The sequence below is a fragment of the Trichomycterus rosablanca genome, chromosome 6 (assembly GCF_030014385.1).
Source record: "Trichomycterus rosablanca isolate fTriRos1 chromosome 6, fTriRos1.hap1, whole genome shotgun sequence".
In the NCBI taxonomy this organism is placed as follows: domain Eukaryota; kingdom Metazoa; phylum Chordata; class Actinopteri; order Siluriformes; family Trichomycteridae; genus Trichomycterus; species Trichomycterus rosablanca.
The window spans coordinates 27,174,311-27,289,668 of NC_085993.1; the positions used below are offsets into that span (position 1 = coordinate 27,174,311).

The 115,358-nt window shown below is 39.1% G+C and overlaps 1 protein-coding gene and 1 long non-coding RNA gene across 4 annotated transcripts; one reads left to right on the forward strand and one right to left on the reverse strand.

Moving 5' to 3' along the window:
- The first annotated feature begins 20,395 nt into the window (after window positions 1-20,395).
- On the forward strand, window positions 20,396-80,348 carry LOC134316999 (lysine-specific demethylase 6A-like). 3 transcript variants are annotated; one of them, XM_062997630.1, is made up of 27 exons: window positions 20,396-20,498; window positions 21,476-21,525; window positions 25,734-25,792; window positions 29,323-29,443; window positions 30,318-30,372; window positions 31,006-31,040; window positions 31,399-31,492; window positions 33,314-33,440; window positions 33,764-33,862; window positions 33,966-34,185; window positions 35,198-35,332; window positions 38,131-38,277; window positions 40,944-41,018; window positions 42,431-42,538; window positions 42,693-42,989; window positions 43,071-43,711; window positions 44,528-44,657; window positions 44,807-44,912; window positions 57,187-57,392; window positions 58,581-58,642; window positions 58,728-58,802; window positions 58,908-59,056; window positions 60,375-60,677; window positions 60,813-60,954; window positions 78,356-78,482; window positions 78,577-78,747; window positions 79,357-80,348. In XM_062997630.1, the coding sequence occupies exons 3-27, from the start codon at window positions 25,761-25,763 to the stop codon at window positions 79,384-79,386; spliced, it is 3,687 nt and encodes a 1,228-aa protein (XP_062853700.1). In that variant the 5' UTR covers window positions 20,396-20,498; window positions 21,476-21,525; window positions 25,734-25,760; the 3' UTR covers window positions 79,387-80,348. The 3 variants fall into 3 exon arrangements, with proteins under 3 accessions (XP_062853700.1, XP_062853698.1, XP_062853699.1); XM_062997628.1 differs by lacking the exon at window positions 20,396-20,498 and having other exon boundaries at window positions 21,483-21,525; window positions 31,402-31,492; XM_062997629.1 differs by lacking the exons at window positions 20,396-20,498; window positions 35,198-35,332 and having other exon boundaries at window positions 21,483-21,525.
- Window positions 80,349-88,064: 7,716 nt separating this feature from the next.
- Window positions 88,065-97,038, reverse strand: LOC134316423 (uncharacterized). Its single transcript, XR_010013096.1, has 4 exons — window positions 96,727-97,038; window positions 89,728-90,049; window positions 89,340-89,422; window positions 88,065-88,381 (listed from the first exon to the last, which is right to left on the reverse strand). It is a non-coding gene; the product is annotated as an uncharacterized LOC134316423 (long non-coding RNA).
- Window positions 97,039-115,358: the final 18,320 nt, after the last annotated feature.

Sequence of the window (115,358 nt, forward strand, 5' to 3'; positions counted from 1 at the left end):
AATGACATTGTTATACTGACTTTATAATGTTTTAAAATTATTTTTAAATATTAAAACCACTTTTTTCCATTGTAGTCTTCCTTAATAAGAGCAGTAATTACAATGAATATTAATAATTATGTTTTTGATGAAATGGTCCCTGAGATTTTGTTATTGTCAAGTACGATGACCTGCCATTCGTTGGGCAGGTACTGCTGTCTGTAGGAGATGAGGTGCAAGTTAGCTGCATGCTACAAAATTGAAACAGAAATTCCTTTGTGTGGCCAAATCCACCTGATGAAATTTACTACCTTAAGTCTGATGTCAAAATCATAATCGCAGAACCAAAGCCATGTACAGCAAGAACCTCAAGGTTAACAACAAAAGACTGGAAAACATTTGTTCAGTTCATGAAATAAAATGCGACTTAAAATGTTTTTTACGGCTGAATGAATTTAGATTTACTGCAGCAACTTTTTCACGTGTTATGACACATTCCACACTTCCACACTTCTGGTGCTTTACAAGTTGTTATGAAGGCTTCATTAGCTATGTTTTTCATTGCCTTACTTTTTTCATGATGTAGTAATATTATAACACATACTTGCCACTGGTGTGGCATATTTTCATTCTACTACTGCTACTTTAATCAATAAAGAACTTAAAAACAAATTGTCATGAATATTCTGATGTAACAGGATAATTTGGAGTATGTCATTCAGTGCAACATAAAATCATCATACAGTGCAACAAAAACATTTGCTTAAAATAACTGTAATAAGTAATTATTATATATTTTTTTTCATGTAAATGCAAGAGAATCCAGGCCTGCTTCATAGAAAACAGAGTTTGATTAGGTTTCAAATAGAATAGAATGTGTAGCAAAAACATCTTGTATACAAATAAACAAGTCAAGTCAAGTCAACTTTATTTATATAGTGCTTTTTACAATATACATTGTCTCAAAGCAACTTTACAAAATCCAGGACCAACAGATACAAAAACCCTTGTTGAGCAAGCCGAGGGCGACTGTGGCAAGGAAAAACTCCCTGAAAATTACAGGAAGAAACCTTGAGAGGAACCAGACTCAGCAGGGCCCAAACAAAATCCCAAGACGCATTAGAGTACAAACAATGCACAGAAAATTCAAAACAGAGTAAGTACAGTTTCTTCTGAGGTTTTAAATCTTTTGTAAGAGATATACTAAACTTATAAATTTGAAATGGCTAAGATTGTTCCTTGTGTGTGTATTTTGTCATAAATTAATCGTTGCACTGAATGACATTTTTGTGCCCTTGTTGTGTGTCAACAACACTAAAATGATCAAATAAGCAAAATGCTGAGAAAAAAAATACATATTTACATAGGTGACACATTTGTGCACAATATTAAATGAAAAAATTATACAAGTTAACCATTTTATTTTTTTGGTACTTGGAACACCCTATTCGTCTTTCACCCATATACACATGCACACACACACACCAATCAGGCATTATTACATTATGACCACCTTCCTAAAATTGTTTTGGTCCCCCTTTTGCTGACAAAACAGCCCTGACCCATTGAGGCATGGACTCTACTAGACCCCTGAAGGTGTGCTGTGGTGTCTGGCACCAAGAAGCAAGTTAGCAGCAGATCCTTTAACTCCTGTAAGTTGAGAGGTGGGGCCTCCATGGATCGGACTTGTTTGTCCAGCACATCCCACAGATGCTTGATTGGATTGAGAATTTGAAGGCCAAGTCAACACCTCAAACACGTTGTTGTGCTCCTCAAACCATTCCTGAACCATTTTTGCTTCGTGGCAGGGTGCATTATCCTGCTGAAAGAGGCCACATACATCAGGGTATACCATTTCCATGAAAGTATGTACATGGTCAACAACAATGCATAGGTAGGTGCTACGTGTCAAAGTAACATCAACATGGATGGCAGGACCCAGGGTTTCCCAGCAGAACATTGCCCAAAGCATCACACTGCCTCCGCCGGCTTGCCTTCTTCCCATAGTGCATCCTGTTGCCATGTGTTCCCCAGGTAAGAGGTGTGTTACCATGTGTTCCCCAGGTGTACAACTTGTATAGCAGTGTAGATTTACTGTCTTCTGAAAATAACTCAACACACAGCCATTAATGTCTAAATGGCTGGCAACATAAGTGAGTACACCCCACAGTGAACATGTCCAAATTGTGCCCAAAGTGTCAATATTTTGTGTGACCACCATTATTATCCAGCACTGCCTTAACCCTCCTGGGCATGGAATTCACCAGAGCTGCACAGGTTGCTACTGGAATCCTCTTCCACTCCTCCATGATGACATCACGGAGCTGGTGGATGTTAGACACCTTGAACTCCTCCACCTTCCACTTGAGGATGCGCCACAGGTGCTCAATTGGGTTTAGTCCATCACCTTTACCTTCAGCTTCCTCAGCAAGGCAGTTGTCATCTTGGAGGTTGTGTTTGGGGTCGTTATCCTGTTGGAAAACTGCCATGAGGCCCAGTTTTCGAAGGGAGGGGATCATGCTCTGTTTCAGAATGTCACAGTACATGTTGGAATTCATGTTTCCCTCAATGAACTGCAGCTCCCCAGTGCCAGCAACACTCATGCAGCCCAAGACCATGATGCTACCACCACCATGCTTGACTGTAGGCAAGATACAGTTGTCTTGGTACTTCTCACCAGGGCGCCGCCACACATGCTGGACACCATCTGAGCCAAACAAGTTTATCTTGATCTCGTCAGACCACAGGGCATTCCAGTAATCCATGTTCTTGGACTGCTTGTCTTCAGCAAACTGTTTGCGGGCTTTCTTGTGCATCAGCTTCCTTCTGGGATGACGACCATGCAGTCCGAATTGATGCAGTGTGCGGCGTATGGTCTGAGCACTGACAGGCTGACCTCCCACGTCTTCAACCTCTGCAGCAATGCTGGCAGCACTCATGTGTCTATTTTTTAAAGCCAACCTCTGGATATGACGCCGAACACGTGGACTCAACTTCTTTGGTCGACCCTGGCGAAGCCTGTTCCGAGTGGAACCTGTCCTGGAAAACCGCTGTATGACCTTGGCCACCATGCTGTAGCTCAGTTTCAGGGTGTTAGCAATCTTCTTATAGCCCAGGCCATCTTTGTGGAAAGCAACAATTCTATTTCTCACATCCTCAGAGAGTTCTTTGCCATGAGGTGCCATGTTGAATATCCAGTGGCCAGTATGAGAGAATTGTACCCAAAACACCAAATTTAACAGCCCTGCTCCCCATTTACACCTGGGACCTTGACACATGACACCAGGGAGGGACAACGACACATTTGGGCACAATTTGGACATGTTCACTGTGGGGTGTACTCACTTATGTTGCCAGCTATTTAGACATTAATGGCTGTGTGTTGAGTTATTTTCAGAAGACAGTAAATCTACACTGCTATACAAGCTGTACACTGACTACTCTAAGTTATATCCAAGTTTCATGTCTATAGTGTTGTCCCATGAAAAGATATAATGAAATATTTGCAGAAATGTGAGGGGTGTACTTACTTTTGTGATACACTGTGTATATATATATATATATACAGGTCCTTCTCAAAAAATTAGCATATTGTGATAAAGTTCATTATTTTCCATAATGTAATGATAAAAATTAAACTTTCATATATTTTAGATTCATTGCACACCAACTGAAATATTTCAGGTCTTTTATTGTTTTAATACTGATGATTTTGGCATACAGCTCATGAAAACCCAAAATTCCTATCTCAAAAAATTAGCATATCATGAAAAGGTTCTCTAAACGAGCTATTAACCTAATCATCTGAATCAACGAATTAACTCTAAACACCTGCAAAAGATTCCTGAGGCTTTTAAAAACTCCCAGCCTGGTTCATTACTCAAAACTGCAATCATGGGTAAGACTGCCGACCTGACTGCTGTCCAGAAGGCCATCATTGACACCCTCAAGCAAGAGGGTAAGACACAGAAATAAATTTCTGAACGAATAGGCTGTTCCCAGAGTGCTGTATCAAGGCACCTCAGTGGGAAGTCTGTGGGAAGGAAAAAGTGTGGCAGAAAACGCTGCACAACGAGAAGAGGTGACCGGACCCTGAGGAAGATTGTGGAGAAGGGCCGATTCCAGACCTTGGGGGACCTGCGGAAGCAGTGGACTGAGTCTGGAGTAGAAACATCCAGAGCCACTGTGCACAGGCGTGTGCAGGAAATGGGCTACAGGTGCCGCATTCCCCAGGTCAAGCCACTTTTGAACCAGAAACAGCGGCAGAAGCGCCTGACCTGGGCTACAGAGAAGCAGCACTGGACTGTTGCTCAGTGGTCCAAAGTACTGTTTTCGGAAATCAAGGTGCCAGAGTCTGGAGGAAGACTGGGGAGAAGGAAATGCCAAAATGCCTGAAGTCCAGTGTCAAGTACCCACAGTCAGTGATGGTCTGGGGTGCCATGTCAGCTGCTGGTGTTGGTCCACTGTGTTTTATCAAGGGCAGGGTCAATGCAGCTAGCTATCAGGAGATTTTGGAGCACTTCATGCTTCCATCTGCTGAAAAGCTTTATGGAGATGAAGATTTCATTTTTCAGCACGACCTGGCACCTGCTCACAGTGCCAAAACCACTGGTGAATGGTTTACTGACCATGGTATTACTGTGCTCAATTGGCCTGCCAACTCTCCTGACCTGAACCCCATAGAGAATCTGTGGGATATTGTGAAGAGAAAGTTGAGAGACACAAGACCCAACACTCTGGATGAGCTTAAGGCCGCTATCGAAGCATCCTGGGCCTCCATAACACCTCAGCAGTGCCACAGGCTGATTGCCTCCATGCCACGCCGCATTGAAGCAGTCATTTCTGCAAAAGGATTCCCGACCAAGTATTGAGTGCATAACTGAACATAATTATTTAAAGGTTGACTTTTTTTGTATTAAAAACACTTTTCTTTTATTGGTCGGATGAAATATGCTAATTTTTTTAGATAGGAATTTTGGGTTTTCATGAGCTGTATGCCAAAATCATCAGTATTAAAACAATAAAAGACCTGAAATATTTCAGTTGGTGTGCAATGAATCTAAAATATATGAAAGTTTAATTTTTATCATTACATTATGGAAAATAATGAACGTTATCACAATATGCTAATTTTTTGAGAAGGACCTGTGTATATATACAGTGTATCACAAAAGTGAGTACACCCCTCACATTTCTGCAAATATTTTATTATATCTTTTCATGGGACAACACTATAGAAATAAAACTTGGATATAACTTAGAGTAGTCAGTGTACAGCTTGTATAGCAGTGTAGATTTACTGTCTTCTGAAAATAACTCAACACACAGCCATTAATGTCTAAATAGCTGGCAACATAAGTGAGTACACCCCACAGTGAACATGTCCAAATTGTGCCCAAAGTGTCAATATTTTGTGTGACCACCATTATTAGCACTGCCTTAACCCTCCTGGGCATGGAATTCACCAGAGCTGCACAGGTTGCTACTGGAATCCTCTTCCACTCCTCCATGATGACATCACGGAGCTGGTGGATGTTAGACACCATGAACTCTTCCACCTTCCACTTGAGGATGTGCCACAGGTGCTCAATTGGGTTTAGTCCATCACCTTTACCTTCAGCTTCCTCAGCAAGGCAGTTGTCATCTTGGAGGTTGTGTTTGGGGTCGTTATCCTGTTGGAAAACTGCCATGAGGCCCAGTTTTCGAAGGGAGGGGATCATGCTCTGTTTCAGAATGTCACAGTACATGTTGGAATTCATGTTTCCCTCAATGAACTGCAGCTCCCCAGTGCCAGCAACACTCATGCAGCCCAAGACCATGATGCTACCACCACCATGCTTGACTGTAGGCAAGATACAGTTGTCTTGGTACTTCTCACCAGGGTGCCGCCACACATGCTGGACACCATCTGAGCCAAACAAGTTTATCTTGGTCTCGTCAGACCACAGGGCATTCCAGTAATCCATGTTCTTGGACTACTTGTCTTCAGCAAACTGTTTGTGGGCTTTCTTGTGCGTCAGCTTCCTTCTCGGATGACGACCATGCAGACCGAGTTGATGCAGTGTGCGGCATATGGTCTGAGCACTGACAGGCTGACCTCCCACGTCTTCAACCTCTGCAGCAATGCTGGCAGCACTCGTGTCTATTTTTTAAAGCCAACCTATGGATATGACGCTGAACACGTGGACTCAACTTCTTTGGTCGACCCTGGCGAAGCCTGTTCCGAGTGGAACCTGTCCTGGAAAACCGCTGTATGACCTTGGCCACCATGCTGTAGCTCAGTTTCAGGGTGTTAGCAATCTTCTTATAGCCCAGGCCATCTTTGTGGAGAGCAACAATTCTATTTCTCACATCCTCAGAGAGTTCTTTGCCATGAGGTGCCATGTTGAATATCCAGTGGCCAGTATGAGAGAATTGTACCCAAAACACCAAATTTAACAGCCCTGCTCCCCATTTACACCTGGGACCTTGACACATGACACCAGGGAGGGACAACGACACATTTGGGCACAATTTGGACATGTTCACTGTGGGGTGTACTCACTTATGTTGCCAGCTATTTAGACATTAATGGCTGTGTGTTGAGTTATTTTCAGAAGACAGTAAATCTACACTGCTATACAAGCTGTACACTGACTACTCTAAGTTATATCCAAGTTTTATTTCTATAGTGTTGTCCCATGAAAAGATATAATGAAATATTTGCAGAAATGTGAGGGGTGTACTCACTTTTGTGATACACTGTATGTATATATATATATATATATATACAGTGTATCACAGAAGTGAGTACACCCCTCACATTTCTGCAGATATTTAAGTATATCTTTTCATGGGACAACACTGACAAAATGACACTTTGACACAATGAAAAGTAGTCTGTGTGCAGCTTATATAACAGTGTAAATTTATTCTTCCCTCAAAATAACTCAATATACAGCCATTAATGTCTAAACCACCGGCAACAAAAGTGAGTACACCCCTAAGAGACTACTCCCCTAAATGTCCAAATTGAGCACTGCTTGTCATTTTCCCTCCAAAATGTCATGTGATTTGTTAGTGTTACTAGGTCTCAGGTGTGCATAGGGAGCAGGTGTGTTCAATTTAGTAGTACAGCTCTCACACTCTCTCATACTGGTCACTGAAAGTTCCAACATGGCACCTCATGGCAAAGAACTCTCTGAGGATCTTAAAAGACGAATTGTTGCGCTACATGAAGATGGCCAAGGCTTCAAGAACATTGCCAACACCCTGAAACTGAGCTGCAGCACAGTGGCCAAGATCATCCAGCGTTTTAAAAGAGCAGGGTCCACTCAGAACAGACCTCGCGTTGGTCATCCAAAGAAGCTGAGTGCACGTGCTCAGTGTCACATCCAACTGCTGTCTTTGAAAGATAGGCGCAGGAGTGCTGTCAGCATTGCTGCAGAGATTGAAAAGGTGGGGGGTCAGCCTGTCAGTGCTCAGACCATACGCCGCACACTACATCAAATTGGTCTGCATGGCTGTCACCCCAGAAGGAAGCCTCTTCTGAAGTCTCTACACAAGAAATCCCTCAAACAGTTTGCTGAAGACATGTCAACAAAGGACATGGATTACTGGAACCATGTCCTATGGTCTGATGAGACCAAGATTAATTTGTTTGGTTCAGATGGTCTCAAGCATGTGTGGCGGCAATCAGGTGAGGAGTACAAAGATAAGTGTGTCATGCCTACAGTCAAGCATGGTGGTGGGAATGCCATGGTCTGGGGCTGCATGAGTGCAGCAGGTGTTGGGGAGTTACATTTCATTGAGGGACACATGAACTCCAATATGTACTGTGAAATACTGAAGCAGAGCATGATCCCCTCCCTCCGGAAACTGGGTCGCAGGGCAGTGTTCCAGCATGATAATGACCCCAAACACACCTCTAAGACGACCACTGCTTTATTGAAGAGGCTGAGGGTAAAGGTGATGGACTGGCCAAGCATGTCTCCAGACCTAAACCCAATAGAACATCTTTGGGGCATCCTCAAGCGGAAGGTGGAGGAGCGCAAAGTCTCGAATATCCGCCAGCTCCGTGATGTCATCATGGAGGAGTGGAAAAGCATTCCAGTGGCAACCTGTGAAGCTCTGGTAAACTCCATGCCCAGGAGAGTTAAGGCAGTTCTGGGAAATAATGGTGGCCACACAAAATATTGACACTTCAGGAACTTTCACTAAGGGGTGTACTCACTTTTGTTGCCGGTGGTTTAGACATTAATGGCTGTATATTGAGTTATTTTGAGGGAAGAAAAAATTTACACTGTTATATAAGCTGCACACAGACTACTTTTCATTGTGTCAAAGTGTCATTTTGTCAGTGTTGTCCCATGAAAAGATATACTTAAATATCTGCAGAAATGTGAGGGGTGTACTCACTTTTGTGATACACTGTATATATATATATATATATATATATATATATATATATATATATATATATATATATATATACAGTGTATCACAAAAGTGAGTACACCCCTCACATTTCTGCAGATATTTAAGTATATCTTTTCATGGGACAACACTGACAAAATGACACTTTGACACAATGAAAAGTAGTCTGTGTGCAGCTTATATAACAGTGTAAATTTATTCTTCCCTCAAAATAACTCAATATACAGCCATTAATGTCTAAACCACCGGCAACAAAAGTGAGTACACCCCTAAGAGACTACACCCCTAAATGTCCAAATTGAGCACTGCTTGTCATTTTCCCTCCAAAATGTCATGTGATTTGTTAGTGTTACTAGGTCTCAGGTGTGCATAGGGAGCAGGTGTGTTCAATTTAGTAGTACAGCTCTCACACTCTCTCATACTGGTCACTGAAAGTTCCAACATGGCACCTCATGGCAAAGAACTCTCTGAGGATCTTAAAAGACGAATTGTTGCGCTACATGAAGATGGCCAAGGCTACAAGAAGATTGCCAACACCCTGAAACTGAGCTGCAGCACAGTGGCCAAGATCATCCAGCGTTTTAAAAGAGCAGGGTCCACTCAGAACAGACCTCGCGTTGGTCGTCCAAAGAAGCTGAGTGCACGTGCTCAGCGTCACATCCAACTGCTGTCTTGGAAAGATAGGCGCAGGAGTGCTGTCAGCATTGCTGCAGAGATTGAAAAGGTGGGGGGTCAGCCTGGCAGTGCTCAGACCATACGCCGCACACTACATCAAATTGGTCTGCATTGCTGTCACCCCAGAAGGAAGCCTTTTCTGAAGTCTTTACACAAGAAAGCCCGCAAACAGTTTGCTGAAGACATGTCAACAAAGGACATGGATTACTGGAACCATGTCCTATGGTCTGATGAGACCAAGATTAATTTGTTTGGTTCAGATGGTCTCAAGCATGAGTGGCGGCAATCAGGTGAGGAGTACAAAGATAAGTGTGTCATGCCTACAGTCAAGCATGGTGGTGGGAATGCCATGGTCTGGGGCTGCATGAGTGCAGCAGGTGTTGGGGAGTTACATTTCATTGAGGGACACATGAACTCTAATATGTACTGTGAAATACTGAAGCAGAGCATGATCCCCTCCCTCCGGAAACTGGGTCGCAGGGCAGTGTTCCAGCATGATAATGACCCCAAACACACCTCTAAGATGACCACTGCTTTATTGAAGAGGCTGAGGGTAAAGGTGATGGACTGGCCAAGCATGTTTCCAGACCTAAACCCAATAGAACATCTTTGGGGCATCCTCAAGCGGAAGGTGGAGGAGCGCAAAGTCTCGAATATCTGCCAGCTCCGTGATGTCGTCATGGAGGAGTGGAAAAGCATTCCAGTGGCAACCTGTGAAGCTCTGGTAAACTCCATGCCCAGGAGAGTTAAGGCAGTTCTGGGAAATAATGGTGGCCACACAAAATATTGACACTTCAGGACTTTTTACTAAGGGGTGTACTCACTTTTGTTGCCGGTGGTTTAGACATTAATGGCTGTATATTGAGTTATTTTGAGGGAAGAATAAATTTACACTGTTATATAAGCTGCACACAGACTACTTTTCATTGTGTCAAAGTGTCATTTTGTCAGTGTTGTCCCATGAAAAGATATACTTAAATATCTGCAGAAATGTGAGGGGTGTACTCACTTTTGTGATACACTGTATATATATATATATATATATATATATATATATATACAGTGCCTAGCAAAAGTATTCGGCCCCCTTGAACTTTTCAACCTTTTGCCACATTTCAGGCTTCAAACATAACGATATGAAATTGTAATTTTTTGTGAAGAATCAACAACAAGTGGGACACAATCGTGAAGTGGAACTAAATTTATTGGATATTTTAAACTTTTTTTAGAAATAAAAAACTGAAAAGTGGGGCGTGCAATATTATTCGGCCCCCTTGCGTTAATACTTTGTAGCGCCACCTTTTGCTGCGATTACAGCTGCAAGTCGCTTGGGGTATGTCTCTATCAGTTTTGCACATCGAGAGACTGAAATTTTTGCCCATTCTTCCTTGCAAAACAGCTCGAGCTCAGTGAGGTTGGATGGAGAGCGTTTGTGAACAGCAGTTTTCAGCTCTTTCCACAGATTCTCGATGGGATTCAGGTCTGGACTTTGACTTGGCCATTCTAACACCTGGATACGTTTATTTGTGAACCATTCCATTGTAGATTTTGCTTTATGTTTTGGATCATTGTCTTGTTGGAAGATGAATCTCCGTCCCAGTCTCAGGTCTTTTGCAGACTCCAACAGGTTTTCTTCCAGAATGGTCCTGTATTTGGCTCCATCCATCTTCCCATCAATTTTAACCATCTTCCCTATCCCTGCTGAAGAAAAGCAGGCCCAAACCATGATGCTGCCACCACCATGTTTGACAGTGGGGATGGTGTGTTCAGGGTGATGAGCTGTGTTGCTTTTACGCCAAACATAACATTTTGCATTGTGGCCAAAAAGTTCGATTTTGGTTTCATCTGACCAGAGCACCTTCTTCCACATGTTTGGTGTGTCTCCCAGGTGGCTTGTGGCAAACTTTAAACGAGACTTTTTATGGATATCTTTGAGAAATGGCTTTCTTCTTGCCACTCTTCCATAAAGGCCAGATTTGTGCAGTGTACGACTGATTGTTGTCCTATGGACAGATTCTCCCACCTCAGCTGTAGATCTCTGCAGTTCATTCAGAGTGATCATGGGCCTCTTGGCTGCATCTCTGATCAGTCTTCTCCTTGTTTGAGCTGAAAGTTTAGAGGGACGGCCAGGTCTTGGTAGATTTGCAGTGGTCTGATACTCCTTCCATTTCAATATGATCGCTTGCACAGTGCTCCTTGAGATGTTTAAAGCTTGGGAAATCTTTTTGTATCCAAATCCGGCTTTAAACTTCTCCACAACAGTATCTCGGACCTGCCTGGTGTGTTCCTTGGTCTTCATGATGCTCTCTGCGCTTTAAACAGAACTCTGAGACTATCACAGAGCAGGTGCATTTATACGGAGACTTGATTACACACAGGTGGATTCTATTTATCACCATCAGTCATTTAGGTCAACATTGGATCATTCAGAGATCCTCACTGAACTTCTGGAGTGAGTTTGCTGCACTGAAAGTAAAGGGGCCGAATAATATTGCACGCCCCACTTTTCAGTTTTTAATTTCTAAAAAAAGTTTAAAATATCCAATAAATTTCGTTCCACTTCACGATTGTGTCGCACTTGTTGTTGATTCTTCACAAAAATTTACAATTTCATATTTTTATGTTTGAAGCCTGAAATGTGGCAAAAGGTTGAAAAGTTCAAGGGGGCCGAATACTTTTGCTAGGCACTGTATATGTGTGTGTGTGTATGTGTGTGTATATATATATATATATATATATATATATATATATATATCAGAGGGATTTTAAGCCATTCTTCTTGCAGGATAGTGGCCAGGTCACTACGTGATGCTGGTGGAGGAAAACGTTTCCTGACTCGCTTCTCCAAAACACCCCAAAGTGGCTCAATAATATTTAGATCTGGTGACTGTGCAGGCCATGGGAGATGTTCAACTTCACTTTCATGTTCATCAAACCAATCTTTCACCAGTCTTGCTGTGTGTATTGGTGCATTGTCATCCTGATACACGGCACCGCCATTGGATGCACATGGTCCTCCAGAATGGTTCGGTAGTCCTTGGCAGTGACGCGCCCATCTAGCACAAGTATTGGGCCAAGGGAATGCCATGATATGGCAGCCCAAACCATCACTGATCCACCCCCATGCTTCACTCTGGGCATGCAACAGTCTGGGTGGTACGCTTCTTTGGGGCTTCTCCACACCGTAACTCTCCCGGATGTGGGGAAAACAGTAAAGGTGGACTCATCAGAGAACAATACATGTTTCACATTGTCCACAGCCCAAGATTTGTGCTCCTTGCACCATTGAAACCGACGTTTGGCATTGGCACGAGTGACCAAAGGTTTGGCTATAGCAGCCCGGCCGTGTATATCGACCCTGTGGAGCTCCCGACGGACAGTTCTGGTGGAAACAGGAGAGTTGAGGTGCACATTTAATTCTGCCGTGATTTGGGCAGCCGTGGTTTTATGTTTTTTGGATACAATCCGGGTTAGCACCCGAACATCCCTTTCAGACAGCTTCCTCTTGCGTCCACAGTTAATCCTGTTGGATGTGGTTTGTCCTTCTTGGTGGTATGCTGACATTACCCTGGATACCGTGGCTCTTGATACATCACAAAGACTTGCTGTCTTGGTCACAGATGCGCCAGCAAGACGTGCACCAACAATTTGTCCTCTTTTGAACTCTGGTATGTCACCCATAATGTTGTGTGCATTGCAATATTTTGAGCAAAACTGTGCTCTTACCCTGCTAATTGAACCTTCACACTCTGCTCTTACTGGTGCAATGTGCAATTAATGAAGATTGGCCACCAGACTGGTCCAATTTAGCCATGAAACCTCCCACACTAAAATGACAGGTGTTTCAGTTATTTTGTCCAACCCCTGTATGTATATATATATATATATATATATATATATATATATATATGTACATTATATGGATCAGTGATGGTTTGGGCTGCCATATCATGGCATTCCCTTGGCCCAATACTTGTGCTAGATGGGCGCGTCACTGCCAAGGACTACCGAACCATTCTGGAGGACCATGTGCATCCAATGGCGGTGCCGTGTATCAGGATGACAATGCACCAATACACACAGCAAGACTGGTGAAAGATTGGTTTGATGAACATGAAAGTGAAGTTGAACATCTCCCATGGCCTGCACAGTCACCAGATCTAAATATTATTGAGCCACTTTGGGGTGTTTTGGAGAAGCGAGTCAGGAAACGTTTTCCTCCACCAGCATCACGTAGTGACCTGGCCACTATCCTGCAAGAAGAATGGCTTAAAATCCCTCTGACCACTGTGCAGGACTTGTATATGTCATTTCCAAGACGAATTGACGCTGTATTGGCCGCAAAAGGAGGCCCTACACCATACTAATAAATTATTGTGGTCTAAAACCAGGTGTTTCAGTTATTTTGTCCAACCCCTGTATATATATACAGTGTATCACAAAAGTGAGTACACCCCTCACATTTCTGCAGATATTTAAGTATATCTTTTCATGGGACAACACTGACAAAATGACACTCTGACACAATGAAAAGTAGTCTGTGTGCAGCTTATATAACAGTGTAAATTTATTCTTCCCTCAAAATAACTCAATATACAGCCATTAATGTCTAAACCACCGGCAACAAAAGTGAGTACACCCCTTAGTGAAAGTTCCTGAAGTGTCAATATTTTGTGTGGCCACCATTATTTCCCAGAACTGCCTTAACTCTCCTGGGCATGGAGCTTACCAGAGCTTCACAGGTTGCCACTGGAATGCTTTTCCACTCCTCCATGACGACATCACGGAGCTGGTGGATATTCGAGACTTTGCACTCCTCCACCTTCCGCTTGAGGATGCCCCAAAGATGTTCTATTGGGTTTAGGTCTGGAGACATGCTTGGCCAGTCCATCACCTTTACCCTCAGCCTCTTCAATAAAGCAGTGGTCGTCTTAGAGGTGTGTTTGGGGTCATTATCATGCTGGAACACTGCCCTGCGACCCAGTTTCCGGAGGGAGGGGATCATGCTCTGCTTCAGTATTTCACAGTACATATTGGAGTTCATGTGTCCCTCAATGAAATGTAACTCCCCAACACCTGCTGCACTCATGCAGCCCCAGACCATGGCATTCCCACCACCATGCTTGATTGTAGGCATGACACACTTATCTTTGTACTCCTCACCTGATTGCTGCCACACATGCTTGAGACCATCTGAACCAAACAAATTAATCTTGGTCTCATCAGACCATAGGACATGGTTCCAGTAATCCATGTCCTTTGTTGACATGTCTTCAGCAAACTGTTTGCGGGCTTTCTTGTGTAGAGACTTCAGAAGAGGCTTCCTTCTGGGGTGACAGCCATGCAGACCAATTTGATGTAGTGTGCGGCGTATGGTCTGAGCACTGACAGGCTGACCCCCCACCTTTTCAATCTCTGCAGCAATGCTGACAGCACTCCTGCGCCTATCTTTCAAAGACAGCAGTTGGATGTGACGCTGAGCACGTGCACTCAGGTTCTTTGGACGACCAACGCGAGGTCTGTTCTGAGTGGACCCTGCTCTTTTAAAACGCTGGATGATCTTGGTCACTGTGCTGCAGCTCAGTTTCAGGGTGTTGGCAATCTTCTTGTAGCCTTGGCCATCTTCATGTAGCGCAACAATTCGTCTTTTAAGATCCTCAGAGAGTTCTTTGCCATGAGGTGCCATGTTGGAACTTTCAGTGACCAGTATGAGGGAGTGTGAGAGCTGTACTACTAAATTGAACACACCTGCTCCCTATGCACACCTGAGACCTAGTAACACTAACAAATCACATGACATTTTGGAGGGAAAATGACAAGCAGTGCTCAATTTGGACATTTAGGGGTGTAGTCTCTTAGGGGTGTACTCACTTTTGTTGCCGGTGGTTTAGACATTAATGGCTGTATATTGAGTTATTTTGAGGGAAGAATAAATTTACACTGTTATATAAGCTGCACACAGACTACTTTTCATTGTGTCAAAGTGTCATTTTGTCAGTGTTGTCCCATGAAAAGATATACTTAAATATCTGCAGAAATGTGAGGGGTGTACTCACTTTTGTGATACACTGTATATATATATATATATATATATACACACAGTGGGGGAAATAAGTATTTGATCCCCTGCTGATTTTGTAAGTTTACCCACTTACAAGGACTTGAACAGTCTATAATTTTTATGGAAGGTTTATTTTAATAGAGAGAGACAGAATATCAACAAAAAATCCAGAAAAAAATAAAAGTTTTGAGAAAGGTGAGGTCAGCCCAGAATTACACGGGAGGAGCTTGTCAATGATCTCAAGGGAGCTGGGAGCACAGTCACCAAGAAAACCATTAGTAACACACTTCGCCGTAATGGATTGAGATCCTGCAGTGCCCCGCAAAGTCCCTTTGCTCAAAGAGGCTCATGTACAGGCCCGTCTGAAGTTTGCCAATGAACACCTGAATGATTCCGAGAAAGCTTGGGAGAATGTGATATGGTCAGATGAGACCAAAATTGAGCTCTTTGGCATCAACTCCACTTGCTGTGTTTGGAGGCAAAGAAATGCCCGGTGGGGATGGTGTTCTTGGGGTCATATCCAGCATTTCTCTGCTCCCAGCTCCCTTGAGATCATTGATGAGCTCCTCCCGTGTAATTCTGGACTGACCTCACCTTTCTCAGAATCATTCTTACCCCACCAGTTGAGATCTTGCATGGAGCTCCAGAGTGAGGGTGATTGACTGTGATCTTGTATTTCTTCCATTTTCGAATGATCGCACCAACAGTGGTCTCTTTCTCACAAAGCTTCTTGCTGATGGTCTTGTAGCCCATTTCAGCCTTGTGCAGGTCTACAATCTTGTCCCTGACGTCCTTTGATAGCTCTTTGGTCTTGCCCATGGTGGTCAAGAGATTTGAACGCAAGAAACTGATTCTGTGACAGGAGTCTTTTATACAGGGACAGGACTAATTTGTGTGCCTCATGGGCACATAACCGGTCTGTGGGGGTCAGAATTCTTGCTGGTTGGTAGGGGATCAAATACTTATTTCCCTTAATTAAATAGAAATTAATTTATAACTTTTATTTAATGTTTTTTTCCTGGATTTTTTGTTGATATTGTCTCTCTCTGTTAAAATAAACCTTCCCTAAAAATTATAGACTGTTCAAGTCTTTGTAAGGGGGTAAACTTACAAAATCAGCAGGGGATCAAATACTTATTTTCCCCACTGTATATACAGTATATTCACACACAATGTGTGTGTGTGTGTGTAGGGCTGGTCGATTTTCATGATTAATTCAGTTAATTCGAATGAACGTTTTCACACTATGTTAGAAATGTGACGATTGTGATTGTTTACATACTTTATATTTTAATTAAATAAAATACCAACATGTCACGTGGCAGAAACTGGCCACATGCTTGCGGAATATATATCAAGGAAAGTTTAATATTGAAAGGGCAACAACTGTGTACAAAACCAGGCAGAGTCCAAAACCAACAGACAGAGAAAACCAAAACAGCAAACAGAAAAGACAAGAAGGGTCATACACGGTAACAACTAAATTCAGAAATAAGGCTCGCAAACACGATCGGCAAAACTTCACAACGAGACAAACAAACAGAAGAGTTTAAATAAGATTCATGGAATTGAACACAGCTGAACAGAGTCAAAACTCTGGAGACGGACCAATCCAGATTGGCTGACCAGGGACATGTGATAGTCATGTGAGAGTTTGTGGGCGCATGGGAATTGTAGTCCATATTGTTAGAAGCAGAACGTGCCACCTCCATCCACCCCCCCAGTCACAAGAGGACAAAATCAAAGCTGAGATGACTGCTTACATGATGTCCCCCAGTGTAGATACTGATACAGACTCACTTAATTCGTGGAAACAGTAGATAAGCTTGTGTTCCTTTTAAGAAACATGTAAAGAACGTTTTGTGGTTTTGCACTTTTCTTAATGTAAGGTTATGCTTGCACATTATTTAAAGTTAGTTGTTTGTGAGCTGTTCTTAAAAAGGATATAGCTAATTAAGATTTCTATTTTGTTTTAATTATTGTTATATAGTTATTGTTATAAAGTTTGAGTCCCTTGAAAGGATAATTATAGGTGGTGCTGTTGCTATTTTTGCACTTCTGCAGTCTTTTAAATTGTTGGGCAATTGTTGCGATGATGGCCAAGGTGACCTGTTCAATGGGTAAATTAAAGCTTAAATAAATCTTATGTCATCTGTCAGTTTTCCCTCACAAATAACTTTGAACATGGAGAGAAACCAGCTTTACCGTTAATCATAAAATTAAGTAAAGCCTTCACACTAACAATTTCATCAGATAGTATTTTATTTTAGGTGTGCAGCAGATCCAGAATAAAGATTGGCATCGGGGCTGATGTGCAATTAATAAAAAAGTACAATTAAACAATTGGGGAGTTACAATACAAGATATACAATTGGGGAAATACACAATTCACAATTTAAAAATTACATCACTTGTATTGAAGTTTTGCTCGTCTCTCTTTCAAAGCAGAAAAGTGATCAATTACCCTCTCATTGAAGGCAAGGTAGCAAAATTTGCATGATTGTTCATCACTGATATTAACATTGGGGCTGTCTTATAGTTTACCCAGTAGCGCCACCTGAATAACGAAGAGCCATTTTTTGAACGGCTCTTTAAAAGATCTGACTCCCTTCAAGGAGCCATAATTCCCATCACTAGCTCCAATTATCGCTACACCAGGTTACGTGTGTGTGACGCAAGCACGTAAGTGCGAGCACTCCCGGAAGTCATTCAAAATGCATTGCAGCGCCTGCAGTTCGAAAAAAAGAGCTTTAACATGAGAGTCTATAACCGGGTTTCCATCCAAACGTTTCGCAAGTGTAATACGCATTTATGAAATATCGGCAGAAAATAAAGCGGAAAATGTTGCGTTTCCATCAACTACAGTTATGCGAAAAAACCTTTACATCACGTAAGAGACGTCGGGCAGAACGAGCAATGGCCCGTGTAATGTGGGCTCAAATCTCCGTGCCACGGAGACGTTCACCTCGCATCTGGGAACGTAAACGTACTAAACAATTTTGGGAGCACATTGTGCAGAACCATTTTTCAAACGAGCTTTGGATCTAGAATTTCAGAATGTCAAAATCAGCCTTTGATGAGCTATGCACCATGATCGGGTCATCTGTAGAGCCAAAAGTTTGCAGTCACCGGCCACCCGTGCCAACTGAAAAGAGGATTGCTATTGCCTTGTACAAGTAGTAGTGGGCGAGACGTTCGGCCTGAGCGTAACAACAGTTCACCGTAGTGTATACGCTGTATGCCAAGCAATAACATCAAAACTAATGAAACATTACGCCGTATTACCAAATGCGCAGGAGGCAGAAGAAATAGCGCAGCGTAATTACGCAGCGCACCACATACCACAGGTGTACAGTGCACGGGATGGTACTCACATTCCAATCCTCCCTCCAGCAGTTGGGTACAGGGACTATGTAAATCGCACTTCTGGATGACCAGTTGTTGATTCGTGATGTATGTGTTGGCTCTCTCGGCAGCGCACATGACGCAGCAGTCTTTAAAACATCACACCTTTTCAGGTACACTACACACGTTGACAGTATATATGCGCGTGTGTGTGACTTAGAGCTTGAAACGTCATCGTTTATTCGCAAAACCAGTTTCCATCCCCTTTTTTCGCATTTCGGTGATGCGATATTCTAACTTTTCCACCTCGTTCAAGCGTGAAAACTTTTTTTGCGATATTTGGGTCTTTTTTCGAATTTTGAGCTTTTCCATCCAGGTTTTTTAATGCACATTTTCAAAATTCGCAAAAAGTTGGTGGATGGAAAACCGTCTTATGAGCGCAATCTGGGGCGATTCTGAATCGGAGACTGATCGCCCAAAAAGGGGCGGTACTGTACGGAACACAACTCCACGCTGATTGGACGACGATATTCAGAGGCAAGACGGATAGTTTAGCACTGGTTGAATGTGATAGAAAAATTTCTTCCCTTTCACCCTTTGGTGGTGCGTCGCCCTATCGCCCTAAGGAACGAGCCGCCCCTGTTCCTTGCTAAATGAAGTAAGTTTATTTCAGGCTGTGTTTTGTTTCTTCAGCAGAATCTCAAATTTTGTACATTAAAAAGACTGTAGAACCGCCGCTCAGGTGGCGCAGCGGTAAAATGACACGCTGCAACCAGAGCTGGATTCTGAGTACCTCGTATCGAATCCAGCTCTGCCTCCCCGGTTCGAGGCTGAGTGGCTGTATGAGCAACGATTGGCCGGTTGCTCAGTTGGGGGGTGGGACAAAGAACCGGATGTGGGTCTCTTTCTGTCAGAATGCGATTATGACCTCTGCCGGCTGATTAGAGGCGCCTGCACCGAGATGAGGAAGAGTGCCCTTTGGGTGTGTCTCTCCGCATGCAACGCTAGGTGGCGCCAAACTCATCAATGTGCGGGTGGCAAAAATGCATCCGGCTGCTGCCCATGTTTCGGAGGGGATATGGGTTAGCTTCGATCTCCTCGGTCAGGGCAGGGTTCGGCATAGACAGAGAGGAAGCACGATGCAAATTGAACAATTGGATGCGCTAAAGGGGGAGAAAAAAGGAAAAACAAGAAAAAGACTGTAGAACCATAAAGTAATATAAATATTTTTCAAATTCACCAACTGCTTTATACTGGTCGGGGACGTGGCAGGCCTGGTTTCACAGGGGAACACTGGGCGCAATATAGAAGTACTTGGTACAGGGTGCTAATCCATTGCAGGGCTTCAGCCGTTACCCCAAACCAACAGCAGTGTTTCCTTTCTGAGCTGTCTGGCTGTGAGCACTGACTGAATAATTCAGAACTGTAGTTGTATAAGGTTTTTTATGTGTTTGCTTGCCTAAGCCTTTTTAAAATTAAATTTTAAACTAATGTCACTTGCTAATCACCACAGCTTTACTACCATGATATGATGTGCTGTTTACACCCACATACTTGGGCTCAGTCCCAAATGAATTTTCTCATCTACTCTGTGAAGTTTCAAAGAAAAACTGAATGTGTATAAATGTTGTGTAATAATATTTAAAATGTTTTGCCCATGTTGCTTTTTCAACCCTCCCTTCCTCAAACAAGACCAGTTGTGTTTGTGTGGGCGCCTGGCCCGGTTGGTGGCTCATGAGTTTGAACACTCTGCAATGGTATGCTATAGCATGTTAAACCACTGCACCACCTGAGTGCCCAACTTTTATTTCTAATATATGTTTTTACATTTTAATTTTATATAGTGGCTGTCATATTGCCTTGTTTGTTGAAAGAGTTGTTGATATTTCATTAATTTCCCCCCCCGTTTTTTAGGCTGTTCGCTGCTACGATTCTTTAATTCTGAAAGCTGAAGGAAAAGTCGACCCAGAGTTATTCTGCCAGCTGGGTCACTTTAACCTCTTACTAGAGGATTACCCAAAAGGTGAGTGGTACATTTCCCTCTATTCTCTTACAGTATTTCATCTTCTTGGTCTTTACACTTGCCAGTGTGCAGTTTGTGGAGTTACTGCTTGTAACCCAGAATACAATTGTGTATTATTTGTAATTTATTTTATTATTATCTTGTTTATTGTTTTTATTCCTATATTTTTTATTTATTTGTTTTCTATATACAGTGTACTTAAAAGTTTTAGACCCCTAGACATTAGGTACTGTTTATGTTGTGGATTTGATTTTAAATTTGATTGCCATTCATACCCATCAATATAAACTTAAGTAAGTAAATTAAAACTAAATTAAAAAAATTAACATTTTATAACTGAAATCTCTTAGTCACAGAAGTATTCAGACATTTTGCTGTGGCTCCAAATTGTTCTCAGGTGCTCCTTGTTTGCTTTACATATACTTGAGATGTCTCTAGAACTTATCTGCATTTAATTAAACTTGAACAGTTTTGAGCTAGCAGTCCCTCAAAAATAGCTCCAAAAGTATTGTGCAGGAGAGTCTGTTGGACAGACAACCATCTCTGCAGCACTCTTTAAATCAGACCTTTATGGCAGAGAGGAATGAAGAAGCCACTTGTTGAGTTTTAGGTTTAAGAAAGCCTTAAAGTACTCAGAAACGGTTACTTGCCCTAATGAGATTGGAATAGAACTCACCTTTTAACATAATTCATCCAACGCAGCACTAGAGGGGCTTTGAGGCAAGTCTCTTGAGGATTTTTTGATTTCTTTTTTTTTCCTTTTTGAAAACTATTTCTAAAACTATAGATTTTCACCTCATCATTAGTGTGTCGATTGATGATACCTGGATAAAATTGCCATTTTTATCATTTTATGTTAGCATATTTTAAATAGCATATATTACATTTTAAATAGCAAATTTTACTTACAAAGATACAGTACGATGTATTGCAATTCTTTTGGCATTATTTAATTGCCCTCTTTTCCTCTTTTGCAGCATTATCAGCATACCAGCGGTACTACAGTTTACAGTCAGACTACTGGAAGGTAAGAATTCCGAAACACAAACACTTACATACTAATACAGTATATGATTAGAGATGCTCAGGTATATCAGAATTGTTCTTGTTTTGATGGGTGCTTTAGAACATTTACTATACAATCATTAAACAGTGTCACTGTGACATGCATCTGCAGAGACTGATCAGACATTACAAAGTTCATGGACAAGAACACAAGAAGTAGTAGAAGTAATGTGTAAAGTCAATGTGACCAGCCCATGCACTTTGCAGTTGAAAGAAGCAACATAGTGCTGTGTAAAAGTATTTGCCCCTCACTCGGTTTTTTTTGCTAATTTGTCGGGCTACACAGTGGCGTGGTGTGTAGCACTGTCGCCTCACAGCAAGAAGGTTTGATCCCCAGGTGGGGCGGTCTGGGTCCTTTCTGTGTGGAGTTTGCATGCTTTCCTCGTGTCTGTGTGGGTTTCCTCTGGGACCTACGGTTTCCTTCCACAGTCCAAAGACATGCAAGTGAGGTAAATTGGAGATTGTCCATGACCGTGTTTGACATTATACTTATGAACTGATGAGTCTCGTGTAACGAGTAACTACCGTTTCTGTCATGAATGTAACTAAATTGTCAAATTTATATGTTTCAGATCTTCCAACTAATTTTTCTATAGGATAAAAACAACACAAGTAAACATATTGCTGTGGATATTGTAAATTGTTGACATACTTTTTGCAGAATTGTTTTAGTTTGGTTTCACTATTGGAGGGATTTTATAAGCATGAACTGCCCATTTAAGGTCTTGCCACTTGAAACAGCTGCTCCTAAACGTTCATTTTGTAACTTTTGAAACATTCAGATGTTGATGTAGTTGTGCTTTAGATTATAGATCTATAGTACAAATGCATAAAAAATTTATCCATCTCAATGTGCAAACGAAACTGGCTCATATGCACTGTGGATGGGTGAAGGTCAGTTTGAATTCAGCTCTCACTGCACTACTCAGGTGTGAAATCGTAGCTCTGCTCTGTTCAAATCAGTATTCACTGTTGGAAATGAATTTAAATGGCCTTTTTAACAAGCAGCATTAATTGCAAAATAACTTACTAAAGTCATTGAGCAAGTACTTTTATAATAATTCAAAGAAATGTTTCTGTGGGCCATACACTCATACCAGTGTAATCATGGCTTACAAATTTATTCATGTTTAAAGTGTGTGTTTAAGAGCGAGAGAAGGAAATAATTGTTGTGGGTGTGTTATCTGGTTTTAATCGGTAGTAATGTGGCTTCTGTGGCCTTTACAATTAGTCATTTTGTGAACTGCTGATTTCTCAACTTGTGTACTTTTTTATTTTATTTAATTTTTTTTTAAATCAGCATTTTTGTGGGGCTAGTTTTCACCTTTCCACTAACAAAAACTAACAAACCGAAATCCCACACAAACATATTCTATAAATGTATTAAAATCATCTTGGATATGCCATCTTGAATATTTACTTTTTTCCACAGACATGGGTGATTATCTTACTTTCTGCCCTTATAGCAAGTAGTCGAGTTCTAGTGTAAGAGTTGTTCACAAGTTCCCCAGTGGCACCCAAATTAAGATTTGCTTTTGGAGAACGTCTTAAATTAAATATGAAAAGTATTTCTTTTCTTTACCAATATATGTACCTGTAATTTGGAAAAGTTTTATTGCATTTGAAGTTAAACGGAAAAATGCAATGTTGGCTGTAAAAAAAAAAATTATTTACAAAGATAAATGCAGTTACATTAAGTGATTAACTTAAAAGCAGATATCCCAGCTTTCTTCCAGCGTAATAATACTATAGTTAAGGCCCTACCTAATTCACGGCCGTGAAAATCGCGTCACGGATCGTGAAAAGAGCTGTTGCCCGTGAAATGCGCCGTCTCCCGTGTAATATGCAATTTGCTATAAAATTCAAATTTTAAGGTTTGTGTTTAGCGATTTAACATTTTTTATTCGCGTAGCATAGGAAATATGAGGGGCAATATGCAATAAGACCAGCAATCATACAGCAAGTACGTTATGCCTAGTTCTCACTACACAATTTTTTCCCTGATTTTCGCTCACCGACTGGTTGGTGCTAGATTTGCCAACTCGGGAGCAACTCAAAACTCAGCTCTCAATAGCTATGTGTGAACTACTCAACCACTTGATCCGAGCGGCGACTGAAGTTGAATATTTGGATATGAGTCGGTCGACTGGCAATGAGTGCTGTGTTGAACAGCCAATGAGAATGCAAGATACGGGGTGAGCGGAAACGCAGCAGAGATTAGAGATCCAGTTGTGTAGTGTGATCTGACAACTTGGAAAGTTGTGTAGTGTGAACTTGGCATTAGTGTAAGAGACTTTTGTAAGAGACTGTGGTGTTGTGTGCTGACAGTGGGTCTTTTCAAAAACCTAGTGAGCTGCCTTGCTGTCTACTGCCTGCATAGGCAGCGGCCTCAGTAGAGAGGATTTTAAAAAGTCTGCGACTTATTAAGTCTGGTTATTCGGACGCGCTACTTACTGATTCCATCAGATTTCGCTTACTATGCTAACACAGCTCCCCTGTGTACCGAAAATGGTTAAATTGTCACTGACAAGCCGGAATTTGCAAATAAATGGAACTTGCACACGTTTATACAACAACCTTCAGCTCCCAATAATTTGTCTGTGTACAGTTTATTTCTTTCTTTATAAACTCAGCAAACTCTAAAGACGCTTGGTTACACTAGCCATCGGTTAGTCAAAATGTCCAAGATGTCGAGGTCTAAAGCAGCTAAAAACACGACTCTGGTAACTGAGTTTGGAAAACTCTCATTCTCTGGATGCAGAGTATGGTAATTCAAAACACTGACAAGTATTACGGTCTTTGAGAGTGAGCTAGTAATGCCTAGTTCACACTACACGATTTTTGCCCTGATTTTCACTTGCTGACTAGTCGCCTCTAGATTTGCCGGCTTGGAGGCAACTCGGCTCTCGTTTGCTGTTATCACTATATCGCTTGCTATCACGGCAAAAAATATTTATTAACCTCCAACTCACTACAGAACAATCCATGCTGTTCGCGTAGCCAAATCAACTCAGATTAATTTTTTTTTCCTCTTTGCTTTTACGCTGCACATCAGCACACATCAGCACACATTGCTCGCTTATTGTTGGACATAGTATAGTTAAACCCCTCGTCACTTCTCGGTCCGTGAAATTAAGCACATTTTCCCGTAAATTAGGTAGGGCCCTACCTATAGTATATCAAATATTGTTTTTTTTTTTATTCGCAGATTTTAAAATAATTAAAAATAAAGTAGCTGGCCAATACTTTCATCGGAGCCGCCAATTGAAAATGTAATTTAAATACATTTTCAACAGCTGACTGTTAATTCCAACTGAGAGCACAGCTGCAATCTGTACAGGACGTAAAACACGCTTATCCGCCCACAGTGAGCAGCACTAGCTCTGTGTATGGCCACATCCAGAGGTTCTTGTCTCAACAGGAAAACCTTTTAAATGCATTTACATTGTACTTTTAATGCATTATAGTACTGTTCATTATTCAAATAGTGAGGCCTTTTGCATGTGGACATGTGTAATTTTAAGTAAAAATTTAAGGGTTTTTGCTTCATGTCTAGTGGTAAAGGTAAAATTATTTTCATCTTTAAAGTACAGTTATGTCATGAAGAGCTTTAATACATCAACTGCAGCTATATTTTTTAATTAGCATGTGTAGTTGCTTGTAATGAACCATTGTAATGAACTAGCAACACTATTAAAGCTATATTCTGGTGCTGAACTGGTTCTGCTCTTTGTGATTATGCCATCATTTTTACTGTGTTGTTGTTGCTGTTTATTAATCAGTAATATTTAATGGGACGCTATGAGCTTGTCAGTAATCGACATTGATTAATGATGGTCAGGTATTGGTTCAAAGAAATCAGTTTGCTTTTTTCATTTTTAATCAGTTTTGCATGTTTTTGTAACTACATGGCAGTGTAATGATGCAGCAGCTTGGCTTTAAATGGAACACTGAGCTACTCTGAGCCCTAAATATAAAACCATGGCCTTATACATACTTTCAGAATTGTTTAATACAGATACATTTGAAGACCTGGAGCACAGCCTGAAAAAAACTAAATAAATAAAGCAATAAAGACCTGGAAATTAGATTTTTCTGGGACCCATGAATTGTTTAATTATTCTCCTATATGCTTTGAATTCTTTAAACTGAACACATCTTTTTTTCCAGAATGCTGCCTTCTTGTATGGCCTTGGTATGGTTTACTTCCATTACAATGCATTTCAGTGGTAAGTACTAAATTCTCATTTTGTACACATTTTTAGTTATTTTTTAAGTACAGTGCAATATCACTAATCTATATAAGTCCATTTAAAACATCTGTTGATCATTACCATACTTATAATAATAATAACAATAATAATCACTATTATCCACTTTAAATGTTTCTTAGAAAAGAAACTACAGAAGACATGGTGGTCTAAAGCTTTGGCCTTAAAACAGGCCCTCTTCTGGGTTGTCTAGTTCAGAAGTTTTAAGTGCATGTGCTTATATTACTAATCGTAACTATGATAACTCCACTATGTAACTATGATATGATTTACTTCTATTGACCAGCTAAGGACTAACTGTAGTTAAATTAAAAATTAAAAACAGTCACACAGGTGTAGGCCTAAGATGATCATGTAATTTGGTCAGACGCATATACTATATGGTCAAAAGTTTTTGGACAATTGATCATGAGCTTGTTGGACGTTCCATTTAAAAAACAAATGGTAATAAAATAGTGAAAAGAGCTAGGCAATGATGTTGGTCAAGAAAGCCTCAATTGATGTTCCAAATCTGTTTATTGAGGCTAAGGGCAGGGGCTCTGTGCAAGCTACTGGACTTTATTTAAACCGTCTTTCTTTATAGACCCTGCTTTTGATCAGGTCCGTACGGACATTTGTATATTGATCCTTCATACAAAAGCTTTCTGAATAGCAGCTCTACCCTGAAATTCTACCATTTAAAGTTTACTGGTTCAAAGAGGTGGCTATTTTCTCAAAAGAAATATGCATATGCAAAAAAAGCACAGGGAATTGTCATCTACAACCCCAAATCATAAAAAGTTGGGACAGCATGGAAAATGCAAATAATAAAAAAAAAAAACACACACAAAAAACCCCCACAAAGTTTCTTACATTTACTTTGACTTTTATTTGATTGCAGATGAGATGAACCTGAGATATTTTATGTTGTGTCTGCTCAACTTCATTTATTAATAAACATCAATTCCTGCATTTCAGGCCTGCAACACATTCCAAAAAAAGTTGGGACAGTAAAGCATTTATCACTTTGTAATGTTGCCATTCCTTTTCACCACACTTAAAAGATGTTTTGGCACCGAGGATACCAAGCGATTTAGTGTTTCAGGTTTTATTTTGTCCCGTGCTTCCTGCAAACACAAAGACGTGCAACAGTACGGGTCGTCATTGTTGCATTTTTTGTTTCAAAATTCTCCACACGTTGTCTATTGGGGACAGGTCAGGACTGCAGGCAGGCCAGTCCAGTACCCATACCCTCTTCTCCCGCAGGCATGCCTTTGTAATGAGCATGCATGGACGTCCCTGGAAAAGATGACAATCTCAATGTACATTTCTGTATTAATGCTGCCATCACAGAAGTGTAAATAACCTTTGCCAAGGGCACTGACACAGCCCCATACCATGACCGACCCTGACTTTTGGACTTGTTGCTGATAACAGTGTGGATGGTCCTTTTCTTCTTTGGTCCAGAGCACACAGCGCCCATTTTCTTCCAAAAAAGTCCTAGAATACTGATTCATCTGATCACATTACACGTTTCCACTGTGTGATGGTCCATCCTAGATGCCTCCGAGCCCAGTGAAGTCGACGCTGTTTCTGGACATGGTTAACATAAGGTTTCTTTTTTGCACAGTAAAGTTTTAAGTGGCATTTGTGCATGTAACTCCGTATTGTAGTGCTTGACAAAGGTTTGCCAAAGTAATCCCTTCCCATGTGGTTATATCAGCTATTGTTAAGTGGCAGTTCTTGATGCAGTGCTGTCTGAGGGATCGAAGATCACGGACGTTCAGCTTAAGCTTGCGCCCTTGGCCTTTACGTACTGAAATTCCTCCCAATTCCTCGAATCGTTTAATAATATTATGCACTGTAGAGGGAGAAATATGCAAATCTCTTCCAATCTTTCTTTGTGGTACATTGTTTTTAAACATTTCAATAATTTTCTCACGCATTTGTTAAAAAACTGGAGATCCTCTGACCATCATTGCTCATCAATGACTCACCCTTTCCTGGATGCTGCTTTTGTACCAAACCATGATTACAATCACCTGTTGACATCACCTGTTTGGAATCACATCATTATTTAGTTTTTTCACCTCATTACTAGCCCTAAATTGCCTCAGTTTCAACTTTTTTTGGAATGTGTTGCAGGTCTGAAATGCAGGAATGGGGGTATATTAACAAATGAAATAAAGTTGAGCAGACAAAACATGAAATATTTTGGGTTCAGACTGTCTGCAATTAAATAAAAGTCGAAGTAAATATAAGGAACACTGCATTTTTAATTTATTTGCATTTTCCATACTTTCCTAACTTTTTCTGATTTGTGGTTGTACATTATCCACAACAGACCTCAATTTAAGTGGACAGACATTTACATAATTAAATGATTTTTTTCTGCTCAAAATACTTTTACACTTTTATAACATTTTGGACTGCTATTTTGTGCTATTAAAAATATAAAAGTTCACACTAGTTATGAACTCATTTTAAAAAGGAAACGTTACTTAAATGTTACTCCTCTCAACAACACTCTCACCTTTTTAAGTTGTGTAGTGCTTACTCACTCTCACGATATGGCTGATCTACAGTAACAATAAAACAGCAGTGGTTTCTGTGGTAATTTGTTGCGTAGGCGTTTAAACATAGGCGTTAATGAAGAAAGAAAATAAAAGTATGAATGTTTCACACCTATAGATCATTGTACTTAACATTTACATTTACTGCATTTAGCAGAACACACTTTTATTCAGACTGACTTACAAAAGTAATCTCCTTACCGTAAAAAGAGTAGAAAGTAGACAAGAACACAAATCTACTGGGGGGTAGAGGTAGAAGATGTAGTATTAGTAAGTGCAAAATTATTTCCCCATGACTTGCATAGTCAACAGTGGAAGCTTAGTGGTTAATCTCATGGGCTAGTACTCAGAAGGCCGCTGGCACAAGCCCCACTACTGCCAGGTTGCCACTGTTGTGCCCTTTAGCGAGGCCCTTAACGCTTCATTGCTTGCATTGTATATAGGGTATACAGTGCATCTTGGGAAAATTGACCTCTGTCAGGTTAAAACTAAAAACTTTTTGTTTTCAAAAAATATGATAATCTAAGGTACATTGGTTTTCTTTACTTAAAAAAAAAACAAAAAAAACCTCCCATGTTCTTAAGTTGCCCACTTAAGAAACCCAAATAGCAAAACCAAATCAGTATTGATGCCTTAAAACTACTTTACACCACTGTTTTTCAACAAACTTTTCAAAATATAATTCTTGTTCAATTAATTGGACAGAATAGCCCAAATACACTGTGCAAAATTAAGACTTATTAAAAAAAAAAAAAAAGTCTGGCTGTAGAAGCTGCTGAAGGTCACTCATCCTGTTTTAAGTCACTTTGGATAAAAGCTTTAGCTAGATGCCATACATGTAAAGAGATGAGCATTTAGTTTTTATTTTAAGTTGTAATTTCTTGGATTGGTTAAATTTAGCCAGCCTTATAAGAAAAGTGTGATTTGCATTTGCAGGGCAATTAAAGCATTTCAGGAGGTGCTGTACATTGACCCTGGCTTTTCTCGAGCCAAGGAAATCCACCTACGTCTTGGGCTGATGTTTAAAGTGAACACTGACTATGAGTCAAGTTTAAAGGTAGGAACCTTATCCAATTTTTACCTAGCAGTTTTTAAAGTTTTGTTTCTTGCATATATTTTTTGCTAGTTCTAGTGTATCTGGTGTTATTGTGCCACCTGTCCTCCATGCATTGATGTGTAGATATTGGTTTGAAACCTATCCTGTGTGATTTATTAAGGGTAATGACTTGGCTGTGTCTGATGTGGAATATTTTTCTAGAAACAAACCAACGCTAGGGGTATTGACCTCACAAGTTTTGAAGTCTCAGTGTTTAGTTGGTCAAGTGGCATGTATGCATGTCATGGCTGCTCAACTGCTACTGGGACATTAACTGTTTCACTTAAGATTCGAACCATTAAGTGCCTTTGCCTTTGCCTACTTGAAAGTTACCCATGTTGTTACATGGTGGAAAAGCTGCAAGGAAAAGTGCTAAATGTAAAAATAGCAAGACTCCCAATTAAGGTGATGAAGGTTTTGTGATACACTTAATGTCTGCATGTTAATAACACTGATACTGTAATATACAATTGTGGTGTTATTTTAAGTTGATTTTTTTTACACCTATGATAAAACCAGTATTTTTAAGTTACCCACTTCTGATAGCAAACCCAAATCAGTATTGGTGGCAATGCTTCGAAACTACTTTACACCACTGCTTTCTGACAAACCTTGCAAAATTTTATCTTAATAAATGAATTGGACAGAATAGCCCAAATACACAAATAAAATTGAGACTAATTTAAAAAGTCTGCTCATAGAAGCTGCTGAAGGTTAAGCAGAATATATTCTTTCAAAACTTAAAACTTAGCTAGTAACACAGTGTATAACCTGGACATGCTAGACTTCTTGACTGCAAGAGATGAGTTTTTTTTTTTTTTTTGTCTCCCTGTAGCACTTTCAACTGGCTTTGATCGACTCAAATCATTGCACTTTGTCCAAGGCTGAAAGTAAGTACTAGAATTCACAAGCTCTAGCTGCACTGCAGATGTTTGATTCAGTTTTTTCTGACTTTAAACGGAATAGCTGTGCAATGTTATGCTTTTGCAGATTAAGGCAGTTAATTGCAGTCACTGTTATTAAATTCAGTTTCTGCATAAATTGCATTGTGGTCAGCTGGAAACTGTTGTCTAGATTGGGGCTCCAAAAGTGATACTGAGTCATAGTACTTTGCTGCTGATGCTTTATTATTCTTTACAAATTCATATTGCCTGGAATTGGTTGCCCTGGAAACACCAATCCCCTTGCTGGTAGGGTAGCATTCGTGATCAGGTTGTGAGAGCAGCCTACACACACACACACACACACACACTTGGGTTTGAGGACATCAAGGGCAGTCTCACCTCTGTCTAAGTGCAAGCATTTATTGGGTTTAAAGGGTGAAAGGCTGCTATGCTTTGTACAAAATGGTTTTACCTTTAGAAGGAGCAGCTAAACGCAGATGTTGCTCCAGGATTTAGTTTGAGCATTTATTTTAATCCACTCAATAAGTCATTTCTTTAAGAAAAGGATGGTAAACTGCAATGTGTTTTTGTAATTTTGCTAAAGCTTATCCTTTTTTCTCTCTCACTTTGCATTGACAGTTCAGTTCCACATCGCTCATTTATATGAAATTCAGGTAAGTCTTCTGCTATTTATTTCTTTGGCTCTCCTGTCTCATGTGTTATAATGTATGTATTGTGATCCTTAATTAATGCTTAATATTACAATAATAATAATTTGTAGAGTTTGATTAATGTTACCATGGAAACAGGCATGTGATTTCCTGGTCCAGTGTGACATGGCTGAGGTTTTTCTTGCTTTCTAACACCTACCATAAATCAGGGGAAATCCTTTTCCTATTCATGTTTTTATTAAATGTTTTACTTTATTAAATGTTGCTAGAATCTAGAAATTCTATGTCTAGAATCTAACTTGCATGAAAGAATATTTTTCATGAAAAATCACATTAAAATGGCTATTTCTTGTGCTCTCAGAAGAGATATCGTGCAGCAAAGGAAGCTTATGAAAGCCTCCTGCAGACAGAGAATCTCGCTAACCAGGTGAAAGCTGCTACTTTACAACAGCTTGGTAAGTTAATGCCATGGGTAGCAAATGACCAATACAATTGGTCAACTCCTTATTTCAATTTTACATTTGCTTAATAGAATAACCAGGCCAGCAGGATGTTACAGCATGCTATGTTGCATTAGACTACATTCTCATTATACTGTACACAGCAAAACTGCTTTGTGTTGGCCGCTTACCTGGCCGCTATTTACAAATTCGCCTTTTTTTTATACCATTTGTTGCTGTGCTTCAAATCTTATTGAACTTATTGACCCCATTTGCCACTGATGTTTCCGAAAGCGCCACCAATCAGACGTTGTTTATATGATGTAACAAAGCACACACATGGCAGAGAGAAACAGACTCTCACTTACACAGAACCCTGAACTGATGGATTCCCCTTTAACTTAGAACCACGACATTGTGAGAGAAATTGCTGCATGGCGACTAGTGAGGCCGTGTTTGCATTTTAAACATTTAAGTTTTCTTATCCTGGCGATTGTGGCTTCGTAGCTCTTCAGAATTATTTAATTGGCCCTTAGATTGATTAAACGACAATCATTGCAGGGCTTTTTTTTGCTTTACACTATAGTACATTTAATACAAAACTGCATGTGAATGCAGTTATTATAGTTGTCTTACAGCATAGTTGCATTATCAGACATGCATGGCAAACTGCATACTAGAACCTACAACCCAGTGCTGAATACATTCAAAAACATTTCAATGTATTCAGCACATCACACAGGGGGTAAATTAAGAGGTAAAACAATGCAACAAAATCCAAAATCAGAAGCATCGAACAGCTTGTTTATGTTTAACTAGGTAATTACTTGAGCTCAGATCATCATTATTTTAGTTCATCATGCTAATTGCTTGACAAAACTAAACCTGCTTGGTGTTTTAGTGCCATACCGCCAAAGTGTCCAGCAATGGGTTAGTTTAATGTACTGTTGATAAGCCAGTAAAAGTGATATATATATATATATTTTTTTATCTAGTTGTATCCAATTACCCGATTATGTTTCACTTCCTCGGAGGTGTGCCCTTCCGACATGTGTGCTGCATCTCCACTCCTAAGGAGGGCTGTGCCCTTCCGACATGTGTGCTGCATCTGACTGCTTCTTTTTCATTTGTATGAGGCGAGCTCATATAGAGATCTGTTTTGTGCAGGGAGAGTTGCACATCTCCATTGTGTGTGTGAGTGCCATCAATCAGCCAGCAGAGGTTGTAATTGCAGCAGTTTTGAGGCATCCCCTCTGGCTTTTGGACAAGCCAGTGTTACCTAAACCATGTATATTAAATAAGCTCATTCAAGACCTGCAAAGCAATTAGAGACCCCCCCCCCCCCATGAATGTGCATTTTGTAATGTAAAGAAAGTAAGTAATTTTATATGCCTCTTTTTCCTTTCTGACTGGCAATAAGCAACATTTACGAAGTGTTAAAGGGCATGTAACTACGCAATGCCCCTTTGACAATTACATTCTTGCCTTTTTTTTTTGTTTTTAATGAAATGCATTCATAAGATTTGGTGGCTATATAGAATTTACTCATCGACAGTAGATTAGTTATGAATATGCATGCTCAAAAAGTATTTGTAGTGTACACATTGTAAGTAGTATAATCCTGTGCATTTTTACATAGTAATGCTATTTCTAACTACTGAAACTTATTTTGTCTTGCCCAGTGTTTTTGAAACACAATACTTTAATACAGAATAATCTAATATTGTTGTAATAAATACCAATAAATACCATGTAATGATCGTTCACAAGTGTAAGCAGCACTGGAATCTTTTAGCCATGTAATTGTAGCTTTGCTTTTATGTGTATTGCTATCAGGCTGGATGCACCACACAGTGGAGCAGTTAGGAGACCGAGCCAATAAGGACAGTTACGCTATCCAGTGTCTACAGAAATCTCTGGAGGCAGACCCCAACTCTGGCCAATCCTGGTATTTCCTTGGCAGGTAAGTGAGGAAAAAAATGTAGTTTTAAAACCTTCTGTGCCTTAGACATAGATTAAGAAATTACAGCAATTGAGGGTTAAAGGCCTTGTTTAGGGGCCCAACAGTTGCAAATTGGTGGTGGTGTGGTTGAACCAGCAACCTTCTAATTACTAGTTTACTAGTCCAAGGTGCAGGGTCGGCTGTTCCGTGGCACCCATGGAGCAGTGAGTGCCTTGCCCAAAGTCTGGTAAGAGTCTTGGTGGTGGTAATTGATTGCTGATCTTATTTTGTATATTTCATGGCTGCTCTTTTTTATTTTGTGTCCTGTTGTGTTTTCTCTGTAGGTGCTACTCGAGTATTGGGAAAGTGCAGGATGCGTTTATTTCTTACAGGCAGTCCATAGACAAATCAGAGGCCAGTGCAGATACGTGGTGCTCCATAGGGTACGGATGTTAGAATTTTTTAAACGTATTACTTTTGCACATGGTTTTTGATTTATTGAATTTCTTAATGAGTTTCTTGAGCTCCTGCTCTATTGTTGCTCAGGGTTTTGTATCAGCAGCAGAATCAGCCAATGGATGCTCTTCAGGCATACATCTGTGCTGTGCAGTTGGACCACAGTCACTCAGCAGCCTGGATGGACCTGGGCACACTTTATGAGTCCTGCAATCAGCCCCAGGATGCCATCAAGTGCTACATCAATGCCACACGCAGCAAGGGCTGCAGCAACATTGCAGCACTCACTGCCCGCATTAAATACTTGCAGGTAAGTTGGAGAGCACGGCAGTCAACCTTGAGTACTTTACATGTTTTACATTTCAACACTGACCACTCTGTTCTGTGTTGATTAGCACATTTTAACAGGGGCAAAATGTGCTAGATTATTGATTTGATTTGATTGATTGAAGAAGCATCCACTACAGTATGCCATTATTGAAATTACAGTTAAAGTTATAGTTAAATTATAGGTAAAGTTAAAGTTGCAAATTATAGTTAAAGTGGAAACTTTAAAAAGCACAACTGTATGACAGATTTTTATTTATTTATTTTTTTCTTTGTTAGGGATCTCCTTGTATGTTTTGTTTATTTTGAAATGCTGTTTTAACTCTGCAATACATTTGTTATTGTGCTACAATGTAACAAATTAGTTGTTAAAATCTAAACTCTTTGTAATTTAATTGCTAGTCACCCCAAATCCTATGAATCCACATTAATTTAATTTTGCACCCATAATTTCTCCACACATAGTAGGTCTAACTGGGACTTACATAAATTTTTTAAACGTTTTATGTGCTTAATGGGTCATTCATGGTAAATGACTTAATGGGTAAGACTTGGTAAAATAATGTGTGAATGAAACAGACCCAAGTTAAAAGGTTAAGAGTTTAAAAGTTCTGCACTGGTCAGTTTCAGCTTATAATCATTGTCTTCGAGGGCGTTTGAATTTCTGAATTTGATGAAGATTTCATAATTTTCCATGACTTTTTTTCTTCTTTTTTTCAGTTGTGATGCATGTATTTTTATTCTTCACATGTTTTGTATGTATGAGTGAATGAAGGTTTTATAATGATAAACACCATTCATAGCCATTCAATACATTTCATTGTTTGCATGTTGAAGCATCTGTAACAGGTGATGTCTAATATACTACAGCCAAACCGGACAGTTGCACTTCTTTAAACTTAGTGTTGCAGCCTAAGGACACATTGATATAAACTGTTCAGACTCCCATCTAAAGACGGCTGTTTAAATCTGTTTTTCACACATTTTCATCCTAGGCTCAGTTGTGTAACCTTCAACACACTAGTCTACAGAGTAAAAGTAAAATGCTTCCTAGTATTGAGGAAGCGTGGAGCCTTCCAATCCCCGCAGAGCTTACCTCAAGACAGGGCGTCCAGATCACAGCTCAGCAGGTGAGACCAGATAGATGCACATCCTGATCACTGTATAATACCTAAACCCTCCACACAAACAAACACACTTGCACACACACATCACACATCCCTGACGCATGGCTTAAAAGCTTGAACCGTGCTTTATGTTGTCCTTTTTATGGCACCAGTGGAGGACTAACAGTTCTGAGAGTTTAATAGATGTATCACTATAGTTCTTCCTGTAGTCTAGCCAGGTTTGTTGTTTTATGCATGCTGTGGTGGCCTTGGATCTGTTTTAGTCCTTCTATAGTAAACCATTAAACAACCAAAAAAAATAGAAGTGATGACTAAAATACACTGTTAAACACTAATACTTGTCCATATGTCTAAAGTCAATTTAGGATTGGTAGCAGTAGCTAATATTTTATTGCAGTTGACCATCATACAAAGCCGAAGTGTTTCATAGCTTCTTTATTGGCATTCTTGAGTATGAATAAGTATGTATGTGTGTGTATGTGAATTTTTCATTATAAGCACAGTACAATGATGTATTTTCATTGATACTGATGCATTCATGATGAACATTGGGTTTCTTTTTGCCATCGTTTACCTTTTTTTTTCTAAAAGATGATTTTATTATCTGTCGGTTTTCATATTTTCTCACCATCCAATGTGCCATCTAGTACAGCCACTTTAACATAGCTTGAAGGTGTAGGTTAGTAGTTGGCAAATTGAAAACTGTTACAACTGCCAGCAGGGAGCTCAACTTTTCTCAGTGTTAATCAATTACTTTTGCTCTTCAGTATGTGGTAAGGTATAACCACACTTTTGACCCCTGAAAATTTAAAATTGGAGAAACATCACCAAAAACTGGACGTCCCTTCAAAATTAATCAAAAGACAAGAAAAAACTGACCTAGGTGGCTGCCAAACTGGAAGAAGATTGGGAATTTTCAGACCTGAATCCATTTAAAAATCTGTGTGGTGACATGAAGATGGCTGTGCACAGGAGATGCCCTTGCTGTTCTGACAGATTTTGAACCTTTTCTAAAAAAAGAGTCAACATACTGTATATTGTCAAGTCAAGATGTACCATGCTGATAGACTTCTACCCAAAAGACTAAATGCATACATAAATACATGATGTACATAAAACATAATATTAAAATGTTTAAGGGTGTGGACATTTATTCAACTTCATCACAGATGGATGAGGGCTACATCAATAAACGAAACACCTTTATGCAAAGAGAAAGCCATACATCAGTTCTATGCAGGGACACCAAAAAGTTCTCTGGGTCCGAGCTCATTTCGGAAGGACCAAAAGACAGTGGAAAAGTCTGATCTGGTCAGACAAGTCCACATTTCAGCTTGTTTGTAGAAAAAAAAGGGTGTTGTGCAAAAAACAAAAAGGACTGTCCAATTTGTTATCAGTAAAAGGTGCAAAAGTCTGCATCTGTCATTGTATGGGTGGCCAATGCATGGGTGACTTGCATATGTGTAAAGGTATCACCATATTGCTATTTAAAAGAGTAATATGCTCCCATTTAGGAGAAAGTTAGACCTTATTTTGCATGGCATATCATAGGCGCCCAGGTGGCTTAGCGGGATAATTCGCTTGCACACCAGCACCGAGTTTCTGAACTCCTCAGTTGGAAACTCGGTGTTGCCTCCGGTCAGCTGGGCGCCATCTAGCGGGCATAATTGGCAGTGCCTGCGGCAGATACTAATTGGCCACTGTATCTGCATCTGTGTCTGTATCTACTATGTGTGGGTGGGTGGGTGTTCATACGCTGTGTAAGGACCCTGATTGGCGGAAGAGACGCCTGTGCAGAAAGCAGGGGCGAGAAGAGGAGGGCTGTACATGTGTCGGAAGAGGCATGTACAGCGACGTGCTCTCCTCGGATGCAATCTGGTATCTCTGGTAGCAGCGGAAGACAAAATTGAGTGCGCTAAATTGAGAGAAAAATGGGGAGAAAATTCATAAAATAAAGAAAAAAAAGAAAATGGCATATCATGAAGAGAAGAATCAGACATGTTTCAACTGTATGACAGACACAGACAGTAGAGCTGTCAATTTTGTATCGAGCAAGAATTGGCAAAAATTTTACTTGCAAAACTGCAACAATTAATATTTTCAGTTTCCAAATGTTTAAAAGTGTTATTAATAGTAATGGGATGTAACACAGTGGTAAACCTGATGGTATACCAACCTTTTTTGAGTTGCAGACCTTTATACACCTGTTAGGAATAGGTTTGACTAAAACACATGAACTCGACTTCTGGCCACATTGTTTATGCTTATAAACAAAATGTTTTTAAGGTGATTTGGCATGTTAATTAATGCAACATTCCATTTAGAAAGTGTGTGCTTTCAGAAGTCAGACAGATAAAAGCTTCTGGTGGTTTATTGGCTCATCATACAAACCACTAGTATTAACTGTGAGTCTCCCAGTAAATTTTTTGTGCAGTGTGGACTTCTTTAAATTTTTACAAAAGAATTATGGTAGTGAGACTGGTGTAAAGCAGGTATGTATAATGTAACAGTTCAATAGTTTGCTGTTGGGGTATGTCTTGTTGTTGTGTTTTAGTATGCCATTATTGAGGCTTTTAATGGGCATGGCTTACTCTTGTGTTGTATTATACATATCTCTTTATGTGCTCAAAAATGTTAACTATCCACTTAACAAAGGTTTGTAAAATCTGAGAACATGTACATATGAATGAACAAGTGACTACATACACCCCATGTATTTGTTTCCTTCCTTTTTTCTCTGCCTTTTAATCTTTTCTTTGGTCTCTCTGTTGCACCACCACTATTTTGCCTTCCTTTTTCAGGCAAGTAAACCTGCCCCCAGTGCAGGAGGAGGTCTAATGGGGGCACATGGCTCAGGACAGTCATTGCCACCCCACGTTAATCCTCTTAACCAAGATGATGAACAGTCAAGCCCAGCTAAAAGGAAGAGGACCTCCAGCCCTTCCAAGGTATTTGGCTAAACCTCTTTCTGAAGTTAACACCGTTTCCTAACACACACAATATACAGTGGGGTCAAAAAGTATTTAGTCAGCCACTGATTGTGCAGGTTCTCCTACTTAGAAAGATGAGAGAGGTCTGTAATTTTCATCATAGGTACACTTCAACTATGAGAGACAAAATGAGAAAAAAAAATCCAGGAAATCACATTGTAGGATTTTTAAAGAATTTATTCGTAAATTATGGTGGAAAATAAGTACTTGGTCAATAACAAACAAGCAAGATTTCTGGCTCTCGCAGACCTGTAACTTCTTCTTTAAGAAGCTCTTCTGTCCTCCACTCGTTACCTGTATTAATGGCACCTGTTTGACCTCGTTATTTGTATAAAAGACACCTGTCCACAGCCTCAAACAGTCAGACTCCAAACTCAACCATGGCCAAGACCAAAGAGCTGTCGAAGGACACCAGGAAGAAAATTGTAGACCTGCACCAGGCTGGGAAGAGTAAATCTACAATAGGCAAGCAGGTTGGTGTGAATAAATCAACTGTGGGAGCAATTGTAAGAAAATGGAAGACATACAAGACCATTGATAATCTCCCTTGGGGTCAAGATCTCATCCCGTGGGGTCAAAATGATCATGAGAACGGTGAGCAAAAATCCCAGAACTACACGGAGGGACCTGATGAATGACCTGCAGAGAGCTGGGACCAAAGTAACAAAGGCTACCATCAGTATACACACTACGCCGAGAGGGACTCAAATCCTGCAGTGCCAGGCGTGTCCCCCTGCTTAAGCCAGTACATGTCCAGGCCCGTCTGATGTTTGCCAGAGAGCATATGGATGATCCAGAAGAGGATTGGGAGAATATCATGTGGTCAGATGAAACCATAATGGAACTTTTTGGTAAAAACTCAACTCGTCGTGTTTGGAGGAAGAAGAAAAACCCAAGAACACCATACCTACTGTGAAGCATGAGGGTGGAAACATCATGCTTTGGAGCTGTTTTTCTGCAAAGGGGACAGGGCGACTGATCCGTGTTAAGGGAAGAATGAACGGGGCCATGTATCGTGAGATTACAAAACCTCCTTCCATCAGTGAGGGCATTGAAGATGGAACGTGGCTGGGTCTTCCAGCATGACAATGATCCCAAACATACCGCTCGGGCAACGAAGGAGTGGCTAGTCTCCAGACCTCAACCCCATAGAAAATTTGTGGAGTCCGTGTTGCCCAGCGACATCCCCAAAACATCACTGCTCTAGAGGAGAACTGCATGGAGGAATGGGCCAAAATACCAGCTACAGTGTGTGCAAACCTGGTGAAGACTTACAGGAAACGTTTGACCTCTGTCATTGCCAACAAAGGTTATGTTACAAAGTATTGAGTTGAACTTTTGTTATTGACCAAATACTTATTTTCCACCATAATTTACAAATAAATTCTTTAAAAATCCTACAATGTGATTTCCTGGATTTTTTTTTTTCTCATTTTGTCTCTCATAGTTGAAGTGTACCTATGATGAAAATTACAGACCTCTCTCACCTTTCTAAATAGGAGAACCTGCACAATCAGTGGCTGACTAAATACTTTTTGGCCCCACTGTACATATACATGCAGCTATATTTTATCTACATAAACATAACCATGCCTGCTGTACCATCTGTCAAATAGACATGAAAGTGTGTGTGTGTGTTGGAACATATAAGTTGTAGAACACCCTCATTTTTTCAGTTTTTATATTATGCAAATTTGTCTGTGTACTCTGAAATTAAACAATATAACAAATACACAATTGAAAATGTAAAAATATAATGGTATTATTTTATTAAATAAAATGGATTCCTAATTTTTTACCTCTGTATTTATCTCTAAAGTAGCCATCTTTGAAAAACAACAGCTAACTACACTTTAGCTATATATTCTACAATAGAAATAAAATATTGTAAAAAAAAAAATAATAAAAAAAATATATATTTTTAAAGTTCTTCCTTATACTGGTGAGAACTTCTGCAACTTCTGTTTGCTGTGGCTGCCTTTTTGGGTTAGGATTCTAGTCACCCTGTGCAAGTCAACAGCTCAGGATCCAGCTCAGGAGCCCCATTCCTGCACATTTTTGTATATTTGACAGTTGCTGTCACACATTAAGGGACCCTTTTTTTGCCCACTCAACTGCATACAAGTAGGTGCCCGGCCAGCAGTTTGCAGACCTTAGATTTAAAATGTCTGCTCGCATTACCACTGGACCACTCGAGAATCCGGCAATGGCTTTCCTACTGCCACTAAACTTTTTAAACTTGCAGCTTGAATTATTCCCTGCATGGCTTTGTACTGGTTGAATTTATTAAGTCTCAGTTTTGGCTATTGTCATTAAGCAAGCTGAAGCGTCTCTCAGAAGCCTCTGACCCTGTTGTGGCTTTGGGTTTACCAGATCTTCTTCTGTCAGAGTTTGCCCCACTTTTTAAGTATCTTTAGATGGTGTAGGAGACGGTACTCACGCTTTCTTAACAATCTACCTATTGGAAGATCTACTCTCTTCCGTTGTCAAATGCTTTACTGCATACTAACTGCATAAATATCAACAAAAACTGAAAATAAGGGTGTTTTTTGAAATTGTAACGAGTAGTGTTAATTATTTAGCCAATAGTGATATTATTAATTAAATTAAAACATTTATTGCAGAGTTTTGCAGAATGGGGTAATAGCCCAGCACAGCAACAAACTCAAAACTGGCACCTGTCACCACAAAAACTACAGGTGAGTGTCCATTAGACCACGTGCACTTCAAGAGTGCAAAAAATTTCACTTAATTAGTAAAATAGTGAATGTTGCTTGTTTTTAGCTCAATTTGGGGACCAGTTGACTGGTTTCTTTAGATACAGATCTGTAATTAAGTTATTGAGCCATATTTGGTGTTTACAATTCATGGTGATTACTCATTTAATATGTATTACCTAACAACTAGCATCTGCAGTTGGTGATTTGTATAGAAGTAAAATATATAGTCATATATATTTATTTAAATAAAATGTAATGTAATTATCTTGGCAACTGCCCATGTGCACTATTTTAACCCCCACCCTCAGTGCTTGGTGAAACATCCTTTTGCCTTGAACTTCTAATAAGTGATTTTGAGAGGTGTTAACAAATTTAACAAATTTCTTGTGAATGTTTATCAATTCATCTTAATACAAAAGCTTCCAGCTCATTGTAGTTTAAGAGCTAATTTAACGGCAAGTTTTAGTTGCCTTGAAAGTGTGCTGGGATCATTGTCTTACTGGAAAGTCCATTTATCACCAAGGTTCAATTTTACCACAGAAGGAATAGCATTCCTCCTTAAGCCCCTCTCAGCTTTTGTAACAGCTCCTTAGACTTCTCCATGGTTGCAACATACCTTGCACATATCTCTGGGTGGTGTTTATATAAGTCAAACATCCCTGTCAGATCACTTTTGACAATCATTAAAAAAAAAAAAAAAAAAACACTAGGGGACAGGTGTGCCACAAATGATTTCAAAATGTGCTTTCTGACTTATGGAAAGCAAAGTAAAAAGCAGTGCTTTAACTGCACCTAACTTAAGAAAAGCAGCAATATGGACAGTAACAGTGTCAATTGATGACTCCGCTGATGCTTTTGCTTGTCTATATACTGCCCCCACAATTAACTGCTCTAAAATTGTGTGTGTAAGTTCGTAGGTGATGTGGTAGCTCACCCATGCAGAATGAATTTTAACCTTGTGCCAGGTATTCCTGGTTGGTGGTAGGACCATAGTGACTCTAATCAGAATTTAACTTTTACTTAAGAATAATTAATTAGTTAATTACATAGCTATATGGTTATTATTCATTATTCATCGAACTACATGTTCGAATGTAGTTCACTTTGTGCTTTAATGGGCAGTTTGAGCAAATGTGTAAAATAAAGCATTTCAGACAGTGGATAAAAAAAGACTAAAGAAGCACTGCCTGATTATTTATTTATTTATTTATTTATTTTAAGAAAGCGAGCAGTTTCAGAATAAATTGAACTAAATCCACACAAAAAACAGCAATTATGATAACCCAAATGCAACTGTTTTTTTTTTTTTTTTTTTTTTTTTTTTTTTTTTTTTTTTTTTTTTTTTTTTTTTTTTTTTTTTTTTTTTTTTTTTTTTTTTGCATTTTGTTCAGCTATTGGAGCAGATGCGGGCTAACAGGGCGAATCTAAAGCCAGTTCAGTTGCAAATATTGGAACAGCTCGAAGCCCAGCTTTCAGCAGTTCAGTTGCACCAGCAACAGGTATAAATGTTTTGCCACAAATGTCAAATTCAGACAAAGTATTCTTCTCTCAGTTTTTTTGTTCTTGAAATTCAGCCCTTAATATGTGTTAATTATTTAACTTTGTGTAAAAGATGCAAGACGTTTTATATGTTTTTATTTCCCCATTTCAAAGATGAGACAAAATGCTTCTGGCCAGGTGCGGCCCATTCTGTCCAATGGCCCCACAGCCACTCCTTCACTGCCCGTGCAGCCCCTGTCCCGCGGTCCTGCGCTACGCCCTCCCTGCGTTGCTCAGCCACTGGCCAATGGGCCACTTCCCTGCAACCCCCAGACCTCCTCAATTGGCAATAATCACATGCCAGGAACGGGAACCAATGGAGATGTGCCTTACCTGCACCCTAATGCACTACCTCACAACTGCACAAGCCCGGGTGATGCATGGAAGAGCCAGCATCTCAGTACCACTCAGGTCAGTGCTCAGTATTATTATAAATACTATATTGCTATTTATATTTTACACAAGTACATTAATTTACTTTTCTGTTTGCAGGGGCTTCAAAAAGGCCCAGGTTCTCATTGGGCAGGACCCAATGGAGAACGGGCGCTCTCTTCCAGTGGCTCTCACAATCAGGTCGGACATTCCTCTGCGACCCCTGCCCACCCCACAGAGCCAGCCGTCAATCACTTGTCCTCGGCCTCCCCTTCCTCAGCCTGTTCTCCCACCTCCTCTTCGCACACGGCTACCTCAGGCGTTCCCCTGACCAAAGAGAGTGAGCACACGCAGGGCAATGGTCCCACCACCACCAACCACAGCAGCCCCAGACACATGTCTGGCTCGCCAGCCAGCAACTCCTCAGACAATCCTCAGCTGGGAAAGGAGAGCCCAGCAGCGGTTGCCAGACTGAACCATGTGCACCTTGGTGCCAGTTCAGCCACTTCTTCACCTGCCTCTGCGCTGTCGGCCACTTCACCTTTGCCTCGCCACAATGAGCCCACTGGCAGCCTTACCAAGCTTGGCCCAGCCACAGTGAATGGCAGTACAAGAGGGTCCGGTTCTGAGGACTCGCAAAGCCCACAAAAGGCTGAGCGAACTGAGACAAGTCACAAACCTGTCCCACCCCTTAAAATGTCACACTCATCCTCTACTGTGTCAATTTATCCAACCTCTTCAGATATCCTCAAAGCCTGCAGGTGGGTATAGTAGTATTTGCTTTTTATAAGTGTATCCTGCTTTGTAGCAGCATGTGATTTACATGTTTAGGTTCATAACCTTTACATTTTAGACGTAACAAATCTACATTTAAGACATGAGTAATCTGGATAAAATAACTAGGTTATATCCACCATTTTTATTATTATTGTGCAGATCTTGTCTCATTCCTCATTTTGTGCTAAAACGAAAGGTCACCTTACGTTTTTCACAAAAATGGTAAAACATGTTTGTACAGTGTATTTATCCAGATAGCATTCATCTTAAATTGGTAAGAACCTAAATTAGTCAAACTGCCATATGTTTATAGTGCGATATGTCAATTGTATGTACACTTTTACTGCTCAGTAGGCCACTGGCCAGTGTCACATTAGGGGTTTATGCAATTTTTGCATGGTTGTAATTAAAAAATGTTTTTATCTTTTGGCATAACTGCTGCTTAACTGGAATAATCAAACTGACTAATAAACTTAAGGTTTTTGAGCTTCTGTGGCATAATGGTAAGAGTTGCAGCTGTTAAGTTCTAGAGGTTCTAATTCCAGGCTGGGCTCACCAATACATAAGGCGCATGGTGTTACGTGAGCCTAGTCATTGGGGGAACACAGCAGCACACCCATAGCGCCAGTCCAAAGCCCACAAAAATAGAAGGGATTGCGTCAAGGAGGGCATCCGGTGTAAAACCGTTCTAAATCAAATATACGGATGAATAATCTGCTGTGGCGACCCCTATTGGAAACAGCTGAAAGGAATCATTCATGTATTTATTTATTTACCAATAAATGTTAATACCTTTACAGAAACCTTGGAAAGAATGGTCTTTCAGGCAGCAGCATCCTGCTGGATAAGTGCCCTCCACCTCGACTTCCTCCTCCTCCATCACCACCTCTGCCGAAGGACAAGCTCAACCCCCCCACACCCAGCATTTATGTGAGCACGATTTATTTGTGCTGAAAACATGCACAAAATTTATTGTTTTTAGTTAAGGAACTGTTTTTAGTTTAGGAAATTACACAGATTAAATGAGCTTTTAATTTTTGTAATCTTTACCAAAAATAACCATTTCCTTTGCATTGCAGTTGGAGAATAAGAGAGATGCATTTTTCCCTCCACTTCACCAGTTCTGTACAAACCCATCCAACCCAGTTACTGTCATCCGTGGCTTGGCTGGAGCTCTAAAACTAGGTAAGTTTTAAGCTTGTGTGTGGGGGGAGGCATGCATATACACAACCTGTTAATTTGTGGCAAATCAATTGGTTAAAAAAGGGTGAACATGATATTACACTGGCAGATGTTTTCTAACTTAAAATCAAAACTCAAACATGAACTAATGTGAACATGCTTGGCTTCATGGCATGAGTTTTATTCACAATGACTGGTGTTAAATATGTGATCCAGCAGTATGATAATCTGTTAATAATTCGACTAATAGCTCAAATTGGAATAGAATACATACACCTCAGTCAGAATGGACTAGTCTGATTGAGGCCATTCTGAATCAAATTTCCATCTGATTGAAGTAATCCTTTAAATATATATATATCAGCTCAGTCTCACTGGGGTAAACTATCAGATGATGGAAGTACAGCTATAATAGAAGAACTGCCAGACATGCAGAGATGTGAACCAAGACTGAATTGGGGAAAAAACGGTTAAGCTTGCCATCATCAGAATAGGAATGGTAGAATATGGCTGTGTTTACACTTGTAGTTTGGTTTCCTTAGTCCGGACCAACCGAGAAGATGAAACATTATTACATTTTAATCCTGGTTTGTATAGGGTTCACACTCTCGTTTACAATTAAACCAAAACCAAAAAAAAACTGTTCAAGGCGAATGTTCAAGGTGTGTGCTTGCATACTGTATGCATTTTGTCCCTTTGGGGTTTCCACAATCAATTGAAAAGTGTGCTCCGTGGCACAGTCATCCCTTTTTGTATCTCAATACACATTTTCTTACTTAATGAGTTTAGTGAACCCTAAATGTGCTGGTTACAGTCAGAACAATGCACCATGCTGGGCTTAATGCACTTGTTGGGGTTGTGTATACCTGGTGGTATTTTAGCAACTGGAAACAGCAAGAGTAAGTAAAATGGATAAAGAAGTCAAAACGGCACCAGAAATTCCTCGCTGCACACACCAAAGAAGGTACTCTGTTCTCTCGCTGCCTGTTTAGTGTGGCATCTTGTGATCTGTCGTGTTTAGTTCTGAAACGATTCACACCAGAATTAGTTAAGAAACGGACCTAAGCTGACAAATATAAACACAACCTATACCAAGAGAGCAGGTGTATATGTGGAAAAAGTAGAGGACCAAGTACCAGACCTTGAGAACCAAGTACAAGACCTTTAGTTGAAAGATGGCATAGAGGGGATGTAGATCCTCATCATAATACCTGGTTTTAAAAAAACATCCATTGATGTAGGAAGCTATGCTGAACAAGTTACTCCAAGTTTAAAAGGCTAGACAAGAAGAATGTTGTGATTTATTGTGTTGAAGCCTGCAGATTGTGGAGGATCAGGACAGATAGTTTAGCTGCCCTGGCTGCTTTGCATTATGAAGCTTTTAAGTGACGGCCCTAGGTCAGTTTCTGCGGGGTGAGCTGCTTTGAAAACAAACCAATCTTGGAGGTTATTCTCTGTAAGGATAGAGATAACTGATGGTAGACTGCCTGTTCCTAAATCTTGGACAGAAAGAGGAGATCTGAGGTCTGTAGTTTGTCTGTGATGTCTTGTGTGAGTTTCTTTATAAGGAGGATAACCTGTGCCTTTTTAAAAGCTGTAAGGACAACACCACATGTCAAGGAGTTGTTTTAGATGGGTGTGGTGAAGAGGGAAAGTGCATGCGTGTATCATATTTTCAGAAATATAATAGAATAAGACTTATTTTACCTTTATACTGGGGCATACCCCGTGGGGACCCGGGGTAGAATAGGTCCTCAGCCCCCTCAGGCTGCTCGTAAAAGGCGAGCGAACGAGGCGACTTGTTTGCCGTGAGGTGCGACCCGTGTCTGCAGAGAAAGGGATCCTGGTGCTTGAGGGGAGTGGTGGTTGCGGCTACCATCATTCCCAACACAGCACTTTGGCCCCGACTTCGCATAGACGGGAGGTTGGAGTGGCCCGCTCCAATCAATCGGCCGGTCAGGACATGCCCTAGGTTGTATCTCCTTTGAGATCCCCAGAAGGCGCTGGCTAAAGGGGCAATCGAACACCAAGAACATCTGGTGAGTCGAGTATACTATCCTTATAACCCTGGTACGCAACCTCTGGATGTCTGCGGCTCTGCATACCCCCAATTGGGGCTCCGAGGTGAGTGGGGAATAAGGATAATGAAATGCAGATCTTACAAATATGAATACTAAACATACCCCAAAACGAAAACTCTTGGACTACGAGAACGAACTAGAACTGCCAACTAACTTGAAATCTCAAGGACCAATAGACAACTGGCCTAGATTTGTGGTGATGGAATCCACCCAAACTGACATATTAACTAAACTATCGCCATTTGCAATTCAAAAAGGCATCATGGGAATAGCAGGCACAGTGAAAGACGCAAAGAAATTACGATTAGGTCAAATACTAATAGAGTGCCTCAAGAAAGTACAGACAACCTGCTGAACACAAAAACATTTGTAAACATCAATGTAAAGACTTTCCCTCATCCAACCCTAAACAGCAGCAAAGGAGTCATCCGCTGTCGAGATTTAGGAGACATGAATGAGGAGGACATAACAAATGAACTGGCTTCTCAAGATGTAAATAATGTAAAAAGAATCACGATTAAGAGGCAAGATAGAATCATAACAACTAATACATATATTATAACTTTTAACAGAACCACACCCCCTTACAAACTCCTAATAGGTTACCAAAGGGTAGATGTAGACATCTATATCTTAAACCCTACTAGATGCTATAATTGTCAGAAATTTGGACATGGATCAACTGGATGCAGAGGCACTACAACTTGCTGCAACTGTGTGGGAGAGGGACATGAACTACCATGCACCAATAAACCAAAGTGCAGGAATTGTGTAGGCCCACATGCTGCATCAGACAAAAACTGCCCAGTATGGATGAAAGAAAAAGAAATCCAAAGGATTAAACATACAAAAAAGGTTAGCCATGCCGAAGCAAAAAAGCAGGTCCCAGACACACCAAGTTTTAAATTTGCAAAAACCTTTGCTGATATTGTAAAGACAACACAAACAAGCAGCTGCCAAACTGATTACACATGGTTCAACCGAGACAAACCACTAATAATCAACCCCACTAAAGAACTAACCCTCCCAAAACCATGAAACACATACACACAGAGCTCAAACATGGCCTCGCAGCTGACACCAAGCACTAACAAATCCCAAGAAGAAGTGGGCAACAAAAATGACAAAACACAAAAAACCGACTGCCCCCAGCTGCCAAACACCTCAGATCGTGACACACGGAAAAAAGAGACAATTAAGGACGTAGAGATGAAGGAAGAGGGACATACCAGACACCGCAGTATATCCTCAAAAAACAGAAATAAATCTTGCTCGAACATACCAAAACCCAAATGACAAACACTATAATACAATGGAACTGCCGAGGCCTTCGGGCTAACTATAACGAACTCCAACGACTACCACTACTCATCAATCCGTCTGTTATTTGCCTTCAAGAGACGCTACTACCACCAAATAACCAACATGATGCTAAAGAACTACACTGCATACCATAAACCAGGACCAAATACAGGCAAAGACGACTGGCGGGACAGCAATCTACATAAAGAATAACATTTCCCATAACCGTGTCCCCCTCAACACTCAACTGCAGACAACAGCAATCAGAACCTCAAACATTTTTCATAAAAATATAACTATATGCACTATGTATATCCCACCAAACACAGCACTAAAGCTAACAGACCTGAACAACCTGACTGATCAGCTCCCACTACCATACATTATTTTAGGGGATTTTAATAGCCACAATACTATGTGGGGAAGCCAAAGTACAAACAGTAAGGGAAAAATAATAGAAGAATTTATAAACACAAACAATCTCTGCATAATGAACACTTCTGGAAACACTTACCTACACCCAGGACACGGGACATATACAACAATAGACCTTACAATATGCAGACCAGAATTATATATAGACTTTTCTTGGAAAATTTGGGATGACCTCTGTGGCAGCGATCACTTCCCTATCATTGTAAGCCCAGACAGACCCCACCTAGTACCAACACCACAAAGGTGGAAATTAAGCAAGGCCAACTGGCCTGCCTTTCAGAGCCTCTGCAAAAAGAAACTGAAAATGATACTTGTGCAAAATGGAGACCCCACTCTATGGTTCACATCAACCATAAAAGAAATAGTGGAAAAAACTATCCCAAGAACATGCCAGGAACCAAAAAAGAATAGAAATCCTTGATTCAATGAGGAATGCAAACAAGCAATAAAAACACGAAAAAGAGCAGAAAGAAAATTCAACAAACACCCAACAGCAGAAAACCTGAACAACCTAAGAAACACCAGAGCTAAAGCCAGAAGACAAAGCTGGAAAACCTTTACAAATAACATCAACGCAAACACACCAACCAACAAAATATGGAACTTTATCAGGAAAATGTACAACAGAAATACTCATCCTCGGATCCAGTTCTTAAAAAACCAAGAAGAAACAGCAAGTAATGAAAAAGAAATAGCAGTACTCCTGGCTAAAACCTTCGAAAGCATATCAGCAAACAAGAACTGCACTTCTGATTTCCAAAACATTCGAGCACTAAGGGAAAGCATCAAAATAGATTTCAGATCGGATAATAAAGAGCCATATAATCAAGCCTTCACACTGGAAGAACTGAACCAGTCCCTCCAAAAATCACATAACACAGCAACAGGACCTGACAATATACACTATCAAATCAGTGTTAATTTTGACAGCAGATTTTGATTTAGTTTTAGTCATAGTCTTTTGACTTGACTAAAATGTAATTTAGTTTTAGTCATAATTTAGTCATCTGAATTGTTTTAGTTTTAGTCTAGTTTTAGTCGACTAATTATCATAAGAATATAGTCGACTAAATTTACAGTCAATTCAGTCGACTAAAATACATGTTTGTTTATTAGGATTTTAACGTCATGTTTTTACACATTGGTTACATTCATGACAGGAACGGTAGTTATTCATTACACAAGTTTATATCGAACACAGTCATGGACAAATTTAGTATCTTCAATTCACCTCACTTGCACGTCTTTGGACTGTGGGAGGACACCGGAGCAAACTCACACAGACACGGGGAGAACATGCAAACTCCACACAGAAAGGACCCGGACCGCCCCACCTGGGGTTCGAACCCAGGACCTTCTTGCTGTGAGGCGACAGCGCACCCCACTTAGCCACCGTGCCGCCCTAAAATACATATAAAGGGTGTAAAATGTAAATGCTTTTTTATCACTTCCCTTAAATTATTTAAGTCATTATATACACTTACACAAAATGAAACATTTTTAACCAGTTATGGAATATTATTAATGTTTGAATGTGCAATACACACAAAAACAGATTTAACTTATTTCAAACATCTTTATTTAACTGACCTTGCTTATTGAGCATAACAATAACAAAATATTAATGACCAGTAGGCATGCTCTGCCTGAAAAATATATGCATTGTTCATAACAAATTGCATATTACATTCTTTATAAAACTAGGTACCATAAAAGCAGCTGTGACATTATGTTGCCATTATACTGCCAGCAGTGCCAGATGTTTCAGATCTGTTGTGTTTTTACCCGAGATCGCCCCACATGGTTTACACATCGTCTTGTTTTTCACGATGTCAAATGAGAAATGTGTCCATATATCGGCTCTCATCTTTCTCCCTGTTGACATTGTGGAGTTAACCTGGTTCCATGAGTAAAGAAAGTTCACAGGCTAGTCTGGTCTTCCCGGGTTTAGATCAAACTTGTGCGAGTGTGCTCTTACCGCGGTACAGAGCTATCTCTATCTACGGCTCTGCCGCGGTACTGCAAAAGATTAGTACTGATTGGATGGCTACCCGGCTTGTCCCGCCCCTCCACATACGCTAAAGTAGTTATGATTGGATCTCTTTCTCTACCTTCCACAAAACTAAATCAGTTCTGATTGGATGTCATCCCTGCCAAACATTTTCGTCTCGTTTTTATTCGTTGACGAAAGTGTCGATTCATTTCGTCATAGTTTTTATCTTTTTTTGTAGTTTTTATTTAGTCATCGTCTCGTTTTCGTCATGAAAAAAAGGTTCGTTGACGAAAACGATGACGAAATTAACACTGTATCAAATGATAAAAAATTTGCCTCAAACAGCGCTAGCAACACTCCTAAAGATATACAACCGTATATGGAAAACAGGAAACATCCCAAAAACATGGAAGGAAGCCACAGTAATACCCATCCCCAAACCTGGACAAGACCACCAAAACCCGGAAAACTATAGACCAATAGCCCTGACAAGCTGTATTAGCAAAACCCTGGAGAGAATGGTAAACAATCGTCTAGTTTGGTATATGGAGAAATACAATGTCCTCAGTGAAAATCAAAGCAGTTTTCGTAAAAACAGGAACACCATAGATAACTTAACGAAACTCGAAACATACATAAGGGAAGCTTTTCTCCAAAATCAACTTGCCACAGTAGTCTTCTTTGACCTTGAAAAGGCCTATGACACTACATGGAGATATGGAATTACGCAAGACCTACATCAAATAGGACTTCGAGGTTGCCTCCCAACCTTTATAAGAAATTTCCTTACAAACAGAGACTTCAAAGTACGAATTAACAACACATACTCTATGGATCATATCCAAGAAACAGGAGTTCCACAAGGATGTATATTATCACCTTATTTAATCTTAAAATCAGTAAAATAACAAAAGAAATGCCACTCAACATCTTCAGCAGCCTATAGGTAGATGACCTATGTATAGGCTACAGAAACCAAGACATAAAAAGGATAGAGCAAAGACTCCAACCCTGTATTAACAAAATTCACAAATGGTCAAACACAAATGGTTTCAGAATCTCAAAAAGCAAAACTACATACATCCACTTCTGCCAAAAAAGGACCCTACACCTAGACCCCGAACTTTAACTTGATGGAGAACGCATCAAAATAACAGAAAACACAAGATACCTTGGTCTAATACTAGACCAAAAACTTATCTTTATTCCTTACATTAAGGCTCTCAGAGAAAAATGTCTCCAAAAACTAAGAATACTAAAAGTCATAGCCAGTACCAAATGGGGAGCAGAATTGTCCATACTAATGCACATGTATAGGACAATCATCAGAACAAAACTTGCCGCTCAGGTGGCGCAGCGGTAAAAACATGCGCTGCAACCAGAGCTGGATTTCAAAAGTTTCGTTTCGAATCCAGCTCTGCCTTCAGCCGGTCGAAGGCTGGGCGGCTATATGAACAACGATTGGCCTGTTGTTCAGGTGGGGGGTGGGATTGGAGACCGGAGGGGGTGGGTCTCTCTCTGTCAGAATGCGATTACGACCTCTGCCGGCTGATTAAGAGGCGCCTACACAAGTGATGAGGAAGAGTGCCCTTAGGGTGTGTCTCTCCGCATGCAACGCTAGGTGGCGCCAAACTCATCGATGTGTGGGTGGCAAAGATGCATCCGGCTGCTGCCAGTGTTTCGGAGGGGATGTTGGTTAGCTTCGATCTCCTCTGTCAGGGCAGGGTTCGGCATAGACAGAGAGGAAGCACGATGCAAATTGAACAATTGGATGCACTAAAGGGGGAGAAAAAGGGGAAAAAATAATAATAAAAAAAAAAAAAAAAAGAAGTCAGAACAAAACTTGACTACGGCTGCTTTATATATGAATCAACGCGGAAATCATATCTCAAAAAGCTAGACACGGTCCACCACCTAGGAATTAGAATGGCCTTAGTGGCATATTGCACGTCCCCCATTCCAAGCCTTTATACAGAATCACAAGAACCATCACTTGAAATCAGACGACTAAAACTGGCACTACAATACACAATCAGTCATGGGAAATCAAAGAAATCCAGTATACAAAATCATAAACCCATTACATCCCCCTACCAGAAACTACAGGCAAATCTGAACATGATCTGAACCAAAGCCCTCACTACAACATACCTCCTTGGGAATTTAGGACACCTCATATCATCTTTGACCTTGCAGATGGAAAGAAAAATAATACACACCCAAATACGTCATCAAATTTTAAGAAATCAGAGAAAAATATTCACTATACTTATTCATCTATACTGATAGATCAAAAACCACAGAACAGGTAACAGCAGCAGTAACCACAAACAAATATTCAAGAACAGAAAAACTACCTCAACCAAGCTCCATATTCACTGCAGATGCCCACGCCATAACAATGGCTTTAAAATTTGCAGAAGAAACCTGCGAGGAAAAAATAATAATATGTACTGACTCAAAATCATGCCTTAAAGCAATCGAATCGTGCAAAACAGACCACCCAATTATCAACAATATACAAAGATCTATCAATAGACTAACTGGTATGAACTACAACATAAAACTGTGCTGGGTTCCTGGACACAGTGGAGTAAGTGGAAATGAAAAGGCGGATAAATTAGCCAGAAAGATGATGATGCAAAATACAACAAACACAAAAATCCCAGCAACAGATATCAAACCTTCAATAAATAAATACATCAAGGAAAAATGGCAAACTGAGTGGGACACACAGACAACAAACAAACTACATGAGATACAGCCAAATAATAAACAATAATCCAAGAACTCACCAAGGAAGATGAGTGGATCAGGTTATATACACAAGATGCAGAATAGGTCATGCAAAAATCACCCATTAATACCTAATAAAAGGAGACAATCCCCCAACATGTGAAAGATGTCAAACACAACTTACAATAAAACATATCTTAATCGATTGCCCCAAATACTGTTAAAAAAGAAAGAACTGTTAAAGAAGCCATAAACCAGGGGTCACCAACCTTTTCGAAACAGAGGGCTACTTTAAGGGTACTGAGTAAGCCGAAGGGCTACTTGTAGGATACAAACCTGAATACCATAAAGTTGCATGGTTCACCTTTAATGATATTATGATTAATAATAATAATAACAATAATAAATATTCATATTTGTGAAGAGACTGTCTGATCACGTTAATTATTTCTCACAATAATTATTAACAATGACTTACCATGGCAGGAAACACACATATATTTAAACATGTAACATTATTTATTTCTGTTAATCTCAATTAGTTTCAATATTTGAAAGTCAGTCATTACATCTCTGATATTTTTGTAAATATTGTTCTTGACAGTTTTGTATGAATGAGCACATCTGTAGCATTTTGATCAATATCAAAAAAAAATTTTCACAAATGATCCTCATTTCTGTAGAATTTTTTAGAAAATCATTGTCACATCTTCAAATCATGTCCAGTTTGTACTTATCCTGTTTGTACAAATCATGTCCAGTTTGTACTTATCCCGTTTGTACAAATCATGTCCCGTTTGTACTTATCACTACCTTTGTAAAGTTTTAGACCAAATCATGAACTCTGTCCCATGTTTGTACAAATTATCAGTTAAGTAAGATTTTTTTTAAAAGCTACGATTTAAATGGACGTTTCTGTGACACGTACTGAAGTGTCTCTCCTCATTGTGCTGCTCTCTGCCGTCGCCAGTCGCCCCGCGAATGAAACACACACTTTTTTCTCTCAATCATTGTGAAAATATTACGTTTTTTTTTTAGCTTTTTTTTTTATTTGAAGATGTTTTATTATTTTTTCATGGTAAAAACCACATCTCGCTCCCCACCATAGCTGCGCATGCGTGTCTTGCTTGACTCAGCATTATGCGCACGATATAAAACTCCGCACCCAGACAAGATCATATAACCTTACAACATTTTTCATATAAACATACAACATTTTTGTTGTTGAAATGTTATATTGTCATTTTCAAATCTACAGTTCTCCTACTTAGAAAGATGAGAGAGGTCTGTAATTTTCATCATAGGTACACTTCAACTATGAGAGACAAAATGAGAAAAAAAAATCCAGGAAATCACATTGTAGGATTTTTAAAGAATTTATTTGTAAATTATGGTGGAAAATAAGTATTTGGTCACCCACAAACAAGCAAGATTTCTGGCTCTCACAGACCTGTAACTTATTCTTTAAGAAGCTCTTCTGTCCTTCACTCGTTACCTGTATTAATGGCACCTGTTTGACCTCGTTATCTGTATAAAAGACACCTGTCCACAGCCTCAAACAGTCAGACTCCAAACTCAACCATGGCCAAAAGCTGTCGAAGGACACCAGGAAGAAAATTGTAGACCTGCACCAGGCTGGGAAGAGTAAATCTACAATAGGCAAGCAGGTTGGTGTGAATAAATCAACTGTGGGAGCAATTGTAAGAAAATGGAAGACATACAAGACCATTGATAATCTCCCTCGATCTGGAGTCCCACGCAAGATCTCATCCCGTGGGGTCAAAATGATCATGAGAACGGTGAGCAAAAATCCCAGAACTACACGGAGGGACCTGATGAATGACCTGCAGAGAGCTGGGACCAAAGTAACAAAGGCTACCATCAGTAACACACTACGCCGAGAGGGACTCAAATCCTGCAGTGCCAGGCGTGTCCCCCTGCTTAAGCCAGTACATGTCCAGGCCCGTCTGAAGTTTGCCAGAGAGCATATGGATGATCCAGAAGAGGATTGGGAGAATATCATGTGGTCAGATGAAACCATAATGGAACTTTTTGGTTAAAAACTCGTCGTGTTTGGAGGAAGAAGAATGCTGAGTTGGATCCCAAGAACACCATACCTACTGTGAAGCATGGGGGTGGAAACATCATGCTTTGAGGCTGTTTTCCTGCAAAGGGGACAGGACGACTGATCCGTGTTCAGGGAAGAATGAACGGGGCCATGTATCGTGAGATTTTAAGCCAAAACCTCCTTCCATCAGTGAGGGCATTGAAGATGGAACGTGGCTGGGTCTTCCAGCATGACAATGATCCCAAACACACCGCTCGGGCAACGAAGGAGTGGCTCCGTAAAAAGCATTTGAAGGTCCTGGAGTGGCCTAGCCAGTCTCCAGACCTCAACCCCATAGAAAATTTGTGGAGGGAGTTGAAAGTCTGTGTTGTCCAGCGACAGCCCCAAAACATCACTGCTCTAGAGGAGATCTGCATGGAGGAATGGGCCAAAATACCAGCTACAGTGTGTGCAAACCTGGTGAAGACTTACAGGAAACATTTGACCTCTGTCATTGCCAACAAAGGTTATGTTACAAAGTATTGAGTTGAACTTTTGTTATTGACCAAATACTTATTTTCCACCATAATTTACAAATAAATTCTTTAAAAATCCTACAATGTGATTTCCTGGTTTTTGTTTTTCTCATTTTTTCTCTCATAGTTGAAGTGTACCTATGATGAAAATTACAGACCTCTCTCATCTTTCTAAGTAGAAGAACTTGCACAATCAGTGGCTGACTAAATACGTTTTGGCCCCACTGTACATAAATGCAAGTGTTATTGATTCAAAAAGATCAGCAACGCAAATATAATTTTTAGATGGAGCTCTATGGTCACTAGTGCTGTTTAGAACATGCCCTGTGGGCGACTTACGTGTTGGTGGACCCCTACCCTAAACCAAGAAAACACAAGAAAAATCTTAAACTTTCTGGCAGTAACAAAAATGAAAACAAAAATATACATATAAAAAAATGATTTAAACATAACACCTATCATGCCATAAATAACACAAGTGTAGGAAGTGGCGTTAAAAAAACAAATAAATAAATAAATTATACTGGGGCATGACGTATATTGATCCTTCAGCTCCGTTGTTGCTAGCCAATCTAGTGTTTCGTCATCCAGATCCATTAACCCACGAGTGCCATTCGGTGGCCAGAATTTGGGGCAGCTGGTCATCACATGTTCCACTGTCTGTAATGGGTCCCCACATTCACAGTTGGCACTGTCTGCAAGACCCCACTTCTGCATTGCTGCTCCAAAGCGTCCCACCCCTGTCCTCAGGTGGTGGTGGTGGGCTAGTGTAATTGTAATTGCTTTTTCTGTCCACTATTTATGACAGTTTGCTGATCACAGTGAAAAAGTAAAGTGACAATTTCAATTAATCATGTTATTTAATATCAGGCTCCAAGATCAGGTAACATTCATACTTGGATAACACCCATATTTAGGGGCAGACCAGAAATTGGTACCCGAGCTTGAACATTGTTCTTGCAAATACTGTTCACAAACACAAAAACTCTAACCTCATTTTATTGTGCTAAAGATTCCTTTTATTCCCTAAAGTTACTAAAAAGTTCATTACTTTATAAAATTTAGAATATTTATTTTTATGAGCCCACCCACACAAACACACACACACACACACACACTAATGTTTATCTTTCTCCTTTCTTTGCAGACCTTGGACTGTTTTCCACTAAGACCCTAGTGGAGGCCAACCCCGAGCATTTAGTAGAAGTGCGGACACAGTTGTGCCAGCCAGCTGATGAAAACTGGGACGTCAGTGGCACCAGAAAACAGTGGCGTTGTGAGAGTAGCCGCACCCTTACCACCATTGCCAAGTACGCTCAGTACCAGGCTGCATCCTTCCAGGAATCACTACGGGTATGACAGGCACAGACAAGCGTGAGGCCACTAAAGCCTAATTAACTTTTATACAGTTACTTTTTGGTGAAACAGTGAAGAACACGTAAATGGACAAGGCTGTAGGGTGCACACATACTAACATTTCTCTTTCTTGCCATGCATTTCACTCTGGTTTAAAATGACCTTTTCTACCACATCTTGGAATAATGCCAGGATTCCATTTTTGTTTTAAAAAATTTTTCCCCAAAACCCAAATATTTGACTACTATTGTCTAACAGAGTAACCAATGCTAATATCTGATATACAGGATGTCTTAAAAGTAAGGAAACAATCAGGTAAAAAGAAAAAGTTTGGTAGACAATAGTGTGCCAACAAATACTATACTATTCTACCAACAAAATATGATCAGAAAGTGTCCACTGATAAAAACAGGTGAAGATGAACATACATTGGGCCAAAAAAAACAAACAAAAAAAAAAAAAACTCTGAAAGAGGTCTATTGAGGTCTGTAGTTTGTCTGTGATGTCTTGTGGGAGTTTTGTTTTATAAGGAGGATACGGCACGGTGGCTAAATGGGTAGCACTGTTGCTAGAAAAGGTCCTGGGTTCGATCCCCAGGTGTGGCGGTCCGGGTCCTTTCTTTGTGGAGTTTGCATGTTCTCCCCATGTCTGCATGGGTTTACTCCAGGTGCTCCAGTTTCCTCCCACAGTCCAAAGACATGCAAGTGAGGTGAATTGGAGATACTAAATTGTCCATGACTGTGTTCGATATAACCTTGTTAACTGATGAACCTTGTGTAATGAGTACCGTTTCTGTTGTGAATGTAAACGAAGGGTGTAAAACATGACATTAAAATCTAAATAAACAAACAATTATAAGGAGGATAAATTGTGCCTTTTTAAAAGCTGTAAGGACAACACCATTACTAAACATAATTAGGTCCTTGGGGGTCCCTTTCAATTGATAAATAGGGTAAGCAGGATAACATCTAACAGAGCAACAGTTGGGCTACAGTCAGTAAATTGTATACCCACAAACAACTTGTTAGAGAAGTTCAGCTTAGAAAATCAATGTGTATGCATTTACAAAAACAGCTTAGAACCATTGAGGTGGAGCATGCTTAACGCTGAAAGTTGTTTTTTGTATTTTTAAAATACAATAGAATGTAAAATAAATTTTGTATTTATGTGCTGTGTGCATTTTAGGAGGAGAATGAAAAAAAGGGCCAAAAAGAACTATCAGACTCTGAAACGTCATCTTCAGAAAAGTATGGGCAGTATTTTTTTGGCTTTTGATTTTAGTTTTTTTTTTTTATGGCTGTTTAATGATTTTCATTTTTGCCTGCTCACTAGTGTTGCAAGAAGACGGAAAGGTCCTTTCAAACAAATTAAATTTGGGACGAATATTGACGTTTCTGATGAGAAAAAGTAAGTGTTTCATTTAAAGCATGCTAATTATCTTTTAGAAGTTGTACCTGAATGAAGCGCACTTGTGTGATGTGTAGTAGTACTAATCATGAGCTCTCCCTGTAGGTGGAAGCTGCAGCTGCAGGAGCTGAGTAAACTACCCGCATTTGCGCGGGTGGTGTCTGCAGGGAACCTTCTCAGCCATGTGGGTCACACCATCCTGGGCATGAACACTGTCCAACTCTTCATGAAGGTCCCTGGCAGTAGAACACCTGGTAAGTAACATTAAGTTGATTTGCTATTATTAAGCACAAGTACTTAACTACTCATGTAACCACCTAATTGGTTACTGAATAATTACTTGAATTTTGTAAATGCAAGGCACTGATGGACCTCATTGGGCCCCTTTTGAGCACATATGACTAAAACAAGGGTGCGCCAGCTGAATTTTACAAATGAATTTTCCACAGTGATATTCCTGCCTAAGCATTCAGTTTTTTTCTGGTGGTGCTACAATTTGACATACAATTTCCCACAGTTTCTTTGATATCTTATGTTGACTTTTTAAATCAAGAATGCCCCATGTCTTCCTGCAAGCTTATAATGTAGTTTTATGTAGAGTTTGCATGTTCTCCCCGTGTCTGCATGGGTTTTCTCCAGGTGCTCCGGTTTCTCTTCACAGTCCAAAAACATGCAAGTGAGGTGAATTAGAGATACATAATTGTCCGTGGCTGTGTTTGACAATAAAGACCTGAACTAACAAATCTTGTGTAACCTGAAATTACCTGTCCTGTCATGAATGTAACCAAAGTGTGTAAAACATGCTATTAAAATCCTAATAAAAAAATAAAAAAATACATTTTCAGAATGTAGGCTCGTATTGCTAACTGGTTAGTTGTATTAACTGTATTGTTGTATTACTAATTGGTCAGCTTTCTATCTGCTGTTCTTACGCTGTCAAGATTTCTTAGTGTGAGAACTAGGACACAGCTAACATCCTATATTCCTGACTTCTAATTACCCTGTCAATCTCTGGTCTTGGGTACAATGCTCTTGAGCTTCCAGGGATGCCATTATTTCCTAACAGTTTTAATACTAGATGTGATTGGCTCAAAGTAGTTGAGTTAAATCGCTGTACTTTCAATGTGACGTGGCTCTCAATTGGCATAATTAGCTGTGTCTGAGAGAGAGCCGGTTGAACAGGCTTTTTAATGCTGCTGCAGCTGCAGTCTCTGCTGGTGGGTTGAAGCGCCTGCATATGGGGCAGTTAAATTAAAAGATGTACGTGCATGACTTCGTACGTGACAAGCCCAGTCTATGAAAAACCGGAAGGTTAATGTCTAAGCTTGTAAAAATCTGCAGCTCTCCTCGGTCGGGTCTGCGGGGAAGTTACAGTTGGAATATTAAGCATGACTAAATTTAAGGGGTTAGGGTTTTTTGAGTTGCCAGTTATTTTGTGTTTCAGTATTAATTAACTGATCAACAGTTATCTGCAACATGCATACTATTATATAATATAAACCTGAAGTTCTTATGGAATAATGTAAGAAAAAAAATGTTTGTATTATATGATAATCATGTATCCATCTTTAGGTCATCAAGAAAACAACAACTTCTGCTCAGTAAACATCAACATTGGGCCAGGAGACTGTGAATGGTTTGCTGTGCCTGAGCCATACTGGGGAGTAATGAGTGAGTTCTGTGAAAAGAACAACATTAACTTCCTGATGGGTTCGTGGTGGCCGAATCTTGAAGATCTATATGAGGCCAATGTGCCAGTGTACAGGTTTATCCAACGCCCTGGAGACTTAGTATGGCTCAACACAGGCACAGTGCACTGGGTTCAGGCTATCGGCTGGTGCAATAACATCTCCTGGAATGTGGGTCCACTCACTGGTATGCAAAAATATTCATTTAGGCTTAAAATATCAATATGCTTTAATATCTATATGCTATTTAATTGCAAACAATTTTCTTCAGTGTGAGAGCTCTGAAATGCCTGCCCTTATGAGATTTTTGTGTTTCTCTCAGCACATCAGTACAAGCTGGCTGTGGAAAGGTACGAGTGGAACAAGCTTCAGAGTGTTAAGTCAGCAGTTCCTATGGTGCATCTTTCCTGGAATATGGCAAGGAACATCAAAGTGTCTGACCACAGGCTCTTTGAGATGATCAAGTAAGTTTTTCGTGACCTGTTTAATGGTGTTAATGGTTTTTCCTTCTAATTGTTTATATTAACAGGATTGTTTTAAGCCATTGGGTTATAAGAGTCATTGCTTGCTGGCAGTTGTTGGCTAATAGCATTTCATAAACCATGATGATAGTGTTATTAAAGTAAAAAAACAGGATTATTTTTGTGTGCTGTCTAGTATTTATACATGTAATTGTTATCCTGTCAGACAACTATAGGTTGGTTTTACTGCAGGTCCTAGATACCGATAAAATGTTGTTTATATATTTTCTGAAGCTGATAAAATGGACAGTGACAACATCTATTGGGCAGCTAAAGTGTAACAAAGCAAGAATGGGGGGGGGGGGATGGTTTGTTTTATTTATATTATATATATATATATATATATATATATATATATATATATATATATACAGTGTATCACAAAAGTGAGTACACCCCTCACATTTCTGCAAATATTTTATTATATCTTTTCATGGGACAACACTATAGAAATAAAACTTGGATATAACTTAGAGTAGTCAGTGCACAACTTGTATAGCAGTGTAGATTTACTGTCTTCTGAAAATAACTCAACACACAGCCATTAATGTCTAAATGGCTGGCAACATAAGTGAGTACACCCCACAGTGAACATGTCCAAATTGTGCCCAAAGTGTCAATATTTTGTGTGACCACCATTATTATCCAGCACTGCCTTAACCCTCCTGGGCATGGAATTCACCAGAGCTGCACAGGTTGCTACTGGAATCCTCTTCCACTCCTCCATGATGACATCACGGAGCTGGTGGATGTTAGACACCTTGAACTCCTCCACCTTCCACTTGAGGATGCGCCACAGGTGCTCAATTGGGTTTAGTCCATCACCTTTACCTTTAGCTTCCTCAGCAAGGCAGTTGTCATCTTGGAGCTTGTGTTTGGGGTCGTTATCCTGTTGGAAAACTGCCATGAGGCCCAGTTTTCGAAGGGAGGGGATCATGCTCTGTTTCAGAATGTCACAGTACATGTTGGAATTCATGTTTCCCTCAATGAACTGCAGCTCCCCAGTGCCAGCAACACTCATGCAGCCCAAGACCATGATGCTACCACCACCATGCTTGACTGTAGGCAAGATACAGTTGTCTTGGTACTTCTCACCAGGGCGCCACCACACATGCTGGACACCATCTGAGCCAAACAAGTTTATCTTGGTCTCGTCAGACCACAGGGCATTCCAGTAATCCATGTTCTTGGACTGCTTGTCTTCAGCAAACTGTTTGCTGGCTTTCTTGTGCGTCAGCTTCCTTCTGGGATGACGACCATGCAGACCGAGTTGATGCAGTGTGCGGCGTATGGTCTGAGCACTGACAGGCTGACCTCCCACGTCTTCAACCTCTGCAGCAATGCTGGCAGCATTCATGTGTCTATTTATTAAAGCCAACCTCTGGATATGACGCCGAACACGTGGACTCAACTTCTTTGGTCGACCCTGGCGAAGCCTGTTCCGAGTGGAACCTGTCCTGGAAAACCGCTGTATGACCTTGGCCACCATGCTGTAGCTCAGTTTCAGGGTGTTGGCAATCTTCTTATAGCCCAGGCCATCTTTGTGGAGAGCAACAATTCTATTTCTCACATCCTCAGAGAGTTCTTTGCCATGAGGTGCCATGTTGAATATCCAGTGGCCAGTATGAGAGAATTGTACCCAAAACACCAAATTTAACAGCCCTGCTCCCCATTTACACCTGGGACCTTGACACATGACACCAGGGAGGGACAACGACACATTTGGGCACAATTTGGACATGTTCACTGTGGGGTGTACTCACTTATGTTGCCAGCTATTTAGACATTAATGGCTGTGTGTTGAGTTATTTTCAGAAGACATTAAATCTACACTGCTATACAAGCTGTACACTGACTACTCTAAGTTATATCCAAGTTTCATGTCTATAGTGTTGTCCCATGAAAAGATATAATGAAATATTTGCAGAAATGTGAGGGGTGTACTCACTTTTGTGATACACTGTATATATATATATATATATATATATATATATATATATATATATATATATATATATATATATATATATATATATATATATATATATATATATATTTAAGCAATACAACACGAGAGGGAGTGTGAGCCAAATCACAGCCGTGATGTTATTCGCGATAACACACTCCCTCTCGTGTTCTATTGCTTTTATACAACAGTTTTTGCAAAATAAAGAAAAAAATAAATCAAAGAAGCCCTGAATTTCATATTGAATATGCTTTAGTATTGACAATACATTCTGCCAAAAAGTAGTTCCACAACGAATTAGTTGCTGCTATGCAAAGGTAAAAATTCCCTACCCTGCTTTAACACAATAGCCTAAAAAATGCATGTAGTTTAACACTACAAAGTAACGCTAGTTTGGAATAAAAATAAGTGAAGATGAATAAGCGAAGATGAAAGGAAAAGGAGAAAAAGCATATATAAATACAAATATATATATTTGTATAAATACACACATACACTGCCTGGCCAAAAAAAAGGTTACCACCTGATTTAATAGGTAAGAGCCTCCCATTGGATATATGACTGAATATGTTCAAAAAGACAAAGGTTTTCATGGGGTGTCCTAACTTTTTCACATTATATACAGTGAAGCCCGAAATTATTCATACCCCTGGAGAATTTTGATTTAAAGTTACTTTTATTCAACCAGCAATTTTCTTTTTGACCGGAAATGACACAGGCGTCTCCCAGAACATAATAAGACGATGTACAAGAGGCATCATTGTGGAAAAAAATATTTCTCAGCTTTTATTTACATTTGAACAAAAAGTGGCATGTCCAAAATTATTCATACCCTTCTCAATAATCAATAGAAAAGCCTTTATTGGCCATTACAGCAATCATACGCTTCCTATAATTGCTGACCAGCTTTTTGCATGTCTCCACTGGTATTTTTGCCCATTCATCTTTAGCGATGAGCTCCAACTCTTTCAGGTTGGAGGGTCTCCTTGCCATCACCCTGATCTTTAGCTCCCTCCACAGATTCTTAATTGGATTCAAGTCAGGACTCTGGCTGGGCCACTGCAAAACGTTAATGTTTTTGTCCGCTAACCATTTCTTCACCACTTTTGCTGTGTGTTTTGGGTCGTTGTCATACTGGTGCCCAAGGCCAAGTTTCTCTGCAGACTGCCTGATGATGTTGTTGAGAATCTTGATGTATTGCTCTTTTTTCATGGTGCCGTTTACTGTGATTAGGTTCCCTGGTCCATTGGCTGAAAAACACCCCCAAATCATTAGGTTCCCACCACCATGTTTGACAGTGGGGATGGTGTTCTTAGGTTTGAAGGCTTCTCCTTTTTTACGCCAAATGAAGGATACATCATTGTGGCCAAACAATTCAATTTTTCTTCTTCTTTGTCCAAATGAGCATTTGCAAAGGCCAAGTGGGCTTTTGTGTGCCTTTTCTGGAGAAGTGGCGTCCTCCTTGGTTTGCGTCCGTGGAACCCAGCAGTGTGCAGTGTCCTTTGGACTGTCTGCCTGGAGACGTTGCCACCAGCAGAGCCCAGATTCACCAGGATGGCCTTGGTGGTGATCCTTGGATTCTTTTTCACCTCTCTCACTATCCTCCTGGCCAGCACAGGTGTCACTTTTGGCTTCCGACCACGTCCTCTGAGATTTTCCACAGTGCGGAATGTCTTGTATTTTTTAACAATACTTTGCACTGTAGCCACTGGAACTTGAAAACATTTAGATATGGCCTTATAGCCCTTTCCTGACTTGTGAGCAGCCACAATGCGCAGCTGCAGGTCCTTAGTGAGCTCCTTTGTCTTAGCCATGACTGTCCACAAACCAACTGCAGAGAGCTGCTGTTTTTCACCTGTTGAGTTGATTAAAACAGCTGTTCCCAATGAATCAGGGTAATTAGGATGCTTTACAACAGCTTGGACTATTTGGAATGGTGTAGAACTTTGGATTTTCCCACAGACTGTGACAGTTTGCAAAGGGTATGAATAATTTTGGACATGCCACTTTTTGTTCAAATGTAAATAAAAGCTAAGAAATATTTTTTTCCACAATGATGCCTCTTGTACATCATCTTATTATGTTCTGGGAGACGCCTATGTCATTTCCGGTCAACAAAAAAAAATTGCTGGTTGAATAAAAGTAACTTTAAGTCGAAATTCGCCAGGGGTATGAATCATTTCAGGCTTTACTGTATATACAGTGAGGAAAATAAGTATTTGATCCCCTGCTGATTTTGTAAGTTTACCCCCTTACAAAGACTTGAACAGTCTATAATTTTTATGGAAGGTTTATTTTAACAGAGAGAGACAGAATATCAACAAAAAATCCAGAAAAAAAACATTAAATAAAAGTTATAAATTAATTTGTATTTAATTAAGGGAAATAAGTATTTGATCCCCTACCAACCAGCAAGAATTCTGACCCTCACAGACCGGTTATGTGCACAAAAGGCACACAAATTAGTCCTGTCCCTGTATAAAAGACTCCTGTCACAGAATCAGTTTCTTCCGTTCAAATCACTCGACCACCATGGGTAAGACCAAAGAACTATCAAAGGACGTCAGGGACAAGATTGTAGACCTGCACAAGGCTGGAATGGGCTACAAGACCATCAGCAAGACGCTTGGTGAGAAGGAGACCACTGTTGGCATGATAAATCGAAAATGGAAGAAATACAAGATCACAGTCAATCGCCCTCGCTCTGGAGCTCCATGCAAGATCTCACCTCGTGGGGTAAGAATGATTCTGAGAAAGGTGAGGTCAGCCCAGAATTACACGGGAGGAGCTTGTCAATGATCTCAAGGGAGCTGGGAGCAGAGAAATGCTGGATAAGACCCCAAGTACACCATCCCCACTGGGCATTTCTCTGCCTCTAAACACGACGAGTGGAGTTGATCCCAAAGAGCTCAATTTTGGTCTCATCTGACCATATCACATTCTCCCAAGCTTTCTCGGAATCATTCAGGTGTTCATTGGCAAACTTCAGACGGGCCTGTACATGAGCCTTCTTGAGCAAAGGGACTTTGCGGGCACTGCAGGATCTCAATCCATTACGGCGAAGTGTGTTACTAATGGTTTTCTTGGTGACTGTGCTCCCAGCTCCCTTGAGATCATTGACAAGCTCCTCCCGTGTAATTCTGGGCTGACCTCACCTTTCTCAGAATCATTCTTACCCCACGAGGTGAGATCTTGCATGGAGCTCCAGAGCGAGGGCGATTGACTGTGATCTTCTATTTCTTCCATTTTCGAATTATCGCACCCAACAGTGGTCTCCTTCTCACCAAGCGTCTTGCTGATGGTCTTGTAGCCCATTCCAGCCTTGTGCAGGTCTACAATCTTGTCCCTGACGTCCTTTGATAGCTCTTTGGTCTTGCCCATGGTGGTCGAGAGATTTGAACGGAAGAAACTGATTCTGTGACAGGAGTCTTTTATACAGGGACAGGACTAATTTGTGTGCCTTTTGTGCACATAACCGGTCTGTGGGGGTTAGAATTCTTGCAGGTTGGTAGGGGATCAAATACTTATTTCCCTTAATTAAATACAAATTAATTTATAACTTTTATTTAATGTTTTTTTTCTGGATTTTTTGTTGATATTCTGTCTCTCTGTTAAAATAAACCTTCCAGCTCCTTCAGTGACAGGCTGCTTCACCCTAAATGTGGGAAGGAGCGGTACCGTAGGTCCTTCCTTCCTGCTGCTGTTAGATTATACAACCAGCACTGCTCCAGATAGATCACACTTTAAATTATTATTCATTAAAATGTGCAAATTTTTTTTTTTTTCCCCCATGTGTAACTATTACAATGTGCAATATTCTCACGTGCAGTTATTGTAAATATTTGTAAATATTTTTAGAGTTTTCTGACTTTTTATTATTATTGTTATACATTGTACTATTTTTATTTTTTATCGTCTATTTTTATTTTTTTACTGAGTGCTGTACTATCCCTTTGCTGCTGCAACAATGTGAATTTCCCCATTGTGGGACTAATAAAGGATTATCTTATCTTATCTTATCTTATAAAAATTATAGACTGTTCAAGTCTTTGTAAGTGGGTAAACTTACAAAATCAGCAGGGGATCAAATACTTATTTTCCCCACTGTATATGTATATATATATATATATATATATATATATATATATATATATATATATATATATATATACAGTATATACATATATACAGTGTATCACAAAACTGAGTACACCCCTCACATTTCTGCAGATATTTAAGTATATCTTTTCATGGGACAACACTGACAAAATGACACTTTGACACAATGAAAAGTAGTCTGTGTGCAGCTTATATAACAGTGTAAATTTATTCTTCCCTCAAAATAACTCAATATACAGCCATTAATGTCTAAACCACCGGCAACAAAAGTGAGTACACCCCTAAGAGACTACACCCCTAAATGTCCAAATTGAGCACTGCTTGTCATTTTCCCTCCAAAATGTCATGTGATTTGTTAGTGTTACTAGGTCTCAGGTGTGCATAGGGAGCAGGTGTGTTCAATTTAGTAGTACAGCTCTCACACTCTCTTATACTGGTCACTGAAAGTTCCAACATGGCACCTCATGGCAAAGAACTCTCTGAGGATCTTAAAAGACGAATTGTTGCGCTACATGAAGATGGCCAAGGCTACAAGAAGATTGCCAACACCCTGAAACTGAGCTGCAGCACAGTGGCCAAGATCATCCAGCGTTTTAAAAGAGCAGGGTCCACTCAGAACAGACCTCGCGTTGGTCGTCCAAAGAAGCTGAGTGCACGTGCTCAGCGTCACATCCAACTGCTGTCTTTGAAAGATAGGCGCAGGAGTGCTGTCAGCATTGCTGCAGAGATTGAAAAGGTGGGGGGTCAGCCTGTCAGTGCTCAGACCATACGCCGCACACTACATCAAATTGGTCTGCATGGCTGTCACCCCAGAAGGAAGCCTCTTCTGAAGTCTCTACACAAGAAAGCCCGCAAACAGTATTACTGGAACCATGTCCTATGGTCTGATGAGACCAAGATTAATTTGTTTGGTTCAGATGGTCTCAAGCATGTGTGGCGGCAATCAGGTGAGGAGTACAAAGATAAGTGTGTCATGCCTACAGTTAAGCATGGTGGTGGGAATGCCATGGTCTGGGGCTGCATGAGTGCAGCAGGTGTTGGGGAGTTACATTTCATTGAGGGACACATGAACTCCAATATGTACTGTGAAATACTGAAGCAGAGCATGATCCCCTCCCTCCGGAAACTGGGTCGCAGGGCAGTGTTCCAGCATGATAATGACCCCAAACACACCTCTAAGACGACCACTGCTTTATTGAAGAGGCTGAGGGTAAAGGTGATGGACTGGCCAAGCATGTCTCCAGACCTAAACCCAATAGAACATCTTTGGGGCATCCTCAAGCGGAAGGTGGAGGAGTGCAAAGTCTCGAATATCCGCCAGCTCCGTGATGTCGTCATGGAGGAGTGGAAAAGCATTCCAGTGGCAACCTGTGAAGCTCTGGTAAACTCCATGCCCAGGAGAGTTAAGGCAGTTCTGGGAAATAATGGTGGCCACACAAAATATTGACACTTCAGAAACTTTCACTAAGGGGTGTACTCACTTTTGTTGTTGGTGGTTTAGACATTAATGGCTGTTACACAAAATGTTCTGTGTAAACTGAGGGTCCTGTTCCAATTTTTGTTTTGCCCATTCTGCAAATTCAGTGCGCCGATCTGGGTCATCCTCGTTAAGATGCTGCAGCAGCTGGAGTTTGTAAGGGTGCCATTTGTGAGTAGCTAATATCCGCCGAAGGGATGTTCGACTGATGCCACTCTCCAGTGACATGCGGCGAGTGCTACGCTGTGGGCTCTTGCTGAATGAAGCTAGGACAGCCACTGATGTTTCTTCATTAGTGACAGTTTTCATGTGTCCACATTTTGGCAAATCCAACACTGAACCAGTTTCACGAAACTTGGCAAGCAGTTTGCTAACTGTAGCATGGGAGATGGGTGGTCTCGTAGGGTGTCTTGCATTGAAATCTGCTGCAATGACCCGGGTACTGCGTTCACCAGACATCAACACAATTTCTATCCGCTCCTTACGTGTTAACCTCTGTGACATGTCAATGGCTGTAAACAAAGAGAAGCTTGTAAATAACTCATGAAAGAATAAAGTTACGTTAAAACCAAGCACACCATTGTTTTTCTTGTGAAATTCTCAATAAGTTTGATGTCACATGACCCTCTTCCCATTGGAAAAAACTAAAGTTGGATCCAAAATGGCCGACTTCAAAATGGCCACCATGGTCACCACCCATCTTGAAAAGTTTTCCCCCTCCCATATACTAATGTGCCACAAACAGGAAGTTAATATCACCAACCATTCCCATTTAATTTAGGTGTATCCATATAAATGGCCCACCCTGTACTTAAATATCTGCAGAAATGTGAGGGGTGTACTCACTTTTGTGATACACTGTATATATATATATATATATATATATATATATATTTACTTACACTGTATATATACTGTATATACACACTGTATATACATACTGTATATTCACACTGTATATACATATTGTATATACACTGCCTGGCCAAAAAAAAGGTCAACACCTGGATTTAACTAAGCAAATAGGTAAGAGCCTCCCATTGGATAATAACTGCATGAGTGATTGTTTCAGCTGGCAACAAGTTATTTAACCCTAACTTCTCATTTGTTAAACAACCATGCCGAAGGACACATCCTGTGGTCGTGGAAAATATGTTAATCTGTTTCAGAAGGGTCAAATTATTGGCATGCATCAAGCAGAGAAAACATCTAAGGAGATTGCTGAAACTACTAAAATCGGGTTAAGAACTGTCCAACGCATTATTAAAAAGTGGAAGGACAGTGGGGAAACATCATCTTCGAGGAAGGAATGTGGTCGGAAAAAAATCTTGAATGATCGGCGATCACTTAAACGTTTGGTGAAATCAAATCGTAGAAAAACTACAGTAGAACTGAGGGATATGTTTAATAGTGAAAGTAGAGCATTTCCACACGCACAATGCGAAGGGAACTCGAGGGATTGGGACTAAACAGCTGTGTAGCCTTAAGAAAACCACTTGTCAGTGAGGCTAACCGGCAATAACGGCTTCAATTTGCTAGGGAGCATAAAGATTGGACTCTGGAGAAATGGAAGGAGGTCATGTGGTCTGATGAGTCCAGATTTACCCTGTTCCAGAGTGATGGGCGCATCAGGGTAAGAAGTGAGGCGGCTGAAGTGATGCACCCGTCATGCCTAGTGCTTACCGTACAAGCCTGTGGGGGCAGTGCTATGATCTGGGGTTGCTGCAGTTGGTCAGGTCTAGGTTCAGCAACGTTATGTGCCCAAAGAATGAGGTCAGCTGACTACCTGAATATACTGAACGACCAGGTTATTCCATCAATGGATTTCTTCTTCCCTGATGGCAAGGGCATATTCCAAGATGACAATGCCAGGATTCATCGGGCTCAAATTGTGAAAGAGTGGTTCAGGGAGCATGAGACATCATTTTCACACATGGATTGGCCACCACAGAGTCCAGACCTGAACCCCATTGAGAATCTTTGGGATGTGCTGGAGAAGACTTTGCGCAGTGGTCCAAATCGAAAAATTAATGCAACTCTGGACAGAAATAAATGTTGTGACATTGCAGAAGCTTGTGGAAAGGATGCCACAGCGAATGCTTGCCGTAATCAAAGCTAAAGGCGGTCCAACGTAATATTAGAGTGTGTTGGCCAGGCAGTGTGTGTGTGTGTATATATATATATATATATATATATATATATATATATATATAGTGTATCACAAAAGTAAGTACACATTTCTGCAAATATTTCATTATATCTTTTCATGGGACAACACTATAGACATGAAACTTGGATATAACTTAGAGTAGTCAGTGTATAGCTTGTATAGCAGTGTAGATTTACTGTCTTCTGAAAATAACTCAACACATAGCCATTAATGTTTAAATAGCTGGCAACAAAAGTGAGTACACCCCACAGTGAACATGTCCAAATTGTGTCCAAATTGTGCCCAAATGTGTCGTTGTCCCTCCCTGGTGTCATGTGTCAAGGTCCCAGGTGTAAATGGGGAGCAGGGCTGTTAAATTTGGTGTTTTGGGTACAATTCTCTCATACTGGCCACTGGATATTCAACATGGCACCTCATGGCAAAGAACTCTCTGAGGATGTGAGAAATAGAATTGTTGCTCTCCACAAAGATGGCCTGGGCTATAAGAAGATTGCTAACACCCTGAAACTGAGCTACAGCATGGTGGCCAAGGTCATACAGCGGTTTTCCAGGACATGTTCCACTCGGAACAGGCTTCGCCAGGGTCGACCAAAGAAGTTGAGTCCACGTGTTCAGCGTCATATCCAGAGGTTGGCTTTAAAAAATAGACACATGAGTGCTGCCAGCATTGCTGCAGAGGTTGAAGACGTGGGAGGTCAGCCTGTCAGTGCTCAGACCATACGCCGCACACTGCATCAACTCGGTCTGCATGGTCGTCATCCCAGAAGGAAGCTGACGCACAAGAAAGCCCGCAAACAGTTTGCTGAAGACAAGCAGTCCAAGAACATGGATTACTGGAACGCCCTGTGGTCTGACGAGACCAAGATAAACTTGTTTGGCTCAGATGGTGTCCAGCATGTGTGGCGGCGCCCTGGTGAGAAGTACCAAGACAACTGTATCTTGCCTACAGTCAAGCATGGCGGTGGTAGCATCATGGTCTTGGGCTGCATGAGTGTTGCTGGCACTGGGGAGCTGCAGTTCATTGAGGGAAACATGAATTCCAACATGTACTGTGACATTCAGAAACAGAGCATGATCACCTTCCTTCGAAAACTGGGCCTCATGGCAGTTTTCCAACAGGATAACGACCCCAAACACAACCTCCAAGATGACAACTGCCTTGCTGAGGAAGCTGAAGGTAAAGGTGATGGACTAAACCCAATTGAGCACCTGTGGCGCATCCTCAAGTGGAAGGTGGAGGAGTTCAAGGTGTCTAACATCCACCAGCTCCGTGATGTCATCATGGAGGAGTGGAAGAGGATTCCAGTAGCAACCTGTGCAGCTCTGGTGAATTCCATGCCCAGGAGGGTTAAGGCAGTGCTGGATAATAATGGTGGTCACACAAAATATTGACACTTTGGGCACAATTTGGACATGTTCACTGTGGGGTGTACTCACTTATGTTGCCAGCCATTTAGACATTAATGGCTGTGTGTTGAGTTATTTTCAGAAGACAATAAATCTACACTGCTATACAAGTTGTACACTGACTACTCTAAGTTATATACAAGTTTTATTTCTATAGTGTTGTCCCATGAAAAGATATAATAAAATATTTGCAGAAATGTGAGGGGTGTACTCACTTTTGTGATACATTGTATATATACAGTGGTGTTCAAAAAAATAGCAGTGATTTTAAAGAAGTGAATAAAGCGCAAAATCATTACAATAACTTTTATTTCCATGAATGCAAATGCACTGAAAATACTACACTTTCAATTCTAAATCAAGACATTAACAAAATTTAGCCAGTTTGTGTTAATCCTTTACAGAAAGTTAAGAAAAATGAATATTAGGCTGTTCAAAAAAAATAGCAGTGCCAGCATTTTTCTTTAAAAACTCAAAAAATTTATCTATAAACTAAAAAAATGTTTACTTTAAATTACCAAACTAATATTTAGTGGCATAACAATTGTTTCCGAGATCTGTGTTGCATGGAGTTGACCAACTTCTGGCACCTCTGAACAGGTTTTTCAAGCCAATGATTAGACTACATTCCACAGTTCTTCTGCATTTTTGGGTTTTCCTCAAAAGAACGCACTTCAGATGTCAGCCCACAAGTTCTCTATGGGATTGAAGTCAGGGGATTGGGCTGGCCACTCTATTACCTCAATCTTGTTTGTCTGTAACCATAATGTTTTGGGTCATTGTCATGTTGAAACACTCATTTTAAGGACATTTCTTCTTCGACATAGGGCAACATGATCTCCTCAAGTATTCTGATATATTTAAATTGATCCATGATCCCTCGTATGCGATAAATAGGCGTAACACCACGGTATGAGAAACATCCCCATATCATCATTTTGTACCACCATGCTTCACAGTGAACTTTGGCTTGAATTCCGTGCTCGGGGGTCGTCTGACAAACTGTCTACGGCCACTAGACCCAAAAAGAACAATTTTGCTTTCACCAGTCCACAAAATGTTGAGCCATTTCTCTTCGGACCAGCCAATGTGTTCCTTGGCAAATTTGAACCCATTCAGGACACGTCTTTTTCTTAACAACAGGACTTTGCAAGGAGTTCTTGCTGGTAAATTGGCTTCACTTAATCATTTCCGTACTTACTGGTAACTTCAGGTTCAGGTTCACCTGGAGGTGATTATTGGCTGAACCTTTGCCATTTTGGCTATTCTTCGATCCATTCGAACAGTAGTTCCACGTTTCTTTCTGCGTCTTTCAGATTTTGGTTGTCACTTCAAGGCATTTGAGATCATTTTAGCTGAGCAGCCAATAATTTGCTGCAATTCTCTGTATGTTTTTTCCCTCTACAATCAACTTTTTAATCAAAGTATGCTGTTCATCAGAACAATGTCTGGAACAACCCATTTTACCCAGTATTTCAAAAGGAAATGTGCTATGACCAACCTGTGCAACATTTGCCACCCTCCTACATTAAATAAGGGACAAAATTGACCCCCGTTCTTCAGCAGAATGAATGACTTCACCAATTGAACTCCTCACTGCTATTATTTTGAACAAGCCCCTTTCAATCAATGCTTCAATTACTCAGAATGAGCAGCATGCATGTCCTAATTGTTGGGTTTGTTTTGTTTTCATTACTCTACTACACTTTCAGGCAAATTATTTGCTATGTAGAAATAGCATTTCTACTAACAACAGTGATTTATTAGGTTAATGGTGTTGGACTGCTATTTTTTTGAACACCACTGTATATATATATATATATATATATATATGTGCGTGCGTGTCAGTCAATTTATTTATACATAAATTCACCAAGCAAATACCAAAAATGGGTTGCAGTTTGTCTTTCGACTTCACTCGCAAAATCCGCGATGGGACTGAAGCTCCCAGTGATTAAGTGACGGTGTAGATCTCAAAATAGCTGTCAATCAAAACGGGATTCAGCCTTTTCGACTGATCCTCCAATCATCTTGCAGAAGCTCCGCGTCCAGACTTGCCCACAGCTCCATTCACCCCAGAGACGCTCAGCGTAACGCATTTGTAGTCAATGAAATTATAACACAACTGTACATATTTGACCATTTAATTATTGACATTTTAGGGGAAGCTGAGCTTCCCTTGCAGTCTTAGAGAAATTGCCACTGATATATATATATATATATATATATATATATATATATATATATATATATATACAGTATATATATATATATATATATATATATATATATATATATATATATATATATATATATATATATATATATATATATACAGGGGTTGGACAAAATAACTGAAACACCTGTCATTTTAGTGTGGGAGGTTTCATGGCTAAATTGGACCAGTCTGGTGGCCAATCTTCATTAATTGCACATTGCACCAGTAAGAGCAGAGTGTGAAGGTTCAATTAGCAGGGTTAGAGCACAGTTTTGCTCAAAATATTGCAATGCACACAACATTATGGGTGACATACCAGAGTTCAAAAGAGGACAAATTGTTGGTGCACGTCTTGCTGGCGCATCTGTGACCAAGACAGCAAGTCTTTGTGATGTATCAAGAGCCACGGTATCCAGGGTAATGTCAGCATACCACCAAGAAGGACAAACCACATCCAACAGGATTAACTGTGGACGCAAGAGGAAGCTGTCTGAAAGGGATGTTCGGGTGCTAACCCGGATTGTATCCAAAAAACATAAAACCACGGCTGCCCAAATCACGGCAGAATTAAATGTGCACCTCAACTCTCCTGTTTCCACCAGAACTGTCCGTCGGGAGCTCCACAGGGTCAATATACACGGCCGGGCTGCTATAGCCAAACCTTTGGTCACTCGTGCCAATGCCAAACGTCGGTTTCAATGGTGCAAGGAGCGCAAATCTTGGGCTGTGGACAATGTGAAACATGTATTGTTCTCTGATGAGTCCACCTTTACTGTTTTCCCCACATCCGGGAGAGTTACGGTGTGGAGAAGCCCCAAAGAAGCGTACCACCCAGACTGTTGCATGCCCAGAGTGAAGCATGGGGGTGGATCAGTGATGGTTTGGGCTGCCATATCATGGCATTCCCTTGGCCCAATACTTGTGCTAGATGGGCGCGTCACTGCCAAGGACTACCGAACCATTCTGGAGGACCATGTGCATCCAATGGTGGTGCCGTGTATCAGGATGACAATGCACCAATACACACAGCAAGACTGGTGAAAGATTGGTTTGATGAACATGAAAGTGAAGTTGAACATCTCCCATGGCCTGCACAGTCACCAGATCTAAATATTATTGAGCCACTTTGGGGTGTTTTGGAGAAGCGAGTCAGGAAACGTTTTCCTCCACCAGCATCATGTAGTGACCTGGCCACTATCCTGCAAGAAGAATGGCTTAAAATCCCTCTGACCACTGTGCAGGACTTGTATATGTCATCTCCAAGACGAATTGACGCTGTATTGGCCGCAAAAGGAGGCCCTACACCATACTAATAAATTATTGTGGTCTAAAACCAGGTGTTTCAGTTATTTTGTCCAACCCCTGTATATATATATATAAATTATTGTGGTCTAAAACCAGGTGTTTCAGTTATTTTGTCCAACCCCTGTATATATATATATATATATATATATATATATATATATATATATATATATATATATATATACAGTGTATCACAAAAGTGAGTACACCCCTCACATTTCTGCAGATATTTAAGTATATCTTTTCATGGGACAACACTGACAAAATGACACTTTGACACAATGAAAAGTAGTCTGTGTGCAGCTTATATAACAGTGTAAATTTATTCTTCCCTCAAAATAACTCAATATACAGCCATTAATGTCTAAACCACCAGCAACAAAAGTGAGTACACCCCTAAGAGACTACACCCCTAAATGTCCAAATTGAGCACTGCTTGTCATTTTCCCTCCAAAATGTCATGTGACTCGTTAGTGTTACTAGGTCTCAGGTGTGCATAGGGAGCAGGTGTGTTCAATTTAGTAGTACAGCTCTCACACTCTCTCATACTGGTCACTGAAAGTTCCAACATGGCACCTCATGGCAAAGAACTCTCTGAGGATCTTAAAAGACGAATTGTTGCGCTACATGAAGATGGCCAAGGCTACAAGAAGATTGCCAACACCCTGAAACTGAGCTGCAGCACAGTGGCCAAGATCATCCAGCGTTTTAAAGAGCAGGGTCCACTCAGAACAGACCTCGCGTTGGTCGTCCAAAGAAGCTGAGTGCACGTGCTCAGCGTCACATCCAACTGCTGTCTTTGAAAGATAGGCGCAGGAGTGCTGTCAGCATTGCTGCAGAGATTAAAAAGGTGGGGGGTCAGCCTGTCAGTGCTCAGACCATACGCCGCACACTACATCAAATTGGTCTGCATGGCTGTCACCGCAGAAGGAAGCCTCTTCTGAAGTCTCTACACAAGAAAGCCCGCAAACAGTTTGCTGAAGACATGTCAACAAAGGACATGGATTACTGGAACCATGTCCTATGGTCTGATGAGACCAAGATTAATTTGTTTGGTTCAGATGGTCTCAAGCATGTGTGGCGGCAATCAGGGGAGGAGTACAAAGATAAGTGTGTCATGCCTACAGTCAAGCATGGTGGTGGGAATGCCATGGTCTGGGGCTGCATGAGTGCAGCAGGTGTTGGGGAGTTACATTTCATTGAGGGACACATGAACTCCAATATGTACTGTGAAATACTGAAGCAGAGCATGATCCCCTTCCTCCGGAAACTGGGTCGCAGGGCAGTGTTCCAGCATGATAATGACCCCAAACACACCTCTAAGACGACCACTGCTTTATTGAAGAGGCTGAGGGTAAAGGTGATGGACTGGCCAAGCATGTCTCCAGACCTAAATCCAATAGAACATCTTTGGGGCATCCTCAAGCGGAAGGTGGAGGAGCGCAAAGTCTCGAATATCCGCCAGCTCCGTGATGTCGTCATGGAGGAGTGGAAAAGCATTCCAGTGGCAACCTGTGAAGCTCTGGTAAACTCCATGCCCAGGAGAGTTAAGGCAGTTCTGGGAAATAATGGTGGCCACCCAAAATATTGACACTTCAGGAACTTTCACTAAGGGGTGTACTCACTTTTGTTGCCGGTGGTTTAGACATAAATGGCTGTATATTGAGTTATTTTGAGGGAAGAATAAATTTACACTGTTATATAAGCTGCACACAGACTACTTTTCATTGTGTCAAAGTGTCATTTTGTCAGTGTTGTCCCATGAAAAGATATACTTAAATATTTGCAGAAATGTGAGGGGTGTACTCACTTTTGTGATACACTGTATATATATATATATATATAGACATACGTGTGTGTGTGTGTGTACTATACAATTAATGTTAGCTGTCCCTTTAACAAATAAAATGACGTTTGCAGTCTCCCAACCACCACTGGTGAAGTGCACAGTAATACCGTTATACTGAAGTATGACTCCACTGATTGTACAACTTGATCACAGGTCTGTTGTAGAAAAGTGGACGACTTTAAATATCTGCGCTTCCAGCTTGCTTCAGTGTTGTTGGTATAACGTGGGTATAGCAATTAAACAGAAGTATTTTCGCCCCAGTAGTAACGCGGCTTAGCCGGTTGCTTTTTTGCAACAACCGTGCTCTGACAAACCGTACAGTATATAGCGTTTTAATCTGTGTTGGAACAAAAATAAAAACTTTTAAACTGCCGACACGGCTCATTTTCTGTTTTTTTTTTTCCAACCATAACTAAGGAAGCCTCTTTTATCTGTTAAGACTGTTATGTTAACACTTTCTGGTTAGCAAGTGAGCTGTATTTAATCTGCACAACGCTTCATAGCGCTTTTAGCGGCAAACAATATTATATGATTTGCAGCCTACTGAAGTTTCCGCTGTTGTATTAACTGTACTATGGTATGGCGGTATATGAAAAATCCATACCATATCCATACCATATCCATACTGGTCAAAAAGTATGCACAAATCATTGCTGTCTCTTATTACATTTTGTCTGCTGTCCCAAACTCTATTTGTATAATAGTGAATTAATTTCATGTTATCAATAAGGTAGGCCTTCTTATATTGTCTATAAAATGATTTGGGCTCAAGGATTACTCTGTACACCAGTTTTGTTTTTAAATGTGACCATTTTGACCATTGTGGCTTCTAGGTTCTGTTTGCTGCGCACACTGAAACAGTGTCAGACGGTGAAGGAGGCCCTGGTGACAGCGGGAAAGGAGACCATATGGCACGGAAGGAGCAGGGATGAACCCGCACACTACTGCACCATCTGTGAGGTGGGTCATGAAACAGCAATGTAAATGCATTTAAAAAGGTTTTAGTATATGTAAGGATAACAGCAATATAAAATAATAAACTGAAATGTTGCAGGTGGAAGTTTTCAACCTTTTGTTTGTCACGAGTGATAGCTACTCCCGAAGGACGTTTGTGGTTCATTGCCAGGACTGTGCACGCAAGGGCAGCAGTGACCTGAATGGCTTTGTGGTGCTAGAACAGTACAGAATGGAGGACCTCATGCAGGTCTACGACCAGTTTTCATTAGTGAGTCCTCATCATAACACTTTTACCAGCTGAAACTTGCTTTTGTGCCAAGCCTCAGTTACGATTACGTTACATTAATGAATTCATTACATTTGACACAGAGCTTGTGATGGGCCCTGTGATGGATTTATGCCCTGTCATGGATTTATGCCCTGTCTAGGGTGTTTTGTGGTGGACTCAGTCCCATCTCAACCCTAACCAGGAGTCCGGTTTTCACCCTGGCCCGACACCTGGCCATTATCTAATGGTTAGATGAAGATCTGGGATGAATGGCTCTCTATTTTATATATTATACACTATAAAGGGTGTAAAAGCCAGTGTTTCAAGCCAGAGTAATGCACTATATATAAAGTATGTAGCTATATAAGAATATTGCATATATATATTGCATTTTCCGATTTTGACTAAGTTTACAGCCACATGATGGCAGCCACTTGCTTGTTCAGTGTAATAAATTAGCTTATTGGAGTTACTTTATTACTGCTTAATATCTGAATGGCCGGTTTTTATTACTTATGCTGCAAAATTGCTGTTTTATTATTTAAAACCAACCAAGTTATTAAAATTTCATGTTTTTGAGTTCTCATGTTGTTTCTCTTGTTGTTTTAGGCTCCTCCACTGCATTCATCTTCATCTTGACATTAAGACTGTAGTTGTGGACAATATTGCATTACAGGAACTTTATGAAATGGACCATTTTATGATATTCAGGAAAGTCAAGACAGTCCGGTGCTTGGCTTGTGTCCTTAGTGACGGCCCAGGGCTGCCAGCTGAAGCAGCTGTGTGTGTCTATGCAACCCGTTTGGTAAAGTGCAGCGCGTATTGTTGGCCTACAGGGGGCGGAAGGAGGATGCACATCCTCTCACCAGACTGCTTCCTCCTATACAGCTCAGCTCTGCTTCTCCAGAGAAGTGAAATTAAAATACAGGGGAGAAATTATTGGGAAAATATTTTGTATATATTGTCTGTCACAACTGGCTTCGTCACTTAAAAGACTACTGACTTGAGATTTTCCCCCTTTTTATTTCTTTTTTTTTTGTACTTTGTTAATGGGCTGATACACAATTCTTTTTTCCTTGTGTCTCAAAGGTTCCCTTATGTGAGGGGACACTAGCCTAGCTGGTCTTTTTGTATGGTAGATAGCAATTTTACCACTTCTTTGGATGACAAAATGTACAAAAAAAAATTTGTAATGTGAAAATTAGGTGATATAATTTTTTACTGCTTTTATGTTTTATTGGTCTTGTTATTATAAATCCATGATGTTCAATATTTTGTTTTTTATGTAAGAAAAAGGAAAAATAATGAGGAAGAAAAAAAAAAAATACCAGCCAAGTCACAAAGCAGAAATGGATTGCACATAGACTGAGGAATAAAGTTTAAATTGTGATTTTTTTTCCCCCTTTGGTTGTTTCTAATCTTGATGTACATTTACACTATTTATAAATACATATTTATTGCTTGGAAGATATTTGTTGATGGAATGCTGTTATTTTTTCCCAGAGAACCTGCCATTAAATTTGAAGGAGTTTTGTCGTTTAAACGTTACTCCTGCATTTTCTATATAGAAATAAAACTGCTTAGCAAGCATTGTACAGAAACCATGAAATTGTTTTATTGTTTGAAAATGTTTTATGAGTTATTAAAACAAGTTGACAATATGCTTATGCACATCTTATTTAAAATGCTCTTTAAAGTGACATGGCCTACTGTTTTTGCATTTATTTGTATGTCAATGCATATATATATATATATATATATATATATATATATATATATACAGTGTATCACAAAAGTGAGTACACCCCTCACATTTCTGCAAATATTTCATTATATCTTTTCATGGGACAACACTATAGACATGAAACTTGGATATAACTTAGAGTAGTCAGTGTACAGCTTGTATAGCAGTGTAGATTTACTGTCTTCTGAAAATAACTCAACACACAGCCATTAATGTCTAAATAGCTGGCAACATAAGTGAGTACACCCCACAGTGAACATGTCCAAATTGTGCCCAAATGTGTCGTTGTTCCTCCCTGGTGTCATGTGTCAAGGTCCCAGGTGTAAATGGGGAGCAGGGCTGTTAAATTTGGTTTTTTGGGTACAATTCTCTCATACTGGCCACTGGATATTCAACATGGCACCTCATGGCAAAGAACTCTGAGGATGTGAGAAATAGAATTGTTGCTCTCCACAAAGATGGCCTGGGCTATAAGAAGATTGCTAACACCCTGAAACTGAGCTACAGCATGGTGGCCAAGGTCATACAGCGGTTTTCCAGGACAGGTTCCACTCGGAACAGGCTTCGCCAGGGTCGACCAAAGAAGTTGAGTCCACGTGTTCGGCGTCATATCCAGAGGTTGGCTTTAAAAAATAGACACGAGTGCTGCCAGCATTGTTGCAGAGGTTGAAGACGTGGGAGGTCAGCCTGTCAGTGCTCAGACCATACGCCGCACACTGCATCAACTCGGTCTGCATGGTCGTCATCCCAGAAGGAAGCTGACGCACAAGAAAGCCAGCAAACAGTTCGCTGAAGACAAGCAGTCCAAGAACATGGATTACTGGAATGCCCTGTGGTCTGACGAGACCAAGATAAACTTGTTTGGCTCAGATGGTGTCCAGCATGTGTGGCGGCGCCCTGGTGAGAAGTACCAAGACAACTGTATCTTGCCTACAGTCAAGCATGGTGGTGGTAGCATCATGGTCTTGGGCTGCATGAGTGTTGCTGGCACTGGGGAGCTGCAGTTCATTGAGGGAAACATGAATTCCAACATGTACTGTGACATTCTGAAACAGAGCATGATCCCCTCCCTTCGAAAACTGGGCCTCATGGCAGTTTTCCAACAGGATAACGACCCCAAACACAACCTCCAAGATGACAACTGCCTTGTTGAGGAAGCTGAAGGTAAAGGTGATGGACTAAACCCAATTGAGCACTTGTGGCGCGTCCTCAAGTGGAAGGTGGAGGAGTTCAAGGTGTCTAACATCCACCAGCTCCGTGATGTCATCATGGAGGAGTGGAAGAGGATTCCAGTAGCAACCTGTGCAGCTCTGGTGAATTCCATGCCAAGGAGGGTTAAGGCAGTGCTGGATAGTAATGGTGGTCACACAAAATATTGACACTTTGGGCACAATTTGGACATGTTCACTGTGGGGTGTACTCACTTATGTTGCCAGCCATTTAGACATTAATGGCTGTGTGTTGAGTTATTTTCAGAAAACAGTAAATCTACACTGCTATACAAGTTGTACACTGACTACTCTAAGTTATATCCAAGTTTCATGTCTATAGTGTTGTCCCATGAAAAGATATAATGAAATATTTGCAGAAATGTGAGGGGTGTACTCACTTTTGTGATACACTGTATATATATATATATATATTTATTTATTTATTTATTTTTCCGTAACAGCTACTGAGAATGATACACCTGAAGTCTCTTGGTTTTTTGATAAGGCTGAAAATCATGGTACTACATTTTCAAGCCTCTATTTTTCCGAATCTTAAGTTATTAAGCAGTGAGGTGGTTATTAAATCACGGTCATGGTGCAGATAATTAAGACCCTGATTTATTTTCATTAAGTAGCAGGTATTTATCTGAATAGGGATTGTCCCCCATCTGGTTGAATTCAGTATAACAAGCTGATAGTCTAAAATTAGTATAAGTGTAAATATCATATTCACTATCATGATGTTTTATCCTTGATGTTAGTCATCTTTTGTTGCATTACATGGTTGATGTTAATTCTTATTCATAGTTTTATCTTACAATGAAGGCAAACAATAGAAGGTTAAATTACTTTTAAGGTCAAAAGTTTTATCTTTTCAGGCAGTTCATTGATGTTATTTACAGAATGTTATAGTGCTCAGATCATGCAGTTTTCTTTAATAGTTACATTTCTTTTGGTGGCATTTTTTAACCACATGGTTACATTCAGATGTTCAGTTTATTTGAATCACTAAAATGGGCACTTTTTCTTTTAGCCGTTTCCATATTTTTCAAGGTCACCACAACAAATCATTGTGATTTGGTACAGTTTTTAATTCAGATGCCTCCCACCCTCATACACAGAAAGTAATCTCTGTGTAGTCGTACAACCGACCAGTATCACAGCTGAGATTTAATCCCCACATCTCAGTGGACTAGCATTTTTTAGTTTGAACCAGACCAAAACATATATAATCCTTTGCCAGTTATAACTTGCATTAGAAACGAAATTTTAGTTAGCATCATTTATTTTATGCAACATGTTAGGTGCATAGAGCACTCTGTATATAATTAATTAAAAAAATCTTAGGACTTTATACTGATGTCCTCCCGATTTCAGCCTCCACTTTTATAAAAAAAAGCTTTTCACAAGATTTTTGAGTGTATGTATTTTGGTTAAATTTTATACATCTTTTTTATCGTATACATCTATTAGCAATATATGCCTAAATACGTTTAATTAATTAGAAGGGATAGCCACATACATTTGACCATATAGTGTATGTTTAATTAATAGAGTATACTACAAAGTCTTTGTGAATTACTTTTTATTCGCTTTTACCTTTTGTGGCTAACTTATGTAGCAAAATAGTGCCACAAGTTGGGATGTCCCAGTTTTTTTTTTCCCAGTCATACTGACCCAAATGGCTGGACTGATATTTGACTTTTATTTTACCTGGTTTTTGCCCAACCAGTAGATTTTTGCAAAAATTTAAACCTATTTAGAAAAAACCTTTTAGTTTTAAGATTTTAAAAAACAAAATATTCTTGGACTATCAAAAAAACTATATGCATGCATTAATGGGTGTTGTGTGGGGTTTACCCTGTGCACCTTTAATAAATTAAATAACAAACACATCTTGAGTAAATTGATGTTTATTTGAGTTATTCAAGCTTATGACATTTTATAAAAGTTTGCACTATACTCACCCTCCAAAAAGGTTACTGTTGAAAGTTGTGAATGAGATGGATCTGAAACCCAGCAGACAATGTAGCTGTAGGTCCACTAACACAGATATCTACACTGCATGCCAGGTACAAAACAATCTCAGAATAAATTATTTTCTTATTTAAATTCTTGCTTCTTTACTTAGCTTTCAGTTTTACTAGTACCATGCCAGAATTACAGGTTCTCCTTTGTGGACACTTTATGGTAATATTTTGCTAAGCTATGTTAAACTGAATGCCTATTTTATTCTTTACTGTACAAGCATCAAAACAATTATTAGTATTTGATAGCTTACAAAGGGTGTAGACTTGTATCAAGGTCCTAGAGCTACTGCACATTTCACAAAAGGTAGTGTAAATGAAACCCTTTAGAGACCCAGTAGCCAGATGTAGCTGCTGACAGGCAGACAGGACCTACACTGACTACTGAGCAGCTTAGGGGCTCCTGAATTGTCAGCAAACTTGAATCTTGTATTAGAAAAAATGCACATTTACAAAAGTTATCTGACATTTGGTTTCTGACTTAAGTCATGGTGCGTCAAAAGGCCTTTTTGGAAAAACTGGGCAAAAGGTAAAAATGCACCCCAGACAGGATGCCAATCCATCACAGTACATCTTTACCCATTCACTCAGAGGGGCAGTTTAGAGTAGCCATTAAACATGCTGACACTTGAAGAACATGCCAAGCTTTAGTGATTAAAAATGACTGCATTCAGGTTCTAAGCCTCTTGCTCTGTTGCTGTGTCATCCTTTCATGTTAAAACAATGAATAAACTAAGAACTGTTAGGTGAACTGTGTTAGGTTAATCCCAGATTTAAGATCTAGACATACTATTTAATGGGATTAATGAGATTTATTTCTCTTCACTTTTCACTCAACAAATCCCACCTCCACTGATGAAACAAACAAATAGGCTGAACTTAAAATGATACATAATTATGATGTGATTTATACATGATTAAGGCATAATTGCCTATGTGATGTACTGCCAGTAAAACTGGACTCAATGCAGCTCTGACCAAAATAAAGCGGTTGATGAAAAAATTTAAATAAAGGACCATAAAAGTCTTCCACATAGTGTCTTCATACCTTCAGCAGGCCTAAAAAGAATAATATAATAATACATAACATTGTCATAGATTCTTTGTACACTATATTTGTATCCTTGCAAATGGAAGATAAGTGCATAATCTATCCAGTATTGTTGAACAGTGGAAAAATGAAATCAAACAGGTTGGCCATGAGTTTAGGCAGTGGAAAGTTAAACATGATTTTACCTCCTTTTAAACCCTCCTCAGATTAGCAGAGCTGACTCATCTCACTTTGGCCAAAAACAGCACTTCAGCTAATACACAATTGTATCAGCAGGGCTAGGACTGATCATTCATGATAAATACAGTAATGTGCTGCTGGGTAAAGGCATTAGCAACCTGATATGCACAAACGCATGCTAGTATTCTATTTTCTTTATCATTTTACTGATGATTTTCTGCAAGTAGATGATTCTAAATATAAAGGTTGGTCAAATTGGTCAAAACTGTTTTAAAAAGTTCTATTTAAAACTGGTAAAACTACTGCCTCTGATAAGTAAAAGGGGGATGTGAAATAGTTTAGTTTGAAGAATGTCACTGTTAAAGCTTTATATTACATAGTAATATTAATAAAATTATATTTTATATATAATGCATTCATATTAACAGCTTTTATTAAAAGAGAGATGGCCTTTTTGCTTTTGAGATGTTAGATATGTGCTAAATGTAATTTTTGTGGTATTTCTTTTTAAATGCCATTAAATAAATTCCAGACAAGATAAAAAAGTTGACAGCACAATACTTAAATCACACTCATTTCAACCTTATTTGGGGCTATTATACCAACAGTCAGATGGCTAATACTAACAAGACATGGAGGGTGTACTGATTAGACATTTCATTTTTAGTAAAGTTACAGCATATGAGATTTGGTTTGCAGAAGAATTGATGTTCTTATTTCAACTCAAAGAGACTGTCAAATCTAAATCTAAATTCTGTTATGACGAGATTGGCTAGTACAAGCCTTATTTTTGGAAAACAATTGATTTGTTAATTCCCTAAACAATCGTACAAAAAAAGATTTAATGTTTCCTCTGACTAACTTAATTGTATTTTGTAAATATAAACAATTGTAGAATTTCATGCCTGCGACACACTGATAAAACATGTTTATCACTATAATCACATTTTCTACTATTCCAGTAAACAGGCCAGTCAAGCACCCCACTCTGTGTCACGCTGTTGTAATGTGTGCAAAATGAGGCCTGGCATTGTCTTGATAAAGTAATCATAGACTTCCAGGGAAAAGAGGTTGCCTTGATGGTAGCTCTGTATGTTTCTCTAAAATCCCAATAAGTCGATGGGTGAGATGCAGTGAGAGATATTGGCTTATCTTTTAATGATAACAGAACTCGAAGTCTGCTTTTCCTGAAAACAAGCTGAAACATGAAATTTCCACCATCTTTTAGTCCATCTGAGATGAGCTTGGCCCAAGATAATTGGCGAGCTTCTGCATAAAATTAATGTATGGCTTTATCTTTGTATAAAAGATTTTCAGGTGGCATTTTGGTGCTAAGGGACAATGGTTTTCCAATGTTTTGCAGTGCCATCAGAGGGCTCAAAGTTCACACACAGGGATTGAGATTATGCTGGATTTCCTAGATCCTTTGTCTATGTTATCTATAGTAGATGGTGAAATACTTAAATTATTTCCAATCTTTTATTAAGAAACATTCTTTTTCAACTGATTGACAAAACTGGCACAAAGTGGAGAGCCCTGACTCATCTTGGATTACAAAGACTGAGCTATTGGTGGAACCTCCTTTTATAGCCAATCATGACACCCTCACCTGTTACCAATTTACCTGAATGGAACTTGACTATTCTAATATTTTTTTACTTTTATTAAAGTAATGCAGGCATCAAATTTAAAATTAGTTGTTATTTACAAAATACTATTCAATTGTTCAGCCAAAACATTTAACATTTGTCAGTTTAAATAAGTTTTCAACAGAATTTAAATATCATTTATTCTTTTATTTATTGTATTTTACCAAACCTCCCATAGATTTGTATTTTATACATCACTGTGAATATAATTATGTTAGGTTTTAAATAACTAAAATCCAGTTTGTGTGTTTCTGTTACAAATGTGAGTAATTCCTTAACAGTAAGCTTGCTGAGGTGCAATGTTGAAATTATATGATGAAATAACCATAAATAGTCATAAACACTATATGGCTTAAATTACGTGCACACCTGACCATCGGCTTGACCTGACAATCTTATTATAAACTATTAATTGGGTATGAATATAAAGTTGCCCCACTTCTATTTTGTAGTCTTCATTCTCTCTGGGACACTTTTTACATTTATTGTATAAGCTTTTATAAGATTTATGAGATATAAGAATGTACCTATGTGAATTTTTGCCCATCTAAATAAAAGTGGATTTGCATGATCAAGCATTGATAGTGATCAAGACAGCTGGCTTGTAATCAGCATTCCAATATTTTAGACTAAACTTGTCAAAACATGTCTTAATAGTCCACATTTTGTGCACAGGAGCACAGTCATGCTGGAACAGGAAAGTGTATTTCACAATCTATTGCCACAAACTTGGAAGCATAATATTTAGTTAATACTTTTAGTTTCATACATATGTTAGCAATAGTCATGGTTGACACATTTTAATTTAGAGGGCTCCACATACTTTTGACATTAAAGTGTATATTTATAGACCCTGATATTTAGGAGGGTAAAAATCTAGAGATTACCAATAGTTTATGTGTTATTTGTAATTGTTTACAATTACCTTTTTATTAATGTCTGTACATTGGACAAGGAAATATATATGCTGAGTATTAAGCCATGGTTTTTCATGCTCTCTTTTCCACTGCTTAATGCACTGCCTGTTTCCGTGATGTCATAGGCTGTGTGACGACACATGACACAGCAAGTTTTTCCATGAATCAACAAAAAGATCCAGAGCAGAGAAAGAATGATCATGGGATTGAGTGTGTGTAGGAAAAATGGCCTTAATACAATAATCATATTTAACAACCATGACATCACTATCAAAAAGCAAAACCAAGGACAAAAGGGCATATCTGGATCTTTTCAATTGGAATTCTTACCTGGGTCACAGACCATACCTTTTAACTTTCTCTCAACTATAACTTCTTTATTTCTTGCTTACTTTCTTTTCTATTTTCAGACTCTCTGCAATTTTGCTTACTTATTTCTCAGATTATAATAGTAATCCCAGTAAATTAATTAATTTTTGCTCAGCTCAGAGTCTTTTCTGTTGGAAAAATAATAAAATTACTTACAGTTAACCCCATTGTTAATTGTAATGACTAATATCAATTGTTTGAAAAAGAATTATGAAGAGTATGTGTATAATATATGAGAAACAAATCATGACTAAACCAATAGCAGTTTTTACTACAGACAGATTGACCCGTATGGCTGGCCAATCAGAGGGCAAAGCGAAACAGTCCATTCATAAAATCTTGCTTTACCCTTCACCCACATGGCTTGCCTCATTGAATCCCTCCCATTTCCCTCCTCCTCCCTCATCACAGCTGCTGGTGCTGTGGGCTGGCAGATGCTCACCATTTCACAAGCAACAAGGACAGTGTGCAATGGCGTCATGTTTGCTGAAACAGACGAAACATGCGTAAATCAGATTATGTAAGGTATTGTCGAGACTAGTAAAGAACAGCATATGAGCTGAAACAAATAAAATTATATTGTTAAATCTGGGCTCAAAATTACTAGTGACACATTTGTATGATGTCAACTTTTCATTTAACTTCTCAAGATATAGATCACTAGAAATTATATAATTAACCAAATATTATATTAATATATTCTATTAATATAAATTAGTATACCCCAGTTAATGTAACTCTGTACCACGGTTCCCTTGTTCTTTTTAAGATCAGTGTACACCTAGAAATTCCCCTGGTCAGAACCATCTCAGGTGGCATTCATGATTCACAAGCCTTATAATAATAAGTAATAATTATTAATGTATGTAAATCTTTATGGGATGTGTTATTGTTTTTAAAAATGACTTTAATTTAGCCTAGCGATAAAGAGATGCATTTGTCAGTGCGCTCCCAGTGCTGGTCCAAAGTCTGGATAAACTAGTAGGGTAGCATCAGGAAGGGCATTCGGAGTAAAAACTGTGCCAAGGGAGCAGCTGAAAAAAGTATTATTCCAAAAGGCAGAAATCGTGAAACTGTTTAATAACTGCTTATACCCAAATTTTTTACAGGTAGTCTATATATATGGTCAGCAGGTAGAGAAAAATATATTTAAATGTGGCCTCAGGGTTAGGAAAATTGTGGTTTTCTAAGTCATATGTAAGAAGACAAATGGCTCAAACATCATAATTGGTGAAGTGGTATAGCTAACCTTTCAGCTGATTTAAATTACTTGGAAATTCTTTCTATCATAGGTCTACATCTTCTTTTACAATGCAGCATACACACCCACTTACACCATCTAAAAGAGATACTTACTTGCATTTCATCTATCGTTACTTCTGCAACTATGTCAAAATCCTAAATTAGCATTAACAAACCACCTATAAAAGAGATTATTATGTACTTATTGTTTGTTGTAGGTTTTCAGAGAATTCATATCTTAGAGGAGGCCTGAGAGAGTGCAGGAATTTGCCCCATCACCCGCTCCTGTGGGAGAAATAAAAAACAGCGGTGAGGTTAGTGTGCGTTGGCGTTGTTGTGTTTAATGAGTAATAACTTCAAAGTACCGACTCAGAGGCAGGTGAGCCCTGAATGGGCCTCTATTACACACATACACACATACACACACACGCACACACACACAGAACACAATCTGTGGATTTACTGTCTCAACACTTGAGACCCCACACAGCTTTTTTACTTATTGTTAATTTTCCATACTGTTCACAGTAAACTTACTTTCCTATGACAAGTTACACTGCAATTGACTGGAGAGATACTATTGTACTTACAGAACTGTCCATCGCATATATCCTCACAGGTTTCCCTTTTTCACCAGTTTCACTTTCCTCCTCCCATATGGCATTATCATTTTCTGTCCTTAATTCACTATTTTTACTTTTCTGATGTTCCCTTTTTCCGTCCATGCTGTAATTGAGTCACATGCTGGCAGGCGGACTCTTTAAAGGAGAGGCGGGAACATGGATGGGTGGGCCTTCTTCATTTTGTCCTATCACATTCTGCGGGTTGTCCTTTTCTGTCAAATGTTTATGAATGGGAGGGTCAGGGACAGGTCATACATTCGGAGGAAAAGGGCATATTTATTAAATGAATCTGCAAAGACAGAAAAACTCTTATGTTAAGGAGAACTAAATTAAGAACTTGCTCACCACAAATAAAATGATTTACAATGGATTTAATTACATTATACCTTAAAGACTTAATATGGTTAGGCTTTATTTTATACACACAATGGGTGCCTAATCAGAAAAACATTTTCTCTTCTGAATAACAAGCTTAACACAAATATAAGTCAAAATTATAAGAATACAGTAATACTATTATTATGCAAAAAGTTAAAAGTTAAATAGTACTTTAGGAGCTTTTTAGAATGCTTTGTTGCTTTTCAAAGATACATTTTTACAGCAACAACCTGTGGCAATTGATCAGCCAAAAAAGGTTATATTCATTATAACATAGAACTGTGGTGTTATGTTTTCCTTGTCGTCATTGATGTTTTTGTAGGCAGAGATAATTTTTGTCTCACATTACTTGTGTTATCTCAAGTTCTTTTCAAACAAACATTGTTTTAACTCAATTCAATTTAAAACAGTTACACTAATGGTATACGAAGCTGTTACATGTATGGTACCTCAGTATGTAGTTGTAAGAAATTGGTGTGTAAGTGAGTAAATAGGCAAATTTCTTATGACAGACAGGCTAAGGATTCAGTATCAGTTTACCTATATGCTGCATTTCGTCAATGTAAATAACTGAAGCCCTGACTACTTTTACCTGATGTATGGATACATTAATGTTTGTTTTGTAAAAACTTGATCAGCTTCATTTAACAGATAATAGAGCATCAACATCCTTTAGTCTGGCTGTCCGTCAATGCATCATTCTCACTAAAACCATGGCAACCATTATTTATTTTACAAATGCTGAAAATGACTGAAAAGATAAAATACTAAATAGTAATTACACATATACCTGTAAAACACATACAAAGAAAAATATGTTAACAAAACACTAAAACTAGGCAATATATTTTTAATAGTTTCAGCTGTTTTGTATAGCATGTTTTATATTTTTAACTTGGACAGTTTGCCACATTATTAAAAAGGATGGAAGCTTTTTCTATATTTCACAGTTTTTCCCTCCATGTTGGCAAACTTGCTATTTCTCTGAAGTCTTAAAACAGGACTGTTAAGTCTAGTCTGGTTTTCCTCTGACACACGCTTATCTCTTTTTGGAAACTAATCCAGTGTTGCAGTAATTTTGGGCCTCATGATGAAACTTGCCACAGATGGCTTTTTAGCTACAGTATTGTTCTACCTTGGTTAAATATCTTTCACTTGGGTTGTTTTTCATTTTTGTAGGTGTTGGGCTTCATATCATGTCTTACTGATAATGATGACTTGATGAAGGTCTAGACAAATGTGTCAATGGCAACCATGAAATCACTTACCAGCCAAGGGGTTAATGGTCGGACTCCACAACACATGACACTCTTGACAAATACCAAGTAATTTTGAGGAGGAATGGTATTCCTTCTGTGATGAAACTGAACATTGGTGATAACTGAACCAGCCAGACAATGATCGCAAGCATATTTGGCAAAGGGATGTTTCACCAAGTACTGAGGCTAAGGGTTGATTAACAGGACATTTGTCAGGACAACTAGATGTTTTTTTATTTAAACTGAACATTGTGTCAATTTAGGTTATCAAAATTAAATTAAATAAATATTAATTTGCTGTTTACTTTCATTCAATTCTGTACACATTGTTATATAACCTTTTAAGGTGACCGGGTGTTGTATTTCGTAATTGCAACTGTATAAATTTTTATGTATTACAGCTCTACTGCTTGGCTCCTTACCAAAAGACAATAATTTAGAAATGTGTCCTCTATTTCGAATGTGTCAATTGTTTTAAAAATACTGTACTATATAATACAACTTTATGAGTTTTGTTTACATAAACTTTATGGCCAAAGTAAGTGGACACCCCAACTAATTATTAAGTCTATGTGTCAGTTTAAGGAAGTATTTTTCCCGTACTTGCATTACTGTGCCTCTTTGCACAAAACAACATTGATAAAGACATGGCTTGACAAGTTTGGAGCAGTAACTTTAGTTATCTGCACTGAGCCCTCTCTTCAACCACACTGAACACCTATGGGATGAAAACAGGAAACTTTCTTTTCTACACTGTTGCTGCAAAGTTGGAAACATATAGTTTACTTTATATAAATGATTTATTACACCTCTCAGCAATTGTTGTGGCTGACACACAAGAATTAAAAAATTAGAAGAGGTGTCCAAATACTTCCCAAAAAAGTGGTGGCTGTTATGACCAGAAAGGAATAGCTTTCAACGCCATATTAATGCTCATGGTCAGGTATCATATTTTGCCATACTCTGTACAGGTTTGCCATACTGCATACACACTTCACCATAGTGTGTACAAATTACTTATGACTTTAAAACTTTATACTATGAAAATACGTAACTTGTCCCAACAACAGCCAACAGACTTCTAGTGCAAGGATAAAACAGGTTTTCTGTTTTGTTGGCAGCACATTGAAGCTTGTTAAAATAATTTTTTTTTTTTTCTATTTTATTTATGTATTGTCTCCAATTTTCTCCCAATTTAGCATAGTCAATTTGTCTTCCGCTGCTGGGGGACCCCTGATTGCAGTCGAGGTGGGTATATTGCTGCTCATGCGTCCTCCGACCTGTACTGAACCCTTTTTCACCTATGTGCTCTCCACAGGCGCCTCTCTATCTGCCAGTGAGGGTCCTTACACAGCGTTTGAAGACCCCACCCACATAGTCCGGTCATCCTGCCCTAGCAGAACCATGTCTACTGCAGGCACTGCCAATTATGCCCGCTAGATGGCGCCCAGCTGACCAGTGGCAACACTGAGTTTCGAACAGAGGAGTTCAGAATCTCGGTGCTGGTGTGCTAGTGGAACATCCAGCTGCGCCACCTGGGCTTTGAAATAATTGTTAATGCCAACTGCAAGTATTCTACAGATGAAGTTAAGTTTCGGCATTGCTAGAGTATTTCTTTAAGGAAATAACTTTTGTTAATTAGCATTTTTGTCTTTATCTTGCCAGATCCTTCGAACCTGGACATGGCAGCATGAATATCCAGTTTGACTGGCTGACAATATCTTTGTTAAAACAAAACTATTTTATATGATTAAACTATGTCTGTCAGTATTTTTTAAACTGAATCAAATGTGCTAATAGTATAAATAGATACATGTGATGGTAAGGCTCTAACCATTCAACAAGGCATCAATTACTTGTATAAATAAAATAAAAAAAAATTTTATATAAATTTGTCATTATTGAGTATTCATTTATTCTCTGTTTTACCACAGCTTTATCATTTTCAGGGTCGTGGTGGGGACGATTCACTGGGCAAAGGTAGGAAACACACAGGACAGGTTGCCAGTCAATCGAAGGGCAAACACATTCACACAAACACACACACACACACACACACACTCAGTGTAATTTTGGTAGCTCCAATTTAGCTGACTGTATGTCTTTGAACTTGTGGGACAAAACCGAAGCACCTGGAGGAAACCCATGCAGACACAGAGAGAATGTGCAAACTCCACACAGAAAGGATCCAGACTGCTCCTAAAACCTAGGACCTTCTTGCTGTAAGCCACCAAGCTACTATGATGGCCTTAAGTATTCATATTTATCTTGTTATATTGATATATAATAACAAAACAAAGCAACAAACTAAAAGACAAAAACAATTCACAATAGAGAAAGTGGATAGAACAGGGACAGCGCAGAACTGAGAACTGATTGTCACAGTATGACAAGCTGACTTGACCATCTGTGACAGCTCAGAACCTTCATAATGAGCGAAACCTCAACCATATCAACTAGCGCTCCTGTGCAAAATGTGGATTTACGGTTGGGGTCCACTCTGGAAAAGGGACATCATGCTGTTTTTGGGGCAATCCACTTTACCAGTACGCAGTATGCCAGGAAAAAACTGCTCAGACCTAGTTGCCCATTTTTGCAGTTGTGCCAACAGAGAAGCTGTCAATTGTGGGAACAAGAAACCGTGATATATCGAAAAACTTCCACCTGATGTGAATATGTGGAGCAAGTGACTGTCAGTAAAGACATGCAAACACTATAACAATGTATGTTTTCTTATCTTACAATGATATAATGAGCAAAAATGTGTAAAAATGATTTAAGAAATGGCTACTTTTACAGTTAGTAAATTCTACTGCACAGGCAATTCTAACTTTATTTAAAAAAAAGAAAAAATTAAAATACAAAACTTTCTGACATGTATTTACCCAAGTATGTCATTATCTTACAGCTGAGTGCGGCCACATTCTAAGTTTATACATAACTATGCAAAAGTGATATCTGAAAGTACACTAACTCACTAACTAAATGAAATCTTTAGTATACTGAATACTACTCGTAAACAAACCGAATGTAAGATATTTGTGAGGTTGTAAATAAGCGGATGTTATGTAATGTTGATATCAACCTATTTAATCTAATTAACCTTGAATACAAAGTTGTGTGGTGATGCGTTTGCTGAACCTTTTGTTATTGGAAAAAAGCAGTTACTAAAGCTGCATAATTAAATAAAATACATATTTACACAATTTTGCAGATTGTAATTTTTTATTTTTTATTTTTATAATTCATAACCATTTTACACTGATCAAAGTCACGGCGTGTCCAGAGTCGGTCTTGGAAACAGTCGCAAGGCAAGTACACTGCCTGGACAGGGTGCCAGTCCTTCAGAGCACCCTTATTAACTCACAACTATATTTGTATCAGTGGCGATTTCTCTAAGACTGCAAGGGAAGCTCAGCTTCCCCTAAAATGTCAATAATTAAATGGTCAAATATGTACAGCTGTGTTAACATTTCATTGACTACAAATGCGTTAGAACACGTTCATCTCGAAGACGAGTTCGTTCAGAATCAGCTACTTATCACAAATCGACTGACTCGATTTTGTTAACTTCTCATACATTCCCTTAGCGTCAATGTAGCCTATTTGCCCGTAGAAGCTGAGCGTCTATTCACTTCAACGGGACTGCATGGAACGGTTTTTTTCATTGCTTCGAAACTCGCTGGTCATTAGATAAATGCCAAGATTTTGTCCCGCCCCCGGACGCTGAGCGTCTCTGGGGGTCAATGGAGCTGTGGGCGGGTCTGGACGCGGAGCTTTTGCAAGATGATTGGAGGATCAGTCGAAAGGCTGAATCCCGTTTTGATTGACAGCTATTTTGAGATCTACACCGTCACTTAATCACTGGGAGCTTCAGTCCCATCGCGGATTTTGCGAGTGAAGTCGAAAGACAAACTGCTACCCATTTCAGGCCATTTTCTTGAAAAGGAACGGAGGGCAGAATTTATGTATAAATAAATTGACAAATTTTATGATGTAAGCCGACAATGAGCTTCCCCTCTTTGAAAGACCAGCAGCCGCCCCTGATGTGTATAGATTCAACGCAAACATTTATAATAATAATAATAATAATAAGCGGGAGGAGCCCCGTGTAGCTCCCTGCCCCCATTCGTTTTGTTCGTAAGAGGGAATACCCCCTTTTTATGAGACCCCTACGAACTAGTCTCGATCCCAAAGCTTTTGGTCCTTAATGCATAACACTCTTAAACACCACTAATAACTCGCGTGTGAGGCTCGAGGAAACGCTTTTCAGGCGCTCAACGCGAAGACCACACACACGGCGAACAGTAGTGATGGGCATTTATATCAGTGAGTCATTTTAATCGGCTCAGTTCAACAAAAGATCTGACTCTTTCGGCTTTCAAACGGTTTTAACTAACAAAATAGAATTTAGAATTTTTATCTTAACTTTACAAAATAGAATACTGCATATTAAATAAATTATACTTAATATTAAATAAAAACCCATTATTTGAAACCCTAAGATATCCATAAAATATCAAGTTAAACAGCAACTTGCAGTGGTAGGCCTACTAAAATCCCACATTCTGACTCTTTTAAAAATAAACTCTAAAGAAAGTACTTTAAAGATGTACTATATTAATTACAAGTTTTATAATCTGAGTATGCATTTTAAGGAAATAACTGAAGGGCTGTGTGCCATGTCAAAAATATAGTGAACATTTGACATAGTAAACAAATATAAATTTGCAATTAATATTATAAACTTGTTTAGGGCAACATGGGTCAATTTTAGTACTTTTTATCATGTCAAAAGCATTTTGTGTCCTGATCCAATGACTGGTCCATTCATTGATGAATTTTACATCTGATTAGTGTATTAGGCTATAGTGTATTTAGGCGTCAAACGCTTACCAAATAACAGTATTTAGTCATCATCGGAATATTGTCGGTATTTGTCTGACTTAAAAAAGAGCATCTCTTCACCATGAGCCGGCTTCCAAGTCTATATAAAAGAGCCGACTTAAAGAGTCGACTCGCTCGCGCGAGACATCATTAACGTAAAGAGGGGCCACTACCACAGTAGTTAACTTTGCACTTTAAATTTATATATTAGAATGAAGTCAACTCGCAATGCATATACACGATGAAACGGTATAGATTACTGCGAATAAGTGAGTTATGTGTTTTTCAAAATGCCAGTGTTGCGCGCAAAATGTAAAATGTTCGGCGATGTATTTTAACGACACATTGCTCGGACGCTTCCTTGGTATATTTATATACATATATTATATATTTTTTAAACTTGTCCAACCCCACTTAAATTGGCAATCGCAGCCTGGCCTACCTTAATGTATATAAAGAATTCCGGGCTGTTCTTCTTCGGAGCTGCGCCGATTGTTCTTGCTCTCCTCTATTCTCACCACTTCTGCTACTCGAAACCAGAGGACAAAGAGCGCTTTAAAGCTAAGCGACACGCGTCAGATGGTTCACACAACCGACCGGGTTCCAAAAATCCACTTTTCGTAAGTGGCCTCATCCCGGTCGCTTCGCTTTACATTTCCCATGCACTCCCTCGTTTCCCCTTATCGGGCGTGTTAAGCTCACGCTGCCTTGCGCGCATACCGATGTGTCAGTCGGCAATGTCGGCGCTGCCTGTTCACGCTTCCAAATTCCTGCTGCATTTCTGGGCCGTGCCTTAACGATCTCACATTGTTTGAATTATGACTAGTATTGAACTCGCGTTTGGGAATAAGAAGAGCCCTTCACCAGGTTGTAACATGAATTTGTTTAAGCAGATCTATTTTCACAACCTAATATTAAGAATTCGCTTAAGTTTAAGTTAGATCTATTCAGATAGATTTTCTGAGCTGACAGCTCTCCAACCCATCCCTGTTTGCACAGTAATACACTGAGCTGTGCTTTAAATTAAACATTTAGTCTACATCCACAATGTTAAAACGTTGCATATTATATGTTTAATGTATAAAATGGATCATGCTTAAACTAATAGCAATATGTGTATACATACAACTATATTAGTCACCCCAAAGATGTTTAGTTGGTTATGGTCAGGGTACTGTGCAGTCCACTTTAATTATTTTACAACAATTTTTTCAAACTTTGTCATTATGGACCTCACTTTGTGCACAGGGCTGGAAATTATTGTATACATAAATGTTACAATGAATTTATTTATATTAATAAATGCAACTTGCTGAATGTTTTAGTTCATGGCACATCTATCTAATCATTTCACCCCAGAAAGAAATACAATAGCCTATAAACCTATACTCATTGCATTAGGACCCCACTTTGTAACCTCTGTACTTTGATACATAACAGTGACTTAAATGACCTACCCTTCACCCACAAATAACAAGCATCATGGCTTTCCTTTGTACTGGCACACAGGTGGTGAAATCAGTTTTTACTGGCAATCTAAAATTTTGCTGTCTAAAAAACAGGAACTAAAACGAATCTTTATATTTAATAACTAAATGAGTTTTGTAATAGCTCTAACAAACACACTTACTTATATTATGCCATTTTTGTTTCCCCTAAAGCATTTCCCATTGGCTTGTTCATTTGAGCTCATCTGTGACATGTCTAAAATTCCTAGTAAAAAAAACTACTAATACCAACTAAATTAAACTGAATTGTTTATTAATGTAATTTTTTGAACCATTTTCTTTTTATCCTATTTGACTTATTTGTCCCTTAGTTGCCCTTTAGGAAAAAAAAAATTACAAATATCTCCCCTGACCTCGAGTAAATTTAATGTTTAACTCAAAAATCAAATTTCTTACCCAAAAAAGGACCAAACTTCTTCAAAAATCCTCTCAACCAGCAAAGCCTCCCTTGTGATTATTAAGTAATAGATTTCTTTTTGTTTCCAAGTTGTTCTCAGTTGTTTGATGTCTCTGTCTATCTCACTTCTCTTTCTAGCATGATACCCTCATGCAACACAGTTATATATCTGTCTTTTTTCTGTGGTCAGCAAGCTGCTGACTTGCTGAGCATCAAATACTTATCCACCCCCTACGCTGTTCATATTTATGCATGTACGCATGCAGAGGATCATTGCCTACACAGCTATCAAGGGTTCTCAGTCCCCAAAACACACACACAACCACACACACACACACACACACACACACACACACACACACACATCTATCTATCTATCTATCTATCTATCTATCTATCTATCTATCTATCTATCTATCTATCTATCTATCTATCTATCTATCTATCTATCTATCTATTATCTATCTACTTAGTCTACCAACTAGAAGGTCATTTGATAAGGCACTAGCCCAACAAGCTGTTATTGCTGCTGTAAAATAACAGCCTCCGCTAGGGAGTTCATACCGGGTCTCTCCATGTGTGGTTTCAACAAATTAAATCAAGATCTATCTTTTTTAAACAGATGCTGGTGCCACATAAAATAAGGATTCATACACACTATCCAGAAACTATACAAACTTTAACACATAAAATCCATTTCTACTCCTTTATTCAGTCTAGTGTTGTACAATATTTTACATATTTTCACTAACATTTGTATGCTGCAAATACTTCAGATGCTTGGCAGGTAATTGATTTAAAAATAATAAAAATGAATAATTTTAGATTTATTTCCACCTTCAATGTGACCTATAACCTGTGAAAAACCAACTAAAATTATTTAGAGGGAAAAAAAATTTAAATAAAATAATGTGGTTACATAAGTTCACCCTTTTATAACTGGCCATGTGACTGTGTTCAGAATCAACCAATCATCACATTTAAACTCATGTTAAATAGTAGTTGGTGACCCCTGCCATCAGCAAAGTGATAAACCCCATATAAAGTTTAGCTGTTCTAGTAGGATTTTCCAGACATTTACCTAGTTGCCTCTTACAGCAAAAACCATGATCCACAAACAGCTTACAAAGCATAAGGGGACTCATTGTTGAAAGGTATCAGTGAGGAGAAGGGTACAAACTATTCCAAGGCATTACATATACCAAGGAACATGGTGAAGAAAGTGAAGAAGATAGTGAAAAAAGTAAATAAAATATGGCACAACTGGATGTCCATTTAAAATTGATGAAAAGTAGGAACCTGGTCCAGGAGGCTGCCAAGAGGCCTACAGCAACATTAAGCAAGCTGCAGGCATTTCTGGCAAGTATTAGTTGTGTACTACATGTCACAACAATCTCCAATATTTTTCATATAACTGGGCAGAGGGATAAGGGTCCAGGAAAAGCATTCGAGCTCACCTAGATCAAGTCTGCCAAAGGCATGTGAAAAATGTAGTTAAACTTTGGCAATAATTCCAAAAGGTATGTTTGGGACAAAAACAACACTGTGCATCACCAAAAGAACACTGGGGCTTGATGGTGGAGGGAATTATAAACAGTTCCAAATATTAGTAAATTTTGGCACAAAACCTCCAGGCCTAAAAAGCTAAGGGTGAAGAGGAATTTCACCTTTCAGCAAGATAATGACCCAAAGCATACCTATACATCAACTAAGGAATGGCTTTATCAGAAGTAGATTACAGTCGGCCGCTCAAGTGGTGCAGCGGTAAAACACGCTAGCACACCAGAGCTGACATTTCAAATTTCGATTCAAAACTCAGCTCTGCCATACGGCTGGGCTGGGAGGCTACATGAACAACAATTGGCTGTTGTTTATACAGGGTGGTAAGCTGGATAGGGACCTTATAACTAATGCAATTACAGCCTCTGCTGGCTGGTTGATGGGAAAATAATGCATTGATCAGAGTGTGGCTTCCCATACACAAAGCTGATCTGCATATGAACTCACCTTGTGCAGATGAAAAGATGCAGTTGGCTACTACACACGTGTCACTGTGGGTGTTCACATATTTTTGGCCACTGAGGACTAAGAATTTTTGTAATCAAATAATGTATTACATGGATTGGCTGCTGCAATACTTTATAACATGTATACAAAGTATAAAACTATTAATAGTTATACAGTGTAATTATAAAAAGGGGAAACACTGGAATTTATTTTCATTTTGATTTAATTGCAATGTTGAACAGATAAACTCAGTTGCCGGAATCTTAACCGAGGCACAATAATACTGTGCCTAGAAATCTATGAAAACAAAGACAGAAAAATAAATTCTGAGTAAATGAAGAAGTAATACACTCCACATGACCTCCAGGAAACACTGAAAGTTAATCGTCTCAAACAAAAACAAAAGACCACTGGAAGCAACGCCGCCAGCTACTTAATCTTCTGGTGTGTTACAACCCTAACATTTGCCAGAGAACCAGAAAGGGTAGGCTAACAACAACACAAGAAAGATGCCACACCCCCACTTGACAAAATTAGAGTTTAGGATGGGTTAGTGTGATAGCTACCACACAAGAGTCACATCACAGTTTACCAGCTGGGTTCAGAACACAGGACTAAGGAACACCAGCAAAAGGCAGTTGGAAGACAAGTGATCAAGTTTGATTTTCAGCCAGGCATATCAGCCAAATAAACAACAAACAGGGCTAACAAGCAAACAGGGTATGAGGAAATCAGATAGTTAGAGGACTCAGTCCCTTATAATGTGTTCCAGGCAGGTGAAGTAAGTAACTTTTGATTAGGTGCAAATAATGCTTTAAAGAACAGTTTCAACAGTTGAAGAAATTTGAACAGTTGAAGAAATTTGCACTTTCCATCAATCTGCTCCTCCACTCATTGCTGCCAGCCAGCCTGGGCAACAGCAGGTGGGCGTTTTAGAAGTGTCATTAGAAGCTGGGATATTTCTTATATTGCTCACTGACATTAATAATTTTAGTGCTGTTACTTAATTTTAATTTTATTTATTGTTGTCTTTGTAATTATCTTAAAAAAAAACCCCACAATAATCACAGTGATACACTCACTCACTGAAGAAAATGGCCGAGAATTATTTAGTCTCAATTGCTTAGTCAAGCAGAGTTCAAAAGACACAAAATGACTGTATGTTATAATATACCAATCATATTACAGTGTATAAACATGCCATCATTTATTGAATGCAGCTATGCACTACCTTGTTAATGATAATGATAAAAATATTCCAAAATGTTTTGTAGTTCCATACAAAGTTACATAGATAATCCATGGAATGTCATAATCTTTATAATCATTATAGTCAGTTTAATAAGGCAGATTAGCAGTCATAATCATTAGCATGCAGAAACAGTGGCTCAGGTTTAAGGATTAAAATGGTGTGTAGGTGGAGAGGCAGCAGAACGCGCGTCACTTCTCTCCCCAGCATGTACAGCCTGGCTGCTCAGACGTGCTATTAAATAATTACCAGCAACATTTGTCAGGAGAGCAAGACAGCTCCCAGAAGAATATTCTATACATGCATAGAGTACACAAAAGATCATCAATATCATCAAGATCATCAAAAAAGATCATCAATAGTACATTATAATTGTTAGTGCTATTTAGATTAATGCTTAGGAAAACTTTACTAACTGAACCATAATTAAATAAAAAAGTTTGGGTTGTAGATTTCACACTTGTTTGTCAGTGCTGAAGTTGGGTCGCTGTTAAGTCAGAGCCTGTAACCAAACATTGTACAGTTTAGTGTAAATTGTAAAGTAAGGTGTAAATTATAATATAAAATGGGTCAATACAGTCACATTTACTGATTTAGCCTGATTTAACCAACAGTTTTATTCAACCAGACTTAAAGGGACTAAAGAACACAACAGTGTAAGCTTGGCGAAGTCACAACCCTATGATTAGTATTTCAAAGCTTTTGCAAATTTGCCACAGCAATCCACTCTGCAATATTTGAAAAGGGCAATTTGCATCCTGTTACATTTATATAATACAGACAGCTGGTCTTCTACTAACCTATATATGGGTAGTAGGACTGCTGGTGCAATGGTTGAGGTTTGCAGCCATTATTTAACATAAGTTAAAAAATATTAACTTTTAAAATATAAAATCGGTTTTGATGAGATCAGTTTAATAATCCAATTAATTACCCATCCATTTATTTATTTAATACAGCCAATCAACCTACGCTCATGTTTCTGGGAGTTAAAAGAAAACCAGTGTCTGGAGAAAACCCTTGTGTCAAACTCTTTATAGACCTTTTGCTTACGCACAGTGTGATGTTATTATCATAGCCTGATTTTGTCTGAAATCCAGTACCAATTATTATAAGAATCTGCAAGGGACTGGTGAATCTACAAGCAGCTTTTGTAGTTTATTGGCCCATGCACCTATTAACATACATTCTGAAAAAAATGTTAAGCAGAACTGATACACTACAATTTAATTAAAACATCTGGCATCCTATTCTCTAATAGGTACATTAATCAAAATCACGGAAACACTGGGTGCAAGGCAAGAATTTCCACTAGAAAGAGCACCCCACACTTACCTATTTATTTAGTCACTTACTATCTACTGGGCCAACCTGCTGCCCTTAAGAACTATAACCCTGCTATAACTATAACTCTGGATATGGGTTGATTCTTTACCACAAACATTACACTGCTATTTTTGTGCTTTTCATCTTTACCTTTACGTACTGTTACTTTTAAAAATAAGCTAACTGGAATGTAAACTTACATTTTTTTTCTTGTTCATCTTAATCCCTCTAGTTCTCACTATTAGTAGTTTTCCCATTTTTTCTCTCTCACATGCTGATGCTTCGAGGGATGAACTCACCTGGGACTTGCTACTCAGATGGCTGAAGGCTGGTATGAGTGTGTGTGTTTGTGTATCAGCCTGTACGCATGCATACGGCCTGTGGGTGTTTGTGTGGGCGAGCGCGTAGGTGCCATGTGAACCTGACTCACGGTTCAGTCTGGTGGAGAGGCAAAACAACACAAACAAACTAAACAACTGCTACCAAGCTCATTCACTCACTCAATCACATACTCATTTACTCACTCACAGAATTTAGTCTACTTAAAAACCTTTAATGCCAAAATTATACAAACAAAAGTTTAATTACCACAAAATTGCTTTTGACTACATATTTGGTTTGTGAAGTATGTTTCTTGTGTATTAAGAAGTTTCGTGTGTTAGTGTGAGTGGAGCTATGTCACAAGGATGTGTGGGTGTCTTTTGGCAAAATACCCATCTTTTCTTTAAGCATGGGGGAAAGCAGTGGTAACAGATTTACAATATGAATTAACTTTATACTTTATACATTAAAAGAACTGTCATATAGTTCCATTAGATATTGCACACATAATAATGTTGGTGCACAGTATGCATATTTAGTAAACTTTCATTTATCTTTAGCAACCACGGTAAAATTAAATTAAATCTGCATGACACCATACACCAATTTACTTGCCCAGTCACACTTAGTTAATCCACCTAGTGCCATATTTTGGGAGGTGACTGCCTGACTACACAGATAAAAGTTGAACTTCACTCACACTGAAAAGGATCAAACTCAGGTCTCCGGGAACTAGATTGTGTGGCAACAACACAACCCACTGCACCACTGTGTTGCCTTGCTCAAATATTGTGAAAATTTGGTGGCTTTGGTGTGAGGGCTTTGAGAAACTGGAAATAATAAAACTATTAAATAAAACTATTAAATAAAACCCAGTAAAAATAAATATTTCGTTATGCTTTTTTGCACTTTACTGTAAATACTGTTTTTAATTTAGTTTCTTCCATCCTGTATAGCTGTAGCACTAGCTCCAGAAGCAGACTGCTTCTTTGAATGGGAGTTAGTCATCCTCTGTAGCTGGCGCTTTTGTCACACCATGACCTTGACTGGCGCAGAGTAACAGGACTTAATAAAAGATTACAGAAGAAACCATGACAACCATTGGGGAATGTAAATGATGGAGTGCAGAAGAACAAACATGCACCGTCACTGAACAACCTGGATTAATAGACCTGAGCAGCCTCAGCAATCAAAATTCACATCTCTAATGCAATCAGTTAATGCTTACCCACAATAAGACTAAATAAATACTAATACATAATAAATAAATACTACTATACTCTATCTTCATTGTACTTTAATTTAGGCAATGCTTAAATTGTGTTCAATGTGCTTCAGTGCTTTTGTTGCTTGTTGTTTACATTTAAATTGTTTGAATAGTGAAGTTTTACATTTAAGAATCTGTAGGGTGGGCAGAATACCAATTTAGGGCTATGTTTTATACACCAGATATGCACACTCAAGCCAAAACACTAGGACCACATGCCTAAAATGCTATCAAAACAGCTCTGACCTGTTGAGACATGGGCTCAACAAGACATCTGAAGAAGTTCTATGGTATATGGAACCAGGACATTACCAGCAGGTCTTTAAACTTCAATATATTGCAAAGTAGACTGTCCTACAGAGGAAAACAATGCAATGTTCACTTGATCTTGGAAAAAACAGCATTCATAAGAACAGTCAACCTTTTTCAAATGCTCTACTGTTCAGTTCCAATGCTTCAGTGCCCATTGTAGGTGCTTGCGATTTTGGACAGGAGTTTGTAAGGGCACTTTGACTGGTGTACCTATACAGCTTCAAACATAAAAGGCTTGAAAGCCATCACCATTGTTAAAATGATAAGAAACCTAAGACACAGTAGCCCTCCTGGTGTCCATAATAGATGACACAGTCTCCAATGCCATCAGGCATCAACGAATTTTGGCTGCCCAACAACCTGGCAGTAGTTTGTGGTTTGTCTCCCCTCAGACCACTGTTGGTTGGAACGTATCATGGCTGCCTGTGAGCACCCCTTGGTGTTTTAAATATATTTTAACCCAGGCATCTGACCATAATGATTTGGCTTCTATCAAAGTCTCTTAGGTCTTTATGTCTGATCATATCGGCTGCATTAAACATGTGTACTATAAGCAACTAACATTAGCCCAACATTTAATATATCCCTGATTATGGCGCACACACTTTTTTCAAGGTGTGGTTTTATTGTTTTAGCCCATCAGTGTATATGCAGTGTATTGCCAGGCATCATATAAAGTTCTGTATATCACACTATTATTAAACTTTTGAGCAGTATTCTCTTAAATATTCTCTGGTATTACAGAGAATTACAAAAAGCATTACAGTCATCTACAATGTCAGTTATAAAGTTTGGTTAAGGTGGGCTAATATTGAGGAATTCTGTTTCATGGTTTGTACAAGGTCCCATTGTTCTAGCAAAGGGAAATATTAATGGTACTTTATACAATTACATTTTAGAGAATTTTAGAACCTCAACTTTGTAGTAACAAAACTCAAATACTGGCTGAATCTCCACTGCTGTGTTTTAAAATCTAGTCTAGTCTAGCCTTTCCTGAAGAGTGAATGCTGGTATAACAATAAAGGGAAACCAATTATTTTTAGGGACTACAGAGCTCTAATCGGTTTAGCAAACCTTATTTGCATTAAATGTACATTACTTATAATTACAATTGTTCAGCCGTTTTGATGAGTTTCCCCTTTATATTGCCTGAATGCACCTGTGTAATTTCGGCATTTTGGCGGATCTTTGTGGCAGTTTTTGTAACGGACTGTAATCATGCAAATTATGTCTCACTGTCCACCAATGTTAATCTAGCCCTAATGCAGCAATGTGACATATTTGCATGTGGTAAATAGTCACAACTGATGCACAGATCTTCTTTTTAAGAATGGAATTGAGCCCAAATGTGGATAATTACTTGCATACTTTTCTCTCTGTGATTTTCTCTTATCCATTCTTTGTCACTGTCAGTCTTTGCAGTGTTAAGTGAAATGTAAACCAGCACAGATTTAGACTGTAGGGCTGATTAGTTCATTACAGCAATCCAGAGAGTAAGTGTGCTGGAATAAGAATGCCTATCTGTAAGTAAGTACTTTAGGACAGATAGACAGACTAACCAAAGGAACAAAAGAGCGTGCTTGGTTCTGTAAGCTGCAGTGGTGGCAGTGTGTAATCATGTGGCCAGAGCTGTGGGTGGCCTGTTTTTTGTGGAGGGGGTCCTGAGGCTCCAGAAGCAAAGGTACTGAGGTATTAGAATAAACCATGATACCATGATCTATCAGGCTATCTATCTAAATGCTAAACTAGTTTGCAAGCTTGCATTTACCACATAAACAATTAAGATTTAACTCAATTTGCATCACCATATACATATTATAAGGCCCGGTGGGTAGCACTGTCACCTCACAGCAAAAAGGTTCTCAGTTCAATTCCCAGGTGAAGCGGTCTCTGTCCTTTTAGTGTGGAGTTTGCATGTTCTCCCCATGCCCTCATGGATTTCCTTTGGGAGCTCTGCTTTCCTCAAGCCAAAGACACACAATCAGGACCATTAGAGATACTTAATTGCCCTAGGTGAGAATGTGTGCATGTGTGTGTGTTTGCCCTGGCGGCCTGTCCAGGGTGTTTCCTACCTATCCCCCAGTAAAGTGTACCCACCTCAAGCCTAAATCAGATAAAGTGGTGGTAAATAGACAATGAATGAATGTACATATTATTTATAAAAGCCAAAATACAACTCCAACAGAATGTTTAATGCTAATAAAAACATCATGCAGTTATTTGTATAATTGTTTTTATAATTGTTTTTTAATTATATAAACTTTTTGGTAATATATTCCTTCTAAATTTGATACTTGCAGTTTTGTGGTATTTTGTAGAATGTTTTGCTCTATACAACATGTCACATGTTTCAGTGGGAGATTTAAACTGCAGGCAGGCATAATTTGGCACCCACAATTTTTTATACTTGAAGACTTTAAGTTTCAGTGTAAATATATGTTGCGTTTTAGTGTGTTTATTCAATTCTTAAATTTTTCATATATTTTAGGTTTAGTGTTTATTTAATGTTTATTGTTGCACCATAGGTCTGAGAGTAATGTAATTTCAATCCTTTGTATGTCCTGTACATATTGCAGTATTGACAATAAAGCAGACTTTGACTTTTTTGACTGGCAGTGAACTGTACTATACATCTGTATTGCACACTTTATCAGATGCTATACTGTTGTTATTGCTTCTGTGTGTTTATTCTTTGTTTACATATAGTATAACTTTTTAATTCTCTACCTGAAGTCTTCAGTGTACTGTACTGTTCATCTTCATCGTACACCTTGTCTGATGCTGTTCTGTTTTATGTCGCTGCTGTGTTGTTTTATTCTATGTTTATATATAAAACAACACAGCAGCGACATAAAACATACCTTTCTATTATTTAATTAGATGTTTATATGTTGACACCTGCACCAAGAGAAATTCCTTGAACATATGGTACTTGGCGAAATAAAGATTTTGATTCTGTTATTTGCTGTTGTCATGTTGAAATAAGCATGAATATCCCTACAATAGACATTATCTAGCAGGCAGCGTTTGTTGCTCCAAAATGTGTATATACCTTTCAGTATTAATACTGACCTCACATCAAATTACACATGCCATGTGCCACTTTATATCAGGATAGACTCTGACAACATTAGGCTGGTAAAAATGTATATTACATTTCTTATTTGTTCCACAGAACCCAACATTTATTATTTCCATAAGCATTAATATAATTATATAAAATGTTGATTTGTCAGACTACAACACATATTTTCATTGTGCATCAGATAATTTTAGGTGAAACACTAGTGTCCCTCAAAGTTATTAACTAGTTCTGCCACTTTTAAGCTTCTAATAACTGTAGATTAGCCCTTTACACTGCTGTGAAAGAATTCTAGCCGACTTTTATTTACAGCATTGCTATAATTATGTCCTATTAAACTGCCTATTTAAGATCCTACCCCAGCATCTCAATGAGGTTTAAGTCAGACAATTTCAAAATCTAGACTTTTGTTTCTTTTGAGCCATTCACGCTACCACTTTGTTGTTATTTCTAATTTCTCCTCCAATTCCTCTACCATATTCACTACATGCATGCAAGACAGTGGGGCCACAGTCTAGCACACGGCCCTGACACATATACAGTCTAAGTCAAATAATATTGGCACCATCACAGTTCTTCCTGAAATTGTACCACTTCTCTTAGAAATTTTTTGCAATTAGAAATGCTTTGGTATTCAGGTGTTTTTTTTTTTGCATTTAAACAACAAAAATGGACTTAAAATTACTTGTACCTTTAACTTTATTTAATATTTAGTAGTACACAATTCGGAAACAATAACTTAAATCAATTTCTTCATGTAACCAATCTGAACGGTTCCTTCTCTCCAGTGCTGTTTTAAGCTCTCTCCACAGTTGTATGAAGGGATTTTGTAATGGTGTGCGTCATGCAGGTGTAGCCCCACTCCAAAAAAAAAAAGAAAGAAAATTAACCCAATTTGCAGGATGTTTAACAAAAATAAAACCAGTCAAAATAACAAAAACAAACAAAATAACTAAAGACAAAAACATGTGCAGGCCACAACAGAGAAAATTGGATAGAGTAGAATTGCCACAATATAGCAAGATGGTCCAGCTACCTGTGACAACCAAGTTTTCAGAAAAAAAGAAACAAGCCAGGGATGGCAATAAACAAGGCCATGTTTAGTGTGGATTCAAACATGAGACCTTTCTAAAAAGGTCATGTATGGCACAGCTCTCTCATCCAGGGAGGTTCTGTCATGATGGCTGAAAAGTTTACAGAAAAAGAAAAAGAGTGCTGTCACCTGCACCAGTAAAAGACTGGGCTGGATCAATCCCAGAATCATGGTTCCAAGAGAAAGCAGGTTGCCATCAGAGGACCTGGCCACTCTGTGAGGAAGAAAACATGATTAATAAAAACACTTCCCCTTGGAGCAAATTAATGCTCAACGAGGTGACGGATACAGTTAAGAGAAACGGACACATAAAATTATCTGCGCCTCCATGCACCCTCTGCTGATTATAAATAGCAAAGCAGAAGGGCATTATTCTGTAGCCATGCCCCCCTGCCAATCTCCATGGCAGATAAGACCATTACAGGTTTTAGATCTGGACTTATTACTGGCCATTTAAGGGATCTCCAACGTTAATGCAATGTCTAATGCAATTCTGGGTGCTCTTTGAAGTATACCTTTGTAGGTCATTGTCCTGCTGGAAGAACCATTACCTCTGATGGAGACGCATATTTCTGACACCGGACCGTATATTGCAAGCAGCAAAGCATTTCCTCCATTTAAGTTGATTTCAAGAGTGGTTTCTATATTGCCAGCACCTGTTTTCTTGACACATGTAAGTTTAATTACAAATTAAAGTAGCATTACATAATTGTTATTTCCAGGTATTTATTGAGAAGGTGCCAATCATTTTGTCCAGTGCTTTCTGGAGTTCTGTTTGGATATACATAAAGATGTGTATATAAAAGCATTTTTAATTACAACAATTTTCTTGCAGAAGTGGAGCATTTTCTAAAGAAGTGCAGGGGTGCCAATATTTTTGGCCACGACTCTATAGCTCCCAACCACAAATTTTTAATGGCCAGTTGAGGATTCCTCCAGGTATGACACATTTGGAGAAACTGTATTTCTTCACCCGCAATGCTCATTTTATCCTTCTTTTTTGTCCTATTCACTCCCATTTGTTTTTTAAAGGCACTACTGTACTTCTGCTTGACTGATAACCTTATCTGAGGTTAGAGATGTCTGAAGATCTGTAGATATATAGAGGAAATTTTAGAAGGCCAGCCACTCCTGGGGTCATTAACCACTGGTCCAAGTTCCCTTTATTTAGCGGTAATGGCTCTCACTGTGATTTAACAGAGCTCCCAGAATCTTAGGTTTTGTAATTCTTTCCAGAATTTTCTAAAATGTCATAGTTTTAAGGTGACTGTGATTTTAATGCTAAGGCTCGAGTTATTTAATATTTATTTGATACAGGACAGGCTGAAAAAAAGCCAGACTGTGTTCAATTAACTAAATAATATTAAAATTACATTTGGATACTTTGCAAACAATTTTGTTTTTGTTTTTTTCCTTTTCTTGTTTAAATAAATTTAAGTACTCTATATTTATTTCTGTTATTCTGTCCCTCTAGAATTGTGAGTCATATCACTGAGTGGGCATCTCCTTTATCTTTGCTGCCTCTTTACTGATCTACTACGCATCCCTCCTACACAGAGGAGAGGTAGAGACAAGCGAATGAGTTGAATAGAATTTTTTTTTTTATTATTACAGGTTGAAGGAGGTTTTTAAGTGTAGTTGTAGGTGGATCTGTTACATATACATACACAAGCATTAAACACAAAACCAGGCTTGTCATTCTAAACCAGCAACCGTAAGATTACATAGATTTAAACAGGTTTTAAATGCAAAAGACAGGAAAATATATACATAATTTCATTTAAATTTAAGGCATTTGGGTTGCGCAGCAGTAAAACATGCTAGCACACTAGTGCTGACATCTCAAACTCACAAGTTCAAATCTCAGTTTTGTTAATCTGACAACCTCTGCCGGCTGATTGATGGCGCCTACACAACAGGGGAAAATGGATATCGGTAAATGACTCTCTATGAGCGTGACTCTCTCCACCTCGTGCAGGTGAGAAAGAAGTGGTTGGCTACTGCACGTGTCGGTGTGTGTTAGTCACGGCCCTCCTTCGTCAGAGTAGAGATCAACAGCAGTAGAGGAACCAAAATGTGATTGGGTAATTAGATATAACTAGTTTGGGAGAAAAATTGCATAAAAAATGATGGTAAGATTTGAGTAATAATGAATAGTCATGAAGGCAGCCTACGCCTCTGCAAATGGTCCTTTCTGCTGGTAAAATGGAGCCTCAAACGCCCTCTGCTTAGCTGTTTTTACACAAAACATTTGTATGTGCTTGCATAAGGGTAGCAAATTAGTAAGATTACATTCTTTGTTCTGTTTTACATGAATATTCTGCTTTAAGTTTTTTGGTCAGTGACAAATACTGTATATATCTGCAATGATCAGCCGAATGTTATGCTGTGGCTGTCATTCTACAGCTGGTAGATGAGTTAGTTAGTTGGAAAACTCCCTTTGTTACATAAGGTAGTGAAACCAGGTTCATAAGGGGTATCCATTCTCGTTTGGTCAATGCTAGGTAGTGGGTAATGTTGGGGCGTAGATCTGCAGAAGTGTGGATTTTAGGAAAAGCGAGTATATGAAGCGAGTTCACTTAGAGAGGAACTCACGCTTGCACCATTGTTGATGGATGATGGAGTTGAATGGGGTGTGGTCTGATTGGTATGGTTTTCTCTTTAGGTAAGTGCATCTTGCTTTGTTAGATGGTAAAAACTTCTTGGGTTCTTGTTTGGGTAACTGAGGTTGGAGAGGCATGGATAGTATCTTTAAAGTAAAATACTAGCTTAGGTTTGAGGCAGTAGTTACAGGGAGTAAAAGTATTGTATTTGCATATTCACTGGATATAAGGAGGAAGGATTAGTAGGTAATGTAGAAGGCTGATTGTAAGAGCCTGCTAGAGGCACTGGTGATGGGATACAATGGTGTAGTTTAATGTTTGCATTTGATAGATTTAAAAAGCTGCAAGGTTGGTTGGAAAGAGCTTCAATATACAGTAGGTGTAGAGATGTAGAATGGTTTACTTACGTGATGTGGATTAGGATTAGTTATACAAATACTAGGTTACTAATACTAAATATCAGAATATTAATATTTGGATGATTGGGATAAGTAAGGAATATGCTGATGTTTATGAGGATCATGGGCATTTGGATACTTCCTGGTATTCATAGTTGGGGGTGCCAAAGATAAGGCTGTGCAGCAGGTAGCGATGGAGTGATTTGGATTGTTCTTGAGGTTGACAAATAGGGCAAATTGTTTGATGCGGAAGAACTCTAGTGGCCTGCACAGAGCTCTGACATTAACACCATTAAACACCTTTGGGATAAATGTAAATAGTAATGTAATTCGAGCCAGGCCTTCGTGTCTAACATGCTTAACATCACAAATGAATTTTTAACTGATAAAAGCAGGTTATAGCCACAAAAGGGTGGGCAGACTCCATATTAACACATATGGCATTGAAAAAGAATGTCTAACAAAGTGTAAATCTGTGATTAAGAGATATTAGTTTCGAATTTTTATTCATTTTCCAAAAACTCATTATTATGTGTGAGAATAACAATGGCATACATTTAAAATCACAACACACATCTAAATCAACTGTATATGTTTTAATAATTTTGAGTAATCTCTAGTGACATTATTGTGTTTAAACTGGTTAAATTGCAAAAAAGACATGAGCATGAATGGTGCTCACTGTATTTTTCCAAACTTTTCAGAGTTTTTATAGTTATTTCAAAATGCCTCCAGGTTTATACAGAAAGAAATCAATAAGTTCTAAGGTTTTTTTGCTGGCATTGTCCTTCCAAATTGATTTATGTTTATTTTTACTGGATGTTGGAGGACACTGCAAGCAAGGTCAACCTCTTCTATCAGTGGGATTGGCTTTAAAAAATTGTGTTTAATTTCACACTCTTTCTGACTATAGGCCAAGTGATGTTGGAAGAAGAAGTTTTGCCAGTAATGGTGTCGTTGCCATAGTGACTGGCTGAGCCCTGAAAAGATGAGAGCTTAAAGTATTCTTCAGTCAGGCTTTCTGCATACACAACCCATAAAAGCCTAGCCATTGAAGACCCTTATCAGTGCACACTTTAGTCTGCTCTGTGTGTGTGTGTGTGTGTGTGTGTGTATGAAAGAGACAGAGAAAAAGAGAAAAAAGAGAAAGAGAGAGAGAGAGAGATCTATGTATTCATAATCAGGTACATAAAACTCCCACACATGGTCTAAATGTATGGACATTTTAACTGCCTGTTTGTATTTAATCTCCCTGAGGAAACTATTGTTTGTATCTGTGAATCTTTGTGTGAATATTTGTGTGTTTGTGTGTTTGTGTATGTGTGTGTGTATCTGTTCACATTTATCACTTAACCGAGCAGTGAGTGGGTTGACAGGCATTAGTTGTTGCTAATTAGCGGTGTAAAAATTAGTGTGGGTGGTTAATTTCCCATCAGTTTGTTTGTGGAGGGGTCAAAGTAGCACCAGTAAAAGCTGTGCAGGAACGTGATTACAAGATTTACAATAACAAAATTTATGTGTGTCTGTATTGTTGTTTTTGCCCTTACCAAATGGGCAATGCAAGCTATGAAATGTGTTCACTGACAAGCAACAAAAACAATGCCTGTTGAGAAATTACAACAGCACTAAACCTGTGAGATTGTGAGATGCTACTTGTGAGATGCTACTTGACAATTTATAAACTCTATGTGTACATAAAAATCACCACTTAGCTTCTTACAGAATGTTTTGTTGTAATCTTTTATTTCTGGTTCTAATAATAATATGGTGTTAGTGCTAAGAAATAATAAAATATGCTTTTGATATATATATATATATATATATATATATATATATATATATATATATATAATTTAAATTAAATTAAAAATGATTGAACAATGTTGGTTGCATGCAGGTGTGGGTGTATGTGGGTGTAAAATTGCCATAGCAAGTGAGACCTAAAATGTGATCCATCTGGAAGACCTAGGACAAGCACCAGCCCACTTACAGGCTGTAGCGGAATAAACTGTGCATGCAGCAGCTATACTTCTATTTTAACAAGTGCTTTAATACAAAACAGCCGTGAGATAGTAGTAAGATGTGTTTACAACTTGACCCCTTTATGCACTTGTGTGTGTCTTTTTTACACAGCTTTTATACATCAAAACACATAAATTGATGTAAAAAACATATTGGCCCTTTTTAATTGTCTCTATTTTTGCATTTACTAAATTATGTTAAATAATTAAATCAAACAATATATTTTATAATAAAAATACAAAACACATTTTTTAAACAGATTTAATATATTTAAAGTACAAATTTACCCCATAATTTTCAAAGTTGCAAATAACTAATATTTTTTTAAATGTATAATTATTGTCCATAATGTTCATAAAAACAGCAATTTGTCCAGGTCTTCAACAAAAAAACCCTGCACACTTTCAGGCTGTCACCACAACCTTTTGACTGCTGGTGTTGTATTTATACTATCAAAAGTTTTGTTTGATTTTTGCCAGATATAATGTGACCATCTTATTAAAAAAAATCTGTATGTAATCACTAAAACGTTTTAGTATTTACACTGGATTTAGAAAGTATTTAGACTTTTGGATTTTGCATGGGTAGCACTGTCACCTCACAGCAAGAAGGCCTGGGTTCGATCCCCAGGCGGGGTGGTAAAGCCAGAAAGTCCAAAAAACTGTATTAGAATTTACAATCCGATATAAAACAATATCTAAGGCTCACAGTGATCTTAATCATTTTCACGTGGAAAAAGTTGGTCGTCTGGCCAAATTGGGCATCTGGGCAAGAAAGGCCTTGGTCAAAAATAAGAAATAACCCAACAGTCACTTTAAAAGAGCTAAAAAAATGCAGTTATATACATTTTAAATCAAATTCACAACACAGTAAAGCATACAAAAAGTCCAGGAGTCTTTTAATCCTCTGTAAATTAACAAAAATATTAAACTTATATTTTTACACTACCACAGAAAGAATAAACATTACCTGTAACATCACTTTGAATGTAAAAATCACAAGGAGACAATTCCATCATAGTATAACTTCAGTGTTAATAGGCTATTATTTATTTACTTACAGTTGTGAGCTTGTGGGGCATAATGGTTAGAGCTCACAGGAAAAGTGGAAAGTGCTCACAAATACAGAAAGTATTTTTTCAAGTACAGAAAATGTTGTTTCACAAACCTAGCTATTGGAGGACACATCCATGCACCCTTACTGCTGGTTTCCAAGGAGCATTCATACAGTGTTTGTACTTATAATTCCTAATTTTACTGATGTTAATACATGAACCCTATTTACAAAAACGTTTGTAAAATTGTGACATTGTGTAAAATGCAGTAAAAAAGAAGAATCTGGGATTAGTTGATTCTCTTGAATCTTAATTTAAGAAACAAAAGCTGAAAAAGTGTTCCATAAAAGATAGGACATTCTGTACAATGCAATAAGAAGTGAATTGTTAATTCTCTTGAATCTTGATTTAACTGACGCATATAGAAAGAAAAAT

Coding starts and splice junctions, on each gene's coding strand:
- LOC134316999 (XM_062997630.1), top strand. CDS start 25,761: ATGGTTTACTTCCATTACAATGCATTTCAGTG. Junction 33,441..33,763: donor TCCTGGTATTTCCTTGGCAG/GTAAGTGAGGAA, acceptor TTTTCTCTGTAG/GTGCTACTCGAGTATTGGGA. Junction 58,643..58,727: donor GAAACGTCATCTTCAGAAAA/GTATGGGCAGTA, acceptor CCTGCTCACTAG/TGTTGCAAGAAGACGGAAAG.